Here is a 139,501-nt window from a genome sequence, read left to right as displayed (position 1 = left end):
TGAGATGGTCTCTGCCCTTGTTCCTTCTTTTTTTAATCTTTACACTTATTGATTTTCTTGTGTTATTGCATTGGATAGTTCTCCACTACAATGTCAATACTTGGTATCCTTGTCAGATTCCTGCTACTATTGTTTCAACATTAAGTATAACTGGTAGATGCTCTTTAACAAGTTAAAGAAATTCCCTCTTATCTATAGTTGCTAAGAAGTTGTGATTTTAAAAACTGACAAATCAGTGTTTAAATTTATCAGATGCTTTTTCTATATCATATTTTCTGGAATCTGTAATTCAAAAGGCATACTACACTGAGCTCTAGTAGAGGGGAGGCAGGGGATAAAGAAACATTCAAGTAGGTCCTTCAAGGATGTGAGCCTCAATGAGGGGAACGACACTGTGCACTGAGGGGACAATCTTGGCAAGGTTACGCAAGTGTGAACACACCTTCAGAGAATGGCTTCTAGGCTGAGTGGTTCTTTCAAATGAGAGTCTCTCCCTGGTTTGCAAATATCTGCCCACTGTGGGATCAGGACATGCCTCAGCCTCACAGTAACAGTAACTTGGGCATTCTACAGTGAAGTCTGCACATATGGCAAAAATCAAAAGAACGGTTGAGATTATCCAAGAAAATTACTTAAACTGCCCATAAAAAACATAGATGGGTTTTATGTCTAAAACTCTGTAAGAATTCTAGAGTGCTCCTGCTTGCCTGCCAGGCTCACTCCAACCTCCTTCTGGGAGTTGTATTAAGCTTTGCCCTTCAATGTTTATGTTCATTAATATATTTGGTTCTTTTTAAAATATTTATTTATTTGGCTGTGCTGAGTCTTAGTTGTGGCATTCAAGATCTTTGATCTTTGTTGCAACGTGAGGGATCCTTTAGCTGTGGCGTGCAAACTCTCAGCTGCAGCATGTGGGATTCCCTGCCCAGGGATCAAACCTAGTTCCCCCGCACTGGGAGCAAAGAGTCTTAGCCACTGGACCACTGGGGAAGCCCCGATATATTTGTTAGCTGCTAGGAGGGTACTTGAAATGCATCTCAGGTCAACCAGAAGCTAGGTGACACACGATGTCATCGCGCCGTACACAGAGCAGAGACTGGATACCTTCCCCCAGAATGACCAGCAAGGCCTCTGTGTCTCCTCTCAGTCAGGTTGAGGTCGGCCTGACACCCCTGAAAGTCTGCCCCTCCCTAATCTGTAGGCATATGACCAGAGAGTGACAGGGATCTTTGCAAGCCTGACTCTGGCCCAGCTGACCCAGGTCAGACCTTCCTCTCCGACTTTGCATGTGGCTAACACCACCTGGAACAGGGACCCATCCACCACGACCCCACAAGCCTGGCAACTGGACTTTTGGCCTTGACCATGATCATCCTTACCTTATTGCCACCAACTTCTCAGCTCATCTCCTCCTCACGGGCCATGCTCTAGCCACACTGGTCCCTTCTTCTTTCTCCAACACCCAAAGCTCCTGTCGGCCTCAGGACCTTTGCTCTGCACATTCCCTTTCCCAGAGTGCTCTTTCCTTGTCACCACTCAGGTTTCAACTCACATGTTACCTCCCCCAGTCTCTTCCTAAAGCAGCACTCCATTCAGGCATTCCGATCACGTAACCCCATTTATTTTCATCTGAGCATTTATCACCATTTATTACCATATTAAGTATGTATTTTCCTAGTTACTGTTCATCCCCCTGACCATAAAGAAGATCTTGACTATTTGGGTCACCTAGCAACTACCCAGTGCCTGGCACATGGTAACCACTTAATAAATACTTGTTGACTGACTGGGCAATGGAATCCGTGGCTGGCCGATTTGGCTTTGGGGTGTCTTGGTCCCTCCTCCACACAAGACTAATTGGGGACCTGCCTTACTTGGGCCCCAGCATTCATATCCTTCCTGGGATGCCATCCCAGAACTCCAGTCCTTCCTCGGAGACTGGCCTCTGCCCCCACACCAGCAGGCAGCTGAATTCCAGAGCCCCTCTGCTCACCACTGTGCTCCTCCGGACCCAGGGTCAGATTGAGGGCTGGATGGCAGCCCAGAGGAGTGGGCAGAGGCGGCTGCAGACTGCCCAGCTGACTCGAAGGCCTCCTCAGTGCATCTCCATCTCCTGCCCACCTCTCCGCCCTGCCAGGGCCTCCTGGTGAGCGTCCCTCAGAGGCACCTCCTGCGCCGTTCATCCCCATTAGCCGCTGTCCATACTGGGCTGGTGGGAGATCAATTACCAGTGCTGGCCACTGAACCGTGTTAATGAGGATGTACGCTCACTCGGCTGGTGGCGGGGATGGGTGGGAGGGGCAGAGAGCGGCAAGGGAGGCTACCTACTAAGGTCTTGGGCAGGGGTTCCCCTCTAAGGACCCTGGGAGATGCTTGGGCAGAGACCCTGGGAACCAAGGCTTAGCTCAAGCTGTGTGTGGGAGCAGAGGAAACAGCCTGGCTGGAGATTCGGGCCTCGGTGGGTAGAGGTGACACTGATGAGAAGAGAGGCTCCTCGGGCTTGGCTTCCCATTCTTTAGAGGGGGTCCTGTGCTCGGACCCTCCCCTCTACCAAGAATGCCCTCCCTGTGCCTGTCCCATGGCCCAGGGGCCGGCTCACACGACCCTGGCAATGCTTCTGGACCACCTCTACCCTCACCACTACTGGAAAACCACTCCAGCCTCGTGGCTCCCGGCCCCTCTGCACCTCGCTCTGTGTAATTCTGACTCTACCAGAATCTGGGCTCCCCGATGGCATCAGTGGTAAAGAACCCGCCAATGCAGGAGACATAGCAGACGCAGGTTTGACCCCTGGCCGGGGAAGATCCCCTGGAGAAGGGCATGGCAACGCCCCCTCCACTGTCCTTGCCTGGAGAATCCCACAGACAGAGGAGCCTGGAAGGCTGCAGCCCATGGGTCTCGAAGAGTCGGACACAACTGAAACTATTGTACACCAGATTGTACTGATTTGTGTGAAAAGACATTCAGCCTCTGTCATTAGAGTAACTCGAAGGAAAACCATGAGAGGAGATGGTTCTCCTCTATCAGATTGCGAAGGTAGAAAAGGCGGATAAAGGGGCGCAGGCTCTGACTACTGCAGCGGGAGGGGCAGGTCCCACCTTAGTAACCGGCGGAGTGTGACCTCTTCAGAGGGTAATTGGACAATAGCTATGTAAATTCCAAATGTACCTGCCCTTTGACCTAGCCTTTCACTTCCAAGCATTCATCCTCTGACATACAAGTGCCCAAAGATAAAAGTGCTCACTGCCCGGAAATGTCCTCCGTGTCCATCAGGAGGGGTCGTGAGAGTCACTCAGGCCATACCACGCAATAGGCATCCCTGGTCTCCTGCCTGCGGAGGGAGATAAGCAGAGCGTCCATCTCCAATATTCAGGGAGTCAATCAGTTAATACAAATAAAGTGCTTAGAGGAGCGTCCAGCGCAGAGTAAGTATAAGTTCTTGCTATTATTATGGGTTTGCTGTTGTGGAAAAGCATTGGGTGGATCTGTACACGCTGCTATGTAATTATCTCCCAGAAATGCTGGTCAGTGAAAAATGCAGACAGAGGCTGCTGGCGGTGCAGGACGCAGCTTAAGTTCTGCTTTGTTTCTAGAGGAGATCTGCTTTTGAATGCATAGACCATCTCCGGAGGAGTGGTCCAGGCTGACAGCGCTGCTCTCCGGGTAGGGGCAGGAGAGCAGGGGACAGGGACGAGAGGGAGATTTGCACAGAGCCTTCCAGGCAGTCTGCAGTTTCTAACCACATGCCTGCACCACCTATTCAAACAAATAAACCACCTGTAAAGACTGGTGATTCACCTGTCTGTGTCTCCCACCAGACCATGAGCCCCCTGAGGGCAGAAACTGTGTTGGAGCTGCTGCAGAATTCCTGGCCTGGCCAACACTGGCTGATGGGTGAGCCTGGCCAGTGTTGGCTGGTGGGTGAGCTGGCTGCAATTCCACATAGCCCATCTGCTGGGAACCACTGCCCCCCACTACCACAAGGCATGATTCCCAGGAGACACCAACAGATTGGGGATGGGGCATGCTGGAGCAGCCTGGGGAGGGCCTGGCCTCAGCAGGAGGCAGGGCTGAAGAGCTAATTCCCTGAAGATCATTTCTGGAAGCAGGATCCAAGTGGCCAGGTGCGTGGCCAGGCCTCCAGGAGCCTAAAGCAGCAGCCTTCCTCAAGGACTGGGCTCTCTCTTGGGCCACAGAGCAGGCCCCTTTGTTTGCAGGAGGCTGATATTCCCATCTGTCTGTGTGGCTGCACAGGGGATCAGGAAGGCATTACCGTGGCAACAGCCTTCACAGCACCAAGGGGCTAGCTGTGGGGCTTTCACACCTCTGATGGGCCGAGTTCCAGGCCCCAGATCTGTGGTAATGCAGCCTGCCCAGCCAGTGCCTGGGGCAAGGGGCAGAAATGAGGCCCCTGGGCACAAGAAGGGACCTGCTGGGGCCACCTCTGCAATCAGACCTGACTTAGGGCCACCCTCTGCTGCTGCCCTCATCCTCCTGTTTAGTGAATGGCGGCTGCTCCAGCTGGAAACTCAGGCGAGAGGGCCTAGCTGCCAGAGCCTCGAGGTGCAAAGCGCCCCAGAGCAGGAACAGCTTGACTGCCCACTATCCATGGACAGTCAAGGAAAGGGAGGGAGAGGCAAAACATGACTTATCCCTGCAGGGGGCGTGCCCGAAGGTGAGAAAGGCGGCAGCTTCACATGCACAAGATGTGACTCTATTCAAAACGCATCACGGTGGGGGTGGGGCTGGGGTGGGGGTAGCCCAGCAGGATGGGGACAGTATCCTGCCTCTTACACTCATAACCACGCCGAACATTTTCTACGAATACATGATATGAGGACAAAATTTTTAAAATGCAAGTGATCCAGAGAGATCTATAGCTCACAGCTTCAATGTCACTGGAAGAGGAGGGGGGAACAGGATGGGGCACTAAGAAGACCATCGTGTTATCCACATTTTAAGTAGTTGTTCAGTCGCTCAGTCGTGTCCGACTCTTTGCAACCGCACGGACTGCAGCACGCCAGGCTTCCCTGTGCATCACCATCTCCCGGAGCTTGCTCAAACTCATGTCCATTGAGTCAGTGATGTCATCCAACCATCTCATTCTCTGTTGTCCCCTTCTCCTCCTGCCTTCAATCTTTCCCAGCATCAGGGTCTTTTCTAATGAGTTTTAAGTAGAATGGGTTCCTAATTTACCTGTCCTATCAAAACGATTTAAAAGTAATATAAAAAGTCACTGCTCCAACTTCCTGTCTCATTGAGGCTCCCTCTGGCCATCCCATTTATTGCTGAGTCCTGACCCACCCCCACACTCTCAGGGCCCCTCATATTTCCAACAACACTCACATCCTCTCCTGGGTGAGGGACTCACCACCAGGCCAACGCTCCATGGTCTTCTCTCCTCCTGGGGGGGGTCTCCCTTCCTGGGCGGGATCTCCCTTGGGGCCGGGAGGGGGGACACACCAGCCTGTGCGTGCAGCCAATCCAGTCCACTGCCTGTTTTTACATAGCTCCAGAGCTATATATATAAAAGAATGGTTTTATGTTTTTTAATTGCTGAAAATCAAAAGAGGCATAGTATTTTGTGACACATTAAAATTATACGAAATTCAAATTTCAGTGTCCAGAAAATGTTATTTGAACATAGCCACGCTCATTTGTCTGTCTTGGCAAAAGCTGCTTTCTGCTATAAAGGCAGAGTTGAGTGATCGTATGACCTGGAAGCCTAAAATATTTACCATTTGGCCCTTTGCAGACAAACGCTGTTGATCCCAAGGTGCACCCACCACAGTGTCTGGCACATAGTAGGTGCTCAGTAAATCTGGCTGAATGAATAATGGAGGTGTATGTATTGGAGCATGTCAGTTCGACGTCCTGGAGAAAGTGACCCTCTTCCCAGCCCTGCCTAGCAGACATCACCGCCTGTGGAGACGGGAAGGTGGGCTAAGGTCTCCCTGAGTGACCACTGCACTGCGAGAGGTATCTGTGGAGAAGGAGGTGTCGCTGGCTTTAAGTCCTCGGAGAAGAAAGGATAGAGGGTGACAAGGTCCGGACTTGGCACCTACAGGGTGGGCTGCCGGGTGTCTGGAACGGGGCTTGGCTTTGCTTAGCCACACGGATCTCCCTCCAGGGACCCGCAGCAAACTCGGCTGCCTGCGTGGGCTGCACGTTGGCGCCCTCTGGTGGCTGCCTGGAGTGTATCCTCCCAAAGCAAGCGCCGGCCGCCCTCTGGAAGGGAAGGAACCCTGTTCACCGAGTCCCTAGCCCATCTGACCTCCTTGTCCAGATTCAAGGTCTCATTGGTCCAGGCTCAATCTGTCCCCCCAGTACTCCCCCTTCCTCCACAGACGAGGTAGGCTAATATCACAGGACGTCCTCCTGCTGAGTTGCTGGGTGAGCTGCTGGCAGCTTCTCCTCTGGTTAGACCAGGCAGGCCAAGGGCTCCTGAGGGACTCCCAGGTTGCCAGTCAACGCCCAACCGTCACCACGAGTGTCCCCGATAGACGGTGAGAGGGTGACCTTGGTCATGTCTCAGGGACCCACCTAGAGTGATGGGAACTGGGGTGCTTATAAAGCTTCCTTGTGTTTTCTACACACCAAGAGGTCCCATCTGGGTAAGGGCTCCTTAGAACAAGGAAATGAACTGTTCCAAGTTCTATTTTGGGGACAGGAAATTCATCTCTCGTGAGCCTGAAATGCCACGTGGAGTGATCCTCATGTGCTCATCACCACATACATGTTACATCACTAGCAACTGTTCCACCTGTCCCTGCCAAGAGACTGTGGGCTCCAGGAGGGCAAGGGCAAGATGCTCCAGTGACCCCGGCCTCCAGCCTGAGTGGATGGATGGATGTCCTGTAGCAGAACTGAGCTTTGGGGAACTCTGGGTCCCCAGCCAAGGTCACACCCACCCCTTCCAGTCATTCCTATGCATTTCATTGGTCCTATTTCCAAATACATCCTCGTCCCACCACTTCCCTCTATCTGTGCCCTCTGACCTTCACCCACACTTCCCTCTCCAGCACACCAAGCTCCCTTATGCCAAACCCACCAGCTTCAGGGTCCCTAGGGCAACTGTTCCCTTGGAGCTTCCCAGAGATGGGACCCCTGCCACCAAATCAGAAGGTCCCTTCTCCCAGGCCCTCTAGCTACTCCTGTCTGACCATCACTCTTATTTTCTTCATAGCTTGTATGAAGAAAATGCTTGTTTATTTGTGCCTCCCCCACAAGAATGGAGCCCAAGGGCTACGACTTCGCCCTTCTTTCTCCTCTGCATCCCCAGCACCTGCAAGAAAGCTTAACTCAAGCTTGGGGAATAATGCCTTGCTGCCCCTACTATGACTGCAGGTCACTCGTGTGCATCAGAAAAGCAGGACAGTCTGGTGCAGACCTCCCGTGAGAGGGCTCAGAGCTGGGTGCCTCCTCCAGCTGTGTGCTGCGTGACTCCCCCCACCCGCCCCGCCAGCCCTAGTTTCTTCATCAGGAAAAGAATCTCTACCTCACAGGGGGCGCTGTGGAGGTTTAAGGGGGAAATGAAAAGTGAAAGCTTTTGAAATTAAAAAAGCAAGACACGCACAATACTGTGAGTTGCATTTATTGTGGTACACTGGCATCTGCCAGGGACCCCGGACACTGTCCAGCTGGCGTCTGGGAGCCACAATGCTGGCTGCATACCCGATACCCTGCCCTCCCAGAGGCAGCTCTCAGCATCCCTGGATGGCAGAGCAGCCAGGACTCCAGCGGATGACTGTCCCAGAGGGATCTGCAGTGTCACAGGCGCCACAGCTGTACCTTTCGTTGGGCTTGCAGCATTTCAATTTTCTTCATTAGTTAACAACTTAAAAATAGGTCTATTTCACATAAAATCCTGAATTCCTGGCTTCTCTGGATTTCTGACATTAGACCTGCATTCCCACTTTATAACAATTAGCCACAACTAAATGACAGTCACCAAGCTCAGACGGGGATCTATGCTCTGTGAGTCCCCACCATACTCTGTTGTATCTCAAGGTACATCAACTCAGTGGCCCAAATATTTCTCTGGTCACAAAGCAACGTCTCTCTGTGTCGTCTTCAGGGACAGTAGGAAAGTCAGTTGCACTGCAAAGGCCTCACAAGTCAAAGGCCTACTTCATTCATTTATATGACCTACGTGACCTTAAGAGCATCTGAGTTTTAAATCTATGAACTACCCACAAATCCCTTTGATCCACGAAGAGCACCCCCTGGATGGATGGGTGCAGCATTTATATGCCACACACCCCTTCATGCAGCTAAGAGGCAGAGCTGAGAGCAACAGTCAGACTTCCCAAGTCTGAACTCTTTTCAAAGATCTCAAGTTACCTGAATTGGAAGCACTGGTAAGCAGGGTGGACACACCAGCCACTTGGCTGTACGAGAGGTTGCAGTGTTAAGTCGCCAGACCCAAACAAAGCTGTGCTGGAGTGCCCTCTGGTGGTCATGAGGCAGCTCTGCAGGCCACCATTTGATTCCAAGTGAGACCCAGCATCAACCACCATGGGCCCCAAAGCAGGCTCCCTGCCAACCCTATGGGCACCAAGTTTTTGACTTCCAATCATTTCCTTCCCCAAACCTTCCTGATCTCCATTCCACACCTCAGCCACTCTACTGGGCACTCATCTCAGTCTCCAGTGGGGTTGGACCCCACCCAAGTTGTGCGGCCTCTGCATTTTTCACATCCCTGCGTCTCACTCCAGGCTTGGCCCACGGCAGCCTCGAGGTGTTTCCAGGGGAAAACCCTACAGCAGAGGGGAGGTCAACCCCAGCCTACAGGGTGAGCAGCACCGGCCAGGCGGGTCTCTCAGAGAATAGGAAGCACGCAGGGGATGATGACGTCCCAAGAGCCGCTGGGGCCGGATGGCCAATCTTCACGAGAAGCTTGGGATCTGGACTTTTACATGAAATACACCATGTTTTAAAGGTTGGCTCAAATGTATATACTACCCAGACCAAGAAAATGCACTGGTGGAGTGGGTCTGGGCCAGGGCCCAAGGTGGAGAGCTCTGCCGAGGCCCTGCAGCTGACAGAACCTTCAGGATGCTGGGCTGAAGCCACTGGTTTTCAAGGATTTGTTTATTTGAGTAGTTTGTAGCCGTCATCATATTTGATCCTGAGAGGCAAGCAAGGGAGAGAAGATTCTTGGACCCATTTTAGAGTCTGAGACATTGAGGCTGAAGTGGGCTCCTGGAGGGGTCACTAGTGAAGAGAACTTTGAGATATGCGAGACTGAGTCCCAGGCAACAGCAGTCCCCAAGCCCACCCCACCTGGCCTGCCCCCTCCTAGCTGGGCCCTTCCTAGTCCCCTGGAGAGCCAACCACCCAACAGCAGCCCAGATGGCGGCTCCCTGTGACACCCACCCTCTGTACACACAGCTCCAGGACAGGCAGCCGGGTAGAGCCATGTGGCTCTCCACGGGCGCACAGTGTAGTGGCCCGCAAGCCCCATGTGGGGTTCAGGTCCAAGCAGAAACACCTCCTGCAGCCTTGCCCATTATGGGCAGAGTGGAGGGTCCCTGGGTTGGCCAGGCAAGTGGCCTTGGCCAGCGTGGCAGCCTCACCAGTTGGCCTTCACTGCCTTGATGTCGCTGACGAGGTTCTGGGCCAGGCAGATGCCAAAGATCTGGAAGACAGAGGGCAGGTGAGGGAGGGGCCACCGGGAGGGCAGACTGCCCGGGACAGAGTGAGGTTGTGCAGGGCCATAGTGGTACCTGGAGAAGGGCGACGCCCACAAAGACCCCTGCCACAACAATCAGGTTGTCCTGCAGCCACTTTTCAAACTGGCCCACGCAGCCTTTGGTGTGGATGAAGCCCTGCTGCTCCAGCTCCTGGGGACAAACGGGCACCAGGCTCGGCTCAGCCCACCCACAGCCACCAGGGGCCCCACCTCAGTCCGGCGTACCAAGCTCAGCCTGGCCCAGGGCCTTATACCTTAGTGCCTGCCACCTGGAGCCCCACCAAAGGGCCTTCTCCTCCCTGGGGTCTCAGCACAGATGGCTTCTCCTCTGAGGCCTTCCCTGACTGCCCTGCCCCAACCCCATTACCTCCCTGCTTTTAGCTTCTTCCTAGTACTTAGGTGAATCTGTCACACTGCTGTTCATTTTTCGCTATCCCTGTCTTTCTGTTTTCCTCCTCTACAGGAGTTCACTGCCTTGGGTTCGGCATTATCAAGACCTCTGTGCCTCCTGGGACTCAGCACTCCCTCCTCCCCAACCCCCGCTCCCGGAATCCTTGAGGCCTTTTGGCGTGTATGAGGGGCCCCCTTCTTATCCGAATCCCCCCAGTTGCCCCCAGCCCTGTCCCCACCCCTCTTACCAGTTTGAGCCGGACGTCGTAGCCACACTGAGTGTTGAGGACATCCTCCTGAGGAGAAACACACCAGGGAGCAACTCGGTAGGGGCACCCATGAGGGCTCAGGGGAAGCGGATGGAACCATGGATTCCGCCACGGCCGCCGCTCCTCAAGGGAAGCTGGCTAGGGCCCCAGCGCCTCTCCCTGTCGCCAAGGCACATGGCCACAACGCCAGCTTGAACTGCTTCCTTTTTAGGAGCCCTGCCTGCCCATGTGTTATAAGAATGGGAAGACACCTGGCCCTCAGTGTCCCTGTGCCCTGTGACTGAAGGGATGTCACTGCAAGAAACTTCTGCTCTTAAAGAAAACCATGAATGTTTCAGAACCCCTACCCCTGCCACCCCAGCATGGTGGGCCAAGAGAAGCAGTCCCCATCCAGCAGGCCTCAACGCCACCCACAAACACAAACTCCCCAGCCCAGCAGGGCTACTACTACACATAAGAGGGCTTCCCAGACATCGGTGGCCCCCAGAGCAGGGCTGAGGCGAGGTCAGGGGTGGGCTGGTTCCAGACTGTGCCTGCGCGCTGAGGCCCCGCCCCTCGCCAAGGCGCACTCACCGCTGGGTCCCTGACGCAGCAGGAGAAGGGCACCCCGCAGCGCTCCCGGCTGGGGTTCAAGTCAGTGCAGTTGAAGTAGATATTGAGGTTCCAGTCGTTGGGCCCTCGGGCTCCGCAGCAAGACCACTAGGGGGTGGGAGGAGAGCCCGGATGAGCCAGGCCCACCCCAGGAGCCCCATCCTGCTTGGGGACAGGCCCAGGCTGGCTGCCAGTGGCCTGGAGACAGCCAGTCAGGTGGGAACTTCCCCACAGACAGGTCGAGCCTGGGCCCGGGGCCATCAGAGCAGCTCGAGGCTCCTGACCAGGTTGACGGGGGCTGGGGGTAGTGGGAAGGGGCTCCTGAGCCTGTCCCCCAGCCCGAGAGAGGCCGAGCAAAGGGAGTGGGCGAGGACGGTGGCCCAAGGACTGTGGCTTCCTCTAGTCTACCTTGAGGGTTGGGAGTTTCAATAAACCCTGCAGAGAGGCTGAAGGCCCCTATCTGTGCCTGGTCTCCCCACACTTGTCCCACGATTTTTACGAAAGACCTTCTCTTTTCCTCTCTCCAGGGACAGGAGAGCAATCCTGCCACCCTCATGATCATGCCCTATCCCACTTCATGGGTGCTATCGTGGGCACCTATATCCCCATGACCCCTACCCAAGACAATGGACTGCTTCCTCAGGTGGGGCTGCAATGAAGCAAGCAGCTCACAATCTCGTGAGGAGACAGGCAGCCTTAACTCACTGACACAGCACAGGCTGGCAAATAGCTGGCCCTCAAGGGACCAGCTCGGTGGCAGACACAGGTAGGCCCTGTGGACTGAAGAGGGGGAGTGAGGCACAGCCATGCAGCTCTGCCTCCCTCCTCTCTGCTCAGCACCCCTGCTCCTGCTGGAGAACACTGGCTCCTCTCATCACATCCCTGCTCCTTCTCCTCCCCCAGGGCCAGCCCCTAGAGGCCTTCTCCTCCTCCGTGCTTCCCCATTTCAGCCTTTACCACAATTTATAATGCTACACACGCACACACGTTTGTTTCTTTTGCTTGTTTATCATCTGTCTGTTCCCCCAAATCACCATCTGCACAAAGACAGGTCCCTAGCTCTTTCTCCAGAGAAGGCAATGGCACCCCACTCCAGTACTCTTGCCTGGAAAACCCCATGGACGGAGGAGCCTGGTAGGCTGCAGTCCATGGGGTCGCGAAGAGTCAGACACAACTGAGTGACTTCACTTTCACTTTTCACTTTCATGCACTGGAGAAGGAAATGGCAACCCACTTCAGTGTTCTTGCCTGGAGAATCTCAGGGATGGCAGAGCCTGGTGGGCTGCCATCTATGGGGTCACACAGAGTTGGACACAACTGAAGCGACTTAGCACCAGCAGCAGCAGCAGCTCTTTTTCACCCCTGAATCCCCAGCACCTAGCTCAGGACCCAGCACATAGTTGGTCCATCACGATTCTGCGTTAAATGAAAAAATCAATCACATCCTAACCACCTGGCTCTTCCTTTACTTCTGCCCTGGGTTGAGAGCTCCTCAAAACAGGCACCAGCTCTGGTTCACCTCTGGATCCCAGAGTTCTTGGGGTGGATGGCATCAAAAGAGCATGACTGTTGAAGTGGGTGCGACTATGAGTGTGTGTGATGAAGTGTGTGAGTGGGTGAGAATGTGCAGGCAGAAAGTGTCTAGGATTTCTTGAACTGTTCACTGACTGCTTCTTCACGGGGGTTAGGTTTGCAAGCTTAAGGGCAGAGCTTCTGGGCAGTGGGGCGGGTCTCAAACCTGAATAAGTTCAGAGGCCAAACAAATAATATAAATGAGAGAGGAGGGCCAACAGGTATAATAAAAGAGAGTGACGGGGATGGTAGCAGAGAACCTCTTTACCGGCAAAGGGGCAATGGCAATGCAGCCCCGGCTGATACTGTGCGCCCAGCTTAGTAGAAGAAGAAATCTATATTTTCATGCCACATTTCTTCCTTTAAGTGTGTCCTAAGCCTGGCCTAGGAGCTACCAGTTTGAAGCCTCTGGCCTTTGCTCCCCAACCCTGTGTCCATGCAGGGTTAGGCACATGGAGATCACCAAGGGCTGGCTTCCTTTCAGAGAGGGGGACACCTGGCTCTCTTCCTTGGGTCTTGCCTGGCCTGGTAGGCAAGGGAATGGTCCCAGCACACAGGGAACTTGCTCCTCTGTTCATCTGCCTGGCAGGTGCCTCCTGTATGTAGCTGGAGCTGGATGCCGGACTTACGTATTCCTGAGCAAAGTCAATGAGGTTCTGGAGGTCAATGTCGTCCCGATAGGCCTTTACATTGTTGTTGATGAAGAGGTTGAGCTGGTCTCGAATCCAGTCCTTGAAGACGAAGGCCAGGATCCCTGTTGCCAGCTCCAGGAAGAAGATGAGGCCAAGAAACACGGAGAACTGGTGGCGGGCAGACAGACAGACCGTGGGGGTAAGAGATACAGGGACTGGGGTTGCCACTGAGTGCGGTTTCAACCTCCCTCATCCTGACTCAAGGCAGCCCAGAGTCTCCACCTTTTACCATATTAGTATTGATTTATGATGAAAAAAGATACCGCTGTTCTGACCTACTCTATTGTCTTTGAGAAGCCACCCTCCACACACAACTCCAGTTCCTTTGGTTCCGGAGGAGCCACTTCCATATAGAGGACTAGGCACGCATCAAGAGCCCACCAATCAGAGCACTAACTCCCCTGGGGCCACAGGGATTGGTCCAGAGGTGGCCAATCAGGATTAAGGAGATCCAATTAAAGAACTTTGGCAGAATGGCTGGGAAAGGAGAGACTCAGCCTCCAGCAGAGGCTTGAAGCCAGTACCCCCGCACCACTCCCCTCCCACCCGCCCGATTCCTGGACGTCTTTCCACCCCAAGGGGTCTGGAGCCAACCCAGAGGCACAGAGCTGGGACACAGAGAGGCTAGGCCAAGTGACACTGTGCTGGCCCCTGGATCCAAAGGCACTGGCAGCTAACACACCCCTGCGTTTTCCTAATGGCCATTTTCGCTTAGGGCCCAGGCCACTAGGTGTCGGTCACCTAAAACAGCTGCTGCTGCTGCTTAGTCACTTCAGTCGTGTTCGACTCTGTGACCCTCAGGGACTGCAGCCTTCCAGGCTCCTCTGTCCATGGGATTCTCCAGACAAGAATACTGGAGTGGGTCGCCATGCCCTCCTCCAGGGGATCTTCCCTAGCCAGGGATTGAACTCGCGGCTTCTTTACCGCTGAGCCACAGGGAAGCCCCACTTACAACAGAGGATCCTATAAATGTAGTAACAATGCAAATCTGGTGACCACTGTTAAAATTACACAATAATAAAACTACCATTATTAAGCATGAACTATATATAAGAAGTGGGTGGGAGGAGGTTGGGGTCCCCAGTGAATCTAGGTGGGAGGGCACTCACAAATTTGAGCAGGAAGGTGTTCTCCCGGAGGGCCCCAATGCAGCCGGCAAAGCCCAGCACAGACATGATGCCTCCAACCACCACAAACAGCCACACAGGGTCAAGGCCTCCCAGATCTGTCAGTGCCGAGATGTTGGAGAGAACGCCCTGTGCAGGGGGAACAGAGGCAGGTGGGGGGGACTGGCCCTCCCACCATCTCAGCCCATAGTAGCCCTGCACCACATCCCGCTGCCTTACCTTCTCACTCCAGGCCCAGAGACCGATGGCCAGGAACAGGGCCCCCAGCACCTGCAAGAACAGCAGCAAAGAGCTGAAGGCACCAGCATGCTTTCCCATCCCAGCAGAGGCCCCTCCCCGCTGGTGCTCATGCTCTTCAGGAAGCCACAGGGAGAGAGAGAAAGAGGGGAAAGCACTGTAAATGGGATCCAGGGTCTTTTCCATCTGTCGAAGACTGCATCTCAGTGTTTCTTCCCACAGGGCACAGCTCTTGGAACACTGAACCCTCCCCAGCCCTAAGAAGGGATCCCCTCTTGGAACTTCAGAATTGGAGCAGAGGAAGGCCAAAACAGTCCCACCAAGCAGCAGCGACTGGTTCCTGAGCCTCTTCCCTCACCTCAGGCCTATGGCAGGGTTCCAGTCTCCTGGCATCCTCTCCAGTATTCTCCCAAGTCTGGTCCTCCTGCTTCCCTGCAATTCTGTGACTGCCACTCTACTCCCATCCCACCTTTCCAGCCTCCATCTGCCAGAGTACATCTTGGCAGCTCACAGCCAAAGACCTCTGAATGACCAGGAATCCCAGCGAAGAGCTGGATCCGCAGGGGGGCCCTGGGCTAGACCTCCTAAACACCACCCACCACCCGACCTCATCTCCATGCTAGGACAAGCCCGGGATGTTCAGAGCAGCTGCCTGAACCCGAGCAGGACATCTAGTCTCAGAGGGAGAGTGCCCCTCCTGCCCAAGTGAGGCCACGACCCTACCTCTTCAGACCTCCGTCTCCCACTTGCTTTCTCTACAGGCTCCCTCCCTGCCTCAGCGCAGAGCCTCAGCCAAATCCACCCCTGGCCAGCCACCTTTTGCACCCACCCCTTTCTGACCCCAGGCTCCTCTCACTGCTGTACTCGTTTTCCAGAAATACTTTTCCTTCCCTCCCCCACACTGGATCTGGGATGTGAAACCAAACCTTACTTCTCCTGCCTCATCCCATCTGACCCGCCCACAGCCTTTAGACAGGTGAATGATTACTACTTTCTCTTTTTCGAACCTCCCCACGGCTAACGCAATGCCATTCCTCCTCCAGCCCTTTCTCAGCCTCCCTCCTACAAGGCTCTGCTTCAGTGGTGCCAGGCACAAAGCCAACCCCTCCTCCACCAGGTTCCAACCTCAACCTCCAACCTACCCTTCTTCTTCTCAAACTCATCTTTCACCTCATCATGACACTGGCAATCTCCCAATCTCCAAGCAAACCTCTCTCTGGCTCTAGAGCCCTTAGTCCACCTGCCTGCTGCAAAAGCCTCTGAGTGCCAGGCTCCATGTCATGCACCGACAATACATCAGTGAAAAGGGCACATGAGCTCTCAGCCTTCATGGAGTTTACACTCCAGTGGCGGAAACCCATAGTGAGCAAGCAAGGTAGTTTCAGATACCAACAGAGCCTTTAAAGAAAATCAAACAGGGTGATGTGATGGGAAGTGATAGGGTGGGGGGGGGGCAGCATGTTTCAGTTAGGGAGCATGGTGACATTTTAGCTGAGGCCTGAATGGTGAAACAGGGCACTGAAGAGAAAACAATTCCAGGCAGTACTGAATTCTAGGTAGAAGTACTAAATTTCAGGCAGAAGTACTGAATTTCGGTCAGAAGTACTGGCAAAGGCCCAAGGGTAAGATCATGGTTGGTGGTGCACGGGACAAACTGAAAACATCAAGCCAGACACCGCAGGGTGCTCTGGGCCAGTCCTGTCAACTCAGCCTGATAACCTCCCCTGAAACCTTCCTCACCTTGTCCACCCGCCATCACCCCTCCTTTGCCCTAGCCTGCCTCCCTGGTCTCCTTGCCCATGGCAGTCAGGCAGATCTGCCTCTAATACAGAAACTAAAACAAATCCATCCCCACTGCCCTCAACATGAAACTCAAACTCTGCCCCAGCCCTGGGGCCTTTCACACTTAAGAGTCCCATCCTGGGGAACCCTGGAACAAGCCTGGGTCTCTCATGCCTCGCTCCCCCGACCCCCACCGCCGCTGACATTTGGCAGCTCCCTCTGCTCAGTGCTCAGCCTCACCTCCACCTACTGCCCACCGAGCTGCCACCCTGGCTCTGCACTTCCTGGCTGTGTGACTCTGGGTTAAATGACTTAACCTCTCTGTGCCTGTTCCTTCACCTATAAAATGTAGATATAATTAAAGTGACTGGGAGAATACAGTAAGTTATAACTCATGTCATCTGCCTAACAGCCCTGAGGAGCAGGCTTCATCATCCCCGACTCCCTGTTAGGGAAGCTGAAGCCCAGAGAGAAGTGACTTGCCCACTGTCTCACAGCTAGGCCCAAGACAACTAGAGCCCCAGACTTTCCCACCAAACCAGCTCTCTGCACATGGCTCACACTCTTGAGGCTGTGGCACTGCAGGGGTCAAAGGACACCCACACTGCCGGAGCAGCTTGTGGGCAGAGGGCAGTGCCACTGATTCCTGCTAAACAAAACTGAGTGGGCCTGATATTCTGACCAAGGCGTCAGGAGTAGAGGCTGAAGAGTCAGCAAGTAGCCTTGGAGAGATGGGATGGGGGAGGGAGAAGGGAAAGATGACTTGGCAACCCCAGGGATATGGATTCCACCCTGGGAGGGGCACCAGCAGTTCCCTTCTCCAGACAGGGACAGCCTGGCCCTGACACCTCCATTTGCTCAGCTGTGGAATGCTGAATTCTGTTCCCCAAGGCCAGCTCTCCTGGCCTTTCATTAGGGAATATCCCCCTGTCCTCGGCTGAGAACTAGGGCGATTGCCCTCCTTGCCTGCAAGCCTCTTAGTTTGGGGGTGGGAGTTTGACCTATTCCCGCGCCCCTCGCCCCCCCACCTGTTTATAAGGGCTTAAGGCGAAGCGGTAGGCCCAGGTACTGGAGCGGTAAAAGGGCTGGAGAGGGAATCCAGCCCTTCGCGGAGGCTTTCCTCCCTATCGGCAAAACCAGAGGTGGGGCTCCGCGGACCCCTTACACCTCAGGGTAAGAGAGGGAGAGCGGGCGACCCGCACCAAGCAGGGCCGCGGGGTCTTCACCGAAACACCTCCCATTTCTCCGCTGAGCCCTGAAGAGACCCCGGAAGACTACCCCTCCCCATCCTACTACCGCAGTGGCTGGGACCCGCCCCCTGCAATCCGGGCCTCTCTAATTCCCTCAGGTGCTCCAGAGGGTGGGCGTGGAGGTGGGAAGGGGAGGAAGAAGTTAGGGGACGGTCCCAAGGCCTTGTGGCAAAGAGTGTCTCCCCCTAGTAGGGGACTGAGCCTCCTCCTTCCGCCACCCCCAGCACAGGGCCCAGAACCCGCCCCGCGCTCACCCAGAAGACGATGTTGAAGCCAAACAGGAAGTATTTCCCGCAGCAGCCGACCTCGGGTTCCTGGAAGTGCTGGTGCTTGCCGGGCATCGTGAGTGGCCGCACGCCGGCCCGGCAACCGGGCCCGGAGGCTGGGCCCAGCCCTCCGCGGGCCGCCCTGGGCTAGAGCCGCCCGGGGCCTAGCCCGGCGGCTGCGGCTTCATGGCCGCGGCCACACAGAGAGCCCGTCGGGCCCCGCCCGCCCCGCAGGGACCGCCCCCGGCGCTCGAACAATCCCCGCTCGGTCCACTCAGAGCCCCTCCTCTATGCCTGATTCCGCCCCGCCCTAGGCTCCGCCCCTAGCCCCACGCAGTCCCCTTTGGAGCCCCGCCTCTGGGTCTGTCTCCGCCCCTCCCGACTGTTCCCCTCCGGGCCCCGCCCCCATACAGGCACACCACCCCAAGTCCAGGCCCCTCCCCACTGCCCGACTCAGCCCCCTGGGAGCCCCGCCTCTAGGTCTGACTCTGCCCCTACGCTGGCTGCCGCTGCGTCCTTCGGACCCACCTCAGATGCTTGCGGAAAGCTCCGCAAGTCGCAGGCACTAAAGACCCCCGGTTTCCCCCACACCACAAGGATCAGTACCAGCTCCACCCCAACCCCCGGCCTTGCGCCCATCCCCGAAAAGGAGTAACGACCGCGTTGGTGAGCGAACAGAGAATAGTTATATGGGTGGTGTTTTTTAGCACACGTGCAGTCGAATCAGAAGTGCTTTTCACTCGGAAATTCAGTTCAGTCTCTACTGGTTCAAACTCAGACGGGATGACACCTGGGTCTTGTGAGAGCTGCGCCTGCTGCTCCCTGCCCCTTCAGTTTTGCTGGGGGGCATATACCGCAGCCCCCAGTTCAAACCCCTTTAGTGGTTGAAGCACCGCCCCGCACCGTCTAACCCCTCTTCCCCATACCAGCATCTCCCTTGATCAGGCTCCTTGTTACCGAAGGGGTCTCACATGACTCCTCTCAAGGCAAGACTGGAGCAGACCAAGGTTTAGGGGGGCGAATTTTAGAGTCCTCTTTAAAAATAATTCCAACTTTGGGCTTCCCTGCTGGCTCAGTGATAAAGAATCCTCCTGCCAATTCAGGAGACCCAGGTTCGATCCCTGATCTGGGAAGATCCTACATGCCACGGAGCAACTAAGTTCGTGTACCACAACTATCGAGCCTGTGCTCTAGAGCCCCAAAGCTGCAGCTACTGAGGCGGGCGCGCCCTGGGGCCCATACTCCACAAGGAAGCCACCGCAGTGAGAAGCCCCTGCCCTGCAACCAGAGAGTAGCCCCCGCTACCCTCAGAGGAAAACCCAAGCAGCAACAAAGATCCAGCACAGCCAAAATAAATAAGTCACTTTAAACAAAACCTGAATTTTTAAAAAATCTTGTTTAAAGTATTTATTTAGAACAGGAAGAGAAAGGGGCTTAAACTTCACCTTCTGGTTAATCCACCTCTGGCAGAGCCACCGTAAGGCCTGATCACCTCTCCTGGGCCAGGCCCTCATCAACCCCACCCCTCTACCCTAGGGACCCACACACAGCTGACTGAGTGAAGGTGTGGGATAAAGCATAGGCTCCACGGCTACAAATCCGATGAGAGGCAACTCATAAGTTTTTAAAGCAGAATGATCACTCAGAGCCCCCACTCTTGTCCCTGAGCTCCAGCTCTGTCAGTGGCCTTGAACCCCCACCCCCAAATGGAAGAGACTGGCCTTCAGAACACCTAACTTCTTTCCAAGGTGGGGGGCATGGAGTTAGTCCTGAATCCTAGGATTCTCTCCTGTTCTCTTTCCACTTGCCGTCCCACCTCCTCCACCAGTGACTCACCACACCACACTGTATCCAACCCAGCCCCCCAGGGTTAAAAAGCCCAGGGTTTTCTCCACCTTTCCACTGCCCTGGGCTCTCAAGTTGGTTACTCACCCCTAGGCCTGAGCCCCAGGATAGGGAAGAAACATGCCATCTTCCCTCAGCCCAGCCCAGCCCCCTTGAGAAATAAATACACACAGCAATGGGAGGCTCAGGGTCCTCTCACACCACAAATTTGTTCTTGGCTAAGGAGTTGCTCTTGGTGGCTGTGTCTGCGTGGGCCTGGTACCCAATGATGGTCTTTGTGGAGAGGCCCAGGCGCTCTTTGTAGACACGTCTGGGAGGTAAGTGGGAGAGGAAAGGAGACAGGCAGTCAGCAGCAGGTCCTGCAGTTAACCTGGGACCATGGGTCCTATGCCCAGAGCCCCTACCCTGGTTCCAGCCACAGTAACTCCTGTTGTGTGTGTCTTACCCGTGTGGAAACATGAAATGTGACTCATGCAAAAGAAAAGAGGTCTGCAAGAAATAGATGGAAATGTAGACTCCACACCCTTTGCACAAGTTGTGGAAGAAAGAAGGGAGAGACAGCATGGAGGATTCTAGAGGTCTCTCTTGCAGGCCAAGCCATTCCCCTTCCATCTTCTCCCCTAGAAGAGGCTCAGCCCCCACCCTATGCCAGAGATACCCCTCACCCAATGTGTAGCACGCCCTCCTGGTTCTCTGCCTCTCGTGTCCACACAGCAATCTTGTCCCCCTTGGCTCGGATGTTGATGACGGCCCCACACACTTCCTGGCTGTGCTCCCCAAAGCTCTCCCCGATGAGACACAGCAGCTGGACCCGAAAAGGAGGAGGATGAGGCCTTCTGGTGGGCACAGAGACTGCCCCCACCATCCTTGAGACCACTGCTACCACACCAGCCCAGCCCCTTCCCTTGGGAACCCTCCCCACCCAGCCTCCCGCCCAACCCCCCACTCACTGTCTCCAGCCACAGGTGGTCCAGCTCAATGTGGCGCTGCTGCTTCGTGAGGCTGACCAGCCAGCGGCCACCCCGCTTATTCCTGCTGTCTTCCCACATGGGCTTAATGCCATCCTGGGAGGCAGGTTGGTGAATCAACCACCTCCCTTTGTTCGAAGGGAAGTGAGTGCCTGGCCACCTCCCCAGGCCCTGCTCCAGCCCCTCCACAGACTAGGTCTTCTGTCTTCACCCTTCAGTACAAGCAGGGTCAGCCCTGCAGACCCTCCTGTGAGCTCCCGTGGGCCCCTAAGCCTCAATATAGGTCACCTCACGTAGCCTTGCATAGATGTGTTTTTGTCTGCTTTGCTGAACCAAGATCCTTGAGATGAGAGTTCAGATGTGGGTGATTAAAGGAAGTGTCTGGGGCAACCCCAGTGTGGCCAGGGACAGACATCCCAGGCTCGCTGGGCACGAGTCACCTAGGAAAATCTGCAAACGTGGACATCAGGGCGCCACTGCCCAGCCCCTCCAAGGACAGGCCTGGACATTGACGAGTGTCCTCAGGCAACCCTGATGCAGTCCCCAAGTTAAAGAGCCAGGCCAGATACCTAGACCCCCTTCGTTGCTCCCCCTTGTTCCCCCCCTCCCCTGTTCTTCAAGATGGGGCTCAGGTCTGACACTCTGCCCCAGCTTCTGGATAGCAGTCCTCCAACTGGAAGTTATGCTTGGCCCCAAGGAAGGCTGTCCTCAATACCGCACTGTCAAAGCCCCTGTGAGGGGGGAAGCTTGGAAGAAACCAGCCCCACTGTGTCCTGGGGAGTGGGGGAAGCCGAGCTTACCTTGAACAGGGCGTAGTCACAGCCGGAAGAGAGCTTACTGGCCAGCTGGATATTATTATATATCCTGGAGAGAGACCCCCACCCCAGGCTGAAAGGCTAAGCTTTTTAGGGCCTGGTTTCAACTTGCCTCAGATCCCTCAACTTCTTACCCCACTGCTTTCCACCCACCTTCCAGCTTCCAAGCCTTAGTTCATACTGGTGCCCCCTGCCAAAAACTTCCATCCCCATTTACCCAGACCCTCAAATCCCACCTTGTCACCCACCCCCAGGGTTTGTGAAGCACCTGGCAGACCCCCTCACTGGATCACCACAGATGAAACAGTCTGAAACTCATTCAGTAGCTGAGACAAGCTCAGAGAGGGGAAGGAACTCGCCTAGGGTCACAAGGCATAAAGCAGCAGAGTCATGGTCAACTCCTTGCTTCTCCCACTTCCCAGGCTTTCTCCCTGAGTCCCAGGAAGGCTTGGGGGCAGGGGCTGTGACCCAGCCCAAACTCCCCACCACTTCCCTGCAGAGCCCACCAAGCCCCAGCCCTCAGGAGATGCTGTAAGACCCCAGAAAGGGCTGGGAAAGCGGTGTAGGCAACAGCTCCCTGGAGGGGTCGGGTCTGGGAAGGATCCACAGCTAAGGCCCCCTGACCTCAGCCTCCTCCATGAGGGACAGACACTCACGCCCAGAAGTCCTCCACGGTGTTGAACTTGGTGACCCGATGCAGGTTGTTCTGCCAGGCTCGGCTGCGGTCATTTTTGAAGAACCACAGAGCCCACCTGGGGGGTGGGGGAGGGCGCAGGAGGAAGCAAGAGTGCATCCACCTGCCCGCCCCACCCCACGTCCACAGCAGTAGGTTGGCCCGGAAGTCCGGCTCCTTCCTGAGCCAACAGGGAGGTAGGGTTTGTAGCACCGGCCCCATAAGGTGATGGGGACAGTGATCCTGAGAGGCTGGGGGAGGCTTTAACTCGGAATCTCAGCTGGATTAAGGCTGAAAGGGCCAGCTGGGCCCAAGTCTTAGGGCAGCTCTGGCCTTTCCCAGATAAGGAAGTGAGGTCAAAGCTAAGGGTAGGGCCTGCCCTACCTGTTGAGCAGTGGGTGTAAGTCCAGCTTGCCCTCCTCCGGGGCCTTCCTCAGAGCCTCCTCTCCCATGCACGGCCCGGCGGCTGCCTCCTCCTCCTCCTTCTCCTCCTCTTTCTTCCACTTTTGGATCCCATCCTCAGCCTCTTCAGCCTGACCAAGGAGAGGAGTCAAGCTGGGCAGTGAGCCCAGGCCCTCGATGCCCAAGGGGGCAGATGGGTGGACTTACAGGGCGGGCGGCAGCCATGCTGTAGCGTGAGCTCCACAGGCACCAGCCATCCGAGGGGGCCTCCAGCAGCCGGCCTTAAACCCACCATCGCCCCGCCCAGCTCATCCCGGGCAGGCGACTGGGAGGAGCCAGCGTGGGGGTAGGGGGTGTGGTGTTCCGAGGAGGAAGGGCTTACACTATTAGTTCCATCAGCAAGCATTTAGTGAGCACCTTCTGCATGCAGGCTGGGGTCTGGGGACACAGCTTGTGACCAGGCAGACCTAGCCTCGGCCCACATGGCACTGGTCATTTGGGGGCTGAGACAGGATGGCAAGGGTCAGTATTAGGGGTCTGCCCTTAGTGAAACCACATCCTCTGAAATTAAAGTGGATTGACCCAGACATGGCAGAAGGTGGGGGGGAGCAGGGTGGGGCCAGGTCAGAGACAATACAGACATTGTGGTGTCTCCCTTTGGGCTCTGCTGTCATTCACCCCTCAATTTTTGCCACCAATGTCATTTGACACAGGCATGTATCTAGTCTCTGGAAACATCTGTGGGTTTTCTTTTTTATGTGATTATTTAGAAACAAGAAGCTTGTATATTAGAAATCCACATTTTGAAATTTTAGGTTTGGCAACACCGGGGCCTCCTTCTCCCAATCTGTTGCAGCCAACGCTGCCTTTTGGAAAAGCAAATGCGGATCCGCATGGCCCCTGTGTCCACTGCACTCATGTTCCTTCCCTCCCGTCCACCTGAGCATTCTCCACCTGGCCACGGTTGGCAAGGGCCAGTGCACCTGTCCACAGCCGGATCAAGTCCTCCTTGCCCCCACCTCAGCCAAGTACATGAACCTCATTGAGTCTCAGTCTTCCTGTCTGTAAAATTGGAACATTAATGAAACACAACTCAGAAGCTTACTGTATTAAGTGGTATAAAACCAGTCCACAGAACAAGGCCTGCTCAGTAGTCAATAGCAATCAGCTGAGGGCCTGCCCAGGGTGGAGGAGGGACTGGGCAAGAGAGGGAGGGAAAGCTGGATATCCTTTCCCCACCTTCTGAACAGCAGCCTTTTCTGCAGGGGCTGAAACCTCCCCAAGTTTCTTAAGGTTTCTCACACTCCCCTTGGCCCAGCTCTGTAAGAGACCAGTGTCTTCCCCTCTGCCACACACAGGAGAGCCATGGGTGACAGTTAATATCCGTTCTACCCGCATCTCTAAGCTCCAGGTGGTGCTGCCAGGCCTGTGGGGGGCTGGGTGCTGGGAGGCAATGAGGAGCAGATGAGTGCCCCTTGTGCTCTGGTCTGTCAGGGGAGCAGACATCAGATCATCTCACAAAGACCTGTGTCACAGCAAACGCAAGCCTCTGAGCGAAACGGATTCTCAGATGGGAGCAGACCAAGCCCATGACCTGAACTGGGGGCTCTAGAGCAGCACTTCTCAAGAGCATGGATCAGAATCACCTGAAGGGCTTGCTAAATACTGACCCCTGCACTCTGCCTCTGAGGTGGCGCCAGTGGTCAAGAACCCGCCTGCCAATGCAGGATATGTAAGAGATGTGAGTTCAATCCCTGGGTGAGGAAGATCTCCTGGAGGAGGGCATGGCAACTCACTCCAGCATTCTTGCGTGGAGAATCCCATGGACAGAAGAGCCTGATGGGCTACAGTCCATGGGGTCGCAAAGAGTCAGACAGGACTGAAGTGACTTAGCATAAACAAATGAACACCTGGCTTGGGCTTGAGAACTGGCATTTCTAACAAGTTCCTGGATGAGCTGGTCAGGAACCTCATTTTGAGAGCTACCAACTCAGAGGCAGTTCACAGAAGAGGTGATGTTTGAGCGAGAGTTAATGAGCCCAGTGGAGGGGGTATCTCTGGGAGAGGAAGCGGCATGGGCAGAGGTTCTGGGGCAAAGGGAACATTAGGTACTGGAGGAAGAGAATAAAGACCAGTGCAGCTGACGCCTAAAGGGGAAAGGATGGTGAGTCTTGATGTTAGGAGAGCGGAGAGCCACTGGGTGCTTCAAGGGCTGGGGAGGTAATCAGATGGGCTTTCTAGCAAGTTCCCTGGCTGCTGTGTAGGAAACAGACCCTGCTCAATTAAGAGTGAATGGAAGGAGAGCTATCTGGATGCAAACACGGTTGTCCAGGTGACGAATGGGGCAGCTGGAAAGATGAGAGCATGTGATTGATTTCAGAGGTATTTAAAAGGAAGACTCAGTGGTGTTTGGTTTAGGCTCTGGAGGGCCTTCCCTGGTGGCTCAGATGGTAAAGAATATGCCTGCAGGGCAGGAGATCCAGGTTTGATCCCTGGGTAGGGAAGATCCCCTGAAGGAGGGCAATGGCAACCCACTCCAGTTTTCTTGTCTGGAGAACTCCATGCATAGAGGAGCCTAGCAGGCTACAGTCCATGCGTCACAAAGAGTCAGACACAACTGAGCAACTAACACACACAAACACACAGGCTCTGGAGAGGTGGGCATGGAGTCCCCGCTTCCTGTTGCTGTATAATAAACCACCCGAAATCCAGTGACTTAAAACTACAATAATAACTTATTTTGCTCACAGACCTGCAGTTTGGGTAGCACTTGATAGGGATGGTCCCTCTCTACTCCAAAGCCCTGTCGATTGGAATGGCTCACAGGCCAGGACAGGGGCCGTCTGCGCACTCTAGCGGGGCAGTCTTCACTGGCTGTCAGATGGAACCTCAGCTGGGGTGTCAACTGGGATAGATCTTTGTGGCCTCTGCACATGACCACTTGGCTTCCCCATGGCACAATGGCTGGGTTCCCAGGATGAGTGTCCCAAGAGATGAGAGGCAGAGGCTGCCTGTTTCTTAAGGCACCAGCCTGAAAGCTGGCACAGCTTCACCACCACTGTATTCTATTAGAGTCCCAGGGTCCATGTCCAAGGCACTGTTTTAGGCACTGAGGAACACAGATGTGAACAAAATTTCTCTTTGCCTTGGAAGTTCCCAGGACTGAGCCCTTGGACCTCAGCTCTGCTCTGTCAGCACTTGCCATTTCATGATCCCATTCAGGCATGGGCATTGGATGTCACATGCACAGAACACCTGTGGCCTGGCATGAAATCCTGAAGAGCACATCCAACTGCCTGCTCACAGCTCCACCTGGGCATCTTACATGCACCTGTCTCACACCTATTGCATTCAAAGCTGAATTCCTGGCTTTCCCCTATCCCCCAACTTTCTCCTCCCATAATCTTCTCCATCCTTCCACCTACTCAGCCAAAAATCCTGGGCTGGTCCTGACTCATCTCTTTCTAATCCATCAGCACATTCCATATTCAGCTCTACCTACAAAATATCCAGGATCCAGCCGCTTTTCTCCATCTCCATCGCCGCACCCTAGCCCAAATGGACTGTCATCTTCCCTGTACTATGGCAATGGTATGCATACTGGCCCCAGCTTCCTCCGTGGCCCAAGAACAATCTACTGTCTACACAATTCACTGCAGTTCTGTTCAGTCACTCAGTTGTGTCTGACTCTGTAACACCATGGACTACAGCACGCCAGGCCTCCCTGTCCATCACCAAAGTTTACTCAAACTCATGTCCATTGAGTCAGTGATGCCATCCAACCATCTCATCCTCTGTCATCTCCTCCTCCTGCCTTCAATCTTTCTCAGCATCAGGTTCTTTTCCAATGAGTCAGTTCTTCGCATCAGGTGGCCAAAGGATTAGAGTTTCAGTTTCAGCATCAGTCCTTCCAATGAATATTCAGGACTGATTTCCTTTAGGATTGACTGGTTGGATCTCTTTGCTGTCCAAGGTTCTCTCAAGAGTCTTCTCCAACATCACAGTTCAAAAGCATCAATTCTTCGGTGCTCAGCTTTCTTTATAGTCCAACTCTCACATCCATACATGACTACCGGAAAAACCATAGCTTTGACTAGACAGACCTTTGTCGGCAATGTCTCTGCTTTTTAATATGCTGTCTAGGTTGGTCATAGCTTTTCTTCCAAGGAGCAAGCGTCTTTTAATTTCATGGCTGCAGTCACCATCTGCAGTGATTTTTGAGCCCAGAAAAATAAAGTCTCTCACTGTTTCATTGTTTCCCCGTCTATTTGCCATGAAGTGATGGGACCAGATGCCATGATCTTAGTTTTCTGAATGTTGAATTTTAAGCCAGCTTTTTCACTCTCCTCTTTTATTTTCATCAAGAGGCTTTTTAGTTCTTCTTCGCTTTCTGCCATAAGGGTGGTGTCATCTGCATATCTGGGGTTATTGATATTTCTCCCAGCTTCCCTGATAGTTCAGTTGGTAAAGAATCCACCTGTAATGCAGGAGACCCTGGTTCAAGTCCTGGGTTGGGAAGATCCGCTGGAGAAGGGATAGGCTACCCACTCCAGTATTCCTGGGCTTCCCTTGTGGTTCAGCTGGTAAAGAATCCACCTGCAATGCAGGAGACCTGAGTTCAATCCCTGGGTTGGGAAAATCCCCTGGAGAAGGAAAAGACTACCCACTCCAGTATTCTGGCCTGGAGATGTCCATGGGGTTGCAAAGAGTCGGACATGACTGAGCGACTGTCTACACAGCGAACCTTAAAAAGGAAAGTGAGATTACATCACTCCTGTGCTCACAGCCCAAGGGTCTGTAAGGCCCCACCAGCTCTCAGCAGCCCCTCTCCATGACTCTCCACCCCTACAGCCACACTGGCTGCCTTACAGGTCTTCAAACATGCCAGACCCGCACCTGCCCTAGGACTTTACACTGGCTGCTTCCTCAATTCCTACCTCAAGCCAGCCCTTCCCTGCCCACTGTATTTAACTGGTCAAGCGCTCAGCCCCTGCTGCAGCACTCCCATGCCCTTTCTCTTCTTTGCTTTCTCTCCAAGCACTTCCACCTCCTGACACACCCTGTATTTTACTTATTTATTTTACTCATCATCTGCCTTCTGGTGCTAGAACATAAGGTCCCCAGGGCCTCTTTTACTCACGACTCTGTTCTGCAGTTCCTAGGGCAGGGCCTCGCTCATGGCAAGTACTCAGAAGTCAGAGCCACAAGGGAGAACTGACATTAGACTTAGCGAGGTAAGTGTTACTGATTTTGACAAAAGTAACACAGTCTAAGGGATCTTCTTTGGTCACTGCTGCTGCTGCTGCCAAGTCGCTTCAGTCATGTCCGACTCTGTGCGACCCCAGAGACGGCAGTCCATCAGGCTCCCCCGTCCCTGGGATTCTCTAGGTAAGAACACTGGAGTGGGTTGCCATTTCCTTCTCCAATGCATGAAAGTGAAAAGTGAAAGTGAAGTCGCTCAGTCGTGTCCGACCCTCAGCGACCCCACGGACTGCAGCCCACCAGGCTCCTCCATCCATGGGAGTTTCCAGGCAAGAGTACTGGAGCGAGATGCCATTGCCTTCTCCCTAGTCATTTGTTAATTATCTGCCGCCTTCTTGAACAGTGAGCTCTAGAAGAGCAAGAACTTCATGCGTCTTTTCTGCTGAGTCTCCAGTGCCTAGAACAGTACCTCGCACACAGTAGACACTCAGGAAAGACTGACTGAAAAGACTAGATGCCAAGGACCAGTTACTTTCCCTCTCTGAGTATTGGTTCTTTCATCTGTAAAGTGGGAATGTAAATGCCTGCTTTAAAGGATTGACTTTAGGACTTAGTGATATAATGGATATAGTGCCTGGCAGACAGGTGTTCAATCAGTATTACCCCCCACCCCTGCCTGATCTTAGGCCGCCCATCCTGCCTGCCTTCCTCCCCATCCTGAGGCCTGGACAGCAGGAATGTTGGTAAATGTCCAGTCACATGGTTAGGCCCCACATGCAGAGTTATAAAGGCACAACTGTATTTTTATGGAAACCCAAGCAGAAACTAGGATCCTGGGACTCTCTTACGAGAACCCCTGCTGCTCCAGTTGAGATTTTTCTCCCATCCCCTTCCCCACGCTCTCCCAGGCTTCCCTCTCCAGAAGCTTCTTAGTACATTCTTAAGAAGGGGAGAGAAAAGAGGAATAGAGGGGCCTATTTTCCAGGTCAGAGAGAGAACAGAAACAAACAGAGGGCCCTGAGAACTCACAGGTTTAGGATCTGGCCAGAAAGAGACCCAGGGGTCCGGACTCTGCCATCCTATACCCTAAAAGAGGGCCAACCATGTGACACGGGGTAGAGTCCAGCATGCTGGGAAGTGGTGACCCAGTAACCATGCCACCTTCTTCTGGAGACAGCCCATATGCAGACAGAGAAGGAAAGATGTAGCAAATGTTAACATCTGGCAAACCTAGGTGAGGATATCTGGGTATTCATTGTGCTAATATTATGACTTTTCTAAAGGTTTTGTTCATTGTATTATGTTTGGGTTCCCTGTTGGCTCGGACAGTAAAGTGTCTGCCTGCAGTGCAGGAGACCTGGATTCGATCCCTGGTTTGGGAAGATCCCCCAGAGAAGCAAATGGCAACCCATTCCAGTGTTCTTGCCTGGGAAACCCCATGGACAGAGGAGCCTGGCAGGCTACAGTCCATGGGGTCACAAAGAGTTGGACACGACTGAGCAACTTCACATTATGTTTGGAACTTTTTTCGAGGCTTGAGGTTTTTAAAAATAAAAAAATTGGAGGCAAAAACCTTTCGCGGGGCAGAGGGGCTAGTGGCTCACTCAGTAACTATTCTTTCCTTTTCATACTTTGATTCGAGGAAGTCATAAGCCCAGAGAGATCACCAAACTTTTCTAATGTCCCTGCAGTTAGGTGTAGCCAATGACAGATAGGCAGGAATTGTTGGCTTCCAGGAAAATTCCTCAAGAAAAAGACAGAAAACTGGCAGGTCTTCTTTTTACCCTACTTCCCTTCCTCCTGCTTTCTGCATGGACATGATGGATGGATCCGCAGCAGCCATCCTAGGCCATGAAGTGGCCTTGAAGGTGGAATCGAGGTACTAAGAATAATTGAATAGGAAGATAGGATTCTGGGTCTCTGATGGTTGTGAAGTCATCACACCAACTATGGGCTGCCTGCTGCATGACCTCTTTAAGTGAAAGAATAAATACCTGCTTTGCTAAGCTTCTGATGAGCAGCCAAATGAACTTCCTACCTGATTCAGAATTTAATCCATTTTCTATTCCCTCTACACTCTGGATTTTTCCACCTGCTGGATCCCCTGCTGGGAAAGTTCACCACCACATTGTAAGGTCCTTCTCATTTTTCAAAACCCAGCTTGAATGTCCCTTTCTCCTGGAGGTTTTCCCTGGATGCTTCCTCTCTCCTGGACTCACAATGCCTCCTGCTGTTGTTCAGTCACTTAGTCGTGTCTGACTCTTTGTGACCCCATGGACTGCAGCATGTCCTTCACTATCTCCTGGAGTTTGCTCAAGCACATGTCCACTGAGTCGGTGATGCCATCCCACCATCTCATCCTCGGTCGTCCCCTTCTCCTGCCTTCAGTCTTTCCCAGCATCAGGGGCTTTTCCAAGGAGTCTTTTCCTGGTGCTGCTGTTAAACTCCTCCACAGCCCACTTGCTGCCCATCTGAGGATTATTTATTACTTGTTGTTTTGGCTTCTCTTTAACATTTGTTCACTTGTCCTCTAATCCCCTTGGTTTCCCGGCCACCTCACTCTCCAACTTCTCCTCCTCTCTGCGCTGCTTCTTCTCAGCCTTTCCCTGGGCTCCTCTGCCCCTGGCCACTCAGGAGGTTTGCACTGACTCTGCATTCTGTTCAGACCCTCCATTCTTTTCACTCTTCCTGTTCCTCTGGGCAGTTGCATCCTCCTCATGACTCCAGCCACCACCTCCATGCAAATAACTCCAAATCCAACAGTGTCCTGGGCTGGCTTGGATCAGCTTGTGAGAACGAAGTTTTAGGAATTTTGTAAGACAGACATTAAAGCCATTATTAAAAATTAAATAAACTTATGGTTATATAAATGTTTAAAACAAAGATAACAAGCACCTAAAACACAACTTCCTAATTATTTTACTATTATCTATGCTTTCCAGATTATTCTATATCTATTTTACCGGAATGGTGGAAATGCTGTATAAAGGAGTGCTACCACATGTCTCTTCCCAACTCTCTGCTCAGAGACATCACAGTGACAGCTTGAAACAAACCACAGGGGTAGAATTTACACCACAGATATGGGCAACCTCTACAAGGTGCTTCTCTGCTTGAAAAGCCATGTATTAAAGACTTCCCAGTATACCATGGCCCAAATAAATACCTGAAGCCAGCATGGAGTAGCTTCCTGAGTTCCAGGCTCAGATAACTCTTGGCAGTACACCTTGTCTATCAGGCAGTGATAGCCTGATAGTTAGTCTATCAGGCACGGCACATTCAGTGTGCCCTAAGCAAGCTCACCCTCCAAAGCTGCCCCACCCCCTCAATGCCTATTTCCGTTTTTTGCAGCAGCATCACTCACCCCATTGTCCAAGCCAGAAACCTGGGGATCTTCCTGGATTTATTCCGCTTTCTCTTCCCCAACATCCAATAAGTTACATCTGAAACGATGTTCAGGTCTCCCCTCCAGTCCTGTTCCAGTCTCACTGAGACTTCCCTGGTCCAGGCTTTATCATTCTTCCTGTGGATTCTGCCTCAGGTCCCTCATTGCTCTTGCTACGTCTAGCGGTACCTCCCTCCAACCCACCTCCATTTGGACCCCATAAAATGCAGATCTCATTTAGGTTTCTCTTGGGCTTAAAATCCTTCAGTGACTTCCCAATTCCTACAATAGGAAGATGACACCCTTTGTATGGTCTTCTTTCTCTCTTCTTCCTCTCTCCTTCCTACTGCCTGGTCCTTCCTCATTTGACATTCAGGGAATCTTAGTCAAGAGTCACAAACATCACTTCTTGGCTTATTAACCAGATACGGAGTTTACTAGCCAATAGTGGGCAGCTCAGAAACTTTCCTGGAAGGCCAGAGTCCCCTTGGAGACTAGGCAGCCTGGAATGATGCCTAAATCACATCATCAAGCAGTCCCAGGAAGACTCCCCAGATGCTACAGCCGAGCACAGACAGTACAGCTTGCCCTGTTGGTGCTAGGTGCTCCCAGAAGCAGTGTCACAGCTGCCCCCGATCCCTGGCAGGAACTGCCACCACCGCTTGCCTTTAACTAAATAGACTCTCCTCCTCTGCTGCTTCTTCCTGGCATTAGGTTCAGGTTCCTGGTCTGGGGCTGGGATGTTGGGGCTGAGGTCACATGTCCTGGAAGCAAGGAAAGCTGGGAAAGCATTGTCAGCTCCTAGAAGGGGAGGAGGGCGCTACCTCACAAGGTGGGGAATCCCCTAGACATAGGAGGGAGGCAGTTTCAATGATGAGAGGCCAGCAATGACAACAGCTGTCCCCCATGCTAGCTTTTAAAATTACACAAGTAAAACACTCTTCAAGGTAAAATAGTCAAACAGCGCAAGAATAAAGACGATGAAATGTACAAGCTTCTTTCCTTGAGTTCTCTCAGTCCCATTTGCCAGGGGCAACTACTGTTAACAGTGTTTTGGAAGTTCTTATAGGTATGTTCTTTGTATATCCAGATGTCTGTATTTATATTTAAGGTGTCTGTATATAACTGTGTGACTGCAAATGCTTTCTTTGGGTCAAAATTGACTAGCTCCATAAGAAAAGGGAACCCTCCTATACTGCTAATGAGACTGTAAATTGATTAAGCCAGTATAGAAAACAATATGGAAGATTCACAAAAAAAGTAAAAATAGAGTTGTGATATGATCCTATGAAGCCACTCCTAGGCATATATTGGGAGAAAACTATAATTCAAAATGATACATCCACCCTAATGTTCATAGCAGCATTATTTACAATAGCCAGGGCATAGAAACATCTAAATGTCCAGTGAAAGATGAATGGACAAAGAAGTTGTGGTACATGTATACAATGGAATATTACTCGGCCATAAAAAAATGATATAATGTTGTTTGCAGAGATATAGATGGACCAGGAGATTGTCATACTAAGTGAAGTCAGAAAGAGAAAGACAAATACTATATGATATCACTTAAAATATAACACACATGAACTTATCTCTGAAAGTCAAAGTCACTCAGTCATGTCCGACTCTGCGACCCCACGGACTTTACAGTCCATGGAATTCTCCAGGCCAGAATACTGGAGTGGGTAGCCTTTCCCTTCTCCAGGGATCAAACCCACATCTCTTACATCTCCTGCATTGGCAGGCAGATTCTTTACCACCTGAGCCACATGGGAAGCCCAGGAATACTGGAGTGGGTAGCCTATTCCTTCTCCAGTGGATCTTCCCAACCCAGGACTTGAACCAGGGTCTCCTGCATTGCAGGTGGATTCTTAACCAACTGAGCTATTAGAGAAGCCAATAAATAAAGTCACAGTCATAGAGAATAGACTTGTGGTTTCCAAGGGGGCAGGGAGTGAGGGGGGGATGGATTGGGAGTTTGGGATTAGCAGATGCAAGCTATTATATATATATATAATGGATAAACAATAATGTCCTACTGTATAGAACAGGGAACTATATTCAATGTCCTGTGATAAACCATAATGGAAAAGAATATGAAGAAGAATATATATATGTATAACTGATCACTTTGCTCTACAGTAGAAATTAACACACTGTAAATCAACTATATTTCAATAAAATAATTTTTAAAAAATCAGTTAGCTGCTCACATTACAGTTTGGTACCCTGGCTTCTCTCACCTCACACCATGTCTTATACTCCTATATCAGTGCACATGGGTCTAACCCATCCTTTCTAATGACAGCATTGCACTGAATGGATGAACCATAATTAACTAGCCAGTCCTCTACAGATAGACATTTAGATTATTTTCAGTTTTTTGTTACAATAAACTATGCTGCAGTGAACAGCCTTGTACACATGTCTTTGTGTGCTTGTGAGAGTAGAGATCCAAAGGATGAATTCCTGGAAGGGGAACTGACTGTTGGCTCTAAAGGAGCATGCATTTATGTCTTTGGTAAACATTGCCAAATTGTCTTCCAAAAAGCATGTGCCAGTATGCAGCTCTATCAGCAATCTGTGAACAATTTTTTCCAGGCCCTGCATAGTCTGGCTCCTGGCTGCCCTCTCACCTCATCATCTGACACTTACACACCCTACCTTTCCAACCACAGTGCCTTTGCGGATGCTGTGTCCACAACCCAAAATGTCCTTCCTCCCTTGTCTGCCAGATGAAATTCCACAAGGCCCAGCTCAGATGTCACCTCCTCTGTAGCTGTCAGAGACCCCTTCCTCAGGTATCCCACAGCTTCCTGGGCATAATTCTGACATACACCAACTAAGGACCTATGTGTGACTGGCACTCTAGGGTCATTTTGACAATCCAGACCGTAACCACAGGAAAAAAGATCATGTCCACCTCCTTCTCCTTCCTTGTTGTTTCTTCAGCTACATTGTGTTTTATCTGTTATCAAGCACAGTCCTGCCTCAGGGCCTTGGCACATACAGTTCCCTCTCTATGGATCTTGCCCTCAAGCATCCTGGTGTGGGTGCTTCTCTGGGATCTCTGCTCCCATTCACCTCCTCACAGAGGCCTTCCCTGACCACCAGATCTCAAGCGCCCCTGTTCTAGTAAGTCTCGTCCATCTCCATTTTATCATCTCTGTGACTCTTATCACAAGCTGAAATAACCTTTGGTTTAAGCATTGATGTTTATTTTCTCTCCTGTATCCCATCTCTGCACACACACAAATTCACCACTGCAAACTCCCCAAAAAGGAGGGGTCTAGTTTTCCTTTTGTGCTGTCTCCAGCCTCAAATCTGCCTGGTACCTAAGAGCTCAGTAAACGTTCGCTGAATGAACCATCCATATTTTACAGAAGAGGAAACTGACATTCAGAAAGGAGAGCTGAGTAGCCAAGGTCCCACAGTTAATAAAGACCTCCAAACCCATCTAAACACTAAAACCAACTGCTGTATTTCTCCCGTACTCAGCACGCCGCATTGTGTCTCCCACCAGACTAGGTTCCTGGGGGACAGGACTTGAGTCCGATGACGCTCCGGGGTCCCCAGCGGCGTGTCCCGGGCCCGCCCCATGAGGCTAGCGGGCTCCGCGGAGATGTCACCCTCCCCGCCTCCTGTCAGTCAGGCCGAGGGGGTGGCGCGGCTGCGGGGGGGGGGGGGGGGGGGGGCGGGGGGGGCGCTGAGCTCAGAGCTGCCGCAGCGCCCCAGCCGGAGCAGGAGCGCGCGAGACAGCAGGGCGCTAGGAACGAGCGGCGGCTGGCGAAGCACTCCAGGCCCGGACACTACTGCTCCTCGGCTCAGGGCTCGTGCCTCGTCTGCTGCAGACCAGCCTGAACGCCTGGCCACGGCCCGATTCCTCATCGGCCGGAGCCCACCTCGGCCCAGCCCAGCCGAACCAGTGCGTCCGCCTGCTGCAGCCTCTGCCGCAGCCGCCACTCCATCCCCAGCCCGGGCCCCGCATCTAGGTGAGGCGGCCGCGCTCCGGGCGCCCCAGGCTGAGGAGAAGGGTAAAGGTCTGGGAATGGAGTGGAGGGGGAACGGGATGGGATGGGGAAGGGGCCGGAGAACGTAAACAGGACGCGGTGGGGTGCGTGTCCGTATGCGCCCCGGGGTAGGTATCTCTCTTGCTTGGTGTCTGCAGCTGCCTGGATGGCCGTGTGGCCCTGCGCCCGCGCCCGTGTGCCCCGTGGTGTGTCCGCGTGTCCGTGCGCGTTCGAATGTCTGAGGGTCCTGTGTGTGCACGTGAGCGTGTCCAAGGAGTATGTTTGTTTGCGTGGCCGTGTGTCTGTCGCGTGTGCACAGGCAGGCCCCCGGGCTTCGCGCGGTGCCCAGCTCTGATTCCGCGGGGCGGCAGGTTGCAGGGCCCCGGATAACCGAGGCGGGGGGCCCCTCCTGCGTCCACGGGCTTCAAGGACGCTAGGACTCGCTGCGGCCCTGTGGCCTGGCACTGGGGAAGGGAGTAAGGTGGGAGGAGGTTCCGGGCCAGAAGGGCGCCTTCGGTCTCAGGGGGAGGGGATGGGACACCTGCCGTCTCTTCACAAGGGCTGGGGTGAGGATTCAGGCGAGCGCACCGGTGCCCGTGTGTTCGTCCTCCCCAGGCCGCCAGGATGGACGTGTTCATGAAGGGCCTTTCCATGGCCAAGGAAGGCGTCGTGGCTGCCGCGGAGAAAACCAAGCAGGGGGTCACCGAGGCCGCCGAGAAGACCAAGGAGGGTGTCCTCTACGTCGGTGGGCGAGGGGCGGGGCTTCCGGGGCTGCGAGGTTTGGGGGTCCTCAGAGGGGACAGAGCCGAGGTCCTTAGAGCGAGGAAGTGGGGGGTCTGGGCCGGAGAATATGAGTCAGCAGATGGGGCCGGGTTAGCAGGGGTCACTGAAGACATAGCCAGCCGATGGAAACCTGGGTCAGTGATGACACGAACTGTCGTGGGGAATGGAGGAAGGGCTGATGAGGGTGGAGCTCAGCTGAAAGTCCAGAGAAGCAAGGCAGGGATCAAAGGAGACAGTCTTCTTCTGCTTCTTCCCATTAATAGTTGCCTGGTGTTGAACTCTTATTGTCTGCCAAGAAAAGTGTGAAATACATCTGCAGTATCTATTACCTCATTCAATGCTCCCTGCCCATCCACAGACCAGGGAAACCCCTGCTTCCCAGAGCTTTAATTATCTTGCTCAAGGTCACAGCTGATAAGACCTGAAGCTGAAGTTTGAGCCAAGCTTTATGGATTCCAAAGTGCCCCCCTCCCCTTACCACTCTCCTTCCTGTATTGTTGGGGCTCCCTCCCAGCACGGCTCGCCACCTCTGAATCTCTCCTCCCAGTGGTTCCACCATTGGCATCTCTCCTAGGGGTCCACTGTTCTTGCAACTGCCAGCTGTCATCAGGAGAAAGGCCAAGTGGTTAAAATATCTCACCCTAAGTGGGGGGGTGTGGTGGGGGGAGAGGAAGCCTTCAGGGTCATTTGCATAAAGGGAGGCAAGAAACTCGGCATGCAGTCTGCTGATTCAGGGCTTACTTTTGTGTGATAGAATTTTCTATGTAGGCTGCAGAGGGTTGGTTAACCTGCCCAGGGCTGTGGCAGATTTGGAATGGTGGTAATTTGAAAAATACTTATTGATCACCTACTCTGTGCTGGTAGGTGCCGGCTCTGCTGATGGTGAGGTCAAGTATTCCAGTCTCGGGCATTGACACCCAGTGGCTGGGGTGGGGAGCCACTTTGGTAATCAAAGAGGGTAGCATTTGAGCTGAGCGGAGAAAATGAGGGTGGTTGGGGAGGGAGGTGCAGAAAAGGCAGGTGCCAAGGGCCCTGGGATGGGGCGAAAGATACTGGGTTTGAGAGCAGAGGGCAGAAAGCAAGGGTAAGAAATGAGATCAGCAACAGCCAGTTCATGAGGGGCCCTTGCAGGCAAAGCATTAGTCTGACTGCCATCGCAGACTGTGAGCCAGGGACCAACATGATCTGGCTTCAGTATAGAGAGTCCCCTAGGACTCTGGGGACAGAACAAATTACAGGGAGGCCCGCTGGGAGGTAACATAGCCACGAGATGAGGCTGGTTAGAGCTAGGGCAGAGGTGATGGAGACTGGGAGAAGGCTTCAGCCCACACCTTCTGGAGCCTCCCTCTTCCCTCAGCCCTTTCACTCCTGTGGACCCCTGACATCCCTGATGCTGTCTCCCTGCTAACAGACTCAACAACCACCTCCTTTTCCCCCAGGTTGTCACCTCCTGCTCCTCTCCCTGAGCAGGAACTCCTGATGGTCCCCTGCTCCTACTCATCAAAGACTCAGCTCCTTGTAGCCTAGCATTCAACCTGCCTCGTGGTCCCATCTCAGTCTCCATCACTCTGAGCACACAGACCACATCAACGTGCTCCATGCAGACCCTGAAATCACACCTCTCTAGGTTCCCTGTCCCTTCTCAGTCCCCTTTCTGTGTATCCACTGCTCCCCATTTGTCAAGACCCGGGAAACACCCCCCACATCCTGCACCCCCCAGAGGCCCAAACTTCCTCTCCCCACTACTTTGAGGTTGAAGGCACCAACTTTCCTCTTCTCTGTCCCTCATCTGACAGTGAGCCATCAGCCTGGGACTTGAATCAGAGACGGTGCCAACAAGTGTTCATGCGAGGAATAAATGGAAGTGCTTGCACAACTACCACCCCACCCTGCTCCGCCCCCAGCCACCGGTCTCTGGATGTGGCTGGCCTTAGCCCTGAGAAGCCTGTCTGCTTGCATCCTCCTCCTGCCAGCCTCAGCTGGCCCACACTCCCATTTCTGGCTCTATCAGCTGTTGTCTGGGTTGCCAGATCCTCAGGATTGGAGACATCCCACTCTCCCGAGGGTTCCCACCCCCACCTCAGGACAGGCTCTCTTGCCTTTCCCAGTTGCTACCCTCCTGGGAAGACCCAGCCAATGCCGTAGCTGTCAGTCACCATCTTCACATCACCCTTAGACCCATCCTTCATCTAAGACACCTGCTACTTTGGCCAGAAGGAGAGATTTGTACCCTATTTAAAAGAGAGTCTTAAGAAATGGAGCAGGGGGTGTGGGGATGTGAGTGTACCGGGGCAGGATGTGGGCAGTTGTGCACCAGGGGCACCTTTCCAAAGACAGAATCTTTTCGCCCCACCCCCAGGTCCATCCCCACCCCCACCTGCTCCCATCCAGGGCAGAGGATTAAATGAACCGGCAGGCAGAGTGCTTTCCCAGTGCTGGATCATGGGCAACATCCAGGGCAGGGTGGGTGGGTCAGGGTGCGGGAGGCCGGGGTGGGGGGCGGTGCGGCGGGGACAGACAATGGGGAGAACTGGACATCCAGATGACGCAGGCATGGAAGGGGGCACTTGTGGGATTTGGAGGCCCAAGAAGGCAGGGAAGGACCAGGATGCCCATGCTGCCTGGGTCCCTCTGCCCACTCTGTAACCACTGTGCTTGCTGGCATCTGTTCCCTTGGCCCTTAAATGTGCTCCATCTTGTCCCTACAGGAAGCAAAACCCGAGAAGGGGTGGTGCAAGGAGTGGCCTCAGGTACTAGCCCAGCCCTGCCCACTTTTTCCCTCACCCTGGCCCAGGGTCTGCTGACATCCAGAGAGTGGGGGCAGAGGGTGGCGGGAGAGGGCACCCCCAGAGCTTTCTGCAGGGTGTAGTGCTCTGTGGGAAGTCAGGCCCTGGGACACTACGGAGGAGGAGGGCATCTATGTCTGCTTGACCTTTGCCCCCAACCCTCTCTCTGACGCAGTGGCTGAGAAAACCAAGGAGCAGGCATCACACCTGGGAGGAGCCGTGTTCTCTGGGGCTGGGAACATTGCAGCAGCCACAGGTCTGGTGAAGAAGGAGGAGTTCCCCACTGATCTGAAGGTGAGCTATCCTTCCAACACACACACACACACACCAGGTACACCCACAAATCTGCCACCAGGCTCCCTGCTCCCCCAGCCGGCCTGGGGCACAAGCCACCTTGCCTAACATTCTGCAGGGCCCAGATAGACACAGCTCGGCAGGAGTCTGCATGTGGCTGTGTGCGGGCATGGCGCTCCCGGTGACTGTGACCCAGATCTGGATTGGATGCATGTATCCTGCTCGTGAGTGTGGTCTGGCCTGCTTTTGGCCTCATCTGCATAAGTCACTGATTGTTCCCTCATATCTTTTCAGTCAACAAGTATTCATGCCAGGGAGGGATTGTTCTAGGGGTTACCACGGTGAATGGGTTCCTACATTCACGGAGCTGACTCTGTAGTGGGAGAAGATACAGTAAACAGCTAACCTGTACACAAGATGATTTCAGACAGGGATATGTGCTATGAAGAAAACAAGAGCGATGGGATGGAGAGTCAAGGGGTGAGGGGCAACTTTAATTGGGAGGGCTTCTCTGAGAAGGTGACATTAGAACTGACACCCAAGTGATGAGGCACACCATGTGGGAAGTCTATTTCAGGCAGGAGGAACAGCACGTGCAAAGGCCCTGAGGCAGGCGTGAGCAGAAGTGGGCCATGGGGAGGGGTGAACTGTGTCTCACAGATTTGTGCAATGTTACCCCAGGCAAGTGGTGGCAGCAACCCATGTGTGCACAAAGTCAGGTACCTTCCTTAGGACATGCTGCAGGGTAAGGGCTGTGAGCTCTGGAGCCCCACAGAGCTGGATCTGAATCTCAGCTCCATTACTTCTTGACTGCCTGGCCCTGGGCACATCCCGTCATGTCTCTGAGCCTGATTCTTTGCCTCTAAGACAGGAGATGAATACAAGAGGACTTTTGTGTAGATTAGAGATAATGTAGCTTAGAGGTGTTCAAAAACCTAAGTGTGCATCAGATCACCAGGAGGCCAGGTTAACATACAGACTGTTGGTCCTATTCCTAGAATTTCTGATTCAGTAGGTCTGAGGTAGGGCTAGAATGTACACTTCTAAAAGGTATCTGGGTGATGTTGATGCTGCAGGTCCAGGGATCACATCTGGAGAACCACTGATGTAAAGAGCCTGGATGGCATACAGTGAATGCTCAGTAAGAGATGATGGCCCCACAATCACAGGATCAGCCTGTGCGTGCCCCTAGGGGCTTGTGTCACAGGTGTGCTAGGACGTTGAACTCTGCGAATCTATACACCATCTGCACAGACACCTCCTGTGCAGTGCTCCATGTTTTCCACGTACAAATGCCGAATCTGCCTCCATGGGGGTGGGGCCTCCTTCCGTGTGATCTCGGCATGAGCGGATCCATCCATTGGCTGGGGGAGGAGACCACACAGCACCCTCTGGCTCTAGACATTCTGCTCAGTTGGTTCCTTCTCTCCGCTCAGAAGTTCTGGTTCAAGTCCTGTCTCTGCATTTTACCAGCTGTGTGAATTCCCATTTCTTATCCTTGTTTCCAGTGATCACTCCCATTCATTGATCTCTTGTGTGGGCAGGTGCTGTTCTAAATATTGTACATGGAGTCATTCAATGAATCTTCACAATGTCCCTATAAAAAAGGCATCACAATTAGCACATCTTATAGGTAAAAGAACTGAGGCTCAGAGAGGTGAAGTGACTTACTCAAGATCCCAAATCCTGCCTGCCCCCCTGAGAAGGTAGTTGGGAGATGCTAAGCTCAGGTTCATGTCACTGTAGTCCCTTGATGCCAACATGGGACCAGGCCCAGTACTAGGGCGCAGAGAAAGCAGAGCCGTCAGCTTGAGGCTTGGTGAGGGGGCCTTTGCACACAACCATTTTTCTCAGGCTGCCTTCCTCTTACCTGCACTTGTTGACATTTCAAACCTCCTGTCTCAAAAGAACTCAAGATCATATACTTACAATCCAAAGCCAGGTGTTTGGGGCCACTGGCCCCATGGAGAACTCATGGAAGCTAAGAGTGTGAGTTTCTGTCTCTACCTCTCAGTCTGCCCACACATAGTATCGTGGAAGCCTCCCCACACGCATACAAAGCAAAGACACCATCCCACTTCCCATCCGAGGCAGCTGAGATTAGAGGTGAAGCAACTGACCTGATGCCAAAGAGGTAGTGAATAGCAAGGCTGGGGTGGTTTTTAAGTGAACTTCTTACTGAAGTATATTATGCAGAAAACACACAGATCCATGGAATTTTCACAAACTCAGCTCTCCCCAGGTAATCAAGCACCCAAATCAAGACATAAAACACAAGACATAGTTCGTTAGAAGCCCCCCTTACACTCCCTGCCACCCCTACTCCCAGGGCTAAGAATAGGGTGAGGGAAGTGAAGTGCCTGGGGCACAAAATTTAAGGGGGCACTTATTCCAGGGTCTCGTTTATCCCAGGCACCTGATTCTCCTCACCTTTATCCTGTCCCCCTCCACAGTTAATTGCTTCTATCACCACAGATTATCTGAGTGTCTGTCAATGTCACGTAAACGTTATCCTAAAGCACATGTTCTTTTGTACCCGGGTTCTTTCACTCATCACTAAGAAGGGGAGTCAACCACGCCTTGGTGTGCACTGGGTGTCCCCATCCTAGACGTGCAGTACCCGCTGTGTGATAGGACCATAATGCACATATCCATTCTCCTGCTGTTGGACATTTGTTTCCAAACAATGTGCAGAGCTGGGATTCTTCACATTCTCTTTCTTTCCTGGGTTCTGGTCATAGCTGGGTGACTTTGGGCAAACGAACATTTCCCCACCTCCTGGGCTGTGGTGGACTCCCTGTAACTAGGGGAAGTGAGCTACGCCAGGAGTGTAAACTCATGTTGTCACAGGGCCCACCTAGACAGGTAATGTGAAGGAGCTGAAGCTGCCTGGATGGAGCTGGAGCAACTAGAGTGCCGAGGTGCCAGCCCTCATGGGTCCCAAGATTCTGACCTCTGCCCAGTAGGGAGGGACAGTGGTTACATGTGCAACTGGGGGACGGGGTGGGGCCCCTTGCCTACAGAGCATGAACCTCAGTTACTGTGTGTGCCCACGTGTGTAATCAGCTCAGTCTCGTGTTTGTGCACATATATGTGCTCACTCACAGGGGACTGGCCATGTGTCTGGCAGCCCCCTATTTGCATATATGCTGGCCTGCACAGGTCTGGGCAGCAGATGCTATGGGGAGGGGAGAGTCTTAGCTCACACATCCAAGCAACACCATGAGCTGTTGCTTCCAGCTTATCTTAAAATAGCAACAGCTGAAGAAACCAGGCCACACAGGGCCCTGGGGGAGGGATGGGTGGAAAGTGGCAGGGGAATGGCTCAGAGCTCCTGCTCAGCTCTGTCCCTGAGCCTCCATCTCCCTCCAGCCCTGAGGAGCCTCCAGGGTTATCTTGGGGTCCTCATAAGCAGCCCCCATCTACAGAGCTGACAGCAAGAGGGACAAATGGATGATTATGTGTGCTATCTCCCCATCCCATCCAGTCCCATCAAGGGAAGCACAGGAGGCTGTCAGCTGCAGGGAGAGGGGTATGGGTACCCACAACCCCTGGACACCCCCAGCTTCAAGCCGTGATTGGAGGGATTTCACTGCTCCGTCCCATTTCCAAGGCATTCTAAATACACAATTAAAAATGCTGGTTGCACTGCCAACAAAGCCCAGCCTTCCCCCGATCAGTCAAAATCTTCCCAGGGTAGGAATCTGGGGGGCATGCCCAGCTGGCCTCAAAGGCCTTGTCTCTTCTCTTCCTGCAGCCAGAGGAAGTGGCCCAGGAAGCTGCTGAGGAGCCGCTGATTGAGCCACTGATGGAGCCTGAAGGAGAGAGTTATGAGGAACAGCCGCAGGTGAGGGGTGGGGCTTTGGGCATCCCCAGCTGGGGTGGGAGGTTCCTGGCAGGATAAGTTTGGGCCAGTGAGTTTTCAAGCTCCCAGACCCCAGACCCCAGAGATGGCAGCAGGGAGGGAGGACAGATGGAGCCTGTCTCTGGGTCTCAGGCACCCCTGCCCAGGAACATCCCAGCCGTCCCCAAATTCTAGGTCTCTCCCCTGCCTAGAGGGAGGGGCGTTCACTATTCCTCCTGGTGGGCGAAGGGACTCGGGGCGCGGCCGGGCCACTTGGTCTCCAACCCCTTCCTCTTTTGCTCTTCTCCACTCTACCCCCATCCCTCTAATGCAGGAGGAGTATCAGGAGTATGAGCCAGAGGCGTAAGGGCCCAGGACGGCCCCCCACCAGCAGCACAATCCCTTCCCGGCCCCCTGCCCCGCCCCCCAGAGCCAGGGCTGTCCTTCTACCCCTTCTCCTCAAACCACGAGATCTTCCTTCGCTCCGAGGTGCCCCCTCGGAGCCCGTGTTTGAGTCTGTCTGTCTGTCCTTCCCGCCCGCGTCCAACCCTGGGGCGTGGACAGGGCTGGGGCTGCGGCCAAGGCTGGGAGTTTCGCAGCACGTATGTTGCCCCTTCCGCGCCCCATCCCGTCTGGTGTCTGCGCGGTTGTAGCATGTTCTATGTGTTTTTAAACGAACAGGAAAGCGACGGCTCCCCTCCACCCCCCGATAGAGGCTCTTTGAAGGGCCTCCGGGCACCCCCGCCAAAGCCCTCCAGCGCACTCCCACATCGACCCCAAGAACCTTTTTTTTTCTTTTAAACCAAAACCAGGAGCCAGGCTGTGCCATGACCCCTCCCCCAGCCGACCCGGTCCGAACGCGGGCGTCATGTGTCGTGATTGTAGCATGGAGAGTCCCCCACCCTCGTGTGAGCGTGTTCCGGGAGGGCGGGTCCGGCCGCCCCCCTCCCCGCGTGTCCATGAATAAAGCCAATCTGTCTGTAGCAGGCGCCGCACGGGCAGGGCAGGGCAGGTCTGGGCTGGGCGCTGGATGGGGGCGGCCGACAGACTTCCAGGTTACAGCCTGCCTCACTCCACTCTTTGGGGCTCGGCACACCCAGCCCAGGTGTATGACTGACCACCTCGGGCCTCAGCTCCTACCCTCCCCCATGGACGATCTGGACGGACGCGGCACACCCCACGCCTCGCTCCCAGGCTGGGACATGCTGCTGGCAGGGAGGCGGCCTCGGGCGCCACCTACTGGACCATAAAACACCTACTGGGCGTGCTGGGCGGAAGGAAGCCCAGTGCAGCCGAGGTGCAGGGCCCACAGGCTCACACCTCAAGGCACAGGAGGTGCAGGAGCATCGACGGCTACGCGCGCGCGGACTTGTGTGCACTTATGCTGGTCCTTGCGCGCCAACCAGAGTGTACGCACGGGACAGGCGCGCACCTGCGCTCACGCGCGCAGCTCGCTGGCCGACAAGTGCAGAACCGGGCGCGCACTGAGTTGCACGCGCACCGCGAAGCTCTGGGAAAACAGCAGCGTGATCACTGGAAGAAGCTGCTGACCCTGAACTCCCCCCACCCCTCGCCAAGAACACTGACATGCACATACCCCTGCGCACACCGGCCCGCTGCAGAAAAACTCATCCCGGAGGAGAGGAAATGGACAGTTGTCCCCCCAAAAAAGGCAGAGTTCGGGCAACGAGTGCTCCACCCTTCCCAGAAAAGCCTCGGAATGTTTGCGACCTCGGCTGAGGTGAGCTAGGGTCTGCAGAAATTTGGGAAGCCGGCCCGGAACCTTGCGCAGAACGGTATCTGCACTGCTGCTGCTGCTGCTGCTAAGTTGCTTCAGTCGTGTCCGACTGTGCGACCCCATAGACGGCTACCCACCAGGCTCCTCTGTCCCTGGGATTCTCCAGGCAAGAATGCTGGAGTGGGTTGCCATTTCCTTCTCCGGGTATCTGCACTAGAGGGCCCCCAACACCGCCTCAGCACTGGGAAGTAGGGGGCGGAGAAGCCGCGGTGCTGCACAGAGGCCCCGCCCCAACCAGGGCGAAAGCACCGCTCTGATTGGCATAGAACACACCGCGCCCGCGTCGAGGCCCCGCCCCAGCCAGGGCTAGGCCCCGCCCCCGCCGATGCGGCGCTCTTGCTCTCTTTCGCCGCAGCAGTAGCTTAACCCGGCTCAGACCCAGGCCACAACCCCTGCCCATGCGGAAGCCCAGCACCTCCTTGCCACGGTAGCCCCTAAACCTCGCCTGATCAAGACGCCATCCTTTCTCTGCCAAGTCCGACCTCCTTTCCGACTCAAACCTTGCTTCGCCTTTGCAAACCTAAGGGCTAGAAAAAGCTTGCTCTATTTATTCAACCCCCAAGTGTTTAGCGCCCCCTCCTTCCCTGAGTTGTTGGGGGCGGTAGGGTGCAGAAGGCCCTGAACTCTGGGGGACACCAGGGTCACTTGAGTCACCTTGGCCTGCAGTGACGGAGCCTTTACTTCCGGAAGTAGGAGGCCGCTGGCAGACGTGTGTGTGTGTGTGTGTGTGTGTGTGGGTGGGTGGGTGGGTGTGTGTGTGTGTGTGTAGGGAGAACGAATGGGGGTGGGGTGGGGCCGTGGGGGGGTCTCTAATTCTCTGACTCAACATGGGAGTACTAGGATGTCCAGATCATCTTTGTCCGAATTAAGACATTATTTGCAACCCACAGTCCGCAGGGACTGCAGACTTGTGGTCCTCAGGTTGAATTTGGCCTGTAGAGATGTTTAATTTGCTAGCACAAGGTTTAAATATTTCTCATTTGATTCCAGTTGGTCACAGTCCCTTTCCCTCCCTGTTGTGTTCCTCCCATCCACTTCACTCATTTTCATGAACTGCTTCACCTCTGAGGAATTTGAGTTTGTCACCTCCTCGCCAGCTACCAGCACCTGATCCCCATTTTTAGATGCCAAAACCAGGTTCACCATCTGCTTGTGAAGGGCTTTATTCCTCCTTCCTGGGTGCCAAGCCACGCACCTGGTTTTCTGAGCTCGATTTTCTGCTCAGAGACCAATGTTCTCATCTGCAGGGGTCACTTTAAATGCATTCCAGGCACAAGCCCAGAAGCGTCAGCGGAAGATGCCAGCCCTGTGTCAGACCCAAGTCCTGACTGTGAGTGCTTGTGTGGGAACACACAGCTAGCTCCTTGGTGCCCCCCTCATGACAGGGACTGAGCCATTTCCCCAGTGCACAGCATTTCCCAGGCATCCAGCACTTGCCTCCATTCATTTCACTTGAAACCATCCTCAAAGATTCCTTGTTATTTGCCCTAATTTACAGTTGAGAAAATGGAGGCCAGAGAGGCAAACTTACCCGCCCTAGGTCACATCGCTGGGAAGTGGCAAAGGCCACATTCAGCCCCAAGCCTGACTCCGAAGCCCTGTTTCTTTGGAATTTTCCCAAAGGGACTTGCTCTGAGGCGAGACAAAACCCACCAACAACAGGAAAATGTGAAGCAGCAGAGTGGAGATAACAGATGCTCGTGCAGTTTCAGGGAGGCAAGTGAGTGTGTGTGTGGTGGGGTTGAGCTGTGCATCACACTTACATATAGATACAGGTATATTTCTGTTCACACGGGAAAAAGGAGGTTGTCCACGTGTTGGGTGCCTTTAGTCATTCAACAGTGTGTGATGCTCACCTGCTCTGGTCCTAGAAGTAAGGGGCTACAGGGAACAGCCCTGGGGTCACTGCCCCAGAAGAACTCATGTCCATGGATCAGTGAATACATGGATCAAGACAATTTGGGGTTTTATGGAGAACATAAAATAGAGCCATGTGATAGAATGTGACACAGTAAGGGTAGTGACCAACATTCAATTGGGTGGAGCAGCTCAGGTGTCTGAGAGGCTGAAACCTGAATAAAAAGGAGGTGCCCGGAAAACCTGGGGAGGGCGAGCATTGCAGCACAGGAAGAGCCCACCTGTGTTTGCATGGACATGGGGTGTGAGGTCGGCGAGACTGAGCTCAGCCAGGCCTTGGAGATCTGGGAGTCTGGCCCACCCTGGCTGATCTACACCTTCCAGTCCTTTGCCGGCTTCTTTCCTTCACCTGGACATCTGCCTGCCACTCTGCCTGTTGAAATCTTTCCTGCCGCTGAGCTTCCCCTATTTCTCCAGCCATAATAGACTTCTCCTTGTCACCCCCATCTGGCTCAGCTATGCACACGAAGACCCCCCTCCTCACCTGTGTCAGCACTCTGCGGACCACTGCCAGCTGGCTAACCTGAGACTACCGTCTTCTCTGATGAAGGCTCAGTGGCTGTTTCCCCGTGCCCCACCCTTCACTCATTTCCCTCCCCATCTCCCCGCCCCCACCTCTAGTAATACAGCTCCACTGCTTTCTCTGGAACTTTATTTTTGTTTTCTCCCTTCCCTATTTATAGCTCTCTCCCCTCCGAACCATCCCTGCATCCATCCTGTTGCCTAGAAACCGGCTCTGGGCTGAGGGTGGGGGAAGGCCAGGCTGAGACCAGGCTGGGGGAAGGAAGAGCTGTCACCCACTCCCCCTCTCAGCACCGCCCACAGGTTCCCAGAAGCCCACCCACCCCTCTGCCCAGCACTCACAGACGTTTTTAAAAAGATAAAACAAAATGTGAAAAACATCAGCCTTTGTGAAGTCCTTCGTGGCTTCTAAAGGGCATGATGCATACAACTGCACGCATGCCTCTCAACACCCTACCACACCGGAGGCCCGGACCCATCATTTCAGATGAGCAAACCAAGGCTTTGGAAAGCAAAGGTCCTATAGGTCAAGTCTTCTCAGTAGAAACTCTATGGCTCTGCGCTTGTCATTGCTCAGTTGCTCAGTCGTGTCTGACTCTTTGCGACCCCATGAACTACAGCACGCCAGGCTTCCCTGTCCTTCACTATCTTTCGGAGTTTGCTCAAACTCGTGTCCATTGAGTTGGTAATGGACCTGTTTAGCTTAGGATATTGGCCTGAAACATGGAAAAGAAGATTTTAAAGCATAAATGATTCCATAATCTATTAACTGCAGAAGGGTAAAGAGAATAATTTTGTCATGATCCTCACACACCAAGCCATCAGGCATGCCTCCTCCATACACTCTGCATACCCCCTATTTTGCCATGCCCCTGTGCTACTTCTGATGCCCCAGCCATGGCCCCACCATGGCCCTGCCATGCCCCATATACTCATGCCCTCCCCACGCCCAACTGCAGCTCAACTCCAGCCTTAATGCTTACCTTTCACAGGTTGGACCAAGAAGCCTAAAGTTTGGTTCCTAGCTCTGTCGTTTTACCCACTGTGTGACCTTAGAGAGTTCACATAAGCTCAAACCTAAGGATACTAATTTCCACTCCTAAGGATGCTATTAGTCCACTCTAGAACTAATAAGAGAATTAAATGCAATACTGATGAGAAAGTGCTTTGAAAACTGTAGAATATTGTAACATGTGAGTAATCCATTAGAATAGTAAATATTGTTATCATAGTTATTAAAGCCAAAAAGTGGGACAAGGGAGCCAATGTGGGTCCTGGAATCAGAGAGGGAGACCCATGCTCATGTCCAGGCAAAAGGGTCCTCTTTCCGGGAGAACAAGGGGCATGGGCAGGGGCTGCCTGAGCGCCTACAGACCGCTGAGGAGTAGAAGTGGGCACAGAGGCCTTCTTGTGCCTGATTCCTCCTTCTCAAGTGCCCATGCTTCCTGTCCTCCACCCAAGGCCCATCTCTGCCTTCAAAATAGGCTCTCTGGGCAGAGTAGGGGAGAGGGCTGCCAAGGAGCAGCTGGGCCATGATTCAGCCTGAGTCACCCAGCCAAATCCCAGGGCCGCCCCCAGCTGGGCCGGGGCCTACAGCTGCTGGGGGGAGGAGACCTTTGTGGGCAGCAAGCTGTGCTCATAGGTGTCTGAGCCAGGGGTGCTCCTGAAAATCAGGGCAGTGCTGTGAGGGGTTGGGAGTGATGCACATGAGGAGGTCAGAGAGAGGAGGAGGAAGATGACCTCATGGGCATCAATTCCCTGCACTAACTAAGGAGGCAGGGTTTGCTTATGTATGTCTGTGTGTGTGTGTGTGCACACACACACACCTGTGCACACATGCATGTTGCATGTCTATCTGACTAAATGAAGAAAGTCTCATAGTGTGGGCAGGATTCTTCTCCTGACTTTGTCACTTTCTAACTTTGTGACCCTGGCAAGTTACCTAACCTCTCTGAACTTCTGTTCCCTCAGCTATGAGATGGGAATAGCAATAATATCAATTTCAGATGATTTTTCTTAAGGCTTAAATATAATGAGATGATGACTGTAAAACACTTAGGCAGTCAGTAAATTGTACACCACCACCATCATCACCTGTAGGATTCCGGGTTAACCCCCCTGCATGTATGAGGACTGATACATATGTGAACATTTGTACCCAGTGTCGTGTGCATACAAGCCTGGAGGAGGGTGGCTAGGTGAGTGTTTCTTGAAGGAGCAGGTGCCTGTCTGTTGAGTGTGCATCTCTGAAGCAAAGAGAAGAACTTTCTAGGAAGTTGGGTTTATATAGTATTGCCTGCCATGTGATCCTGTCCCCCTCCCCCACCTCTCTCCTCTTCCATCTCTCTCTCTGTTTCCATCTCCCCTCCACCCCCACCACACACACACTTCCCTAGAGGCTATGATTTGCTAAAATTTGGCCTACATCAGGACCAGTGTCCAGAAAGGGATAAGGAGCCATGGATGCTATTATATTAGAAATCTCAGACCTTCTCAAAAGCCTTTAGCCTCTTGCAGAACTGAAATGGGGGCAGATCCCAAGGGTGGTGTGCCTGGGTGTGGAAGCAGGACTGTGCGTGATGGAGTGGATACAAATATGATCTGAACATGAGAAGTGCTGTGTATGTGTGTGTGTTTGTGCACAGGAGAGGTATCAGGGGGGTGGCTGCTGCCCGTGCTCTGGTACAGTCTGCTTGTCTCCATGGCGCCTGTTGCCACACACGCTTGCTTTTCAGAAAGTCACTGGGATTGTTTATTCCACCCCCGGCCTGGGCGCCAGCCAAAGAACTGAAGGCACTTGTTTATCTTCTGGTGTGCACGAGTGTGTGTGGCTTCCCAGAGGCAGACCAACCCAAGATTCACATACACACACACTCACATGGGTGTGGGTGACCATGTTGGTTGTCATAGGATGAACCTGAACCCCAAGACAAGCCACAGTCCGGGCCCAGGCAGACTCTCCACATGGGGACAAAGACGACCCTCAGTAGCTCCAGGCAGACACATCATCAATTTAGCAACCCCTAAAGCTCCAGGGAAGTGGGAGACTGGTTGCCCTGGCTATGATCCTGTGCTCTGCCTCCATCCATGAAACTAATCACCACAAACTGATTGGCCAGGACAGGGTCACTGCCCACCCCTAAAGATGGAAGTGGGGCCCATCCCACTCCACCACATGGACTGGAGTGAGGAGGTGGATCCCCAAGGAAAACAGAGGTGCTGTGGCCAGATAAGGGTACAGAGTGCTGGGCTTGCCATACCCTGGCAGCCACCAGGAGTGTTACACTATGCTTGGTGCTTGAGGACTTTTTCCTCCCTTCATCCTCCTCAGAGCTCTGAGAAGTAAGAATTACAAATGATGAAGCTGAGGCCTAGAGAGATCTCAGTCAAGGCCACACACACTAGTAACTGGCAAAGTCGGGATCTGAATCTACACTGCTTACATCCAAGTCCTTTTTGACCTTGCACTCTACCTTAGCAAGTGTTTTATTCTGTTGTCTGGAAATTTTCATTTTTAAACATGTATTTATCAGCAAGTCCTCATGGAACAAGAGTTGTTGAAGAGTGGCAAAGGGCACAGATGGAAAGAGGCCCTGACTGTGCTCATGTAGCAGACAAGGCCGGAGTTCTGTCCACATCTCCTCTGGTGATTTTACTATCTCTGTGCCCGCCAGTCAGACTCCCAACACCAAGGTTATTGTTCAGTCACTAAATTGTGTCTGACTCTTTGCAACCCCATGGACTTCAGCTTGCTAGGCTTCCCTGACCCTCAGTCTCCCAGAGTTTGCTCACATTTATGTGCACTGAATTGCTGATGCTATCTAACCATCTCATCCTCTGCTGCCCCCTTCTTTTGCCTTCTGATGCTTTCCCAGCATCAGAATCTTTTCCAGTGAGTTGGTTCTTTGCATCAGGTGGCCAAAGTATTGGAGCTTCAGCTTCTGTATCAGTCCTTCCAATGAATATTCAGGGTTGATTTCCCTTGGGATTGACTAGTTTGATCTCCTTGCAGTGCAAGGGACTCTCAAGAGTCTTCCCCAGCACCACAATTCAAAAGCATCAATTCTTTGGCACTCAGCCTTCTTTATGGTCCAACTCTCACATCCATACATGACTACTGGAAAAATCATAGCTTTGACTATATGGACCTTTGTCAGCAAATTATGTCTCTGTTTTTTAAAACACTATCTAGGTTTGTCATGGCTTTCCTTCCAAGAAGCAAGCGTCTTTTAATTTTGTGGCTGCAGTCACTTTCCGCAGTGATTTTGGAACCCAAGAAAATAAAGTCTGCCACTGTTTCCATTGTTTCCCCATCTATTTGCCATGAAGTGATGGGACCAGATACCATGATCGTAGTTTTCTGAATGTTAAGTTTTAAACCAGCTTTTTCACTCTCCTCTTTCACCCTCCACAAGAGGCTCTTTAGTTCCTTTTCACTTTCTGCCATTAGAATGGCATCTGAGATTATTGATATGTCTCCTGGCAATCTTGATTCCAGTGATTCATCCAGCCCAGCAGTTCACGTGATTTACTCTGCATATAAGTTAAATAAGCAGGGTGACAATATACAGCCTTGATGTACTCCTTTCCCAATTTGGAACCAGTCCACTGTTCCATGTCTGGTTCTAACAGTTGCTTCTTGACCTGCATACAGGTTTCTCAGGAGGCAGGTAAGGTGGTCTGGTATTCCCATCTCTTTAAGAATCTTCCACAGTTTATTGTGATCCACATAGTCAAAGGCTCTAGCATAATCAACAAAGCAGAAGTAGATGTTTTTCTGCATCTTTGTCAAAGAACTGTATCAGGCTGTGGAAACCACTTTGTCTACCTGCACTGTGGGCTAGAAGTGCCTGGGAATTAACACACAGCCCATGGGCTGGCTCTTCCCCTCGGTCTGCCAGATACTGGGATCTAAATACACAAGCTCCCTTGCTCTTGACCAGGGGAATTCTAGATGTGCATTTACCCCATTTCTCAAGACTTCCTGCAGGATTAAGCCTCAGTCATCCACCATGGTAGCTGGCTTGATAACCATCTCTCATTGGATGCCTTCTCTGCCTGGGTCACCTTCCCACTTGCCTGCTGGTGTCCCTGCACTTCCCAAATAAACCACATTTCCTCAAGCTTCATTTCAGGGTCTGTGAGCTGCCCCAGGGTGCTGGATCCCATCCTATCCTTCCACACTGAGCATCTGGACCCAGCCATTATGATCTCCTTTCTTGGCATCTCCCTTTCCCTCTTTACTGCCCTCCCCCCCCCCCCCCATCGAATCAGGACTTAAATACCTCCAATGCCCTGGAGAGACTATCAAATCTCCTTTCTTGCTCTAAACCCAAACTTTAGAGAGTCATCTACTTGTCTTCTCCACTTCCTTGGTTCCATTAATTCATCAGTTCCTGCCCTGCCTCCCCAGTCTGGCTTCCACCCCCACCACTCCACTGACTGTGCTTTCATCAAATTTCCATTGTCTTTTTTTCAAGTCCAGAGGATATCTCTCAGGCTGTATTTTGTCTTCCTGATGCAGTTGACCCTGACCTCCTTCTAGAATGTTCTCTCTCCTTGGCTTCTGAGACATCACACTCTCCTGGGTTTCTTCTGGGTTTTCTCATACTACTCTCTCATTCTTTGCAGCCTCCTTTCCCCTTAATGTTGGTGTTCCTCGGGGTGGGCCTAGGGTACCTTGTCTCACCCTATTTGGTCTATACTCTCCCCTTGTGTCCCAGCACACCTCTCATGACTTCGATCACCAGCTCCCTGCCCTGTCTCCAGCCTTGGCTACTTCAGAGCTCAGTTTTGGACTCAGATGTCTCAGTGTAGCTGTTTCACAAGTCCCTTCTTTCCTCAGGGTAAATCAGATTCTGCATCCATTTGGCTCCCCAAGGCAAGCCCTCAGAGAGGCAGTAGAATCCTCTCACACTCACATTCACTACATGACCAAGACCTGTTGACTTTACCCCTAAATAGTTATCAAATCTGGCCCCTAGTCTCCATTCCAATGGTTCAGGCATCATTACCTTTCATCTGCTACGGCCTCCTCACTCATGCCCTGATCCTGCTCTCATCCACACTCGCCCTGCCCCCTCCCCCCGGGGGGTGGGAGTGCTTTTTAGATTATAGCCACGTTCCTGCTACTGCTTGTGTCTTGTGAACCTACCCAAAGCTTGATGTCTTCATGTGTATCATGGGGCCAACAATGTATACCTTGAAGGGCTGCAGGGAAGAAAAAATGAAACGTTGAGTGTAGAATAGAGTTTGTAAACTGTGAAGCGAAATGCTTTTGTGGTAAATGAGCAATTTTCAGGGCTAAAGACGCCGGTTCCTTGGTGCTGTCCGTGGTGCTGAAAGTTGGTTGGTCACTCCCCATTTTCTGCTTCCCTGGGATGCTAACTGAAGACGTCAGTCCGATAGGTTTTTGGGGGTTTTTTTGTATGTGTGCCATCTAGATTTATTTTTAAATTTTTTTTCTTTTAACGATCACAGTGACTTGTGGCTCACCAGGTAAGTCAGAGGAATAGAAAGTAAAGGTGAAGCCTGAAGTTTCAGGAGTTAGCTTCATTACTAACAAACAAGTGACCTATCACCAGTATCTGTTTTCTTATCTGATAAACGGGATATAATACATTCACATGAACTTGCTTATAAGTGATTGGAAATGGAAATTCGATGAAACCTGAAAACAAGGTAACGTTACTGGTTACTTTAACTTGCGGGCTTTACCATAAAAACATTGCCCCTAAATAAGCATATTAACGTTAGTTGCTACCACTCTTAGTAGGTGATTTTACAGTACACGTGAGAGGGTTTTATCACCTTTTGGCAGTTACAGACTTATTTTTCCCCTTCTGGGAAATCAAAGGGGAGGGGGCTATTTCTCGGCTGAGAAACATCAAGGTGGGGTGGGCAACAAGTCCTCCTGTCCTTGGCAATTCAAATTCAGCTAAAAGCCTCTGAACACCTACTTCAGGCTCCTTCATCCTTCCAAGACTACTCACTGTAAGGTGATTCATGTTAGTCCCATCTTACAGATGGAGAAATTGAGACTCTGAAAGGTGAAATGATTTGCTGGAGGGTGGAGGAGAACCCGGCTTGCACAGACTAGGTGAGCGGGCACCCTGGCTAGGGAGGACGATAGCGGGGAAATCAAAGGCTCTCTCCCTCCTCCCACAACCACGCAGGTCCCTCCACTCCCGAGAGCGTGGGTGGCGGCGAGACAAAGGGGACGGGGGCGGGGCGAAGTGGGGGTGTGGGAGAAGGCCGGAAGTGCGGCCGAGGAGGAGGCGGGAAATTCCGTGCAGGGGGAGCTCGGACATGGCGCAGACCTGGGTCTCTATTCAGAGGCCGAGTATCCTTGGACAAGTGGCCTCCCCTCTCTGGGCCCCAGTTTTCTCCTCGGTGAAACAAGCAGAGGGCGTTCGCGGGGCTGGATTGAGTGAGATCTGAGTGACAGCGTGCCCCGCCCTCAACAGGCGCACAGCAAATAGGCAGCCTTCTCCTCCCCTCGGTATCCAGTCTGTGAAACGCTAACCGGGTCGAGGAGGGCGGGGAACCCAGGAGCCTAGCGGTCGCAGTGAGGGGCTGCGGGCGAGGGGCGCCTCTCCCTCCTTTGGGCCCCTGCTTCCCTGCCGGCACCGCCCCCTCCCGGGTTCTGAGGCCGCCAGTCAGCTAGCGCGCATGCCCGGGGCGGGGCGCGGGGTGGGAGCGCGGAGCTGGCGCGGGGGACGGCTGCGCCGAGTCCGCGGGTCCGCCCGCCAGCCCGGCCGGAGGCAGCCGAGGCAGCTCGGGCAGCGGCGGTGGCGGTGGCGGGAGCCAGAGCGCAGCGCGCCGAGGAGACGGAACGGCGACAGAGCCCGGTAAGCGCTGCTCCTGCATCTGCTGCTCGCTACAAACGGGCGGTGTCGACCCCCTTCTGCCGCTCGCAGCAGCCCCAGAGCCGCTGTCCAGGGTCCTCGAACCGCCTGGGTGGCGGGGTTTGGGCACAGCGCGCGGCTTGTGTCTGGCGTGCGCCTGGGTGAAGGTACGCGCGCTACTGGGGCGGCGGGTATCCATTTCTAGGTTCCTCTCTGGGGCGGGGCGGGGGCGGGTCCGCAGTCCTGGCCGAGCACCCGAGGGGCCCTGCGGGCCATCCCGCCCTGTGTGTAAGACCCCGGCCCAGCGCCTGGCCTCGCCTCTGACTGCCGCTTTGTTTGGCACCGTGGTGCGGGAGGGGGCGCTTCCCGCCACCGCGGGGAAAGGGTCCGCCCGCGTTGATTCATTTTCCCCATGGAGCGAGCTCGGCGATCGAGTGGCTCTATTGGCACCATCAAGCACACTCGCTGTCGCACGCTCGGTGTGGCACACACTCTGGGGGTCCACCACAAATACTGTCACACGCTCACCACTCGAGGCCACAGGTTTACACACACTATGGTCCTTGATCATTCCATCAGACTCATACACATGGCCACCTGTGCACCCACCCAGTACATCTTTGCGTACACACCCAGGCATTGCTACGCACTCACATCAGCCATCGCCTATCATAGCACACACTCAACTCAGCAATAGTCCCCATCACAACGCACTCGCAGCCACCCTGCTCTGGCCTGCTTGCGCCTGTTCACACCTGCACATCATGGTGTCCCTCATGTACCCCCAGACCCTGGAGTAGGTGTGTCATACACTCCATCACACACTTTTAGCTTGCTCTCCACCCCTCAACTCCTGCATGTCCACTCTTGCCCTCCTGTGAGTGTATGGACAGCTGCCCTGAAGGCTATTTCTGGAAGGAAGACTGGATATCACCCTTTGCTAGACTCCTTCTCCCATCCAGCCCCAGGCAGGACGCTTTACTGCTCTGACAGTAGAAGACAAGGGGATGAGAGGGTGAGGTACAGCACACCTAGACTGTCACACACACACACCTGCTGAAGTACCACAAGCCTTTGTCAATCTTATCACCATGGGGAGAGGTGCTTGCAGGTGCCTGGCAGTCCTGGCTCCAATTCGGGAAGAAATCCTAAAGGGGAAATAACAGGCTGGCCAGGTCTCTGGGCTTGAGTGAGCATTCACAGGGACTTCTCTGCCTGGGAGCAGGGCATAACAACGCTTGTGCACATACCGGCCAGCTCTCCCATGAATGAGGCTCTGAGGCCAGGTGGCCATGAATGTGCATACCCACAGGGTCCAAATGGCCACCAGGAGACACAGACACATAGGGCATTCTGCACATACAGACTGCACATGTGCACACCAAGTTCTTGAGCAAAACGCAGGAGCCAGACTCTGGCTCCCCAGGCTGGCCTAAGCTGGCGCAGATGTCGACAAGCCATCTACGTGCTCCGCTGCACACCGGGTGAGCCAGCCCACACAATTGGGGGTCATTTCAACCTTTTACCTCCATCAGGAGGCAGAAGTGTGCAGGATCATCTGCCCAAAGGGTGTGCCCACAAGTGGGTTCTCACACAGAAGACACTCTTGCTTCCTCTTCTAGACACCTCCTTGTGCTGTTGCCTGTTAGATCCAGGGGACTGGGAGGACCCTTGGCGTGACCCTGAAGAGCATAAAGGGGTTTTAAGAGCCATGCATCAATGTCCAAGATCTTGGCTGATGTGAGTAGGAAGAATCAGGGTTTGGATTCAGACAAAACAGGCTTTGAATCACAGCCCCATCCTCTCCCAGCTGTGTGCCCTTGGTCAAGTCTTTTCTGCCTCTAACTTCAGCATCCTCATCTGTGAAATGGGATGATAATGCCCCCCTCCTGAGACTGTTGTGGAGTCCAGATGCAAAAACAAGCCCGAGAATGCTGGGCCCAGGGCTGAGCACACAGTGGGAGAGTGATGGAGCTGAGTCCAGTGGGAGATGGGAGGCGAGAATATGAGACCCCAGGCGTGGGTTGCCTTTTGGAGAAATGACTTGAGAATACCAAGGCTTTCTTGAGAGCTGGGTAAAGCCTAGCAGAACTGCAAGTGGTAGAGCCTCTAGGAATAGTATCCTGGCAGATCGTAAACCCAGGCCTCAGCCAGTTCTACTAGTATAACTACATCCTCTCCCCTTTGTGGCTTCCCAGGTGATGCTAGCGGTAAAGAACCCACTTGCTAATGCAGGAGATGTAAGAGACGTGGATTCAATTACTGGGTCAGGAAGATCCTCTGGAAAAGGGCATGGCAACCCACTCCAGCATTCTTGCCTGGAGAATTCCTCTGATAGAGGAGCCTGGCAGTCTACAGTCCATAGGATTGCAAAGAGTCAAACACGACTGAAGCGACTTAGCATGCATGCATCTCCCCCATTTGAAAGACTGGGAAACTGAGGTTCAGTGTGGAAAAACTCACCCAAAGTCATGTAACAAGTCAATGACTAGGCTGGGGCTTGACCCCCACATCTTTCTAACTATGTGGCCAGGCTCTTTGTCCCAACTTGGACCTTATTCCATATCAGAGAATTGTGGACTGACAACTAAGAAGGTAGCCTCTTATGGAACTTTCAGAAGGGGCATGTTGCCAGCTTGGCCATGCCTGCCTCTTCGAACCTCAGTGTCCTTCTCTGGAAAATAAGACCAGAGCATCTGCCCAGAAAGTGTACAGGATTTGCACATAATAAGCCTTGTAAGAACTTCATGTGTGCAGGGCCACCTCCCACCTTCTTGGCATCTAGGTCAAGAGCCAGAACTCAGGTGGCTACAGACCAGGTAAATAACACCCACGAGGGGCTGCTATAAGAAAAATGATGGTGCAAATCAGTGATCAATGGCAGCAGGCAGTCAACCTCAGTGCCCAGGACACCACTGGGAGGGGTAGAGATGGTGGCTGATTGGATCCATCTAAGGAGGCAGCCACTGCTCACTGCTGCTATGAAGGAAGCACACGCAGACTGCCAAATCTTAGTTTTCCAAGAGGAGCTAGAAATCTGACTTTCACATGAACTCTTCTAATTTTTAAATGTTGATCAGTAACTTAAAAAAAATTTTTTTTCAGCACTCCAAGTTGATCAGGCATGTTCAAGGGCGAGATTTTGCCAGTTTGTACCTGTGTTGCTGGCCCTCCCTCCCCTGCCCCCTCCTGGGAGCACAGCTGGGCTCTGACAGAATGAGTAGATAAAAACAGGCCTTGCATGTACACAGCCCAGCCCTGAAGTAGCAGGAACGTGCACACCCTTCATCTTTTTTAATTCTCCCTGCAGCCCTGGGGGAGCAGGGGGTAGGTTTGTTAGGGTCCCCAGTGGGGAGAAGGCACTTGCCTAAGGTCATAGAGCTGGTATAAAATCAGGAAGCTGGTAAGTTGGGGAGCTGTCCTGACTTCTGGCCCATGCCTCACCTGGGGGAGGGAGCCTGTTGGAGGGGCCGGTGTGAGAGGACCCCGGGGCTGGGCTACCAGGGGTGAAAGGAAGGTTGGTGAGGACTCAGAGCATACCTCCTATAGCCCTTGGCAACTCCTTCCAGTTCCAGCCCAAGCTCCCTATTTTGTTGTTGTTGTTTAGTCTCTAAGTCATTTTTGACTCTTTTGGAACCCCATAGACTATAGCCCACAAGCTTCTCTGACAATGGGATTTCCCAGGTAAGAATTCTGGAGTGGGTTGCCATTTCCTTCTCCAGGGGATCTTCCCTGGGATCCAACCCAGGGATCGAACCACTTCTCCTGCACCGGCAGGCGGATTCTTTACCACTGAGCCACCTGGGAAGCCCCAAGCTCCCCGTATACCTGCTGTTTTTATGCTGATGAAAACCAGATCCAAAGAATTCCAGCAGACCTCTCCTGTGTTTCAAACCTGTCTCCCAGAAGCCTCCTGGATATCTCCCCTATAAGACCCACAGACACCCCACTTAAACTTCCCAAAATCCAGTCCCCCACCATCCTCTGCAAGACTGCTTCTCCTCCCATCCCCCTATTTTGGTGAAATCCTCACCCCCCAAGTCCCATAAGCCCAAAGCTTGGGGGACCCAGTGGTGAACAATAGCAACTGAATCCCCATCCAGGCATCTGAGGGCCAGGTGGGGATCCAGAGGTGTAAAGGGCTATAGGCAGAATGACAAGAGTCTGGTTAGGAGTAGAACAAGAGGCCACAGGAACCCCAAGGAAGGTGGTATGCAAAGAAGGTCATTGGAGGAGGTGGCATTTAAACTGAGAACTGAAGGTTTAATAAAACCCAAGCAGGAAAGTTGTAGAGGCCAAGATGGGAGAGAATTTGAACCCCTGGTTGAACCCAAAGCATTTTTGAGTGTGTGTGTGTGTGTACACATGCTGTGGGGGATGGAGTGCATAATGAAAGATAAAGCCCACCAAGTGAGTAAATACACAGGGGCTTAGAAGCACATTAAAGAGTTGGACTTGACCCTAAAGATAACAAGAAGTCATTAAATTTCTTTTTCCCTGTTTTCTTTAAAAATGATACGTGCACACATAATCAAAATTCAAGCATTGCAAAGCAGCATTAATAAAACGGTTTCTTCTACCTCCAGATTCTCTGGTCTCACTTCCCAAAGGCAATCACTGCTAACAGTTTCATGGGTTTCCTTCCAGAAATTTTCTCTTTATAAATACACCTACAGATGTGTATCTATCCTTTTCCTTGCCTACACTCACAGAAACCCACTAGCCATGCTGTCCCCTGGTTTTTTTCCTTGACTTACCTTGAGCATCTTTCCTCATCACTCCACCCATTCTTACAGCTGTGGGGGGTGGAGGGTTTCCCATATGTCTGTCCCACATTTTACAAACACACTTCCTGGTTTTCTTCTCATTACCAGCCATGTTCTCATGCACCATTAGTCTGATATTGATAAATGTCCTTCCAAAAAGATTGCAACCAATTTATTTCCCCTAAAAGAGCAAAGAGGGCTTTGAGCCAAGAGTGGCATGGTGGGACCAACGTCACAGAAAGGGCATTCAGTCATTTATTTAACAAACATGTATTGGAAAGCACTTGCTTACTATGTGCCAGTCATTGTTCTCAACCCTGAGACTACATCAGTTAACATGGCAAAGTCCCCACACTCCTGGAGCGGACATTCTCATGGTAGAGACACATCATGAGCAATAAACAAGCATATGCAATTTGAGGATGAAGACAGGTACCAGAAAGAAAAATGGAGCAAGGCAAGGGGGGAGGAGAGCACCAGCCCATGTTGGGAAGGAGGCTACTTTATACTGGATATGTCAGGGAAAGCTTCAGGGAGATGCAGATGTTGGGAGCGAAAGCATTTCAGGCAGAGAGGAGACAGCCAGTGCAAAGGCCCCAAGGTATTGGGTTCAGGGGCCAACAGGGCAGACGGGTCGCTGAAGCAGGGTAATCAGGGGAGAGCAGTAGGAGACAAGACCAAGAGCTGTGACAGGGCCAGAAAATGCAGGAACTTGTGGGCTATGGTGAGGAGTTTCCCTGGTGGCACAGATGGTAAAGAATCTGCCTGTAATTCGGGAGATCCACATTCACATTCAATCCCTGGGTTGGGAAGATCCCCTGGAGAAGAGAATGGCTACCCACTCCAGTATTCTTGCATGGAGAATTCCATGGACAGAAGAGCCTGGCAGGCTACAGTCCGTGGGGTTGCAAAGAGCTGGACACAGCTGAGTGACTAACATTTTTACATTGCATGAAATGGGGACACTACATGGTTCCGGGCAAAGGAGGTCTGCCTTGAATTTTACTAAGATCCCTCTGGCTGCTGTGTTGAGAATAAACAAATAGAGTGAAGAATAAAGCAGGAATAATTCCAGTCAGAGATGGTGTGGGTTTGGCTCAGGATAGTTGCCAAATTCTGGATTTCTTTTGAAGGTAGATCCATTATGTTTTGCTCGAATGTTGGGCTGGAGGGTTTGAGAAGTCAAGGGATCTTGGCCTGAGCACTGCAATGTGGCTTTGGAGATGTCGGGAGGAAGAGATCTGGGGGAATCAGAGCTCTGCTTGCATTGGCTGCTGAGTGTATGAAAAAACTGAATTGCATGCTGATCCAGCGGCCTGCGAGATCCTCTCCCTGGGTGTATCCCAGGTACCACACACTCAGTTTGTCCAAAATGCAACTCTCCCTTTCCCCAGATGTCTTGCCCAGCAGCCCTCCAACCTAGCCAGAATCCTGCAGACCACCCCCACGATCACCTCTTACATCCAGTTGGTTCCTGTCAGTTTCCCTCGGACCTCTCAAAACTGCCAACTCTTCGCCACCACCTTTGCCATACCGTCTCTCATCTAGACCATCACAGGGAAAGGGCTGGGTAAATGAATGAAGAGCAGGATGCATGAGAGGTTGAATAAATGATTGGCCAACCCCTCCTCTCCAGCCTCCACACCACCCCTAAGCAATCTTTGAAAACACACATTTCAGACTGTGCCCTTTCCTCAACCGTAAACCATTCCCATCTCCCCAGGGCCTACACAGACATAAACTAGTGATCCACAGACATACTTTGGCCCACATACCAGAGTTTTTAAATCTTGAATTAATTGGGATATTTTACATTAAACTTCTGTATTTCCCACTTCTGACTGATACTACCAGGATGCATTTCTCCAGGACAGTACTTGGCTAATGGAATATGGTCCCCCCTTTAGACAAGGCACATGCTCTCCAGTTTGCCTTAGTCCCAACCACTCCCTACTGTTTAGGACCCAGTCTGCTTCCCTCAATTAGATTACCTACCTGGCTCCTATAGCATCAGAATTTGTGACCCATGGCCTAAAGGAGAACAGCATAACTTCTAGGTAGCATGTTGCATGGGGTGGGCTGAAAAGGGAGGGTGAAAAGTTAGATTGTGGCCAAGTTGTAAACGGCCTTGATTGCCCTTTTAAGAAGCCTGGCCTTTATCCAGAGGGCCAGTGGGAGCAGTGAAGCAGGGAAATGGTATGGTTGGGTTCATTTATTAGCCCAGACCCTATGGACAGGAGGGGATCAGACAAAGGTAGAGAATGTGGTAAGAAGGCCTGGTGGCCTTCTTAGAAATAGTGAGAAATAGTGTTAGAAATAGTGAGAGGGAAGAGGCCTGGATAGAGGCTCCTCCCACTGGATCTCCTCTAAGTCTGAGTCTGCTCTTTCTATGTTTCAGAACCAGACAGAAGCCTGGGGCACAAGCATGGTCATGAGGGCAACTGGGCAGTGCTGAAGACCCAGCCTGGCTCCAGCTGCTTCGAAAGGACTCCAGACCCCCAGGACCCCAGCCCACAGCCTTCTGCTGCCCACAGGATGGGAGCCTGGGGGCTGGGAGCCAGGCCATGAGGGACTGCTGCCCCTCCCAGCAAAAGGCCATCCCTACACACCCAAGGCACACCCCCGCCCAAAGCCCAAGCATGGACTCTAGACACAGCAGCCCCAGTGGGGCTGGGGAAGGGGCGTCCTGCTCTGAGGACCTTGGCAGGAGTGTGGCCTACCCTTCCATGACCCACATCCCTTCCCAAGAGGCAGCCACCAAGGAGACATTAGGGACACAAGGAGCCTTGATCTCAGGAACACCAGAAACCACCTTCTCTGGGAGGCCAGAGCCTGTGTCCTCAGTGAAAACTGATCCTTCACCCTCAGAGAACAGAAATCTGATGTTCTTAGAGAATATGGATTCCAAGTCTTCAAAACAGGTAGATTCCGTTTCCATAGGAAAGGAAGATGCTGAGTCCTTGAGGAAGACAGATCCTATGTTGACAGGAAAGACAGAGCCTGCAGTCGTAGGGAAAGGGGATTCTGTGGCTTCCGGAAGGAAGGATCCTGTGACCCCAGGAAAAGAGGAGCCTGGATCCTTGGGAAAGGTGGATCCTCAGTGCTCCAGAAAGATGGATACAGTGTCCCTAAGGAAGGAGGAGCCTGGATCCTTGGGCAAAGTGGATCCTGTATTCCCAAGAAAGGAGGAGCCCAGGTATTCAGGAAAAGAACTTCGAGTGTCCTCAGAAGAGGTGGGGCCTGCATTTGCAGAAAAGACAGATCTTGTAGCCTTGGGAAAGAGAGATCCCGAGCTCTCAGCAAACGTGGATCCTGTGTCCTTGGAAATGCTGATTCCAGGGTCACCAGGCAAAATCATGCCTGGAACAGTGGCTCTGGGGCCATCAGGAAGGGTAGATCCTACTCACTTGGGGATGACAGATCCTGCATCTATGGTAAATGCAGAAATTATGTCCTCCACAAAAGAGGACCCTCAGTTCCTAGGGAAGATGGACCCTGCCTCCTCAGGAAAGCAAGGCTCCACGTCTGTGCGAATGACAAAAACCATGTCTACTGGACAGGTGGAGCCCATGTCTTTGAAAAATATGGACCCCGTGACTTCAGGCGAAGTGAGTTCAGTTTCTTTGGCAAAAGTGGATCCTGTGTCCTCAGGAAAGCCAGAGCCCTTGTCTCCCGTGCAGGCAGAACTGATGTCAGTGGGAAAGACAGAAACCGCATCCTCAAGAAAGGAGAACCTAGTGTCCTCCAGAAAGGGGGATCCCATTTCTGTGGGAAATACAAAAACATCACCTCCTGGAAAAGTAAATCCTGAATCATCAGGAAAGACAGACTCTGCGTCCTCTGGTCCCATGGGTCCTCCTTCCTCTGAAAGGGCTGAGGCGGTGACTAGGGGGAAAGCAGACACATTGTCCTCAGAAAAGACAGGTCCCCTGGCCCCTGAAAAGGTGGGTCCCCCAGCCTTGGGGAAGGCTGATCCCCCCACCTCAGGGAAAGTGGACCCTGTGATCAAGGGAAAGCCAGAAGCTGTTCTCCCCGGAGACGCAGACTCCGAGTCCGCAGGAAAGGTGACCCCCGCGAGCCTAGGAAAAACAGTCCCAGCATCCTCGGGAAAGGCAGAAGCTGTCCCAGAGGGAAGGGTGGATGCTCTGCCCCTCGAGAAGGGCAATCCTATGAACTCCACGAAGGTGGATCCCAGGGCCTCCGGAAAAGCAGAATCCAAGTCCGAGGGCAAAGCGGAAACCACACCCTCTGGGCAGGAGGGCACCGTCTCAGCCGGGAAAGTAGAGGCTACATCTTCGCTGAACGAGAAGCCACTGGCCCCAGAGAAGCCGGATCCTGGATCCTCAGAATCAGCAGGCTCTATTGCCTCTGGAAAGGTGGCGCCTGTAGCCCTGGACAAGACTGACTCTGTGCCTCCAAGAAAGGGGGAGCCCCCATCCTCGGGGAAGGGGGACAGCCTGACTCTGGAGAAGGCCTCCTCCAGGCAGGCAGATGACAAACCCTGTGACTCCGCTCCTTCTCCCGCAGACGGCGGGGGTCGCGTGGAGCCAGCGTCACTGCCCAGCTCCGAGGCCTCCAGCCTCGTCCGGAAGGACCCGGCGGCTGCCAGGGCCGAGAGAAGCCCCGGCCTGGAGGCGGTCGCGCCGCCGCCGCCCGGGCCGCGGACTCGCGACAACTTCACCAAGGTGCCGTCGTGGGAGGCGAGCGCCCCGCCGCCACGCGAGGACGCGGGCACGCAGGCGGGCTCGCAGGCCTGCGTATCGGTGGCCGTGAGCCCCATGTCTCCGCAGGACGGCGCGGGCGGCCCGGCCTTCAGCTTCCACGGGGCGCCGCGCGCGCCCAGCCCCGCGCCCGGGCCGCCCTCTCGCCGGGACGCGGGCCTGCAAGTGTCCCTGGGCGCCGCCGAGACGCGCTCCGTGGCCACTGGGCCCATGACGCCGCAGGCCGCCGCGCCGCCCGCCTTCCCCGAAGTGCGGGTGCGGCCGGGCTCCGCGCTGGCGGCCGCCGCGGCGCCCCCCGAGGCGGTCGAGCCGGTGCGCGACGTAAGCTGGGACGAAAAGGGCATGACGTGGGAGGTGTACGGCGCCGCCATGGAGGTGGAGGTGCTGGGCATGGCCATCCAGAAGCATCTGGAGCGACAGATCGAGGAGCACGGTCGCCAGGGGGCGCCCGCGCCGCCACCTCCCGCTGCGCGCCCGGGTCCCGGCCGCGCGGGCTCTGTCCGCACCGCGCCCCCTGAGGGAGCCGCCAAGCGCCCGCCGGGCCTCTTCCGCGCGCTGCTGCAGAGTGTGCGGCGCCCGCGATGCTGCTCGCGGGCCGGGCCCACGGCCGAGTGATCGGCTCCGCTTTTGTACGCCCGGGTTTCCAACCTTCTCAGGCTCCCTTCTCGATCCCAGGCCCCTAGAAGGGATCCCCTAAAAGCGCGACAGGCCTCCAAGGGGCGGGCAGCATCTAGGGCCTTCTCATCCTTTCAAGCCCCCCTTTCCCTTCCTTAAACACACCAATGAATGCCCTCTACCCAGCTCCCTCGTGGTCAGGAGCCCACGAACCCAGCCCCGACACCCCCGTCCCCTCATAGCCCTCAGCGCCACCCCCTCCCTGCCACACTAGGCGACCTCTGGGAACCTAGCCTTGAGAGCTAGGGCAGGCTCCTGAGATGTCCAGACAGGTGCGCTGTGGTCTCCAGAGGCAGCCAGGTCCCCAGAACGGGAAGAAACTGTGTACAAAAGCCCCAAGTATGTGAGGATTGGCATGTGAGACCCCCGATGTGCAAGCCCGGGGTGTATGCGAGTGCGTGTCCACGCGGCGGGCTGGCCCCATGGCCTGGGCATCTCTTGCATGCTGGTAGTTGTCCCCTGTTCCTGTCTCCCCCTCACCTGGCCCTATCCCCACCCTCACTGGACACCACCCCACAATTCCCAGACAGGCCAAAGGCAGCTGCAGGAGTGCCCTGTGGGCGCAGCTGCAAGAGTCACAGAAACGCCGGAGGGTCATGGTCAGAGGCCCACAGCCTGGTGACAGCTGGCCTTGGGTGCTGGGGACACGACGGAAAGCTCACTCGACAACCACCGTAGTCCCTAAAAGACCACCCTCTCTGGTCCCTCATCCCCCAGTGCCGTGAGCCCAAGTCCCTTGTGACCACTCAGTACCCCTGTCCCCCAACCCTCCAGCCACGGTTTTTGGCTACAAACTGTCACAATACATTGGTAATAAAATACTCCCCCAACCCTTGTCAGTTGTGATTGGCTACAAGCAGATGGGGGTGGAGCAGCTTATCTTATTATGATCAGGGAAGGGTAGGTGTAATTTGGGGGTAATAAGGCCTCTTTGGAGGTGGATCAGCAGAGTGGGGGCCCATGTGGAGCTCTGTGGCCAGGGTCTGGTGGCTGCGCCCCCATCACAGATCTGTGGTGTCCAGGCCAAGGTTGGTGAAGGCCAGCTCCTCCTTCTGCTCTGAGCCCGCCTTCCTCCCGGACAGCTCACTGTTCCAGGGCTCTGGATCTGGCCCCATGGGACCATTCAGGGGCTCCTTCTGTGGAAAGAGGGAGGGGAGGGGTCAGACCAGGGCAAAGATGGAGTGATCTCTCCAGTCCTTAGGAGAATGAATGGGCCTTCAAGCTCACGACCAGATGGCTCCTTGGCTGGGGTCTCAGTTTCCTGACTCTGTCCCAGAGGCGGCCATGACTACTGGTGGTGCAGATGGGTTCAGGTGATGGGGTGGGCCTCAGGGGTCTACTCCAGCCTTTGTCTTGCCCATGAACATGGCGGCATTTTGGTCTTCTGCCAGGTCCTGAATAAGTCAGGCCCTGTGTCCTGTGCCAGAGCCAGTCCAGCCACAGTCCTTGCCACCTGTACCTCATGGCTTGCACGGTGGGTGCTGGGCACAGCCATCCATGACCTGAGGTACTCATAGGACCCCCTGAGGGAGGGATAATGTCCCCCAGTTTACAGATGAGGAAACCGAGGCTTGGAAGGCTCTCTGGCCCAGAAGGGGCACAGCAAGGTTTGGACCGCTTGTCTTGCTGACTCTAAAGCCTGTCCACAACTCCACGCTGCCCCTGGTTGAATTTGGCAGGTCCTTCTGCCATCCCAGAGGGATACATCACACCCAGGTCCTGCCTGCTGGCCATCACGGCATACACTAACTCATCTCCTGCCCTCCCTCTTCCCTCTCACCGTGTGACATGTCACACTCACACCTTCACAAGACTCCCTCCTGTGGACCAGCCAGGCCCCCAGGCTCAGTTACTCCACCATGAGAACACCCATGGGAGCAAAGCCCCAACCACCACCACCACCTCCACCCTCCCTAGGGCTCACTAAGGGCTTTTTCCAGACTGGGGTTGTTCTGGTCCCTGGTAAACAGTGGAACATCTGAGGGGGTCCCAGGAGGAGCTAAACAGTCTGCCATGCTTCCCAGAGCCCTCCACACAGACCCCCATTGGGAACAGTTGGCACATTGCAGCCCAGGAAACATGGCCTGGCCTGGGAGATAGGAGACCTGGGTTCTGGGCTGCCCTGACCTTGCGAACTTTCTGATCTTGGGCAGTTCAACACCCCTCCCTGGCCTCGGTTGCTTGAAAAACTCAGACTGGATGAGCCCTCAGGTCTTTCAGACCTTCCACAGAAACATTTATGGAAGGCTTAGGTGAGTTGGCACCAAGGGGTCTGTGGAAAAAGGCCCCACCTGCTTTCCGCACTTGGAGGCCTCAAGGCCCGCTTTCCGCTGCAGGATTCTCGGAGACTGAACCCCACTCCCTGCCTTCACAGGATTGGCTTTTTCCCGGCCTGAAGACAGAAGACGCTCAGTCCTCTGATCCTCCTCCCTCTCCAGACTCCCTGGGAGTTCCCTGGCCCTCCCCAACCCCCAGGTCCAGCCCCACTGCTGGGGTCTCTGACTCCACTCCCCTCCCCACTCCACTCTCCTCCACTAGGGTCAACCTTAGCCTCCATTAGGGGCCACCTGCCCAGTCACCGGCTCCAGCCCGCAAGACTGTTTCCCTCCACCTAAGCAGGAGCTTTTGCTCCAAACCATCTTGAACCCAGAGATGAGCCATCCAACCAGAGGCCTCCAGCATTGCCTGGCGGCCTGAACCCCCATCCATCACCTTCATCCTTGGGGGCCCATTTGGAGGCCTTCAAGTGACAGCCAGGTCCTTGGGCAGCATTTTGATATTTTAACACCTGTGAGAGGCTTTGGTTGACCAAATCTTTTCAAGTAAGGGATCCTCAAGGGAAAATAAGTCGTGAAGTATGAGGCTTCCCTGATGGTCCAGTGATTAAGAATCTGCCTGCCAACGCAGGGAAATTAGGTTTGATCTCTGCTCCAGGAAAATCCCATATGTCTCGAGGCAGCTAAGGCCCTGTGCCACAACTACTGAGCTGGCGCTCTGGAACCTGCAAACTTCAACTATGGCGTCTGTGTGCTGCAACTGCTGAAGGCCGCTTGCCCTAGAGCCTGTGCTGTGCAACAAGAGAAGCTACAACAATGAGATGCCCATGCACCACAACTAGAGAAAGCCCTTACACAGCAATAAAGACCCAGCACAGCCCAGATTCCTTACCAACTGAGCTATCAGGGAAGCCGCAGCACAGCCAATAACAAATAAATAAATTTTTTTTTAAGTAAAAGTCTTGAAGCATGAAGGGTGGCTATGGATCTCCAAGAGAGCAGGGCTAGTCTGAGGGTAGGACCCAAAGTAGAGTGGATAAGGTGAATGGCGGGAGGATACCCATCCCTACACACACACACGCACAAAACCAGAGACTATCAAATGTCAGTGGGCCTTGGAGCTTCTACTCCAGTGGTGGCTTTCAAAGTGGGAAGGAGAGGATAGTTGCTCCTGGTTCCGGCACCCCATTCCCCACCCAGCCCTCTGATCTACTTTCCCAGTTGCGAGGTTCTCACTCACCTGCACATTAGAATCCTAGGAGCTTTAGCAGCACCTTCCTTCCCAGGCCCACCCCAGCTGATCAGAATCTCTGGGCTGTGACCTGATACACTCACATCTAAAGAGCTCCCCATGTCAGCAGCCCAGGCTATGCAAATGCTTGATCTAACCGAACCAACTAGCGTACTGAACAAACAACAGCACTGTTGTTCACTCAAGCCTACCTTTGCTCTTCAGTTGGATTATGTTCATCTCCGGATCTCCTCTTCCCACCCCACCAGCTTTTATATAAAGGATATAAAGGGAAGGAACCAGATTTCTGAGCACTTGCTTTGTGCCAGATGGTTTTTATACCCACTCTTATTTCATCCTCACAACAGTTTTGAATAGTTGGTGTTCTGATCCCCATTTATAGATTAGAAAACTGAGAACCAGAGGGAAGAAGTCACCCACCCAGGGTCACAGTGAATGAGTAGAGGAATAAGGATTGGGTCCCATTCCAAAGCTGTGGGATTTCCCAGGGCTGAGTGCAGAGACACACCCATGTCAGCAGCAGGTCCCTCGAGCTCTGTCCTGAACCCCACCTCTTAAGAGAAGCACCCTAAGTCAGAAACCCCTGGTACCAACTCATCCCCCATCTTGCCTTGATTTCCTGCGTGCGGTTTTCCAGATCAACAGAATTGTCATCCAGGGAGTTGATGCTGTAGGGGAGACAATGGAGCTCAGATGGTTGGCAGGCCCAGTCCAACCTGTCTGTGGCCAACAACTTCCACTACCACCATCACCATCACCACCACCATCACCATCGTTATCATCACCCTTCCCCACACCATGACTATTACCACCAACCAGCCTGGCTGCCAGGGGCACTGCTCACCTGATGTGGTCCAAGTCACTGGAGGAAGATTGGGACTCAAAGCCCAGGTCCTTGGTGGGGAGGTTCAGCATGGGATTGGCCCTGGAGAGAAGGCCCAGTCCAGTAACCATGGGCTTAACCACCCCATGGGGTCTCTTACCCACCCTTTGATCCCCACTTACCTCTCAGTGTTGTACACATTAGTCCCAGGGATGGCAGAGCCTGGGGGCATCACCCCCACTGCTGTCTTCCGGGCCTCCTTGGCAGCTTTCACAGCCCGAAGCTTCCGCTGGTAGCTATGGGGAACCCAGAATGGAAGGTCACTACTTTCCCTATTCACCTACTGTGTGCCCAGTACAGGCCCTGAGAGTGTGATTTCACAACCACCTTGCTGGTGAAGTGTTAGATCCATCTTACAGAGGGTAAGAATCTCGGAAGCGAAATCATTGCTGAAGACCACACAGCTGATCAGTGGAAAAGCCTAGCATCACACTCAGATATGTCTACTGCCTCCATATGCATTAGAAAGGGGGAAAAAGGCAGCATTTATTAAAGGCATAGCATGTGCCAGTGCCCCTGTCCCCGAGTCAGGCCACTGCCAACTCACTGTCACCCTCAGGCACTGGCGGCAACAATCCTAGGAGAGGTATGTTGGCATAAGTCCTTTTGCAGCTTGCTGCCTTAGAGCCCGCCTTAGAGCCTGTAGACTCCAGGACTGGGCTGCCTCAGGCCAAACAACTGACAGGAAGGGAGCACCCCACTCATCAGCAGAAAATTGGATTAAGGATTTACTGAGCATGGCCCTGCCCAACAGAGGATGGTTGGTGCCCAAATTTTCCCACAGCCAGTCCCTCCCATCAGGAAGTTTGCACAAGCCTCTTACCTTCTTCCATCAGAGTACAGACAGAAGAAGCAAGAACTACAGTCCCACAGCCTCCAGAATGAAAACTATAATCACAGAAAGCTAACCAAAGTGATCACACGGATCACAGCCTTGTGTAACTCAGTGAAACTATGAGCCATGCTGTGCAGAGCCACCCTAGACGGACGGGTCACGGTGGAAAGTTCTGACAAAACATGGCTTACTGGAGAAGGGAATGGCAAACCACTCTAGTATGCTTGCCTTGAGAACTCCATGAACGTTTGAAAAGACAAAAAGATGTGAATAACACTGGAAGATGAGCCCCACCAGATTGGTAGGTGTCCAGAAAGCTACCGGGGAAGAGTGGAGAAATAGCTCCAGAAAGAATGAAGAGGCTGGGCCAAAGCACAACTGGCACTCAGCTGTGGATGTGTCTGGTGGTGAAAGTAAACTCCGATGCTGTAAAGAACAATATTGCATTGGACCCTGGAATGTTAGGTCCATGACCATGGGTGTGGTCAAGCAGGAGATGGCAAGAGTGAACATCGACATTTTAGGAATCAGTCAACTAAAATGGATAGGAACGGGCATATTTAAGGGCAAGAATCCCTTAGAAGAAATGTAATAGCCCTCATAGTCAACAAAAGAGTTCAAAATGCAGTACTTGCATGAAATCTAAAAAAACAAAACAAAACAAAACAAAACAGAATGATCTCAGTTTGCTTCCAAAGCAAACTATTCAACATCACAGTAATCCAAGTCTATACCACAACCACTAATGCCACAGAAGCTGAAGTTGATCAGTTCTATAAAGACCTACAAGACCTTCTAGAACTAACAAAAAAGTGTGTCCCTTTCATCATAGGGGACTGGAATGCAAAGGTATGAAGTCAAGAGATACCTGGAGAAACAAGCAAGTTCGCCCTAGGAATACAAAATGAAGTAGGGCAAAGGCTAACAGAGTTTTGCCAAGAGAACATGCTGGTCATAGCAAACACCCTTTTCCAAAAACCCAAGAGTCATCCAAGAGATGACTCTACACGTGGACATCACCAGATGGTTAACACCAAAATCAGATTGATTATGTTCTTTGCAGCCAAAGATGGAGACGCTCTCTACAGTCAGCAAAAACAAGACCTGGAGCTGTGGCTCAGACCATAGGCTCCTTATTGCAAAATTCAGACTTTAATTGAAGAAAGCAGGGAAAACCATTAGACCATTCAGGTATGACCTAAGTCAAACCACTTACGATGATACAGTGGAGGTGATGAGTAGATTCAAGTGATTAGATCTGGTAGACAGAGTGCCTGAAGAACTATGGATGGAGGTTTGTAACACCGTACAGGAAGCAGTGACCAAAACCGTCCCCAAGGAAAAGAAATGCAAGAAGGCAAAGTTGTTGACTGAGGAGGCCTAACAAATAGCTGAGAAAAGAAGAGAAACTAAAGGCAAAGGAGAAAAGGAAGGATATACCCATCTGAATGCAGAGTTCCAGAGAATAGCAAGGAGAGATGAGAAAGTCTTCCTAAGTGAACAACACAAAGAAATAGAGGAAAACAGTAGAATGGGAAAGATTAGAGATCTCTTTAAGAAAATTAGAGATACCAAGGGAACATTTCATGCAAAGATGGGCAAAATAAAGGACAGAAATATCAAGGGCCTAAAAGAAACAGAAGAGTTTAAGAAGAGGTGGCAAGAATACACAGAACTCTACAAAATGGTCTCAGTGGCCTGGATAAGCTTGATGATGAGATCACTCATCTAGAGCCAGACATCCTGGAGTGTGATGCCAAGTGGGCCTTAGGAAGCATTACTATGAACAAAGCTAGTGGAGGTGATGGAATTCCAGCTGAGGTACTTCAAATCCTAAAAGATGATGCTGTTCAAGTACCACACTCAATATGTTAGCAAATTTGGAAAACTCAGCCACAAGCGGCCACAATACTGGAAAAGGCCAGTTTTCATTCCAATCCCAAAGCAAGGCAATGGCAAAGAATGTTCAAACTACCATACAGTTGTGCTCATTTCATGTGCTAGCAAGGTAATGCTCAAAATCCTTCAAACTATGCTTCAAAAGCATATAAACCAAGAACTTCCAAAGGTACAAGCTGGTATTAGAAAAGGCAGAGGAACCAGATACCAAATTGCCAACATCCACTGGATCATAGAGAAAGCAAGGAAATTCCAGAAAAACATCTGCTTCTGCCCCATTAACTAGGCTAAAGCCTTTGACTATGGATCACAACAAACTGTAGAAAATTCTTAGAGATGGGAATACCAGACCACCTTACCTGCCTCCTGAGAAACCTATATGCAGGTCAAGAAACAACAGTTAGAACAACGGACTGGTTCAAAATTGGGAAAAGAGTACATAAAGGCTGTATATTGTCACCCTGCTTATTTAGCTTATATGCAGAGTACATCACATGAAATGCCAGGCTGGATGACTCACAAGCTGGAATCAAGATTGCTGGGAGAAATATAAACAACTTCAGATATGCAGATGATACCACTATAATGGCAGAAAGCAAAGAGGAATTAAAGAGCCTCTTGATGAAGGTAAAAAGAGGAGAGTGAAAGAAAGCTGGCTTAAAACTCAATGTTCAAAGAATGAAGATCATGGCATCCAGTCCCATCACTTCATGGCAAATAGATGGGGAAAAAGTGGAAACAGTGACAGACTATTTTCTTGGGTTCCCAAATCACTGTGGACAGTGACTGCAGCCATGAAATTAAAAGACACTTGCTCCTTGGAAGAAAAGCTATCACCAATCTAGACAGCATATTAAAAAGCAAAGACATCACTTTACCGACAAAAGTCTGTGTAGTCAAAGCTATGGTTTTTCCTGTAGTCATGTATGGATGTGAGAGTTGGACCATAAAGAAGGCTGAGCACTGAAGAATTGATGCTTTTGAACTGTGATTCTGGGGAAGACTCTTGAGAGTCTTAGAATGCAAGAAGATCAAATCAGTCAATGCTAAAGAAAATCAACCCTGAATACTCATTGGAAGGACTGATGTTGGAGCTCCAATACCTTGGCCACCTGATGCAAAGAGCTGACTCATTGGAAAAGACCCTGATGCTGGGAAAAATTGAAGGCAGGAGGAGGAGGCAACAGAGGATGAGATGGTTGGATGGCATCACTGACTCAATGGACATGAGTTTGAACAAACTCTGGGAGATAGTGAAGGAGAAGGAAGCCTGGGGTGCCACAGTCCATGGGGTTGCAGACAGTCAGACAAGACTGAGTGACAACAACAGCAACATATGCCAGATGTCTGCTGGTATGAGATGCACATGGATCCCTGAAATGATTTGGGGAATGTAGCATCAAGCCTATTCTGCAAATGAGGAAACTGAGGCTTGGCAAGGGGAGATGACCTACCCAAGGGGTCATAAGGAGTCACTGGGGATTGAATACAGATGTACCTGACACCTAAGCCCCAGGTCTCTCTACCCCTAGATATCTTGGGTGGTGAGAGAGGGGAGGCTGGAGACACAGAGGGTGATGGGAGCAGCACCTCTTCTGGGTACACATGATGATCGTGCTAAAGATCACAATGACCAGCAGCAAAGCCACTCCCAGTCCTATGGTGACGTTGCGGAGTGTGTCCGGTGACTCCGACTCTTGGGTCTCCTGGGAGCCCTGGAGAAGAAGGAGTGTGATGGGAGGAGGCTGTGGGGTCAGTCTCCCACCTTCCTGCTCCCCCATTACCTCTGTCCCGCCAACACTCACCAGTACCACCAGCCCCAGCTGCAGCAGCTGCGTCAGGGAGTCCTGGTCATTCCGGATCATCCTGGCCACAAAGCCCCACTCAGGCCCGAGGGACATTGGCATCCCCCAGGCTTCTTGCTTACCCTCCTGCCCACCCCAAGGGCAGCCCCACTCACATATTCAGCTGGTCAAGGGTCAAGGCCGACCCATTTGAGAAGACAAAATAGGCATCAAGGTAAGAACGTCCTCGGGCCCTGGAATGGGGCAGAGGTGAAGCCCACAGCCCAGGACCACCCAGCCACAGCCCTGCTGCTGATCCTCTCTTCCTTGCCCCATCCACCGAGTGGGCACTCACCGAACTGGGGAGGCTATGTCCTGAATGTCCACAATGTAGACAGTAGTCCTGGTTGCCTGAGCAAGAGCCCTGCAGAGGGGGCAGATGTCACGGAGGGCTGGGGTAGGGGCCTTAGCCCAGGTCTGTGGCCAGGGCTCTGGCAGTGAAATTAGGGATTGTGTGAGGGTCACCTCCTCTGGACAGCTCCACTGGCTAAGCAAGTAGCACTCTTGCACAAATTCGACAAGGAAGCCCCTTCCTTTGGGACTGGGTTTATAGTTTAGCAAGCAGAGTGCCCTTGTGCAGTGTACTGTCTTTGCAACTGTATGTGGCAGCCCTATTTAGCCCTGTCTCTGCCCAGCCAACCACAGGCTTCTAGGGCCATGCAGAATGGAAGTTCAGGTACAGGTATAGGGTCAAAGACAAGGACCAGATCAAACGTGGGTCACAGACAGGGTTGAAAGATATTCCATTCAGATTTCTGTCAGGGACTAGGCTCCCAAGCCCTGTTCTTCCCCACAGGCTACCCACCCCCCTGGCTCCCGAGACCTACGCCTTAATCTTGTCCGAGTTGGTGCCCACCGCCTCCTTGCTCAGTGAGAACTGCAGCCTCACACGGTAACTCTGGTCCACGGTGAAGAGCTATGGGAGGGGGACGTGGGGAAGATCAGACGCAAGGGACCCTGGGGCTGGCAGAGGGCGCTGGGAACTGAGCCAGAACCTAACACTCACGTTTAGGGTGATGCTGGCTTCCTGGGCAAGACCCTCAGAAGGATTGTCTTGGGCCTTGACCGTCACTTGGTAGGTGCCTTGGAGAGTGGAATCAAGGCTGGTCAACAGGCTACGGAAGGTAGGAGGGCACCACTCAGTTCTGAAACCCAAGCTGGAGTCCTCTCAGAACCTCCCTGGACCCCTCCTAGGATGGGGAACTCACTGCCCTGAGGCCCCGCTTGGCTCCCCCACCCCTGTCCAGGGGCTGCCCGCAGTTACTCAATGTTGCCAGTGAACACACTGGCCTCCAAGGAAGTGGAGACCCGGAAGAAGCCCTGGAAAGCGATCACGGCCCCGTCCTTAGCGATGAAATCCACTTGAAGGATGGAGAACAGGATGGCCGCGTTGTTCCCTGAGTCGTCATCTCTGGCCTGGGAGCAAGACGGAGTGAACAAACTCTGGCAGCTGGGCCAGGCCAGGCACCCCTCCATCCCCAGCAGGAATCTGAAGCTGGGGTAGCCTGGGAGCCTGGCCCCGCCATGACCTCTATTGGCCTTCCCCAGGCCACTGACCAAATGCTTTAAACAAACAGTGTTTGAACATGTCCCTGCTTCAACTCAACAGGTCACTGCCCAAGTCTCTCCCGGGTAGAAGGTCACCCTGGGAACGTCCCTCCTCTCACTTCCATACACGCACAAGCCTAGGGACACTCACTTGTCCTGAGCACCTACTGTGTACCAAGCACCTTCCCCCAGACCCCTCCTTTCAGTGCTTGCTAACAGGAGTATGAATTCCCCCAGCGGACCATGAAATGAGGCATTTTTATTCACTCTAGTGCCTTTTGGAGAAGAATACAACCAACACATAGAGCTGTGAGGCCACTGATGTCACTGTTCAGGATGAGGCTAAAGCTGGTGTTGATGTTTCAAAAGGGAGTTGATTTAAAGAAAATTGCTCAAAGCCAGGGCCACACTCCTGACGTTGGAATGAACGTCTTTAGCCAGTGCTGAAGATTGGAAAACTGATCGTTTGAGCCTAGAAAGAACCTAGAGAGGAAGAATTGCATGCGTGCTAAGTGGCTTCAGTCGTGTCCAACTCTCTGCGACCCCATGGTAGCCTGCCAGGCTCCTCTGTCCATGGGATTCTCCAGGCAAGAATACTGGAATGGGTTGCCATGCCCTCCTCCAGGGGATCTTCCCAACCCAGGGATCAAACCCACATCTTTATGTCTCCTGCATTGGCAGGCTGGTTCTTTACCACTAGCGCCACCCGGGAAGCCCCAGAAAGGGAGAATTACTATTCCCCTTTTATGGGAGGACACTGGGGTTCTGGCAGAGACCTATCCTCCCCAGGGCACATTTGGCTGTAAGTGGGGAGGGCCAGACCCATCCATCTCCACACCCATGCCCTTTCCATAACTCAAGGAGGGCCACCCACATATAAAACGCCTGAACCCTAAGGAGTTACTGCCAAGGGCTGACAGCTTCTTGTCTGGAAGGGAAAGTGAGTTCCAAAAAGGCACAGCAGCTCCCCAGCTCAGTTAAAAGGCCTGGCCAGGCCCAGGCCCCAGGGCTGTGGGGGAGACCTCAGCCCCTACCCACTGCGGGCACAGCCACCACCCTCTAATATAAACATATCCACTGCCATAAAAATTGAAAGCATTTTTGCAGCTTGCTCTGGAAATTATTTAATATGAGGAACTTGTTTAATTTTCAGTTATTGTGATTTCTCTATAACAGTCCAGAATTCTGAAGAAAAACACTGCAAGTGGTTTTTAAGGTCATGAATTTTTTATAAATACCACATTTAACAATTAATGGAGTTTAATGATATCAATTAAGCAGGTGCTTCATTTCCATTCCAGAGAGTTAATACATTTTCTTTCTAGTGTTAAAACATTTGGAGGATGGCTGAAAGACCTAAAGGCCTGGGCCCTGTGTCTCCTTGGGGCTAATGTGACTGACAAAGGCTGAAGCCAAGGACTTACCCGGACAGACGCCACCTGCTGGTTGGGCAATACGAGTTCTGGGATAATCACTGCAAGTGTAGACGGGAATAGGTCAGTGGCATCAGGGCCAGTGCCCCCTTGGCCAACTGCTGACCATAATAAGCCCAGCTCGGGGCTCATCCCTCCAAACCTGCCCTTAAGCTCTCTACTGCCAGACCCCCACTACAGCTACCCCTGAGCCGCTAGTTAGCAGGTCCTCCACCTCCCATTGGAGAAGGAAATGGCAACCCACTCCAGTGTTCTTGCCTGGTGAAGAACAGGGATGGGGGAGCCTGGTGGGCTGCCGTCTATGGGGTCGCACAGAGTCGGACACGACTGAAGCGACTTAGCAGCAGCAGCAGCCGCCACCTCCCATTGTGCAGATGGGGAAACTGAGGCCCAGAGAAAGAGGGCCAGGCCCAGGGTCAGATGTGAGTTGGGACAGAGATAGAGTGAAAACTCAGGTCTCTCCTCCTGTTGAATCCCTGAGAGAGAGGCAGGGCTGGAGGCCTTCCTCCCTTTTCAGGGGCACACCTAGGGGTCTGAGCAGCATCTGTGGGAGTTGCCCAAAGGTAGTTCTGGCAGAGTACAGGGGAGGAAGGGGCTTGCAGCTTACCAAAAGTCTTATCCTCAGGCAGAAAGTAAGGCGCGTTGTCATTCACATCCTCGATGGTGATGGGGAGGCTTCCTAGAGGGAAAAGATTGGCTGGCTTTGGTCTCTAAGTAAGGCTTGACCCACAAAGCCTCGTCTTCAGGCTTGTTCCCAGCAGCCTCCCTCCCATGCATCACCCATGCTCAGGCCACTCCCCTACTAACTCAGCCTCCTCTGGCCTGTGTAAGAGGGAGCATCCTCCCCAGACCTCAGAGAGGATAAGCAACTTATCCAAAGTCACGTAGTGAGGCCACTGGGCCAGGACTGAGCCCAGCCCAGGTATGTGCCACCTGGCCGCAACATTATTCTGACCCTGCTTAGCTGTGTAAGCTAGATTATTGAACTGCACACTCTGTACCTCAGTTTCCTCATCTATAAAATTGTCTAGGGCTCAATTACCACATGGATTGTGTGGCAGTAAAATGGTGAAATGTTTGCAAGGTGCCTAGCATAGGCTGGGCTGTAGTAAGGATTCAATATATGCTGGCTGTTGATGTGACTGTTATTGCTGCTGCTGCTGCTGCTGCTGCTGCTGCTAAGTCGCTTCAGTCGTGTCCGACTCTGTGCGACCCCATAGACGGCAGCCCACCAGGCTCCCCCGTCCCTGGGATTCTCCAGGCAAGAACACTGGAGTGGGTTGCCATTTCCTTCTCCAATGCATAAAAGTGAAAGTGAAGTCGCTCAGTTGCGTCCGACACTCCGCAACCCCATGGACTGCAGCCCTCCAGGCTCCTCCATCCATGGGATTCTCCAGGCAAGAGTACTGGAGTGGGTCGCCATCGCCTTCTGTGTCAGAGGTGGGATCTGAGCACACACCTGGCTCTGAAGCGTCTCTTTACACTGCCTCTCAGCATCACAGCATTAAGTGCTAAAGTCCCTTGGACAACAAGGAGATCAAACCAATTGATCTTAAAGGAAATCAACCCTGAATACTCTTTGGAAGGACTAATGCTGAAGCTGAAGCTCCAGTATTTTGTTCATCTGATGCGAACAGCCAACTCATTAGAAAAGACCCTGATGCTGGGAAAGATTGAAGGCAGGAGGAGAAGAGGGAGTCGGAGGATGAGATGGCTGGATGGCATCACCAACGCAATGGACATGAACTTGGGCAAATTTGGGGAGATGGTTAGAGAGAGGGAGGCCTGGCATGCTGCAGTCCATGGGGTCGCAAAGAGTCAGACACGACTGGGCAACTGAACAACAGCATGCCGAGCACTGCACTCAATGCCTTCCATACATATTCTCAGGTGCTCTTCACAGGCAACCTACTACCCGGCTCCACTTGACCGATGGGGCAACTCAAGCTCAGGGCAGTGTCGTGACTTTCCCAGGGGCACAGCTCATCGGGGCTGGAGCCAGGATGGAACCCAGACCTTACAAATTCCAGTTCTTCCCCACAGCCCCTGTGTTGCAGCCTGCTGAGCCCTGCAGGCCAGGCTGCCTCACCATTGTCACTGTAGGCCTGGAAGCGGGGGTCTGTTGTGAGGTCATAGGCCCGCACGACCAGCGTGACCAAGTCACAGGCCTCATAGTCGATGGCCTCGCTCTGGTTGATGAACACCGAGCCGTTGGCCAGCACAGAGAACCAGCCGTGGCACAAGCTGCCCACGTCAACTCCAGCCTTGGTGCAGATGACATTCACAAGCTGTACCTCCACCTGGGACATGGTATCCCTGTCCTGGGCCACCACGTTGCCCAGCATGCCGTGCTGTGAGCCATTCTCGGCCACCCGGATGCCCTGGAGCGAGGCTGAGTCCAGGGTGGGGGGCACGTCATTCACGTCCTCCACAGCCACAAGCACTTCTGCTGTAGTCTCATGCCCCTGGGCGTCCGCGTTCTCCGCTCTCACGATCAGACTGAAGGAGGCCTGTGTCTCGTAGTCCAGGCTCACATCCGAGGGCAACGAGAGGCGGCCTGCTGCCTGCCCAGACCCCAGCACCGAGCCTCGGACCATGAAGTTGTTGGCGCCGCTCCCTGACAGGCTGAAGCTGATGCGGTTGTTGGCTTCCGTCTGGTCTGCATCCCAGGCCTCCACCACGCCCACCTGCACTTCTGTGGATGAGGGGCAGAGTGCAGAGGGACGCCTGGCCCGGCAGCCACCGGGGGCATCCTCCGTCCTCACCCACCTTGGGGGCCTCAGGCCTGCCCTTGACTTACCCACGGAGCCCCAGGGAGGACTTACCTGGGTCTCTCTCCCTCACCCAGAAGGAATATCTGGACTGGTTGAAGATGGGCAGATTATCATTGATGTCCTGCAGACAGAGGCAGTTCTGAGCCCAGGAAACTGAGGCCCCCAGGTTGGGCCTCCCCAGACACAGCCTGAGAAGCCAATATTTCCGCTGACCTGCGGCCCATTCTCTCTGTCCATCTCCTCAGACAGCGCTGCCCACTTCAGAGATGATGAAACAGACTTCAGGAGAACAGAGCTAGCCCTGCCCCTGCCCCCGCGGGGCTCCGAGGTCCGTGGCGGGCCCTCTGAAGTTGGTGCACACTTTGTTTCCCTGTCCACCACTCACAGCTGTCTCAGACCCTGCTCTCCAGAAGGATGGTTCTGCATCCCCACCTGTGTCCCCGCCTGGCCCAGCTTCACTCCCCATCTCTCGGATTTACTGTGTTGGTGCCAATACCACCATGATCCCACAAATGCCCAAGTTTTTCCTGGTCCCCTCCTTTCTCCTGTCCCTCCTACCCTTGGTTGGCCCCACCACACTTGCTCTGAGCTCAGGTGGGGAGGCGCTGGGGGCATATGCCAGGGCTGGACCTGGTCCTGCCCTCGGATGCCCACTGCCTTCTGTTCTCGCCTTCCCTTCCCAGTGGCCCGTCCCATGCAGAGTGCTGCCTCCGTGTGACAGAGTCAGGCCAACTCCGCCTGCACCTCCTCCCCTGACGCTGGTATGCTGAGTGCTCTTGGCTCTCCGGGTCCTTCCCCAGGGCAGCCCATGGACTTCTGCTTTCAGCTTTTTCTAAACGGTAGGAACATCTTTGAAAACCAGAGCCCTCTCCTTCTTAACCAGATGGAATTTCTGATGGAGATTTCCCAGAGATGGCATCACTGCCCCATGTCCATGGCCAGCTGCCTTCTCAAGGTCGTCCTCACAGGAGGAGCTACGAGCACAGCTCCAAGCTCAACCCGGCTCCACCTCTTCCTCGTGGTGTGACTCTGACCTCTCTGGGCCTCAGTGTCTTCATCTGCAGATTGGGGTCGTCATCCCTACTCACAGGGCTCATGGGTGTGACAGAAGCTTGATGGCTCAAGAAAGGCAGTTTTGCTTTTTTTCCTTCTTTGTGGCCTATTCTCCCCCACCCCCAAAGACAGCTGGTGAGTCCTCACCTGGCTTCCGTTCCTCTGTTTTCCCTGATGTCTCATTCTGATCCTTGTAGGAAAGTGTTACATCCCAACCCAGTGGGAGACAGGGCTGCTGTGTGCAGGGCCACAGGCTGTGCACTGCAAAACCCATGGGGGCGCCAACTACGTCATGGACATGAGGTGCTTGTGAGGGAAGAGCAGCCTTAGAACCAGACAGACTGGATTCAAAGCCCCATTCTGTGACCCAGGCAAGCTACTGAACCTCTGTGCGCCTTAGTTTTTTGATCAACATGACGGAGCTAACCCCCTCTGCCTCGCAAGGCCAGGTGTGCACTGAGTGTTTTCTCCAGGCCGGGCATTCTTTGCAACACTTTCCATTTATTAACTCATATTATTTTCATCCCCATTTTACAGATGAGGAACTTGAGGACACAGGGAGGCTCACTGATTGCCTAAGGTTACACAACCAATGAGCCAGGACTCTAACCCATCAGCTCGGCTCCAGAACTCTTTTACCCACCATATTCAGTTCAGTTCAGTTCAGTTCAGTTGCTCAGTTGTGTCCGACTCTTTGCAACCCCATGAATCACAGCACGCCATATTGCAAGGGCAGAAATGTGATTTGAGTGGGCAGGAGGGAGAACAGGCCACCTTCTCGGTAGCGTCCCAATACGGGGTTCATCCCAAACCCCGTCCCTGGCTGAGCCGGGCCTTACCTCCACGGTGATGGTGACGCTGACAGTGGTCCAGAGGGCAGGTTCGCCAGAGTCAGACACGTTCACGCTCAGCACGATGCGGCCCCCCAGAGCGGGGTTGATGGCCTCTCGGTCCAAGGGCCCCAGGTTTCTGAGGATGCCTTTGTCGGGGTCCACTGAGAAGTTGTGGCTGTAGGGGCTGGGCAGGAGGCTGAAGTGCAGCAGGCTGTTGTTGGTGTCTGGCTGGTCATTGTCGTGAGCCTGGGCAGGTAGGCAGGGTTGGGATGCCCGCCATGAGGTGCTTGCCCACCCATGGGCCTCCACCTCTTAAAATCAGAGGGATGCTCCCCAATTCCCAGCCCCTGTCTCCCAGCTAAGAGGACAGGACCAACAAGAGCTTGCAAGAGCTTCTGAGGTCTTAAACACTGAGGTCATTCCTTCATCCCACACATGTTTACCTACCACATGCCCAGCCCTGTTCTAGGAACTGGGACTAGAGCTGTGATCAAGACAGTTCCCGTGTGGAGCTGATATTCTAGTGAGGTGAGAGGTATGGGGCAATATACTACAGACAGTCAAAAGTAAAAATAAACCAACAGAAACAAGTGTAAGGGAATTCTGTGGTGGCCTGGTGGTTACGATTCTGGACTTTGCCTCCTGGAGCCCAGATTCAGTCCCTGGCCGGGGGGGTGGGGAGGAGGGGAGGGACTGAGATCCCACAGGCCATGTGGTGCAGCCAAAAAAAGTAAGTGTGAAGTCCAACAAGATTCTGATTCATCATGACTACTTCGGTGCTTTATTTTTTTTTTTAAGTAGCTGAAATTCTTCACCCAATCTGTGTGTGTGTGTATTCCTGTCCTGCCAGGCTCCTGAGCACACGCTTGGTGTGCCTTTAGGGTGACTGGGCACAGAGAGCCCAAGAGGCTCTCCCCTGCCATCAGGGCTTTGCGCACACACACGGATGCCTTCTACACCGTGTCTGCTTGACTCCAGGTCAGGTTGGTCCCTCCGCTGGGCTTCCCCCAGCCCTGTGCCACCTTGCATACAGCACAAGTGACACCCTTGCAGAATGGGCTGCCACCCTCCCTGGAAGCAGGAATTATGGTGAATTCATCTCAGAGGACCCAGGGCTCAGCAAAGGGCCTGTTGCATGTAGGTGCTGAGCAAATGTGGCTTTGAATCCAGAGCTGGGCTAGTCTGACTCGGACCCAATTCTTTCATCTCCTCCCTGCACACCGCCACCTTCAGCTCTTTTTGTTTCAGATCTGTCGGGATCTCGTTTATGAAATGAAAAACTCTGGTTGTTCATCCCTCAGCACTCTGAACTCAAGCCAGCTGATTCACCAAGCACTTCTCAGGGCTGAAACCAGGCACTGTGGTTCCAGCAGCATACCTGAGATGCTCTGGCCCCAAAGAGTTCTCAGACCAGCGTGAGAAGCATTGAGGTGCATGGAGAAAGACCCAGGTTTCAGCACTGCCACTGGCTGGCTGTACAACCACAGAAAAGTCACTTAACCTCTTTAAGCCTGTTTTCTCCTTCTGTGAAATGGGGACCATTAGAACAGCTACTTCACAAGGTTGTCAAGAGATCAGGAAACCACAAGCCCCAGAAAGACGGGAGGGCCCCGTGGCCAAGTGACTGTCATTCTGAAGATTTTGTTTCCTGCTTCTCACAAGACCTCCTTATAGATGATTCAGTGCAGGAGCTTCTCCCCAGCCTTCCTCTGCAGCCAACAGTTGGTTCTTATCTCCTCGTCTCTGAGAATCTGGCCACTGGTCTCATTTCCATTTTTGCTCTGGCCATTATGAAGCTGAGAACTGAGTTTTCAGCCCTCTCCTAGCAATTGTATGGCTTCGGGTTTAACCCTACCTTTGTGCTTACACCGCCTGGTAGCTCAGATGGTAAAGAATCTCCCTGTGATGCAGGAGACCTGGGTTCAATCCCTGGGTCAGGGAGATCCCATGGAGAAGGGAATGGCAACCCGTTCCAGTATTCTTTCCTGGAGAATTCCAGGGATAGAGGAGCCTGACAGGCTACAGTCTATGAGGTCACATAGAGTTGGACAGGATTTGTGTTTATTTTCTCTTTTTCTTCATTTCTTTTATGATACTTTTAAATCTAAGCCTCCCAAATCCTTTTTGGAGTGAGGCCGAGACCTGCATTTTAAAGAGCAGTGTGGTTTTTGAGGGCCCGCTGTGTGCTAGCCGGCACTTTATATCCTTTATGACCCTGGGAATAAGTTCTATGATTGACCTTATTTTCCAAAGAAGAAATGGAGGCCCAGAGAGACTGGAGTGACTTCTCAGGGCCACACAGCAGAGCCCAGATTCCAGCACAGGGCCAGCATGGCAACAGAGCCAGGCTTGGTGCCCTGGGCCTTTTCCCTCCACCCCCCACTAGTTTCAGGCCAGCTCGCACCTGGATGGCCACGGAGACATTTCCCTCCTCCTCCTGGACAAAGATGTTGTAGGAGCCGCTGACCACAGGACTGTTATCATTGACGTCTAGCACGTGGATCTGTAGCGTGGTCGAGGACGACAGGTTCCCGCCGTCCGTGGCCTGCAGTGTGAGGTAGTACACGGCCTGCTTCTCCCGGTCCAGCAGCTCGCGGTTTCTCACCGTCACCTTCCCCGAGTCTGGATCCACTGCAAAGATGTCCGCCCTGCGGCCAGATGGAGCGAAAAAAGATACAGGATGTCCACTTCAATTTGAATTTCAGATAAACAATGAAAAGTATTTTAGGACGTCCCGTGGAATATTTGCAACCTACTTATACAACCAAAAAAAATGAATAATTTATTTATCTGAAATTGAAATGTAACTGGGTACCCTATGTTTTATCTGGCTCCTCTAGCCCCACTGTGAGGCAGAGAGGCGAACCTGGGTCCCCCTTACCACCCGCCCCGCTCCCATCAGAGACATTACCCATTCCCTGGAAGCAGGCTGTAGGTGACGTGGCCCCCCTCTCCTGTGTCGGGATCGGAGGCCTGTGAGGCAGAGAGACAGGTAATGGGACACTGAGTGGAAGCCATGCCCTCGCTGCCGACCATGCAGTTGATGAGGACAGGGCAGGCTTGCTTCCTGAGCCGAAGGGAGAAGCCCCTGACGCACTCAGACTGACACGCTCACCCTTGCACACTCACATGTACATGCACACTTGCTGGAATCCGATGACCCCAGATGACGCAGAGACTCTGGCAGGAACAGCCCCAGGCCTGCCCATCTCCACGTCTCTCCCAGCCCAGTCCAGCCCTGTCCCCTGTCACTCACGTGGATGCTGTCGGTGACCACATAGCCAACAGCACTGTGCTCGAAGACACTGAGGTTGTACATGCTGAGGGGGAACGTGGGCCTGTGGTCATTGGTGTCTCGAAGGTGGATGGTCACGGAGGCGACAGAGGCGTTCCCGCTGACAGAGTCAGTGGCTGTGACCTAAGCACAGAGGCAGAGGCAGCGGCATGGGGATGGGCGCACCCCATGGCTGGCCCCCCCTGGGCCACCAAGCACCGCTCACCTGCACCAGCATCACTGACTGCCTCTCGTAGTCCACCAGCGACGGTTCCCTCACCAGCACCTGCACATCCACTGAGCCCACTGCCCGCTGCGGGGAGACGCTGAACGCTTCAGCATCTGGGCCCCCCAAGGTCAGCAGGAAGGTGCCGTTGTTGCCCTGTAGAGGTGGGCTGTAAGTAGGGACCCCAGTCCTGCAGTGTACCCACCTGCGTCTTTCTCCCAGTCCCTGGCCACAGGCCCCGGGAGGGTGGACTGGTCATTCCTGTAGACGTGGGCTCATCAGAAGACTTCCCTGAGGCACTGTGGGCCCCAGCCTGGGCTGCAGAGCCTGGACACACACCGCTCACTCCCTTTGAGTCTTCCATACCAGCCACCCTCCACCATGCACTCCAACCCCAAACACCATCGGTGCCCAACATTGGCCCATTACACACATGCCCCTTCTACTCTATAGCCTCTCCACTTAATGCCAACCATAAACTCCACACACCACCCAACCACCACCACCACCCCAAATCATCCTCCACTCAACATTTTGTATCAACTCATTGTCACTACCACTGTTGTTATTCAGCGTTCAGTACTACCCAAATCATCCACCACTTAGTACCAACCTCTCTCAAGAATACCTTCCAATTTGACACCCATTTAGAAGCGTCTGTGCTCAACACCTCCCACATCCCCCAATATCCAATACCAGCTCCCCTCAACTTCACCATCTACCCATCACTACCCTCTACACAACACCTCTACAAAGTGACATTCCACCCAACCTTACCCAGCGTCCTGCCTTTCTACTCCCCACCACTGAGCTCCGCCCTGAACACAAGACCTCCCACCAGCTCAGCATCACTCAGCAGTTCCAGTGTCACTCAGACTCTGATCATCACCACCACCCGTGGCTGGCACCGCTGTCACTCACTGCAACACTGTGTACCACGGTCGGTGCTCTGCTGGCCACTCTCCACCTCCCCTCCCCAGTGACCCCCCATCATCACTTCCGCCCACCCTGCCTATGATCTGGGTGTGCCTGCCTTGTCTGGGTCGTAGACCACCATGGCGAGGTCCTCAATGGGGATGCGCGTGGAGGCGTGCTCATCCACGTAGCCAGTGAAGTTGGCTTGAGTCTCGTCGGGAGTGAAGGCGCAGTCTTGGAGGCTGCAGTTGTAAAACTCAGGTACGTGGTCATTGACGTCTGTCACTCTCAGCGTGACCCATATGCTCGCCTTGGCCTCCTGCCCGTGGATGTTGGGGTGCATCTCGGTGGCCTGAGAGCAGAGTTGAAGCCGGAAGGCAGAGGTCAGAGAACCAGCATCCCGAAAGAGCTGAGATCAAAGATCAAAGTGGGGGTGCAGAGAGTGGGGTGCAGAGAGTGGGGGTGCAAAGGGGGCAGTGGCCCCCTCACTCACCGTGACCTGCACTTGCACTTCCTCATCCTCCTCCAGCAGTTGCTCTCTGTCGAGGGGACTGTTGACTGTGATCACCCCATCTTGCTTGCCAATATCAAACCAGCCAGGCCTTGTGGAATCTGGGAAGAGGCAGCAGGAACAGCTCCTTCCAGTGGCTCTGAAGGAGCCCCCACCCCTCCGCTTGCCCAGCGCCAGCCTGGGGACACCCCGTTCTCACTGGAGATGCTGTAGATCACAGGGTCATTGATGCCTCTGTCACCATCCATGGCTTCCACCTTCAGCACCGAGGTTCCCTGCAGGGAGGCACAGTCGGGAGCCAGGCCCGTCCCTACCTCTCAGCTCCCCCCAGGCCCTCCCCCAGGTGCCCAGCATACCTGGGGTGCATCCTCAGCCACGGAGGCTGAGTAAAACTCCCGAACAAACTGGGGGTCCAGGTCTGGCTTGTCGATTACAGAGATGGACACGAAGACAGATGAGGAGCACTGGAAGACGGTGCGATTGTTGTACAGGCCGCCCGAGTCCTGCGGGGAGACAGGTCTCCATGAATCTGGGCCTCGGGTCCCCATGCCCCCAGCCCCCTCCAGCGCCCCCACTCACACAGGCCTTCAGCTCCAGCTGGTAGAAGGAACTCTTGCTGTTGTAGTTGAGGCTGCCATTGAGGATGATGGAACCATTGGGTAGGATCCTGAAGAGGTACTCACTGCCCTCCGTGGCAGGAATGACCTGAGGCACAGCACAGTCAGGCCAGGCTGCCCCAGGATGGCTCTGCCCCCAGGACCTGCTCTCAGAGGTCTGGGGTCAAATCCTGGCTCTGCTCTTGACCTCACCATGTCACGTAACCTCTCCGATACTCAGTTTCTGCCTCTGAGAAGTGGGCGAGATACTGCCTCAGCACTCTGGGTGAGAGGGTGGGGAGAAGGGTTCGGTCTTCAGCAGGTACCCTTCTTAGGCGACTGACCAAATGGGGCCAGAGGGGGCCAGAGAACTGTGTGGGGACCAGGGCTGGGCCATGGCAGAGCTCCTGGTCTGCAAGGTGCCTGCAGGTTGTGTGGGAGATGCTGCCCCCTGGTGGCCATGAGGAGCGGCAGCGCCCACACTTCCACGTGGACCATACACACTCACATTTTCTATGGAGTATACCACCGCGCCGGACGAGCCTGTGTCTTTGTCTGTGGCCAGCACAGATAACACCACGGAGCCCACCGGCAGGGTCTGTAACAAAAGAAAGTGAAAGTGAAGTCTCTCAGTCGTGTCCGACTCTTTGCGACCCTGTGGACTGAGGCTACCAGGCTCCTCTGTCCATGGGATTCTCCAGGCAAGAATACTGGAGTGGGTTGACATTTCCTTCTCCAGGGGATCTTCCGGACGCAGGGATTGAACTCAGGTCTCCCACATTGTAGGCAGATGCTTTAACCTCTGAGCCACCAGGGAAGCCCCTCTATAACAAAAGGTTTCATCAACTCTGAGTTCCAATCCATTTTCTTTCTTTTTTTTTTCCAATCCATTTTCTTCATGCCCAAGCACATGCTCCAACCTGGAGTTCCAGGGCCCACAGCCCTACCACGGGGAGCGTGACAGACCTTCCAGAACCTGAAGCCCAGTGTTTGTTCCACAGGTGCCCCCTTTTTTTCCCCTGGGCTGGGCCTCTGGGGGCATCTGGACATCGGCAGGAAGCAGAGTTCCCCCGTCTCCTCTCTCCAATGCAGCCCCCTCACCACATGAACTAGCTTCTGATTTGCTGAGCCCCTCAGGGCCAGTATAAATGATCATTCCAGAACTCAGGTTTTGCCACTCCCCTGCTTAAACTTCCCTGTGGGTTCTCTGTAGCCTCCAGCCCAGGTTGCAGACAGTACTCTTCAGAGCTGAAAGTTTCTTTTGGATGCCTTTGCCCCAGGACCTGTCCACACTCACTAATTCCACAAGGGGGCCAGAGAGATCTCTGAAAATCCTGAACCAGACCACATCACTCTCATGCTCAAAATCCACCAGTGGTTTCCCCATTCCACTCAGAATATAGTCCAGACTGCCTCCATGGACCTCTGGGGTCAGGCCCACCTCTCTGACCTCACCTGTTCCTCACACTCCACCCTCCTTCCACAGCTGCTTTCTTGCTATGCCTACAACTCTCCAGGCTGATTCACACCTCAGAGCAGTTGCTATTCCCTGCCTGGAAAATCCTTTTCCTGAAGCAGCCCAGGCAGGCTCCTTGACATTTAGTTCTGCTCAGATGTCACCCACCCAGAGAAGACTTTCCTGACTGGCTCAACCTGGAAGCAGCCCATTGTGCTCTTCACTGAGCACAATACCCTCTGAAATAATCCTATCTGTTTAATGTTTTGTTCATTAGTATCTGTGATCTTCACTACAATGTGAGCTACTGAGGGTGGCAACCAAGTCTATCATCTCCAGATATCTTCAGCACCAAGGACAGTGCCAGACACATAGTAGGCATTCGATCAGAGCGTGTTGAAGGTCTGTCTGGGCCTCACCAGCCTCTTGTCTGGCCTGGGGGGTAGGGCACACCCCTCAGGTCTTTGAATCCGTGTAGTAATGAAGACTCAGGAGTGGTGTGTTTCCTGCTTGTGGACCACTGGAGAACCTCCTCCCTGCCCAAGCAGTTCAAGTCAAGCTGTCACCCTTGCTGAAGGGGAAGGCCCATGATGCCAACTTTGACAACTGGAGCATGCCGCACCCCTCAGCTGATGGACATGCATGCATGCTAGGTCGCTTCAGTCATGTCCGACTCTGTGACCCCATGGACTGTAGCCCAACAGGCTCCTCTGTCCACAGGATTTTCCAAGCCAGAATACTAGAGTGGGTTACCATTTCCTTCTCCAGGGGATCTTCCCGACCCAGGGATCAACCCTGGGTCTCATATCTCCTGCATTGCAGGTGGATTCTTTACCACTAGAGCCACCTGGGAAGCCCAGCAAACAATGCTGGCATGTGCACGTGACCCAAAATGGGTCAGTGAGAGTCAGCCCTGGGGTGTGGGTTGGGACCACTGAGAAAGAGACAGTCTGTGTTGCAATTCAAAGCCAGTGGGATGTGAGCCTGGAGCTGCTGGGGGCACTTTCATCATCACGAGAGAGAACTTCTCCCCCAGGCCCAGGATGAAGGCAGCAAGACTCACAGAGGTGCAAGGTGGAAAGAAGTCTCTTCTTGATGACTGGCTCGAGTGCCTAGATCCAGCCATGTTTGAAGCCAGATAGACCATTCACATGTCCAGACACATGAGAAAATCAATTTCTTCCTCTCCACCTGGGATGATCATAACTTAAAGAACTCCAATCCAGTGTGATGGATTGAAAAATGTTGCTTGTAACTATTGTACATGGGGTCACATGCAACCCCCTGAATTTGGTTCCTGCGGCTGCCCTTTCTAGGAGGCACTCTTCCCAATCCTGGATGACCTGCTGACTGTCTCCAGTCCTTTCCACTCTGAGCAGATTTGTGGGATGTCTGCATTCTATACACCCACCCTGGTAAGGCAGATGTTACCTCGCTGACGTTGGTGGAGAAGCTTATGCTCTGGAAAACAGGCGCATTGTCGTTTCTGTCCTCTACGATCACCTGCATTTCCCTCTGCACCTGCAAGTGAGAAGCAAGCCCAGGTGAGCCAGAAAACGTGGGAGTTTGAGAAAACAAATTCAGGAGTGCCTGGACAGGAATGCAAGTTGGCATAGCGTCTCAGGAGAACAATCAGGCAGTGTCTGGGTTGACTCTTTATTTGATACCATTTCAAATGCCAGAAAAGTTGCAAGTACAGAACAAAGAACTCCTGATACTCTTCATGCAGATTTACCCCTTATTTAGTTTCTCTCTCTCTCTTCCCACATGTTTGCTGAACCACTGGAGAGTTCATTAGGTCATTTAAGAAATCTAAGACATAGCAGTCTTATTACTAGAATCTTCCTTTTAGCTTTGTTAGCCACAAAGTAAAGCTGTGAACAACATAAGTGTTGAGGAGACCAACTAAGCACCATGGTAGGTCCCCACACTGGGCCATAGACATACAGGAAATGGGAGACTTGTGTGCAGATTCAGAAAGGCTCCAAAGCTGACTGTTGAGTGGACAAGTCAGTGCAAGACCATAAAGGCAGCAGGATTCCATTCGGGTTTAAGAAAATACACTGAAAACTACAATCTTTCTGCTATGGATGCATATATGTATGCCAGTGCTTAGCAAGGGATGAAAAACACAGTGATGGTGGATACTTTAGATGGGAGTGGGTTGGGAAGTATTACAGAGAGAAAGTATCTCTCTTACAGAGAGAAAGTAATTATGAATATCCAAGTCATCTTTTAATGTATAGGTTTTAAGGAATAGGTCATAAAGAGAAAACCCCCAACTTTCACAGACACAGACATAGCTCTATAAGTGTGTTATTGAGAAACATGAACACTGAGACCAGCCCATTAGTCAAAGGAGTTGAAGATGATGATCTCAGTGGAGAGAAGGTAGGGAGTTATTTGGTGTCTGTTTTCTTACTAATACATGCATTAATATGAATTAATAATGTAATTCATGATAACAGCAGATATGCAAATATACAAACAGTATATCTATAAGCAGTAGATATGCAAAATAGATACACCATAAATATATATACACATATGCATATAATTAAAACAAATTAGTAGTAAATACTAAAATCTTGGTAATACTGTATGATGAAAAAGGGACAAGTATAATTTTGATAAAAATAAACATTCAGTTTGTTCTTTGTTAGCCGAGGCTCGCTCTGCTTGTCTGAGGTCGGGACACCACTAGCCGCGGACCCTCAGGCCCCTGCCCTCTGATCCTGGGACCATCACCCTTCCCTCCCCCGCTGACTCACTCGGTTGTTGTAGCTGTCGCTCACGGAGATGGTGATGGCAAACCAGTAGCGTGTCTGCAGTGGGCAGAGAGACAGGCACCAAGGTGAGCCCTGTTTGGGCATCCACCAGGGCCCTGCCCACCACCCTGCCCCTCAGAAGGCCTTCCCAAGCTGTTTTCCTTTACCTCATAGTCCAGAAGGCTGGCCAGCTTCACTTCCCCAGTATTTGAAGTGACACTGAAGAAGTAGGCATTGGAGCCACTAATCCCATATTCCAGCTCGTCATTTTCTTGGTCCCGAGCTACCAACCAGAAGGCCTCGGCACCTGCAGATGGGACAGGGAATGCCCAGGGTCCACGGCCACCTAGCTTGATGCTGGCCTGTCCAAGCTGCCCACGAGGCCCGCAGGTACATTTAACTTCTTTTAAAATTAGGAGGGCCAAGACATCAGTGGATGTCTATCAATGGATGAGTGGATAAAGAAGATGTGGTATACATGTGTGTGTGTGAATATTTTGTACATTTTGTACAAAATGGAATATTTTCAGCCATAAAAAAAAAGAATGAAGTCTTGCCATTCGCAACATGGATGGACCTGAAGAGGGCATTCAGCTAAGGGGAAAAAGTCAGAGAAAGACAGATATTGCATGATGATCTCACGCACACGTGGGATCTGAAACCAGAAATCCAAGTTCATTGATTCAGAGAGCAGACTGGTGGTTCCCAGACATGGGGTGAGGAGACTGAACAATGGGTGAAGAGGGTCAAAAGGTACAAATTTTCAGTTATAAAATAAATAAATCCTGGGGATACGATGTACAGCATGGTGACTATAATTAATAATACTGTATTTGGTATTCGAAAGTTGCCGAGAGAGTAGGTCTTATAAGTTCTCACAGCAAGGGAAAAATATTCTGTAACTATGTGTGGTAACAGATATTAGCTAGACTTATTGGGGTAATTATTTTGAAATATATACAAATATATCACTATGTTGTACACCTGAAGCTAATATCACGTTGTATGTCAATTATATCTTGTTCTTTTTAATTACAGAAGAGGCCCACAAAGGCAAAAATGCTAGAATGGTGACGTGATGGTGGGGTCAGCCTGAAGCCTGAGTGTCTCAGAGAACCAGCTTGCTCCTTCTTGCCCACGATGGCCCTTCAGGGACACTCTGGGCAACACACCTGGAGCCTGCCCTTTGATCAGTCTTGCCTCTTCCAGAAACTCCTTGGAAACCTCGGTCTCTCCCCACCCAGCCCCCCTCCTCCAGGAAGACCATCGGGCTAGGAAAATGTTGGTGTCTACGTTGCGTTTCCTCTGCTGTGAGACACCCTGTCAAGTTAAAGCATGCTGGGATGAGGGTGGGGAGTCATTCTGTGTTAAGTGACTATCTCAAATATAAGATACATCCTGACTCAGAAATGCCAAGGTGTAAACTGATATGGCTCTTATACTCAAGGAAATATGGGAGGTGAGTGGGTATGTATAAATTTTTCTCTGTACACGTGTCCCTGGTCACAGAAAGATGGATCAGGGAGAAAATGCTTTTCTAAAAGTCTGCCTGAAAAAAGTCAAATGTAACAAATAATAAGAGCTATGAAATAAAAGACATATATTAGGTCTCTGTTACTAAACTCGAATTTGATATTTAAAATACAATGTATTTTTTGAAGTCTGGAGAAAAAAGAGTCTGCTTGACAGAACTAAACTAGTAAACAGTGTTAGTGTTAGTGTCAGGAAAACAGGTCTTATGCAGGATGGAAAGTGACGAGAAGGGGAGAGAGGGGGTTGAGGTGTAGGTGTTCCTGGCGGTTGAAGTGAAAGTGGCTCAGTCGTGTCCAGCTCTTTGAAACCCCATGGACAGTAGCCCGTCAGGCTCCTCTGTCCATGGGGATTCTCCAGGCAAGAATACTGGGTTGGGTTGCCATGGCTTCCTCCAGGGGATCTTCCCAACACAGGGGTCGAACCTGGGTCTCCCGCATTGCAGGCAGATTCTTTACCATCTGAGCCACCAGGGAGTGTACTTCCCTGTACATTTACATATACTATACTTCAAAATAAAAGGTCTAAATAACATTTTTTAAAAACCTGACTGAAAATGCTTTCTCATCCCTAGAGAGCCATGGAATTCATCTCAGAAAGGAAAAAATTGCCCTTTGGTTTAAGAAAGCCCAGAGAGGGGGCCCCGGGGTTACAGAAGAAAAGACCCTTGGGACTTCCCTGGTGGTACAGTGGATAAGAATCTGCCTGCCAACAGGGGACACGGATGTGATCCTTGGTCCGGGAAGAGTCCACACTCCACGGAGCAACTAAGCTTGTAAGCCACAACTATTGAGCCAGCCTGCTGTAACTACTGCAGCCTGTGTGCCTGGAGCCTGCGCTCCGCAACAAGAGAAGCTCCACAGGGGGAAGCCCGAGCACCACAACGAGGAGTAGCCTCCTCTCGCCACAACTAGAGAAAGCCTGCATGCAGCTACAAAGGCCCAGCACAACCAAGACACATAGATGAGTAAATTTTATATTTTAAAAAGACCCTCATTTGGTCTGGCTGAGATCCTACTTGATTTTAAAGGGTTACCCAAGAGAATGGAGATCATGAGGGCATTTGGATTACATGTATTTGTGACATTTGTTTGGAAGGGGGTGTGTGTGTGTGTGTGTGTGTGTGTGTGTGTTTATCCATGCAAGGAGATCCAACCAGTCCATTCTGAAGGAGATCAACCCTGGGATTTCTTTGGAAGGAATGATGCTAAAGCTTCAGTACTTTGGCCACCTCATGCGAAGAGTTGACTCATTGGAAAAGACTCTGATGCTGGGAGGGATTGGGGGCAGGAGGAGAAGGGGACGACAGAGGATGAGATGGCTGGATGGCATCACTGACTCGATGGACATGAATCTGAGTGAACTCTGGGAGTTGGTGATGAACAGGGAGGCCTGGCGTGCTGTGATTGATGAGGTCGCAAAGAGTCAGACACGACTGAGCGACTGAACTGAACTGAAACAGCTATGAAAACGTGTGTAAAATACCATTAACACATATATACTACTTCTCTGTTGCATTCATAGATATCGAATAGTTTAACCTCAGCCCAGTCCTCCAGGGAGGATTGTGCCATCTCAGGATTTAATGAGACTATCACCTCCCTCATCTTGGCCTCTAAATCTTTATTAATATAACCCTTATGCTGTCCTGACAGCCACATGCAAATGGATGCAGCCCTTGTGGCTGCAAAGCCCATCGCCCACCCTCTCTTCGTGTACCCAGACCTGGGCTTCTGGACCCCAAGGCAGACTCTGGATTTCAGCTTTCTTGACGCCGTCTCTTGCATCATCTGGTAGCTTTGGATATCTGACACTGCAACAAGGACTAAATTGTTCCCCAGTATTCACACCCCCTTTTTCTCTTAGACAAATAGAACCCCAGAGTTTGAGCTGGGCACATGGGTAACTGAAATAACAAAAGCCCTCATTTCTCCAGTCGCCTTTCAGCTAGGGCATGAAGCTAAGTTCTGGCCAATGAGATGTGGGCAGATACAACGTGTGTGAAATCTGGAGGCCTGTCCTTGGGAGAAAGAAGTGAGCCTTCCTGGCCCTTTCCTCCCCCAACTTCTCACAGGAATAGGGTGTGGCCCTAGCCATCTGGGACCCTGTGGATGAAGTCCACGCCACAGGGGAGGCAGAACCTAGAAATGGAAGGAGGGTCCCTGACACCCAAAGCAGAGAGCAAGAACCAGCTTGACTGAACAGACCCTCCAGCAGCCCTGAGCTCACTGCTCTGGGAGACTATGTAAGAGAACAGTAAACCTTGGCCTTGTTTACACTTCTATTATTTGGGGTCTGTTATGAGCAGCTAGGGCTTCCCTGGTGGCTCAGACAGTAAAGAATCTGCCTGCAGTGCAGGAGACCTGGGTCCCATCCCTGTATTGGGAGGGTCCCCTGGAGAAGGGAATGGCTACCCACTCCAGTATTCTCGCCCGGTGAATTCCATGGACAGAGGAGCCTGGGGGTCTGCAGTCCGTGGATCACAAAGAGTCATACACAACTGAGCGACTAACACTTTCTGCGCAGCTGACCCTATATCCCAGTGAATGCAGCCATCTATCCTCTCAGCTTCTTCAACCCCCATCCTGCCTGCTGGGAATTTGGCATCCAGTCCCTGTGGCTTCATCCAAAACACTGCTTTGTGAACGTCATTCACTCCTCTGCACTGCCAAGATCTTTGCTACCAACCGTGTCTCATTATTTATGACCCTGCTTTTAACTGACTTACTGTTTTATGCAAATACATTTATTTTAGAAGCGAACTTTAGATTGTTAGTGTACATGGAAAACCTGTCTCACTCGCCACAGATGGAAGATAACTACAAAGACAACAAAAACAAAGCAAAAGTGTCGACTTCTGATGAAATGTGTCCGTGAAAGGCGCTGAGCCTCAAGTCTGCTCTCTGTCTGTTTAAGAAAAAAAAAAATAGCAAGGGATGGAGGAAGATGAGCAAGTGAGAGAGATAGAAGAAGAATGGTACCAAATGGGTACTTTCTCCCTAGGGAAATCAGAAAGCCTGAAAGAGATGGGAAGCAGGAGGGGTGTTCTCTTGGGGTGGGTCTTAATTATTTGATGCTGTGTGAGGGTCTTTGACCAAAAAGCTGAAAAGAAGAAACTTCTGGAACAAACTCCCTTCGGGCCATCTTTGCCGCATGAGCTGCTGTGGAGCTGCAGGGATGGGGAGCAAGCCCACAGGGGACCCCGGGCCCTCTTATGGGTAAGGGTTTGGCACGATCTGGGCACAGGAACTCGTACTCACCGACTGGCAGGTCTTCGGGCAGGCTCACTGTCGACATGTTGGCCGCAAACATTGGGGCTGTATTGGCCGCCACTGCAGGGACAAGGGGTGCGGGGACATTGGGACACCTCTGGAAAGACTGAACCCCATCTACCCCCAAGGGAGCCTGTCCCAGTCCCAGCAGCCGGCCTTCAGCCCAGCTCACCAGTCTGGGGCTGGATTCCTCCCCAGGCCTCCCCACGGCAGCCAAGCATAGAGCTGGGCTGTAGGAACTAGGTTTTTGCTGATGGAGCAGCCTGCCCTTCTAGAGGGTTCTGCTGAGGGCCCCTGGTTAGTGCTGATGAGAGAGGGGAGGTACCTACCAGACACCACAAGGACAGGAAGCAAGAGGCAGGACAGCCACGGCCACCCCATCATATCTGGAGGGACCTGCAGGAAGAGACGCCAGGAAAGGGGCTCCGGAACCCAGGCCTCCCTCGTCTGGTGGAGCCTTGTCTGTGGGTCCAGCCCTGGCCCACTCACCACCATCACTTAAGGTTCTCCCCCAGGCCCCTATCAAACTCTGCCCATTTGCCAGATGTGCCCCGGGAGGGGAAGAGGTGTTGGCATGAGAGGGAGGGCAGGGTAGCTGGGCCTGGTCTAGAGCTTCAGCCTGAGACTGAGCCTGAACTTGACCCCAGAGTTCAGGGTCCACTGTGTAGCAGGCCTGGCCCCAGGCAGACTGGATGCGCAATCTTATTCCTGCAACGACAAAGTGACTGCTAAAGAACCAAGTCTGAGAGAGGAGGGGGCTTGCCTGAGGCCACACAGAGTCGGCGTCAAGACCCTGCTCTGAACACAGGTGGACTCCAGAATCCATTCCCTCAACCACTATGCTGCCCTGCCTATTTGAAGTGTCCAAGCTAAAATCAGGGGCCTAGAGAGGGACTGCGACTTGTCCAGGACCATCCAGAGACTCTACGGGTGGGCGGGGGCCTTTGTCCTACATGCTGACACAACAAATGGCTGCCTTGGCATCCTTTCTCAAAGTGTGCTCCACGGAACCCCAGCCCTGGAAGATGTCCGTAGCAGAGAGGTCCCTGGTCAAGTCAGTATGGGAAGGACTCTGTGCTCCTCTTGCTGAGAGCTGGGCAGGGACCTTTGGAAGACCCTGCCTGGCCCAGTCTTCTTGGTCGTCTTACATTGCAAGCTGTCCTTCATCCAGGAAGAGGGGGACTTGGATTCACTATCATCAAGAGATGCCTGAAGTGCCAAGGGTCTTTCATCCCAAAAGATGATGGGCACCAAAGCCAAGGGAGAGCAAGATAGTTCCACAGACATTCCTTGCTCTCTGTCAAGAAAGTGTGCGCATGCCTGCATCTGTGTAATTATTCCATAAAACAGGACGTTGTTCTGTATAGCCTTTTGTGCCTTTTGAATTGTGTGCTAAGTGAATACGTGAACTTTTCCAAAGACAAATTGAAGCTGTAAAGTGCGCAAAACTATGGCTGATTCATGCTGATGTTTGGTAGAAATCAATGCAATACTGTAAAGCAATTATCCTTCAGTTAAGAATAAATGCGTGCATGTGTGCTAAGTCACTTCAGTCCTGTCTGACTCTTTGTGACCCCGTGGACTGTGGCCTGCCAGTCTTCTCTGTCTGTGGGGATTCTCCAGGCAAGAATACTGGAGTGGGTTGTCGTGCCCTCCTCCAGGGGATCTTCCCAACCCAGGGGTCAAACCCACATCTCTTGCATCTCCTGCATTGTCAGGAGGGTTCTTTACCATTAGGGCCACCTGGGAAGCCCTAAAAATCAATAAATAAAGAAAAATAAAAGTACCCCAAAGAACACGGTCATTGTCAGGCACCCTAACTGGGTCCCAGGCAGCTCCCTGTCCTGCCCCAGTGCGGCTGAGGCCAGTGGCCTGCCATTTTCCAGAGGAGCCTGGCTCCAAAGCTCTGAGAGAACCAAGAGGGAGGGACCCCAACCCACAGTGGGCTCCTTATGACGGGCCCTCCATGGAGAGCAGAAGGGCTTCCAGAGCTGAACCTTGACCAGAAACCAGAAGGCCTCTCCCTCCCATCGCCCACCCCTCCTCTGAGTTCCCACCTCAGGGACACCCACTTCCCCATCACCCTTGATGTCCCCTCTCCTGAATGCCCTGCTTTCAATCCAATTCCTGCAAATCTTACATTTATTCTCCATCCTACAGCAGGCTTCTTCTCTCCCCGGCTCAGCCCTCCTCAAGGGCTCCTTCCCTTCCTTCTCTTTAATCCAGTCCTCTCAACCAAAATTACCCTCCTCACTTCCTCTAATCACCTCTCTCACATGCTCCAAACCTTACAATGGCTCCTTTTGCCAAACTGCACAAAAAGGCTTCACAGGGACCATCCACACCCTGAGAGCTGCTGCCACTGCCCTCCCCGCCGCTCCCCCCCACCCTCGCCCAGCTTCCTCTCTAACCATGCCCTACCTCCCTCCCTCACACCTCTCCCTACGGAGACCACCCCGCTTTCCCTTACTCTGCATATGAAGTGTCCTCTTTCTGGAATGCCCTCCCTCTCCTTGCTGCCTGGTCCTCCCTGGTGAGCAGTTGCAGGGTTATGTTCCGTTCAATGTTCCAGGGAGGAGCTGAATTCCTGTGCCAGCCCAGAGACCTCACGAGGTGCTGCTCAGATCCCAGCCTGAACTCTGTGGCTCTCAGGGCCCATTATCTTTTTGCAGATCAGCCTCTCCCTTTCAGACCAGGAGAGATGTGAAGGTAAGGTCCAGGTCTGATTCATCTCTCTGATCCCAGGACCAAGCCCAGGGATGAGCCCATAGCAAGCTCAGGGGGCATTTCTGAATTGAATGAATGAGTGTGCCTATGAATCACTGTAACCCCAGTGGCCTGACGTGGAACACACCTGAGAGAGGGGGCCAGGTGGGAGAGGTAAGCATATAGGCTAGAGAGCTTGGGTGCAAATTCAGTGTAATCTTGGGCAAGTAACTTAACCTTTCTGGGCCTCAGCTCCCCCATCTGTAAACTGGAAATAATAATAGCACCTACAGTACAAGGTCTGTGGGAGGCTTCCACTGTGCCTGGCTCAAAGTAAGTGAGCCAAAAACGTCAGCAATTTTTTTTTCTTATTATCATGGCAGAATAAAGGTACACCTCATATTCTGCCCTGGCCAGCCTTGGTCACTTCATAAGCCCCTCTCAGTCAGTCGCCCTGAGATGGCCAGAGGGACCCTGGCTCCAATCTGGCTACTCTCTTCTGGGCTTGACTTGCCGCAACCTGCCATCAAGTTCCAGCCTGAGCCTTCCCTCTTTAACTCAGAGTTATCTTTGCCCCCACTTTGCCCAGACCTGCTGAGGCATTGACAGGGTTGGTAACTTTAAATATCTGCTAACAGGACTTCCTGAGTGGTCCAGTGGTAAAGAATCCACCTGCCAATGCAGGGGACACTGGTTCAATCCCTGGTCTTGGAGGGTCCACATGTTGCAGAGCAACTAAGTCCATGTGTCAGAACGAGAGCCTGTGCTTCAGAGCCCAAGTTCCGCAACAAGAGACGCTATCACGATGAGAAGCCAGTGCACCGCAACAAAGCTTAGCCCCTGCTCGCCACAGCTAGAGAAAGCCCACACAGCAACGAAGACCCAATGCAGCCAAAAATTAATTAATTAGTTAATAAAAGAAACAGAGAGAGAATCTACCTTCCGAAGCAGGGCACATGGGTTCAATCTCTGATTGGGGAACTAAGACCACATGCATGGAGCAACTGAGCCCATGCAGTCTGGAGCCCACATGCAGCAATAGAGAGCCCATTCACCACAAGGAAAGACCTTACAGACCTCAGCGAAGACCCCATTGCCACAACTGAGACCTGACACAGCCACGTGGAAAAAAATACGCTGACATTCCGGTGCACCTACTATGTGCTGAATACCCTGACCGATCCATTCATTCCCCTAACAAATACTTATTGGCTGTCCCAGATCCACAATGTGCCAGACCTTGTTCTCAGCACTGGGTATACAATGGTGAGTGTAACAGTCAAGGCTTCCCTCGTGGCTCAGATGGTAAGGAATTTGCCTGCAATGCAGGAGACCTGGGTTCAGTCCCTGGGTTGGGAAGAGCCCCTGGAGAAGGGAATGGCAACCCACTCTGGTATTCTTGCCTGGAGAATTCCATGGACAGACGAGACTGGCGGGCGACAGTCTATTGGGTTACTAAGAGTCAGACGACTAATACTTTCAGTTCCAAACAAGCAAGGAAAAAGTTGTCTAATTGTTTACTGCACTAAGTGCTATGAAGGAAGAGAATCTGGGCATTGTGAGGGTGCAGTAAAGGGACACGACCTTAGGCGGTCTGGCAGATAAAGTGGGCTGTAGCCTTTCTAACATTCCTCCTAGCAGTAGATGAGAACAGCTCCACTTGAATCTGGTGCATTCATCGTGTTTTTCTTTTCTGTATTTTATGATTTAACATCTCAGAGGCCTTGCTGATCTGGGAGAGGCTGCTTGCCTCTCAGGGCTAGCTAACTCCTAGAGATAACAAATGATTTGCCTGCTTATAAACCAACCAGTTCAAAGCCTGTACTCCCAACTGCCACCTTTATCAACCCTTACACACCAAGTCAATATTCCTGGTGCTTTAAATCTCCCCAGCGCCAGGTACTAGATGACTAAGGGGAACTCCTATGAGCTGCCAAAATTAGGCAAACTGTCCAATCTTGAGCCTATTCAGCTGCTTAACCTACAGCTTCCTTCCCACCTTCCTTCCCATGGAAAACGCAGTGAGTGCTCTGAGCCCTGCTCTCCCCTGGCCCCTCCTGCCTCCTGGCTAACCCTGGGGCTTCCCCATGTGGCCCAGCATCGTGTGGCAGCCCCTTTCCTCTAGGGAACAGTGAGTAATAAAATCTTCCTTCAATGGGTTTAGCTTCTCCAGGTCATCACTCCATCATCTGCATAAATTAAAAATCTCAGGAAATTACCTGGCAGTTCAATGGTTAGGACGCCAAGCTTTCACTGCCAAAGCCCTGGGTTCAATTCCTGTCCAGCGAACTAAATTGCCACAAGCCATGCAGCACAGTCAAGAAAAAGAGTCCCACAAGAATATACAATGGAAAAAAGACAGTCTGTTCAATAACCAGCACTGGGAAAACTGGATAGGTACATGTGAAAGAATGAAATTAGAAAATTCTCACACCATATATATAAAATAAACTCAAAATGGATTAAAGACCTAAATGCAAGACTGGAAATCATAAATCTCCTTGTAAAAAAACATAGGCAGAACACTCTTTGACATAAATTGTAGCAATATTTTTTGGATCTGTCTCCTAAAGTAAAGGAAACAGAAGTAAAAATAAACAAACAGGACCTAATTAAACTTAAAAGCTTTTGTACAGAAAAGGAAACCATTGACAAAAAGAAAAGACAACATATGGAATAGAAGAAAATGTTTGTAAATGATGTGACTGATGATGGCTTAGTATCCAAAATACATAAACAGTTCACACAACTTAATATAAAAAAAAATTAAAGAATGGGCAGAAGATGAGAATAGATATTTTTCCAAAGAAGACATACAGATGGCCAACAGGCACACAGAAAGATGTTCAGTACTGAGCATCTTCAGATTAATGCAAATTAAAGCCACAGTGAGATATCACTTCACAACTGTCAGAACAGCTATCATCAAAAAGAACACAAACAACAAATGTTGATGAGAATGTGGAGAAGAGGGAACCCTTGTACACTGTTGGTGGGAATGTGAATTGGTGCAGCCATTATGGAGTACAGCATGGAGGTTTCTCAAAAAATTAAAAATAGTACCATTAAAGTACCATTAAATAGTACCAAAAAACTAAAAAATACTACCATATGATCCAGAAATTCTACTCCTGAGGATATATCTGAAAAAATGAACACTAATTCAAAAAGATAAATGCAACCCAGTGTTCACAGCAGTATCACATACAATTGCCAAAATATGGAAGCAACCTGTCTATCAACAAACAACAGATGAATGAATAAAGAAGATGTGGCATGTATATGGAATATTATTCATCCATAAAAAAGAATGAAAATTTGCCATTTACAATAACATGGGTGGACTTGGAGGGTATTGTACTAAATGAAATGTCAGGCAGAGAAAGACAAACACTATACAATATAGAATTTATATAGAATTTAAAAAATAAAACAAACTAGTGAACATAACAAAAAAGAAACAGGTACAGGACCAGGAAACTAGTGTTTCCCAGTGGAGACAGGTAAGGGGAGGGGCAAGAAAAGGGTAGGGGACTAAGTACAAACTACTAGGTAGAAAACAAATAAGCTAAAAGGATATATTGTACAACACAGGGAATATAGCCAATATTTTGTAATAGCTAGAAATGGAATATAACCTTTAAAGGTTATGAATCACTATGTTTTATACCTGAAACATACAATATTGTACATCAACTATATCTCAATTAAAAAAATAAAAATCTACATGTTTTATGCTTAAGACATCTGGGCAGGTTCACTGACTGATCAATAAAATATTTATTCTATTGTGCCAGTTTCCAGACCCAGGTCTCATGATACTGGGAGTTTCCCCTTCCTGCCTCTTGGGACTCAGCAGTCATGCTGTACGGGATCCCAGGCAGCTCCGTGGAAAGGTTCATGTGGAGAGGAACCAAAGCACCTGGCCCACAGGCCCTTCAAGCTCCAGCTGACAGGCAAAGCCCACCTACGTAAGCAAGCCATGCAAGTGAACCACCCTGAAATGGTCCTTCCTCCTCCATGAGCCATCCCTGCTGAGCCCTGTCCAAGCGGCAGATTCCTCAGCATAATAAAGGACTGTTATTGCTGTTTGCCAGTGAGCCTTGGTGTGGCTTGTTTTGCAGGAGTGGATAATGGGAACACATTGGGTGGAGTCTCTGAGGAGGTGAAGAGTCAGCAGAGATCTGAGGGGTGAGAAGAAATGTTGTGTGAGGCGTGGTGGAGGGAGGTTCCTGTTAAACATGGACAGTTCAACACCGTCCTTCCTCTTGAAACCCCACTAAAATGATGGTAAAGAGTTTAGAATTGGAATGAACTGACGAGAGATGATCACCTTATCAAGCTAATGATGGTTCACACCAGAGTAAGGATGGGGGTAAGAAGCACGCACAGGCAGTGAAGTGAAAATCGCTCAGTCATGTCTGATACTTTTCAACACTATGGCCTGGAGCCCGCCAGGCTCCTCTGTCCATGGAATTCTCCAGGCAAGAATACTGCCATTTCCTTCTCCATGGGATCTTCCCAGCCCAGGGACTGAACCTAGCTCTCCTGCATTGCAGGTGGAGTCTTTACTGTCTGCACCACCAGGGAAGCCCAGGAAACAAGCCCCAAACCACAGCAAGCCTGCAGGATGGAAGCTTAGGACCCTCAGAAGCAGAGGTGTGGAGTGGCCTGGAGGCAGGAGACTGGCTGCACAAGAAGCAATTAGATTCCAAACATTACTTCCTCATCCCCACCCTAGAGCACAAGGAGGCTGCTTCCTGGGGAGTTTGAATCAGACAGATCTAGATTCAGGGACCCTCGGCCTGGTGGAGATGGGGGCACCATAGCAAGACAGGGCATTAAGTGAAAGAGCACACTCTAAATGGTGACTCCCTCAGCTCTTTTCCCCCAATCAGTCCCAAGAGCACTGACCAATATGACCTTTCCCCCAACAACCAGAAATAAAAAAGTAGAGACAGCTGACCCACCTAAGAGAAAACCCCCACAGATTCTGAAATGTGGGGCCTCTGTTGGATCCTTCCACATCCAGGAAGCAAGTCCCACAGGTCCCCAGTCAACTTTTTGGAGTCTCCTTCTTAGTTAGAGCCAGGGTGTTGTACTGAAAACTGCCATCTTTTCAGGAATTTTGCAAACTGATTGGAATTATGTCACAGCTTGAAATCAGCAGGGATGGAAGTATTTACACAATGGAAACAAGCAAGTACATCAAATCATGGAAACCTGCTGAAAAATCCAGACACTGAAAAACCCAAACCAAGTCAAACAAAAGTATGGAAATAAACATCCTGAAATGTGAAGTCAAGTGGGCCTTAGGAAGCATCACTACCAACAAAGTTAGTGGAGGTGATGGAATTCCAGTTGAGCTATTTCAAATTCTAAAAGATGATGCTGTTAAAGTGTTGCACTGAATACGCCAGCAATTCTGGAAAACTCAGCAGTGGTCACAGGCCTGGAAGAGGTCAGTTTTCATTCCAATCCCAAAGAAAGACAATGCCAAAGAATGTTCAAACTACTGCACAGTTGCACTCATCTCACATGCTATCAAAGTAATGCTCAAAATTCTCCAAGCCAGGCTTCAACAGTACATGAACTAAGAACTTTCAGAGGTACAAGTTGGATTTAGAAAAGGCAGAGGAACCAGAGATCAAATTGCCAATATCCGTTGGATCATCGAAAAAGCAAGAGAGTTCCAGAAAAACATCTACTTAATTGACTACGCCAAAGCTTTTGACTGTGGGCATCACAACAAACTGTGGAAAATTCTTAAAGAGATGGGAATACCAGACCACCTTATCTGCCTCCTGAGAAATTTGTATGCAGGTCAATAAGCAACAGTTAGAACCTGACATGGAACAACGAACTGGTTCCAAATTGGGAAAGGAGTATGTCAAGGCTGTATATTGTCACCCTGCTTATTTAACTTCTATGCAGAGTACATCATGCGAAATGCTGGGCTGGATGAAGGACAAGCTGGAATCAAGATTGCCAGGAGAAATATTAATGATCTCAGATATGCAGATGACACCACTCTTATGGCAGAAAGTGAAGAAGAACTAAAGAGCCTCTTGATGAAAGTGAAAAAGGAGAGTGAAAAAGTTGTCTTAAAACTCAACATTCAAACAAGATCATGACATCCAGTCCCATTGCTACTGCTGCTAAGTTGCTTCAGTCATGTCCGACTCTGTGCGACCCCATAGACGGCAGCCCACCAGGCTCCCCCATCCCTGGGATTCTCTAGGCAAGAATACTGGAGTGGGTTGCCATTTCCTTCTCCAATGCATGAAAGTGAAAAGTCAAAGTGAAGTCTCTCAGTCATGTCCAACCCTTAGTGATCCCATGGACTGCAGCCTACCAGACTTCCCCGTCCTTGGGATTTTCCAGGCAAGAGTAGTGGAGTGGGGTGCCATTGCCTTCTCCATTACTTCATGGCAAATAGATGAGGAAACAATGGAAACAGTGACAGTACTTTATTTTCTCGGGGTCCTAAATCACTGCAGATGGTGACTGCAGCCATGAAATTAAAAGACACTTGCTCCTTGTAAGAAAATCCATGACCAAACTAGACAGCATATCAAAAAGCAGAGACATTACTTTCCCAACAAAAGTCCATCTAGTCAAAGTTATGGGTTTTCCAGTAGTCATGTATGGATGTGAAAGTTGGATTATAAAGAAAACTGAGCACCAAAGAATTGATGCTTTTGAACTGTGGTGTTGGAGAAGACTCTTGAGAATCCCTTGGACTGCAAGGAAATCAAACCAGTCAGTCCTAAAGGACATCAGTCCTGACTATTCATTGGCATGAAGGACTGATGCTGAAGTTGAAGCTCTAATAATTTGACCACCTGATGTGAAGAATTGACTCATTAGAAAAGACCCTGATGCTGGGAAAGATTGAAGGCAGGAGGAAAAGGGGACGACAGAGGATGAGACGGTTAGATGGCATCACCGACTCGACAGACATGAGTTTGAGTAAGCTCTGGGAGTTGGTGATGGACAGGGAAGCCTGGCATGCTGCAGTCCATGGGATGGCAAAGAGTCGGACATGACTGAACGACTGAACTGAAAGCAACTCAGAGACTGGTTTTTGTTCTAAACCTTGTAGTATTATTTGGAATGTTTACAATAAATATTCATGTTACTTTGATAGGGAGATCACTGTTACAGGGTTCTTCCAGGTTGTATGAATAATACAAGAGATGGCCCCGGATCAGGTGAGAATGAGGTATGTCCCAGGAATTGAAAGAGGGACTGTGAGGGTGGAGCACAGGGACAGAATGGAGGGGGTGGGAGATGGGGTTGGAGAGGGTGGGAGATGGGGTTGGAGAAGGAGACAGGGGCCAGATCATGCTGGGCCCTTTAAGACATGTTTTGTTTTATTCTAAGATAAACAGAAGCTTGTTTCAGGGAAGCAGGAGAGTGACAGGACTCATTTACTTCTCTTAAAGATCTTTCAGCTTCTGTGTGCCAGTGGACTGAAATGGTATCCCAAGGCTGGAGAGGAAAGGTGAGAGTAGAGATATGTTTTGGAGACTGGATGTTAGGAAGTCACATAATTTAATCTACTTTGGCAGACAGAGAAACTGGGGCTCAGATTGATCCGCTGAAGATCTCACAGCTAAAAGTGAGTGGGATTCAAACAGAGCTCTCCAAGCTCAAGGCTCCCGTCTCTTCTGTGCACAGAGGGGAGGGTGCAGCCCTCCCCTTCCCCTCAGATCCCAGCACGAGAGGAAAACCCCTGTTCAGCTATGGACTCAAAATCTTTAAAACATTTGCCCTCTTACACCCAGTAATCTAACTAACCTAAAATAAAGAAACTTTTTGCAGAAAAGTTGTTCCTCACAAGCGATGATTTCTAACCTTGGAAAATGGAAGTAACCTAAATATGAAACACAAGCAAATGCTAAGAAAAATGTAGCCAAGCGCTTGGCAGAATGTTTGGCAGCCTTTAGACAGCACGGCGATGAACAGCAAACGTTGCCACGAAAGGAACACCCACGATGTGCCAGACCCTGGGCTGGGTGCTATTTAATTCTCACAAGAACATTTCAGGGTAGAAACCATTATACCCACTTTACAGATGGGGAAAGTAAAGCTCAGAGGAGTGAAGAGCCTTGGTTGTGCTTACAGAACTGAGAAGCTACACAGCTGTGCTGAGCAGTTCACTGAGCTTCCCCGAGCTCGCTTCTTCATCTGTAGAATGGGAATGATACCTCCAATAAGTGGTAATTTGGGTGGGGGCAGGTAAATGGTAGTAGAACATGCCAGCTCAGTGCCTGGCATACAGTAGGTGTTTGGCAAATGCAAATCCTTTCTTTTGCATCTTGTGGGGCCATCTTCACCGTCTGACTGCTACTCCCCATGCCGTCACCACAGAAACTGCTCCCGTCTCTCCCTGTTCCCCCCTACCCTGCCCATGCCCTGAGATTGAGTGCAGACGTCAAGAACAGGGCAGGGCTGTTCTTGTGGACGAGGCCAAGGACTATATTTCTGGGTCACTATCTGCAATGGAACTCTAGCCAGTGCCCCTGAGGAAGCGGCTGTGAAAACCCCTGGCTTGCCAAGGTCCCTAAATACGATAGCGGGGACAACCCACGTGCAGGACAGCAGGGTTACGCTCAGCCAGGGTGGGAAATGCAGATGGACCTGGTTTCTTGGGAGGAGTTGATAAGCCCTCAGTCCTCAGAATCTTGTGTGCTGAGCCACAGTTAGTGAGACAAAGAGTATTCCATGTGAGGTGCTGGCACGATGGAGTTGGGACTGAGGTCCAGGTGGTGCTAGTGGTAAAGAAGCTGCCTGCCAGTGAGGGTGGACGTAACAGATGTCCCATCCCTGGGTCAGGAAGACCCCCTGGAGGAGGGCATGGCAACCCACCCCAGTATTCTTGCCTGGAGAATCCCATGGACAGAGGAGCCTCGCGGGCTACAGTCCATGGGGTCACACAGAGTCGGACACACAGAGTCGGACACCATGCGTGCACATGGTGAGGAACTGGTGGCTTGGGGGCCGGTTGGGGACAGGGATGGCAGAGGGGACAGAGTGGTGATGGTGGCAGGGATGAGGTGCGGATGGATTCAGCAGTGACCCTTGTGGTGATGCGGGGGTGGGGGGGGATGCAGTTGGAGCTGGAGGCGGTGATGGTGGTGGGCTGACAGAGGAGATGAAGACAGATTAGGGTTTTGGTGATGCTGACAGGTTCCCGGCATCCATTGCATGAGCAAAATTCAGGGCACTTAACTCTGCCTGGACGAAGCTAGCCCCGGCACCCCCTTGGATGTGTGATCTTGGACTTAACCCCTTCACCTCTTTTTCTCTCTCCATTGCCCTCCTTTAGAGGTGAGCCCAGAGCCACAAGACCGTTTGCCAGTAAGTGTGCACCTCACCCAAGTTGAAGTGTAATTAGAAGATAAGAGACTCCTGCCCTGGGCTCCGGTCCCAAGGGGAAGCGAGCTGGCAGGGATGGCCAATGTGGCTAGAACTTTGCACCCATTACCACTGAGTTCTTAGCACACCGCAGTCCTAGACAGGAAGGGACATGACTCAGTAACAGGATCAGAACCCAGAACAGGACCCGCGTGCTGTCCTCTGCTAGGCTTCTGGTTTTCTCTTTTCCTTCGGCCATGCCCTCCCCACAGGCCTGTGCAAAGCCCCGGGGTCCAGGCAGAGGCAGAACAGCCTTAAGCAGGGGCTTCATTCTGCAGGGTCCCTGGGACCTCCACCCCCACATCCCCTTCCCACACCCAGCTCTACTCACCTTTCATCAGAGTTTCTTCTGACACCCCCTCCCATTCTCACGGGCCCTCAAGAAGCCTGTGACCCATCCTCAGAGTAATGCTATCTGTTACGTTTTGGGTAAGGCACAGTCTTTGCCCTGAGTTGAGCCTGCCTCATTCCCGGGGAGGGAAGAGAGGGCTGTCAAGCCCTTTAGGCCGGAGTCCCAGGGATGCTCCGGCTCCTGCTCAACACGCCACTCCAGCCCTCTGCCTCCCCGGTCCAGTGCTCCTTCTCCCCGCCTTGCTGGGGCCCTGGGTTTCACGCAGGCTTGCCTCCTCCTCGTCATGGGAGACACACGCTCATTATAGACACACGCTCATCTGATCATCATGAGGCCGAAGTTCTAACAATCTGGATTTGGTCACCTGAGAAAAATGCACAGAGCCCGTGAGAGCTGGGAAGGCACAGGCTGAACCTGCCCCGACAGGGAGCCTTCCCGCCTCACTGGCACGGCCACTCCCACGCTCAAGCCTCCGCCATGGCTCCCGCTGGCTGCGGAGCCCACTTCCTGTCTCTCCCCCAGGCGCCAGGCGAGCAAGCAGGGCCTCACAGCAGCTGGCTCCGTTCACCCTTGCTCTCCGGCATCCAATCCTCAGGCCACACCTGTTTTCCTGCCTCCAGATAGTTGCATATACCCTCCCCTCCACCCAGAACACCTTCCCCAGTCTTCTGCATATGTGCAAACTCTGTCTATCCTCCAAGGCCAAGTTAGGTGTGGTGCCCAGAACAGGCGTTGTCGGTCCCTGCACTGGCCCCTAAGCTTCTGGTATGTCAGCAGGAGTAAGAGAGCAGGCACAGATGAACAAGTGAGTGGAGCAAACCAGATAACCAACGAGGACCTGCTGTACAGCCCAGGGAAGTGTACTGTATATTCTGTAAAAGCTCTAAGGGAAAAGAATACGAGAAAGATTATATATGTGTGTATGTATGCGTGCTCAGTCATGTCTGACTCTGCAACCCCATGGACTATAGCCTGCCAGGCTCCTCTGTTCAGGGGCTTCTTCAGGCAAGAATACTGGAATGGGTTGCCATTTCCTTCTCCAGGGGGTCTTCCAGACCCAGGGATCGAACCCGCGTCTCCTGCAGCTCCTGTATTGGCAGGCGGGTTCTTTACCACTCAGCCACCAGGGAAGCCCCATATTAAGATATATATGTATATATAACTGAATCACTTTGCTGTATACCTGAAACTAATACAACATTGCAAATACTATACTTCAATTAAAAAAAAGAAGAAGTGAATGGAGTCACCCAAGGGCCTGACTGGGACGGGGACCCAACAGAATCTAGGCCAGTCCCTTCCCCAGGCCTCAGCTGTGCTTGGCAGCCCCAGGCAGAGGCCTGAGAGTGAAAGAGGCTCAGCCTTCTTCAGGGCCCAGTCCCTGTACGGCTGAGCCCAGGGCTCTGCTTCGCTCCTCTCTGCCTCTCAGTTTGCCTTCTGAAAAATGGGACTAGGTACATTCTAGAAATTACAGCTTCTCTTCCCCCAACCCCTCTCCCCGACATCCCTCTACTCCCCCCCTTTCCCTACCCTCAAAAGGTGCTTGAGATGGGTTCACAGAGGACGTGGAATTAGAGTGACTCTGGCCTCCACCCTCTGAGACGTGCAGGCCCTTGGGGAATCCTGTCCGGTTGGGAGAGGCGTACCCACCCCGGTGGCAAACAGCTCTCAACAGCCCACGGCTCCAAGACATTTTAGAATTTGGAAGCACTGGGAATGGGGCCCCCAGGACTGCCTGGGGCCTCCAGGAGGGCCAGAGAGGGAGGTGGCCCTCCTCACCCATAGGCCCGTCCCTGTGGGCTGGCTCCACCACCAGCCATACCACCACCTCCAACTGACCGCAGAATCCCACTTTCTCTTTCTCGCCTTCTTATTTACTACTCATAGGTATGTCCCATCTGTAAGCAATCAACTTTCCAGGGTCCAGGTGAGGAAACCATGGCCCAGAGAAGCTCAGAGAGGGATGCCCCAGAGGTTAGGCCCAGACTGGTTCCCAAACCAGGATTTCCTGGCAAGCCTTGGTCTGGGGTTCCCTTGATGCCACCAGGGCCCTCCTGCCCCAGCTCCAGGCTGCTTCCCTGGCAAATACACATGGAATCAGATGGCCCTGAGTTTTGATCGCCGCAGTTCATGGTTCCCAGACCTGCTCTCATCCTCCTGCCTCAGTCTCCTTCCTGAGAAACAGGGTTTGGATAAGAACCAGAGTACACACAGGAGTCACGGCCTGTCTCTATCATTTGGATTTCAGTGTTTTCCAGGCCCCTGCTTTGTGTCTGGTGTCCCAGCCCAGCAGTTCCTGAAGAGGCACAGGCCCAGCCCAGCTCTCAGCTGAGTCTCTACCTGGTTCCCCAGGACAAAGAGATGTGTCAGGGCCTCGGGATGTGCCAGAGCTTGGGAGGAGGGTGCCTGTAGTGAGTAACAGCTGAACATTTCCTAGTCTGGCTGAGGAGGCACCGAGCTTTGTTACTGATCACAGGCCAAACTCCCTGGGGCTCTCCAGGTTCTTTCCTGCTCTATAACCATCCCCATTCTACAGATGAGGAAACTGAGGCCCAGAAGAGTCACGGAGCCCACTCAAAGTCAGGAGGGAACTGGAATCTGAACCCAAGCTGTTGGAGTTGGAGCCCAGTCCTTCTTCCTTGAGTGCTGGTGCTGCCTGGCTCAGCCACCCTGTCTTCAACCCCTCAAGCTTCCCATGAAAGGGGCTGAGGCACGTGAAGTCACTTCTCTAGGGGACCTGCCTCCCTTCTGTACTGAGAAGAAACCTATTGGATCCAAATCACCTAAGGCCTTGGAAGGAAAGGGGGGCATCAGGGCCTTGGGAATAGGTGTTAAATGGCAACCCACTCCAGTGTTCTTGCCTGGAGATGGGGGACGGGGGAGCCTGGTGGGCTTCCATCTGTGGGGCTGCACAGAGTCGGATACGACTGGAGCGACTTAGCAGCAGCAGCTCTACACTGCAGAAGACACCGAGGCCCTGTGGCCAGGCTGGGATTCACTCCAGGTCCACCTACCTGGGCCCCAGAGCTCACTTCCTCCACCCAGTGCCCCCACGCAGCTGAGGGGGAGACCCCCCCCCCCAAAGCTCACTGTGGCCCCAGCAACCCCACTCGGTCCATACCCCTGGCCAGGAGACCCCACACCCCTGCTGCAGAGAAGCTGTGCCATCCCTACCTGCGCCCCCAGGAGGGGCCCTGGAGACAGAAGCTGTGCGCTGGGGCCAGGTGGGCACCGTCTGGGGCCTGCAGTGGCACAGTCAGCAGACTTTGGCACCATCTCCGCCTCCCTTGAGAAATCATTAACCCTGAGAGACACCACACCTCCGGGGATGGGAAGGACTACTCAGGAGGCTCGGACCACAGCTGAAGAGGGGGTACGAGGGCAGGACTGAGGCGGGGACCCCCTGCTCCCAGGCCCAGAGGCCTAAGCCACAGGAGCCAGAGCCCAGCAGAGCCGAGCCCACAAGAGGTAGGAACCCAGCCCCAGCCCTGAGACACGTGTGTGAGGAGGCAGGTGACATCTGGGCCCTCCATCTCCTCCCTGCCATAAGATCCCTCAGTGGCAGAGGACCTGTGAGGGAGGTGAGAAAGGCAATAGGTTCTGGGAGGGAAGTAGTAAAACAGTGTGATAATCCAACATGAAGTCTTCAGAGAGCAGTGAAGGCAACCATGATGGGTGCCCTCCTTTGAGGCCCCTACCCTCTCCCAGGGTTCATCCATCCCCACCCCACCCCCACCCCACCAGAGCTGATTTTAAATCACTTCCCCTCCCTGAGCCACACAGCCACACTCCCTGTGTCTGGACCAGGGGGTGCTGGGTCCTCCTACCCTAGGGGCAGGTGAGGGCAGCCAGGGAGACACTCGGGCCAGGAGGGGCATTCAGTGAGGCCTGGAACAACCAAAAGAGACCATGAGATGCAAATATGCTCTCAGTTCCAGGAAAGTCCTCGGGGGAGGAGGTCGTGCCTCCTGAGAGGAGCTAGAATCAAATTCATTGAGCACCCACAGTATGCTTTATCTCCACCTCAGTGGACATGAATTTGAGCAAACTCTGAGAGATGGGGATGGGGAGCCTGGAGTGCTGCAGAAAAGGATCATGGGGCTCAGAAAGGGGAAGTGACCAGAAGCCAGGAACTGGCTCTGACGACAGCACCAAGGCCTTCGATGAGGGAAGAGTTCTCCCGGCCTGCCTCACCCCTCCCCATGTCTCCTCGCCCAGCAGGGCATCCTCCACACTTCCTATCCAACCCCTGTTCCGGCTGCCCAGCAGTTCTCCTGGCTTCCCTGGTGACAAGACCCAGTTTTCCTCTGTGGAACCTCCTCACCTAACCCCTCCTTACCCCGATGGAGGGCGTATGATGAGGCCAGGCACAGCACCACCCTGGCCAGAGCTTCTGGTTTGGGTTTGGGCATGTGACCAAAATTGGGTCAGATAGAACTGATGAGACTCAAATAAAAGACTTTTGTTGGAACTGTTACGAATAAGAACTTCATTCCTCCCCACTGGGATGTCCAAGTCTGAGAAAGTGACTTTCAACAGCTGTCTGTCTTACTACCATGAGGAGAAAGGCTACTGAGAAATAACCCAAGGCTGAGTTAAAGCCGAACTAAAAAATGCAGGCACATGAATTCCTCATGACTTATGCGAGCCCCTGGATATAGCCACACCTGAAGCCATCACCGCAAGACTCTTCAGTTACTGAATCAATACACTCCTTTTCCTGCTATGTCTGGTTGAATTAATCTGTCCTCATTATAGTGCTCTTGAGGCAGGAAGTTCCTCATCCCTACACCACCCTACCCAGATGCTAAGGAAGGAGCACAGACAGAGTTAAGGTAAGCGAGAGAAGAGTTTGAACTTGGTTTGGCCAACTCCCTGTTAAGCCTCCTGGAGTTCCCACTTCTCCTCATAGCATGATATTGGACATCTGCATTCATAATTTGGGGAGCATAGTATTATTTTCTTCATAGGATTCTTGTGAGGACAAAACCAGATCACTGGAATACTGTTCCTGGCTTGGGGCCTGGAACACAGCATGGACCCCGCCCACCAGTCATCTGAACTCCCAGGGCACTGAATCCGTAGTTTGCTCAGCACACACGCCACTGTCCCGTCATCATCCTGGGTGGCCTTTTCCTCATGGGCAGGAATCACACTTGACTTAGACTCAGTAGATAGATGTATCAGGCAGTTATGATATGACAGACACTTTAACAGAATGTTTGTTCCCCAAACCCCCAATTTTAAAACAAATTATCAAAATACATATGCTGTGTGCACACCCATGTTCAAAGCAGCACCATTCACGATAACTAAAACATGGAAGCAATCCAAGTGTCCATTGACAGACGGGTTTGTTGTTGTTGTTCAATTGCTCAGTCACGTCCGATTCTTTGTGACCCCATGGACTGCAGCACTCCAGGCTTCCTTGTCCTTTACCATCTCCTGGAGCTTGCTCAAACTCATGTCCATCGAGTCGGTGATGCCATCCAACCATCTCATCCTCTGTTGTCCCCTTCTCCTCCTGCCTTCAATCTTTCCCAGCATCAGGGTCTCTTCCAATAAGTCATCTCTTTGCATCAGGTGGCCAAAGTATAGGATGCATAAGCAAAATGTGGTCTATACATACAATGGACTATTAGCCTTAAAAAGGGAAGGAATTTCAACACATTATGATATAAATGGACCTTGTTATGCTAAGTGAAACGAGCCAGTCACCTAAAGACACAAACTGATTCTACTTATTGGAGCTATTTAGAATAGTCAAAATCACAGACAGAAAGGAGAATGGTACTTACCAGGGGCCAGAGCGGGAGGAATGGGAAGTAATTGTTTAGTGGGTATAGAGTTTCAGTTTTGTAAGGTGGAATGAGTTCTGGAGATGAAGAGCAGTGACACACAACAATATGAGTGTCCTTAATACAAATGTATATTTGAAAATGGTTAAGATAGTAAATTTAATATTATTTATTTTACCATAATTTTTTAAAATTGAAAAACTATGTGCTACAACAAGCTTAAAAAGTGATGAAATCTGGATGAAGGAAAAACCAATGAAAAAAATGAGGAGAAGTTAGCCCCTATAGAGTCCATAAAACATTTAAATATTTGCCTTGACGTTCCAGATAATTGTCAGAGGTGGGCCATGAATTGGGTTCTGAACCTCCAAGCAGGCAAGGCAAAGAGGGAAACATAATCTGAGATCCATTAAGCCCAACATCCATCCAACGCACATACATACAAACAGAGAGAGAGAGAAACCTCACGAGAATTTGGGAATTGTGGTGTAATTCCTAACCGAATAGGTTTTACCTCTTGTGTGTCTCCAAGAAAAGGATGCTACAGGATGTTGGATGGCACTTGACATGACTATTAAAATGTAGTTGCTAAGAAACCAGGTTCAGGATCAGGGGCTGAGTTCAATTGTAATGAGGCAAATTACAGAACCTCCTGAATCCTCAGTTTCCTCATCTGTAAATTATGGGTAATATATGAAATCTACCTCAGAAGGTGGTGGTAAGGATGAAAATGAAGTCATGCACTTAGAGTCACAACGACCAACACAGAGAGAAGGCTCACAGAATGTTAGTTTCGTAATGGTGTGGTGAGATCACTAGGGGCCTAGCTGGTAGGAGGAGAGATGGGCACCTCTGCCCAAGGCTCCAGGCCCACCCCAGGCCAAGGGAGCTAGCCTGGTCTCTCTGCCTAGGACCACGTAGGACAAATCCCAGCCCCAGCCCCTGCCCTCGCTCCCGCTCTGACCCCTGGGGCCAACAGCTCTGATTCACTGCTCTGGCCCTTACAGGGTGTGTCCTGGCCTTCCCAGACCTTTGGCCAGTGTGTGGATGAGCCAGGTGTGGCCAGATGGTGCTTTTTCCATCTCAAGGGCACCTGTCTGCCTGCCATCAGGTGATCTGAGCAGCTTACTGGGCTCTGGGCTGTAATTGATCCAGGTATGTGTCAGTTTCAGAGTGGCAAGTGGCCAGCCACAAAATAGGCCTAAGAGGTCAGAATATGAACTCAGATGACTTAGGTCCTAATCATCTCTCCACAGCTTACCAGCTGGGGGCCTTGGCAAGAGAGTTCATCTCCCAAACTTCAATGTCCTCATCTGTAAAATGGGCACAATTGCAGAAGCCAACCCTTACATTTGTTATAAAAAATAAGCAGGAAATGCGCTAAAGCCCTGGGGCTTCCAGGGTGGTGCTAGTGGTAAAGAAACTGCCTAAGCTGTGCAGGAGACACAAGAGACATGGGTTTGATCCCTGGGTTGGGAAGATCCCCTGGAGGAGGGCCTGGCAACCCACTCCAGTATTCTTGCCTGGAGAATCCCATGGACTGAGGATCCTGGCGGACTACAGTCCACGGGGTCACAAAGAGTCAGACACGACTGAAGCAACTTAGCACACACACGTGCACTAAAGCACTAGCACAGGACAAGTGATAGAGAGGCGGTAGCAATTTGGACCCACACCAGGGTTTCTTCGCAGCCACTGTCTCAGGTGCATGGTTTTTAAAAGCTTTTTTAAAAAAATTATTATTTATTTTTGGCTGCCCTGGGTCTTGGCTGTGGCACACAGGCTCTCTTCTGTTTGGGCCAGCAGAGGCTACTGTTTGCTGTGGTGCACAGGCTCTAGGACACAGAGGCTCAGTAGTTGTGGTGCACGGGCTTAGTTGCTCTACAGCATGCGGAATCTTCCCAGACCAGGGACCAAACCCGTGTCCCCCGCATTGCCCGGTGGATTCTTAACCACTGGACCACCAGGGAAGTCTCTTTAAAAGTTTTGATCTGAGAAATGTCTCGTTGCTTGTCTTTTCTGGTGATCTACTCTGTGCACTCACTCTGTGCTCAGGAATTAATCAAGTTGAAATCAAGCCCTGACTTGTCCTGTGGTGTCTGGCAAGTCATTCCTCCCTGAGCTACAACTTCATCTGAAACATTGAGTGTCCCCCTCACACCTCAACAGTGTATGGCTTCAGAGGTGACCTGGAGAGCCTGGGCTGAGTGTGTCTCTTTGCTGTGCATGTGTCCAACCCTTCCTCAACCTCCCAGCTTCACATACTTTTGCAGAATACAAGTTTCCTTCATCACTCTGTCTTACAGCTGAGGAACCAGCCTAAGGTATTAATATATAAACAGCCCCTTGGTGTCAGACTCACGACCTCCCATCCTAGAAAGAACTTGAGGACCCATGAGACCAACTCCTTACCCCCCCCCCTCAGGCCTCTGAGCCCCTTCCCAGGGTACACATTCTCTCTAAAGGACCCCTTCCACAGGGCTGCTCTGCCACAGTTTGCACAGCTCCAGTGATGGGGAGCTCACCCCTTCCCCCGACCTTCACTCTGTGGCCCCAACTGTATTTGTTTTTATGGAGCTGAGAGTTGCCTGAACACTTCCACTGGGCTTGACTTCAGGGAGTAAAAGGCCCCACTTCCCCTCTCTGCTTTGCCACAACTTCCCCAGAGCCTTCCCTCAGGTTCTTCTCAGCACTCCTCACCACCACCATCCCGGGAAGGTGTCACAGCCAGGAAGACCTGTGTTCCCATTCCAGCTCTTCTCACCCTCAGTTTCCACATCAGGAAAATAGGGGGAAGTAAAATAACACATGGCTGTCTCTGAGATGGAACAGGCCTCTGAGCCCCCCAGGAATGCGACCTGGTGTCACATGCCCCTCCTGGGGTCCCCTGCCTCTTCTGTGTCCCTTCAATGGACAGGAACTGATTGCTCACCTTGTCCAGGCACTGTGCTTGGCAGAGGACACTGGCCGGGTGGGGACAAGCATCCCTGCCCCCACAGAGGGAAGCTCTGTGTGACAGCAGAGTAGGTCAGGCCACAAGAAAGGAAAGCGAAGCCCAGGTAGAGGGAATAGTGTGTTCAAAGCCCCACTAAGGAAAGAACCTGGCTCCTGGGAGAACTGAAAGATCAAGGTGGCTGGAACTCAGGGATCATTTCTTCAAAGGATTGGGTGTCAAAAACCATTGCACATTCATTCAATAAGTTGCTAGCCATCAAGTTAGAAAAGAAAGTAAAACAAAATAAATGAACAACAAAAACCTGCCTGTGTTCATTGCAGTATTATTCACAATAGCCAATACTTGAAAACAACCTAGGTGTCCAAGATAGATGAATGAATAAGCTGTGGTATATACATATATACCTAGACACACGATGGAACATTCCTCAGCCTTAAAAAATAAAGAAATCTTGCCATCTGCAACTACATGGACAGACCTGAGGGGCACCATGCTAAGTGACACATGCTAAACAGGGACACATGCTAAGTGAAATAAGTCAGTTAGAGAAAGGCAAGTACTGCATGATCTCATTGATACGTAGAACTTTTTTTGAAAGTCAAATACATAGAAACAGATTGTAGAATGGTGGTTGCCAGGAGCTGGGGGTGGGGGAAACCAGGAAGTGTTGGTCAAAAGATACAAATTTTCAGTTACATAAGATGAGTAAATTCTGGGGATCTAATGTATAGCAAGGTGACTATAGTCAATAATACTGTATCTGCCTTATACTTGAAAGGTACTGTTGAGAGTAGCACAAAACAACCACAAAACATCAAAATGGTAACTATGTAGGTGAAGAATGTGTTCACTAACATTATTTAGGGAAAGATTCTGCAGTATATACATGTACTGAATAATACTGTACACCTTAAACTTACAAAACGTTCTATGTCAACATCAATTAGATCTCAATAAAGCTGGGGGCAAGAAAGAACAGACTACTGACATCTACCACAGGTTGGATCTCAAAAAACATGATGCAGGATGAAAGAAGACAGCATTTACACAGAGAGTTATTCCACTGATATGAAGTTCTAGACACAAAAGCAAATCTACAGTGTCAGGGAGCAGGTCCATAGTTGTGATTTCAGGAAACTGACTTGGAGGGGGTAAGAGGGAACTTTCCAGAGTGATGAAAATGTTCTAGATCTTGATTAGAATTTAGTTATACAGAGGTATACATTTATGAAGAATGTACACATAAGCTTTATTTTACTGTATAGCTACAAAGCATATCCTAAATTAGGCTTTAATGTAGTTCGGATTTTAAAAGAAGAAAACAAAACCTGTGTTTGCTAAAGGATGAACCAGAGTGAGGTAGAAAGCAGGTTCTGGATGCCAGGCCTGGACAGAAATCCTGAGCCCTGTCACTTCCTAGCAAAAATCCCTCAGCTCACTATACTTCAGCTTTCGAATCTATAAAACAGGGACAATAATAATATTCCCACACTGGGTAGAACTCAACAAATGTAAGCTTTAAAAAATAAGGCGGCCTCGAGGCAGCGGGCCCTCCCTTGGCAGAGGGTGCCAAATCCTGGGCTGAGGAAAGAGGGCAGCCTGTGAGAGTAAGGTCTGCAGGGACTACAGCTCCCAGCACGACCCTGATGGAGCGGGGCGCGATGGGAGTTGTAGTCCTAGCCGGCTAATTACACCCTAGGATGCAGTCGGCGGGGTTGCCCTCCGCATCCCAGGCCTGAACAGGTATTCACACTTTGTTCCAGGTTGGCTCTAGCAATGGACAGAAGCATTCTCTTGTCGGTAGTCTCCCTACATCCCGAAGAAGGTTATCATCATTCCCATTTCACAGAACAGGAAACTGAAGCTCAGAGAATGACCCACAGAGAGGAACCAAGATCTGCTGACCTTAGAGTCTTTGCTCTTTGTATGTAGATCCCTGACACCTCTCTCTCTCTTTCTCTCTCACTCTCTTGCACACACACACACACACACACACACACACACACACACACACACAAATTCCAAAGCTGAGGGAGGGGAACAAACTCTCCGCGAAGCAAAGGGTCTTTGAACGGTCACAGGCTCGTATTATCTTTCCTATTTAGTCACTCATCCAAGGTCACACAGGTACCAAAGGGGTCGCCTAAGGGCGACCCTGTAAGCCTCGCCCTTGCGCGCCCTTTGCGGCCGGACACTGAGTGGGCGTGGCCGAGACACGCTCCGCCTCCTTCCACCCTCCGCTCCCTCGCTCTTGGTGCAGTCCAGGTACTTCCATACGTGCGCGGGAGCGAGGGTGAAGTAACGTTGCTGCTGTAGACCCCGCGCGCGCGCGCGCGCGCCCGGGTGAAGAGGTCCGTGGACCGTTCCACTGCGTGGAGCCAAAGGGGGGACCGCGGGCAGGCGGCGCTCGGGCCGCAGCAGGACCAGGACCCCGGGCTGCAGCGGGAGCAACGCGCCGGCCGCCCGGTGGGGTTAGAGCCCCGCCGCGGCCCCAGGTAACGCACGGCCTGGACCCTGGGCCGTGCGCCCCAGGCGCAGGGCCAGCGAGGATGGAGCGATAGGGGGCGGCAGTGGGCTGGCAGTGTAGCGCAGGGACCTCCAGCGAGGCCAGAGTCCGCCGGGCTGCGTCCGCTGGGCGGGAGCTTGCAGTCCTGGGACTCTGGGTCACCGCCGCTCCGCCCGCTGTCTAGTGTTCCCGTACGGGGAGCCCCTGGGAACTACAACTCCCAGAGTGCCCTGCGCTCCACGCATGCTCCGATCGCAACCCCTGGCGAGTCCCGGCTAGAGCTGGAGCCCCCGAGTCCCGGACAGAGCTGCAGTGCTTTGGCCTCCTTAGGGCTGCCCCAAACACTTTACCAGCGCTCCTTGTCCCAGCTGCTGGGGATCCAGCGCGACTCGAACCTTGCCCTGGGGCTGCCTCGGGTCGGAAGAACAGACCACTGCACGCCAGCGGCGTGGGTACTGCTTTGAGGGTAAAGGAAGGCGCGGGGGCTCCAGAGGGTCTGTGTCTTGCCCAAGGTCACACACTCCGTTGCCTGAGGGCTATGAAGCCCGAGTCGAGATGGGGCCGGGGTAAGAAAGACGATGTGGGTGTAGGAAGCTGGCCTTGTTGGAGGGAAAATGGGGAATTCAGCTGGACTCATCTCCCGGGAGCTGCCAGGCGTCCACATTCTTGGAGCCCCCGATTTTCATCTCTGGATGCTGTGGTGACCCATACCCGCTCCTTCCTTTGCGGACCCTATGGGTTCCACGGGTGACAGCTATAGCAGGGAGGGAGTCAGAAAGGGGATCCCCTCCCGTTGCCCTACCCACAAAGCTCACACCCTTCAAGCGCACGGTGTCTTCCAGTACCGTGGAAAATGAGCACACAGTGGAAGCCACTGTTGACTCACAGTCACCCCTATTTTCACTGGACAAACTGTGAGCCTCACAGAGGTGGCAGCTTTCTCATAGTCTAGGTGGCTGGCTTCTGAGGCACTGCACTTAACCATCCGTATCTGCTGCCCTCTCAGTAGCCTGTAGGAGATGAACAGCAGTGCTGCACACACTAAGTGCTCAGGAAATGTCATCTGTCACTACTGTTGTCATCATCCTGGTTTTACAGAAGTGAGACTGAGGAAGAGAGAGGCCACATCACTGACCAAGACTCAGAGCTGGGGCCAGAGTGCTGCAGCCTTGAACCGGGACCTAGGAACACCTTTATAGACAGGCCACCCTCCGCCATATGCATAAACAGCCTCTGCTTTTTAGGGCAACCGAAGTTTGGGGCTCAGGTATGTTCAAGCCTGCCCTAAGCAGCAAGGACTTGGCAGAGTGGGGCCCATCAACCCCTACCCTAGTGTGTGAGGCTCACGTCTGATGCTCTGGGGTAGCTGGGAGGTCTGTGTCCTGAGCTGGCTTTACCAGGCTGTGCTGTGTGTTCCTGGACCATCCCTCAATCTCTGTGTTCTGCCAGCTTCACTTGGGAAGGCTGCTGGGCCCTGCATCTGGAGGAGGGCTTGAGGGGTCTTAGAAGAAAGGAGTGGAGTACTTTCTGACACCTGATGGAGGGAAGGAGGCAGCCAGCTATCCAGGGTTTTAGGTAGGCAGGTGGAATAGGGGAGGCCTCAGCAGGATCCATCTCTTGCAGAGTCCTGGGGTGGAAGCTGGAATGTAGGTAGAATCCAGTACTTTGCCTTCAAGGGACCAGGGTTCAAATCCTTCTCTGCCATTCTTCCAGTCTGTGATCTGGAGAGGCTTTTTCCCCAAGGACATCTGTGCTTTTGATTATTGGACACCTGGAGACCCTGTGTTGGCATTTGCATTGCATGAACCAAACTTAATGTTAGCTTAAAATGTGACCCATGTTTGCTCCTTCATGGCTATGTAATGGTGGGTAAGTCATGTCCTCTTTTGCCCAAGCTTCCTCATCTGTAAAGTGGAGCACACACTGATACCTAGCTTTAGGTCACTGGGAGGACCAATGAGATGATCAGGGTAGGATTTACTCAGATCATGCAGGAGACTCCAGAACTCTGATTTCTCCACAGAACTTCATGGGAGGTACTTGGCCAAGAGTGAGCCACCCCCATTGGTCATTTCTGGAGCTCCCTGGGCCACACTTCTGGGAACTGGGTCAAGGGGAATCATTTCCTGAGCCATTTTCTTCATCTGTAAGATGAAAGTAACAGAACCTGCCTTCAGAAGGGTAGGGGCAGGGTGGGGTGATGAGGGTGAGGCACACAGTAGGTATATAGGCCACGGGCCCACACTGGGGTTCCAAAGCAGAAGATTCATCGATGAGAGGAAAGTCCAGATTCCTGACTTCCCTGGGAAATTGGGTAAAATTAAGCCTCCTTCCCGCTTGCTCCAGAGTGATTTTGCATGTGCCCAGGAAAGTTTTTCAGGTTAGGGTTAGAGTGGACATGTTATTGGCCAGAACTCCTGATTTCTCCACAGAACTGCATGGGAGGTGCTTACCCGAGAGTGAGCCACCCTTATCGGTCATTTCTGGAGCTCCTTGGGCCACACTTCTGGGAACTGGGTCAAGGGGAGTGGGAGACGTGTTATTGGCCTCTAGTCCTGTGGTGGAAAACTTGAGGGCTGTGGGGATTTGCTGAGGGTGTCTCAGGGACATAAACCAGAGGGTCACGTGTGAGATAAGGCAGGATGAAGATTTCCTGGCCCTGAAGCATTAGGGGCAAGGAAGAGCAACCCAGAGCTCCTTCCTTGGACATCCACCGTCCAGTGTGAGCCAGGCCCTGCTGGGGGTAGAAGGAGCAGCCCCATGAGATGCCTTCTGCTGTCCTGATGCGGTGTGATAATAGGCGTGCTATGTATTGTAGAAACCAGGAGACAGGTCGGGAGAGGCTCCAAGTAGGCAGCATTTGAGCTGAACCCCTAAGGTTGAGCCGAGTTTGGCCACAGGTGAGGAGGGGATGTTGAGGACACTTTAGGCAGAGAGAATGGGACAATCAGAGCGCTCGTTTCTTCAAAGGAGTAAGCAGATTATGGAGTAGTAACTGGAGTCACTTCCTGTGTGGTCTGGTGTCTGACTCTTGCGACCCCATGGACTGGAGCCTGCCAGGCTCCTCTGTCCATGGGATTCTCCAGGCAAGAATACTGCAGTGGGTTGCCATGTCCTTCTCCAGGGCATCTTCCCGACCCAGGGATTGAACCCAGGTCTCCTGCATTGCAGGCAGATTCTTTACCAACTGAACTATGAGGGAATCCCAGAGTGTTAGTCACTCAGTTGTGTCCAACTCTTTTCGACCCCATGGACTGTAGTCTGCCTCTGTCCATGGAATTCTGCAGACGAGAGTAGTGGAGTGGGTACATTTCCCTTCTCCAGGGGATCTTCCTAACCCAGGGATTGAACCTGGTTCTCTCTCCATGGCAACCCATTCCAGTCTTCTTGCCTGGAAAATCCCATGGACGGAAGAACCTGGTTAGGCTACAGTCCATGGGGTCGCAAAGAGTAGGACATGACTGAGTGACTTCACTCACTCACTCCTGCATTGCAGGCAGATTCTTACCATCTGAGCCTAGTAAGGATTCCCACACTGTGGCCTCAGGCAAGTCGCTTCCCTTCCTTGAGCCTCAGATCCTCACCTGTAAAATGAGATTACCCCTGTGGTGTCTCAGTGAAGGCTGAATGTCAGTGCACTTAAAAATGCTGAATCCTCTCAGGCAAGGAGGAGATTACTGAGTGAGACATGAAGTGATCATGACAGGACTGCGTGCAAATCAAGTGGCATGAAGTGAAGGTCAGGGTGCATCTAGGCCTGAATTCAAAGATAGGGAAGTTCAGCACAAGCTAGAGACTTCACAGCTTCCTGTAAGAGGTGAGATGGGAGCCAAGCTTCAAGGGGCAGAGCAGAGGAATAGATTGGTAGAAGGGAAGAGAGAGGCAGGGAAGGCCAGAGGGAGCACAGCCATGTAGCTGTGGGAGAGAGGCTGGGGAGAAGTGAGCCTGAAAAGTTTGGTGGGGGAAGCTTGTCTTGTTAAGCACAGCCCTGAAAGCTAGGCATTAGGGAGCCATTGCAGGTTCTACCCCTATCCAGGCAAGCAGGGGTTGGTCTGTGTAGGCACTTTGAGTGTAGGACAGATTTTCTGATTGCTTTTATGGAGTGATGAAAAAGGTTGGAAGGGATTTAGGGGGAGGGAGAGTTGCTGTTAAGGGGATGGTTAGAGAAAGGCAGCCCCATTTATCCTCATGCACCCATAGTTTAATTGTGATGGAGAGAGTTTGGGATTCCAGGTAATATCTGTAGCATGCCTCCTGAATTTGATCTCTCGTCCCTGCAGGTCTGCAAATAGCACCTGGGTACCATTTTCAGTTTTTGTGTTGCTGGCTGCACATCCACAGTATGGTGTCAGATTGTTGCTGCTCTAAACATTACATGGATAGGCATGTCTGTTCCCCAGACTTCCTTCAGAGTTGTTTCTATTGGATGCCTCTAAAGGAACAGAAGTTTTAATGACTGGAAATCCTTAAGACATACTGTTTTGCAGTAATTTTCTCTAGAATTTTCAGTAGGTTATACAGAATATATATATATTTTTTAACAGCAAATATACAAAAGCATATCGAATTAAAAATTTTCCCTCCTGGCCCAGTGCTCTCCTTCAGTTCTCCATGAGGGCAGTTATTCAGTCTCCTGTATACCCTTCCAAAAATATTCTATTCTGATACCGAATATATCCTATTTTAAAAAACATTGATACTGCTACCCTCAGTTCAGTATCTTTCAGTTTTGAAATCTGGGGTTATGAAATATACCAAAGCAGCAGAGAAAATCACACACAGGCACACGCCCAGCAGCCCCACTACACAGGCTTAGCAGATGTTTTAACATTCGTGCTGGTATCTCGTGTAGGGCTGATTCGGAGGTAGCCCTGTGTCAGTGCAGCTCCATCTAGAAGAGTCTAGTTATGGATTATGTGTGTAGTTTATATTAGGCCTGTTCCCAGCTCTTGAATATTTTAAATATTATTGATTTCTCTTTCCCCCCCCCCCCATCGATATGGAGGTAATACCCCATTTTGTATAATGTCCCCAGGCAGACATGGAGGCAAAGGGGAACGAAGCTAGGCTTTGTCTTGGATTCAAGCTTCCCCTCAGCAGTGTGACCTTGGGTTAATGACGCCCCTCTTGATGTTCTTTACCTTTGTAAAATGGGCAGGTTGTAATAATCCGTCTCATAGGAATATTGTAGAAAACTAAAGACTTCATTGGTTTTAGTTACACTATCCACCTAGGCAAGGAGCTCTCCTACGCCTCGCCTAGAGCAATTAGAGCGCAGGTGGCCTGGAGAATTCCATGGACCGAGGAGACTAATGGGCTACAGTCTAGCGGCTTGCAAAGAATCGGACAGGACTGATGGATTAACACTTCCTTTTCACGCCTCCTACTCTAGCTTCAAACTGTTCCCCGCCCCTTTCCCTGGCCACGCTAGGGGCGGGCCGGTTAAATGTGTTTGTGACGTCAGCGCGCGCCGGGCCAATCTCCCTTCCCTGTAAGCGTTATTAGCTTATTTGCATGCATTGCCCTTTATTGGTTCGTTGAGCAAGCCAGGCCCGCCCAACTATTTAAAGTCACCGCGCAGTATAAACAAGAAGATGCGGAGCGGCCAGGCCATGATGTCATCGCGGCGCAGTAGCTCTCAGAGCTGACGTCATCTCCGGGGAGGTTGCCGGGCCAGGGCTGTTAGAGCCTTCCTAACCACTCAGGCTGGCTTAAGGGACGCTCTTGCCCCGTCGAAGGTCTGGTTCATTGCACTTCAGTGTCCCAGGCGCCGCCCGCGGCTGAGGAGGGAACCATGACACAGTAAGTCCGGGCTGCGGCTCTCCCGGCGGGACCCGTTTCTCGGGCAGGGAGACAGAACCTCAGAAGCATGAGTGATTCGCGAGTTTGCATAGCAAGTTAGAGTTGCAGCCAATTTGTCTTACCCCCGTAGAGGGTCTTCCATCTTTAGGTCAGGCCGTGTGGCCCCGCCCCTTGCTTGTGATGGCTGCGGTCACTTTAAGTGAGGAGGTGGGGCCGAGAAGGAGGTTTTTAAAAAAAAAAAAATTGCCCTCAAGATGGCGACCCACTAATCACGTGCCGAGTCCCGGCGGGTGATTGGCTCTTGGCACCCCCGGGGGGAGGAGCTCTTGACAAGGGGCGGGGCCCTTGCGGGCAGCTGCCGGCTACTGTTTGCCGGAACCTCCCGGCGCGGCCCCGCGAGTCCCCCTCCCGCCCGGCGCGCGACCCCGCCGCTTCGAATGTTGTGAATCAAATGTGGGGTTTGTTACATTCCGCTGGCGCCGCGGACAGTTCTTAAAGGGCCAGCCGCAGGCAGCTGCGCAAACCCGGCCGCGTCCTGCACTGCCTCCTGCTTCCCAAGGGCCTGAGGTGGCCACGCGTGGGCCTCGCGAGGCAGACGGTCGGCGGACGGACAACAAAGAGGGCCCCGGAAGGATCCGGACAGCCCCCGGACTAGGGGGTGGGGAAAGGAGCACATTGTTCCGCAGGGCGGGGGCTCTTAAAGGGTCCAGGCAGCATACTCCCACCCCCACCTCCGCCCCCTGCCCAGCTTGGCCGTTCTAGATCGGGAACAAAGGAGTCACGGTGTGGCCGAAGGTGAGTCGGGGACTGAGCCCCCAACTCCCGATTTCTGTATCCCTAGAACTCCTGCCCTCCTTCCCCTGGGACTGGGTATTGTGATCTAGCTGGCTCTGCAGGAGTTAATCACGGGCAGTCCGGAGTGGGGACTGCGAGGCCTCTAGAATCCGGGACCCCTCCCCACCCCCAGCGCCCCCCAAGGCCAGGCCGAGTCTCCTTCTCCAGAGGCTGAGCGCTGCGGTTGGAGAGGAAGGAGCCGCCCCCTCCCCCTGCAGCCGCCACTTCCTTTGTTGTTGCTTTTGTCTCACGCCGAGCACATGGTCCGGGATCCTCGGCTCTTAAAGTCACAGCGCTCTGGCCCCGACGCCGCAGTCTGGCCTCTCGTCCCAGATGTTCCTCTGAGCACAGCACAAAGGAGTGAGAAGGGGGTGCGGGAGGCCCCGCTCCGGGCGAGTATCCGTACCACGGCCCCTCCCCCACGCCTGTCCCCTTTCCCAGGGAGGGTTGGTTGAGGAAGCTCCTCGAACCCCTCTACCTGCGCCTGGCCCACATTGAGGAGGGGCTTGCCCTTTAGGGACACTGGTTTCCTTCCCCTGTAATGTGACCACCTGGTTTCTTGCGTCTTGCTTATTGTGGCTTTATTTGGGAGCTCTTGGAAGGAGAGATTTCCACCCCCATTTTACAGTTGTGGCAACTGAGTCTCAGAAGGGAAGATTTCCTTGACCAAGGTCACCTAGGGAGTCTGGGCTGGCGCACGACTCTTACTTAACTCAGAGCTTGGTGGTCCTGCCCTCAGCTGCCACCAGACACCACAGTTGGGTAGCTTTGCTTGTCTTCCAGGCAGTGTTGGGCCCAGCATGCCTCTTTTGGGGGGCTGGTGGGAGGGAGTAGGGAGGGGTGCTTTTCAGCCTACCTCAGTCTGCTCCTGTCCTCAGGGCCTCACTTGGCTTATCATCTGCAAAACAGCCCCTATTCCTGCAAACAGCCGCCAGGCCCAAATTATATGTTAGGGTCTCCCTCTACCAGGATGAGGATAGCTGCTTGGGGCACTGAAAGTGCCTGGGGGAGGAGATGGATGCAAGATGCAGTCCCTGTTTCTGGGCAAGATTGGATTTAGGGATGGGACCTTTAGGGCTCTTTTTCAGAGACCTTATTAAAAACCCAGCCCAAAGGACAAGTGGTAGAAGGCAGAGCAGTTAGGTGGTAGCTTTGCTGTTTGACCTTGAGCAAGTTGCTGGCTCCAACTTTGGGCCTCACTTACTTCTCTCCACAATAGGGCTCGTCAGGATGCCTGAAAGAGAAAGCTCTCCTGATCTCCTTTAGGGCCCGCAGTAGAGATTTGGCATTAAGTAATTCTTGAGGGTACTGATGGTAATGGAAGCCAGAGTTGAAGAAGCCTGGGCCTGGGTGACCAGCCAGGACTAAATCTGACCCGCTTTGGCTTTATAGTCTGGAGTAAGTTACTTCCTTTCTTTGGGTCCCAGTTTGCTCAACTGTAAAGTGGGTAAGTTCCCCCTGGGCCATCTCTGTTCCCAGTCAAGAACCAGGGCCCCCTCCTTGCTAGCTGGGGTATTCCCTGAGGGAGCCTGTCTGACTTTCTGATAGTGTAAAGCTCAGCTGATACCTGAGCTTTACAAATCACTGCAGTGGCCTTTGGGGAGTCCTTACCAGTCCCCTGGGAGCTGATTATTGGCCTGTTCCCATTTTACAGATGAATAAGCTGTGGCTCAGAGAGGGGAAGCAAAGTGCCCAGTCCTCAACCAATACTGGCCAGAGATCAGGGCATCATGTGTTAATAAAATGCAAGGGTTGACACTATTACCTTTGGCACCATTGGCCACAGCTAGAGGGCTTCTGTCTAGTGGTTGGATTTCCCAGCTCCTTGCCACTTCCCTTTCCTGCTCTGTGGGCGTTTTTGAAGAGGCTGGCCAAAGCAGAATCCCATGGGCCTGGGCCTCTGTGGTTCTTCACCCCTGAGCCTTGACATTGCCCAGCCTTCAACAAGACAGCATGGCATAAGAGGAGCAGTTGAGGCCACTGCTATGTCCCTGGGCACTCAACTCTAGCTGACTGGCCTTGGATCTCACTTCTCTCAGTGAGATCTCATCCTCAGTGTCTCTACTTCTGAGGGTTGCTATGAGGACTTAACTGGGATGGCACATGGAAAGTATTGTAGTTCTTGTTAATAACTCCCCATCAGCAGGACTGAGGTCTCTCAGGATCCCTGAGGTCAGTTAGAACAGAGGTTCTTAAGCACTGCCTGTGTTATAGAAACTGCTGGGGAATTTGGTGGAATTCTAGGCACTCTTGTTCCCCAACCTTCTTAAGATTCTAACCAAAAATGTCTAGGGTGGGTCAGGAGTTTGTTGTTTCAGTTATTTGGGGGTTTCCTCTGAATCTCTCTTAGGCTATGTTTGCTCGGCTGGATCATCAGCAGGAATCGAGGCTGTGTGCATGTGTGTACACGTGTGTTAGGATGTGCACTTGGGCCACACCAGGGGTTACAGCCCCAGTCACCTGTGGTGGGCAGGCGGGGAATGGGTCTGGGGTGGCCTGGAGAGAAAGCTCATGCTCAGAGTGAGGGAGTCAAGCAGGAATGAGGGACCAGATTTTCTGCTTCACCACACACACGCACACACACACACACACACACACACACACACCACTCTCTCTGAAAGGCCAAATTTTTATGTAATCTCCCAATTTTTAATCATTGGCACTAACTTCACTGCTGCCAGACTGATTACATAGACCTTAGACCTATCAGCTCTCCTGGGTGCATTTACCACATCAGGCCTGCCCTGTGCTGGGTGCAATCTACTGGGCCTTGTCCACCCCTCTGCCAGGTGCTGGCTGGGAGGAGCGTGAATTCCAGCTCTTCCGTGGCCTTGGGCCCTGTGCTGTCTTAGCAGGTAGAGAAGAGTCCCCCCCTTTCAGGCTCATTGTGAAAGTTAGGGCCCATGCACATAAAGCCCAGCGCAGAGGAGAGGAACAAGGAGTTGAGGGGACAGTACACACACTCCTGTGTGAACAGAGAGGCAGCACTTGAGGCTGTGTGTGGAGGAAGCATAGGAGTTGTGTTCTATGGAGGCGGGGTCCCTGCGGTAGGAACAGCCAAGGGCTGGTCCTGCTAGATGTGCCCTTTAGCTTTGCAGGGCCTGACAGATTCCAGAACTTTCCCTGCGAGGGCCTCATTCCAACCTCTGGAGTTAATGCCGCGCCCCCCGCCCCCCCTTACTCCGCAACTTGCCCCACCTGGACCCCAGCTCCTGCCCCGCCTCGTTCCCACTCAGCTTCCTCCCTTAGATTTAGGTTCTTGCTTCCTCTTTTTTCTCAGCAAGCCCTACCTCCCACTTGTGGGCTGTGTTGGGTCAGGTTTGTACAACCCCCTCCAACCCCTTCCTCCTGCCTCAGAGGGCCTGGCTGCATGCCAGACCCACCAGTCCATCAGAGGTTGACTTCCTTTATCGCTTCATTGCGTCTTGCCAAAATTCTTGGCCTGGACCCTTTCCTGTTGGCAGCAGGGTACAGCAAGAGGCTGTAGTCAGCCCACCTCCCCGCTTTGACACTTCCTCTGGCACCTTGAGCAAGTCCTTTCCTGTCTCTGAGCCTCAGTTTTCTCTTCTGCAAAATGGAGCTGACAGTTCCTTCTTTTAAGAGTAGGTGAAGTCTCACTTGGGTGGGCACTGTGGTAACAGATTATGGAAAGAAAGTACACAGTCGACCCTCTTTATCCATGCGTTCACATCCATAGATATAACCAACTGTAGATTGAAAATATTGGGGGGGAAATCCATTAAGTTGCAAAAAGCAAAACTTGAATTTGCCCTTTAGGTAGCATTTACATCATATTTACCTAGCATTTCCATTGTATTAGGTATCATAAGTAATCTAGAAATGATAGTCCGGGGAGGATGTATATAGGTTATATGCAAATATTACACCATTTCACATAAGGGATTATTTAAGCATTCTCAGATTTTGGTATCATGGGAGTCCTAGAACCAGTGCCCCATGGATACTGAGGGATGACTCCTGGCTTGTCTTGGACTGAGAACCCTCAAGGGCAGGAACCAAGTCAGAACCTCTCACATATTAGTAGTGGAAGGAGTATAGTCCTTCTTGAGCCAAGCAGGTGGAAGGGAGGAAGCTGGAGTCCCCTCAGGAACCCCACTACCTGTAGGTCATATTTGTAGACCCTTGCACCATGACAGGGTTCCTTGGAGACCCACCCGGAGGGAGCCTTACACCAGAGCCACCTGGCCTGGAAGCATGTTAGCCAGCCCTCTGGACTCCCTGCAGGCCAAGGCTCTCTCTGGTCTGTCCGTCCTGAACCTCAGCGCCAGGGCACAGTGCTGCCAGGGGAGCGCAGGGGCATGGCGGGCGGCATCAGTGGGCTTCTGGAACCGGGGTGCAGAGGTTTGATCCTCCCTCCCTGACCGCTCATGGAGCAAGGGACTGAACTTTCTGTGCCTTAGTCCCTTTGTTGGTTTGCCTCCTAGGGTCGTGTGCCCTGGCCCAGCCCCTCCAGCCCTCTGCCACCCCTGATGCAACCATGGGCTCTGGCAGTGACTAGGTGGGCACCCTCTGCCCCTGGGGGTCAGCGGCGATTCCCTGCAGGACCCAGCAGCAGCCCGGGCCAGCTCTGGGGAAGGTAGGAGGGAACCTCCCAGTCCTATGGATCCTGGAGCCACTGCCGTGGGGGCTGTCAGCCTAGGCTGGCACAGGGGCCGGGGGCGGTGGGCCCAGGGCCCTGAGCTGTCTTCCTTCCCCAGTGGGTAGTGGACCTTTGGCTTCTTCCGTGCTCTGTGAATGAGCAGCCCCCGTCAGTGCTACTGGGGCCTCCTCTCTGGTGCAGCCCCAGCCGCGAGGGCCCCCTGGCCAGCCCGCCTGCCCAGGATGAGCGCTTCCCCTCCCAGCAGCTGCCACCCCGACCAGCACACCTCCCCGTAGAGGAGCGCCGAGCCTCGGCTCCTGCCGGCGGGAGCCCCCGAATGCTGCACCCAGCCTCCCAGCAGAGCCCGTTCATGGTTGATCTCCACGAGCAGGTAGGCAGAACCCCCAACCCTGCACTCCGCCTTGCCACCCTGGCCTCTGGCAAGTCGGGCCAAGGAGCAGAGGAGCAATACCCTGACTTCACCTTGCTGAACTCATTGCTCCGTTTGGGGAGGCATCTTTAGCCCTGGTGTACAGGTTGGTACATTGAAGCCCAGAGAAGGGAAGGACCTTCCCTGGGGCCACACGGTGGATGAGTGATAGAGCTAGAAAGCCCCTCCTGGGTTCCCAGACGACTCTCTGGGGCTTGGGGCAGGAGGTGGCAGCCGGGTCTACGGTGGGTAGGCCCCAGCTAGAGAAGGGGAGAGAGCTGGCCCGGCGGGACTGTCTCAGCTCGGGGCCAGCCGAGTGGCCTCCCCACAGTTCTGGGTCTCTCTTCTGCAGGTGCACCAGGGACCTGTCCCTCTGTCCTACACAGTCACCACGGTGACCACCCAAGGCTTCCCCTTGCCTGCAGGCCAGCACATCCCTGGCTGCAGCACTCAGCAGCTCCCAGCATGCTCCGTGATGTTCAGTGGGCAGCACTACCCGCTCTGCTGCCTCCCGCCCCCGGTGAGTGAGCACCCGCCCAAGCCTCCTGGTCCGCCTCTAGCTAAAGGCCTCGGGCTTGGGCCTGTAGCAAAACTGAGCTGCACTTAACGGCCCTTAGCCAGGCTGTCTGAATATCCTGGGTTCCAGGCCACAGCCTTGTCCAGAAAAGTGTATGTGTACTCATGTCCAGTGGAAGGGCATTGCAGAGCTCAGGGCTGGCCCTGCATCCCAGGGCCTGCTGTATGGTCTGGAGGAGTCACTGTGGGCCTTCAGAGAAAGATGTCCTGCCTGGGAGGCCTAGGCCAGGGCCAGATGGTCCAGAGGACTTCTTGCTGGGTGGAATTGGCCCTGGCCCTGGTCCCACAAACCTAAGACCCAACCCAGAGCCCAGAAGAATGTTCTCCAGCCTCTGCCCCCTTTCTCTGCAGCTGATCCAGGCATGTACCATGCAGCAGCTCCCTGTGCCGTATCAGGCCTACCCCCACCTCATCTCCAGTGACCACTACATCCTGCACCCCCCGCCGCCAGCCCCACACCCCCAGCCCGCTCACATGGCGCCTCTTGGGCAGTTTGTGTCCCTGCAGACACAGCACCCACGCATGGTGAGTCCCGGCAACGGGTCTGATGCTACAGGGAACGGTGGGTGGGGCGGGGCCCAGGGGACTCCCCTCGTCACTGACTCTGCCAAACCCCACCTCCCCCCCGCCCGCAGCCCCTGCAGCGCCTCGACAATGACGTGGATCTCCGGGGGGATCAGCACCCCCTGGGGAGCTTCACCTACTCCACCTCGGCCCCAGGCCCGACCCTGTCGGCGTCCGTGCCCATGCACTACCTGCCGCACGACACCCTGCACCAGGAGCTGTCCTTCGGTGTGGTGAGTGCCACCCCTGCTCTGGCTTGAGGGTGACCAGGGAGACAGGCCCGTGGCTGACCTGCCCCTGGCCCCCCTCTTGCAGCCATATTCCCACGTGATGCCTCGGAGACTGAGCACCCAGAGATTCCGCCTGCAGCAGCCGCTCCCCCCACCGCCCCCGCCGCCGCCCCCACCACCGTATTACCCCAGCTTCCTGCCCTACTTCCTGTAAGTACCTGCACAGCTGCTCCAGAGCTGGGGGGTGTGTTCTCCTGGGGCCGTTAGTGGTTAGACCCAAACAGGGTCCCACAGAGGTCCCGGGGCTGCTCGAGCCCCCCTACTCCCACCCCCCAGCATCCCCAGTAGACCAGGCCTGCACACTCACACTCCCCAGTAGGGTCTCTGGTGTGAACAGTTCAGAGTTCTGGGCTTGGTTTCATGGTGGGAATCAGGGGAGCCCCCCAACGCCCTCTATGCCTACTTTGGCCCTTGACCCTGGGCCCACATGCTTGTCTCCCACTAGCTCGATGCTGCCGATGTCACCAACAGCAATGGGGCCCACCATCAGCCTGGATCTTGATGTGGATGACGTGGAGATGGAGAACTATGAGGTCCCGTGGAGCCTGGTCCTGGGAAGTGGGGGCCCGGGGGACTTCCAGCCCTGGCCGCCGCTGACTCTCCCCTCCTGCCCGCGTCCAGGCTCTCCTGAATCTGGCCGAGCGGCTGGGAGACGCCAAACCCCGTGGCCTCACCAAAGCGGACATCGAGCAGCTTCCATCGTACCGCTTTCACCCGGACAGTCACCAGTCAGAGCAGACACTGTGAGTGCCCTGGTCTCCTCTTCCAGCCCCCTCCCCGAGCCTCTCTGAGCACAGATAGGTTTCTAATCTCCCGGATGGGGCTTCGTGCCCCGCCGTGAGTCTGCCCTGCCCTCAGTGTGGGGGTGACGCTCTGTGCCTCCTCCCAGGTGTGTTGTCTGCTTCAGTGATTTCGAGGCGCGGCAGCTGCTCCGGGTCCTCCCCTGCAACCACGAGTTCCACACCAAGTGTGTCGACAAGTGGTTGAAGGTAAGGTTCCCATGCTGCTCCCAGGTGTGGGGAGGGAGGAGGGGGACTGGAGCGCTTCCCTCTGCATCCCTTCGGCATCCAGGAGTTCTGGCTCCACTCAGGGAGCCAGGTCCCTACCAGGGAGCAGAAGAGCCTCCGATGGGATGGGGGTTGGGCGAGAGTGGAGTCTTGACATGCGGCTGCTTCTCCCAGGCCAACCGGACGTGTCCCATTTGCCGGGCCGACGCTTCCGAGGTGCCCAGGGAGGCTGAGTGAGGCCCCACAGCCACCCCGGAGAACCCTGCCCAAAGTTCTGGAAACTTGGGGGCCCCAGGGAGGGCGTGGTCCCGGCCTGCCCTGCCGTTCCTGCCTGCCTCTCCAGAGCTGGTGTCAGGGTCAGCCCGAGAGAAGCCCCTGCAATAAGCCCCTGCATTTGCCAAGCTCCAAAGACTCCTTCCCCGTCTGCCCACCCGTCTACCCACCCGGGAGCAGCCTGAGCGCCCGCGACTCAGTCTCTCTCCTGTTTGCCCTCGGGTCTGTCTCCTTTTCCTGCCAGCACTGGGAGCCAGGGTCCATTCCCCTAGTGTGGCCGGTGGAGATCGTTGGCCCCAAGATGGGCAAAGGGGGAGCTGTCCGGGGTCGCCTGGTCTCTTGCACTGAAGTGGCATGCCCTCTGTGCAGGTGGCACTGACAGGCGTGGACAGATGGTGGCAGGAAGCCCAAGTGGGTCCTTCCGCCTTGACCCCAGGCAGACTCAGGCAGCCAGGCCGCTGTGAGGGTTGGGCTGGCTCCCTAGAGGGCCCTCAGCCCAGGCACAACATTCCGGCCGCAAGCCCAGGCTGGGGAGCATCAGAGCCAGTCTCCCAAGCAGGTGGGAGGCAGGCTCTGAGCTGAGGCAGACGGGCCCTCTTGAGAGGGGAGAGTGACCTCCTGTGTTGCTGGTGGCTGCCCTCCCTGGCAGTGACGGTGCCCAGACCCGTGCCCGATCTCCCCTTTCTGTCGTTTTGCATGAACGTGAGGAGCAGCAGTTTTTGTTGATCATTTGGCCCCAAATTGCGTGTAGGATCTGAGGGTGTGGATTTTTAAACAGTCTCTTTTTTTTGGTTTAACGGGGGTATAGGGACCAACCAGGACCAAGTGCCCCGGGGGCAGGGAATGGTCCGTGCTATGCCGCCTGGCCTGCATGCATGTGCACGGCCGGGGCTGGGCCGGGTGGCTGGCGGTCGTGGGTGGGGTTGGGGGGTCTGTGCTCAGCTGATAACTGCCATGCACTGTACTGCACACGTCCCCAGAGCCTCCCGGGACCGGACGCTTTTCAGGGCTTTTCTCCCTCTAGCCAGGACCTGTCTCCCACCTGCCTGGGCGTGTCTCCTCCAAGGAAGTCCCGGGAGGACTGGGTCCGGGGAGGGTGTGGACCCACCTCCAGGGGCCCCCTCCCAGCTTGAGCCCTGCCCTCCAAGGTCTGGAGGAGCCCCCATAGGGTCTGGCTGAGTTCCCCACCCTCGCCCTCGTGGTCCCATTCCTTCTCTTCCTCACCCCCAGCTGGGGTTGCTGCCCTGAACGAACCGCGTGTGGGGCCGGCACATCCTAGCAGGCAGCCCCTGGCGCCTGCTGCCTCAGGGATGCTCCAACCACCCTCGTTCAGCAGCGGCCCTGGCTTCCCGCCACCCCCCAGCCTGCCATGGGGCCCCATCAGCCTGGCCCCACCCCGTGGAGAACCCAAAGTCTTACTGTATATAACTCCAGGTGACATTTCTATATTTATAGCAGTGTTGAAAACCCCACGTTTTACACAGAGAACCACCCTCTCCAACCCCCCTCCCTTCCCCACCCCCAAAAAAGGTTTTCAGAACCCTTTCCAGTTCCTGGGGCAGGCGGAAACAGGCTCACGGATTGTGTGTCGGCTGCAGCAGTGATTCCAGCGAGCAGCTATTGGGGGGGAAACAACATTAAAAAAAAAATCACTTAAAAAAAAAGATTTATAAGACAATTATTTAGGATGTTTGTGATTTGCCGACCTTGCTATAGATGCCATGTTACCAATGATTTCCTGTGGTGGGGGCTTGTCATTGTTTACTGTTTTATTTACCAACTTCTGGCCTAGGCATGACAGTGGGCTTCATCCCCCAGCCCTGGCTGGGCCCAGCACCTGTGTCCTGTGTTAGAAAGGTCTTTTATATATATATATATAGTTACATATATATATATAAACATGTAATTTGGGGGGGCCCTGTTCCTTGCACATTTTACAGTTACCTCATTTTTCCCATGTATGTATTTGAGAAAATGCTAATATATAGAGAAAAAAATGGTTCTTAAAGCTTAAATGTGTGGTTTTTTCCATTCCATTGGATTCACATTGGTTTGTAGCATTTAACATAACTAGTATGTTGTATTATATGTGTATACCGATTGAAATTTTTAACAGATTTGTACTTTTTTTAAAATGAAAGTTGCTAGTTCTGCTTGACCAAGTAGTGCAATCATTATTTTTTTTAATATTGTTGCTGATTTCAGAGGGATATTCACTAATAAATGTATGATGTATATCAAGTATTGCCCAAGCTGCTCTTGGCTGCCTGTGTCCTTACTGTTTTAATGGGAAATAGGGCAGGGGGCATCAGTCTGAGAGTGGGTAGGGGCCCAGGATGAGACAGGCAGAAAAGATTGTTCTTTGCTTTGGAACCTTAGGGAAAATGATCTCTTGATGGAGAGGGGTCTGGAAATAGGGCAGGGGGCATCAGTCTGAGAGTGGGTAGGGGCCCAGGATGAGACAGGCAGAAAAGATTGTTCTTCGCTTTGGAACCTTAGGGAAAATGATCTCTTGATGGAGAGGGGTCTGTGGAGCCAGTTCAGTGATAACTTTGAGCCAATCTGCTTCACAGGCAAACTAGGTAGGATTCTGTTGGCAACTGACAAGATTCCATCTCACCGGTTTGAGGAAGAGAGCACTTCCTAGTCTTGTCATTTACATTCTGGAGGTAGGTTTTGCTTCATCCTGACTAGATCCAACTCGGTCTTGTTGTAAGGAACCAAGGTCTCACTTCACGTTACAACTTTGTTCTGCACAGTGCTTCCTGGTAGCTCTAGCTTAGCTTAGTTCAGTTGCTCAGTCGCGTCCAACTCTTTGCGACCCCACGGACTGCAGCATGTTACACTTCCCTGTCCATCACCAGCTCCCGGGGCTTGCTCAAATTCATGTCCATCGAGTCGGTGATGCCGTCCAACCATCTCATCCTCTGTCGTCCCCTTCTCCTGCCTTCAATCTTTCCCAGCATCAGTCTTTTCCAAGGAGTCAGTTCTTCACATCAGGTGGCCAAAGTATTGGAGTTTCAGCTTCAGCATCAATCCTTCCAATAAATTTGAGGACTGGTTTGATCTTGCAGTCCAGTTCAGTTCAGTTCAGTCACTCAGTCGTGTCCGACTCTTTGCAACCCCATGAATCGCAGCACGCCAGGCCTCCCTGTCCATCACCAACTTCCAGAGTTCACTCAGACTCGGATCCATCGAGTCGGTGATGCCGTCCAGCCATCTCATCCTCTGTCGTCCCCTTGTCCCCCTGCCCTCAATCCCTCCCAGCGTCAGTCTTTTCCAATGAGTCAACTCTTCGCATGAGGTGGCCAAAGTACTGGAATTTCAGCTTCAGCATCATTCCTTCCAAAGAAATCCCAGGGCTGATCTCCTTCAGAATGGATTGGATCTCCTTGCAGTCCAAGGGACTCTCAAGAGTCTTCTCCAACACCACAGTTCAAACGCATCAATTCTTCGGCACTCAGCCTTCTTCACAGTCCAACTCACATCCATACATGACCACAGGAAAAGCCATAGCCTTGACTAGATGGACCTTAGTCAGCAAAGTAATATCTCTGCTTTTGAATATGCTATCTAGATTGGTCATAACTTCTTTCAAGGAGTAAGCGTCTTTTAATTTCATGGCTGCAATCACGATCTGCAGTGATTTTGGAGCCCAGAAAAATAAAGTCTGACACTGTTTCCACTGTTTCCCCATCTATTTCCCATGAAGCCGTGGGACCAGATGCCATGATCTTCGTTTTCTGAATGTTGAGCTTTAAGCCAACTTTCAGTCCAAGGGACTCTGAAAAGTTTTCTCCAGACTCTCAAGAGTTTGCTGTAGTTCAGTGTCTCCTAATTTAGCATCATCTCCATGCAAAAACTTTTTTCTAATTCTAAGTAGAATTATTAGTAATTCTAATAATTTCTGATCTGGAGTCTTGTTAAACCAGCAGGTTATACCCCCATTCCTGAACGCTGTGCTACCATTAGGGAGTTAGAACAGCATGACTGGCCCAGCTGCATTGCATACATCCCCACTCATGGGTCCCACTGAACCTACAAAAATTAAGCTGCTCATCCTCGAGCTCAGTTGGGGACAGAGGGCCTGAGAGCCACCAAAGGGACCAGACTGGTGAGGTGGAACGTTCCTCTTCTCCATGATGGCGTGTGGTATTGCGGGGCTGCCTACTGATTTGTTAGTATGTCAGAGCAGCATGGTTGGGAGCAGGAGCGGCCAGCTGGGGACAGGAGACCTGCTGTGTCTGTGATGTCACCATCTGTGACCTTGGTCAGGGCACTTGTCTTTCAGCCTTTGGATAGTTTGCAAATTAGGGGACAGACTCAGTTGAGTGGTTCCCTAAGTGTTTCAGAGAAAGTCATATGAAACATTAATAGGGTTTGTGTAAAAAACTGCCGTGTGATTAAGTTTGGGAAACTCCGTGTTGAGAGTCAGCTTTCATCACAGGGCTTCTCTGAGCCTTGGCTGTGCTGCTGTGAATCTATAGCAGTGCATATACACTCTGGGCAGCATTTCCTGTGTTGGGCTTCTTTAGCCACATGCAGGTCCAGGTTGCATTCTTGAGCACACTGGGGCATGGTGAACTAGACCAGTGGTAGAAGCTGAGTTCCCAGACTGAGCAAATTGTCAGATGGGGAAGTCTCTAAGCTCCTTTTCAGTATTTCAAAAAGCCTGTAGGAAAGAAAAAAGCACGGATAATAACAACTGATGCAAAAAAAATTTTTTTTGGACAAAATTCAACATTTGTTCTAAATAATAAAACTTTACAAGGTCATCTATACAAAACCTAGAGCTAACATCACCCTTTATGATGTGAAAGACTAGTTGCTTACCAATCCTGAGATCAGGACAGGCAAGGATATCTGCTTTCATCACTTCTATTCAACATACTGGAAGTCTGAGCCAGCACAACAAGGCAAGAAAAAGGAAATGAAATTAGGAATGCAGAAATGGAAGAAATAAAACTAACACTATTTGTAGATGATATGATGAAGACCTATGTAGAAAATTCCAAAGAATCTACAAATACCTAGAACTAAATGAGTTTTTCAGGTTTGTCAGGCTATAACATAAGTAAAC

The 139,501-nt window shown here is 52.5% G+C and overlaps 6 protein-coding genes across 10 annotated transcripts; 3 read left to right on the top strand and 3 right to left on the bottom strand.

The window, feature by feature from the left end:
- Positions 1-9,075: 9,075 nt before the first annotated feature.
- TSPAN17 (tetraspanin 17) lies at positions 9,076-18,077 on the bottom strand. Of its 2 annotated transcripts, none has more exons than XM_052642992.1 (9): positions 17,859-18,077; positions 14,555-14,605; positions 14,318-14,464; positions 13,146-13,316; positions 10,927-11,052; positions 10,333-10,380; positions 9,729-9,845; positions 9,579-9,640; positions 9,076-9,229 (listed from the first exon to the last, which is right to left on the bottom strand). In XM_052642992.1, the coding sequence occupies exons 1-9, from the start codon at positions 17,943-17,945 to the stop codon at positions 9,217-9,219; spliced, it is 822 nt and encodes a 273-aa protein (XP_052498952.1). In that variant the 5' UTR covers positions 17,946-18,077; the 3' UTR covers positions 9,076-9,216. The 2 variants fall into 2 exon arrangements, with proteins under 2 accessions (XP_052498952.1, XP_052498951.1); XM_052642991.1 differs by having other exon boundaries at positions 9,076-9,130.
- A 1,833-nt stretch (positions 18,078-19,910) lies between these two features.
- On the bottom strand, positions 19,911-22,798 carry EIF4E1B (eukaryotic translation initiation factor 4E family member 1B). The gene is made up of 7 exons (XM_052643486.1): positions 22,781-22,798; positions 22,556-22,704; positions 22,155-22,250; positions 21,484-21,547; positions 20,666-20,779; positions 20,381-20,520; positions 19,911-20,025 (listed from the first exon to the last, which is right to left on the bottom strand). The coding sequence occupies exons 1-7, from the start codon at positions 22,796-22,798 to the stop codon at positions 19,911-19,913; spliced, it is 696 nt and encodes a 231-aa protein (XP_052499446.1).
- Positions 22,799-35,797: 12,999 nt separating this feature from the next.
- On the top strand, positions 35,798-43,247 carry SNCB (synuclein beta). Its single transcript, XM_052644104.1, has 5 exons — positions 35,798-35,918; positions 38,665-38,706; positions 38,918-39,036; positions 42,794-42,883; positions 43,215-43,247. The coding sequence occupies exons 1-5, from the start codon at positions 35,798-35,800 to the stop codon at positions 43,245-43,247; spliced, it is 405 nt and encodes a 134-aa protein (XP_052500064.1).
- Positions 43,248-62,177: 18,930 nt separating this feature from the next.
- Positions 62,178-65,066, top strand: GPRIN1 (G protein regulated inducer of neurite outgrowth 1). The gene has a single exon (XM_052644377.1). The coding sequence runs from the start codon at positions 62,295-62,297 to the stop codon at positions 65,064-65,066; it is 2,772 nt and encodes a 923-aa protein (XP_052500337.1). The 5' UTR covers positions 62,178-62,294.
- Positions 65,067-66,127: 1,061 nt separating this feature from the next.
- CDHR2 (cadherin related family member 2) lies at positions 66,128-112,061 on the bottom strand. The gene is made up of 32 exons (XM_052643780.1): positions 111,960-112,061; positions 96,634-96,700; positions 96,293-96,364; positions 91,670-91,809; positions 91,506-91,559; positions 90,166-90,255; positions 87,787-87,876; positions 87,262-87,387; positions 87,039-87,185; positions 86,882-86,957; positions 86,665-86,783; positions 86,290-86,523; positions 85,257-85,412; positions 85,013-85,174; positions 84,668-84,729; positions 84,161-84,404; positions 81,763-82,002; positions 79,922-79,991; positions 79,186-79,791; positions 77,704-77,775; positions 77,088-77,137; positions 75,380-75,531; positions 75,122-75,230; positions 74,943-75,031; positions 74,411-74,479; positions 74,232-74,309; positions 74,077-74,137; positions 73,862-73,986; positions 69,660-69,773; positions 69,499-69,579; positions 69,265-69,322; positions 66,128-66,262 (listed from the first exon to the last, which is right to left on the bottom strand). Exons 1-32 carry the CDS (start codon positions 112,059-112,061, stop codon positions 66,128-66,130), a joined length of 4,050 nt encoding a protein of 1,349 aa, XP_052499740.1.
- Positions 112,062-119,927: 7,866 nt separating this feature from the next.
- Positions 119,928-136,664, top strand: RNF44 (ring finger protein 44). 4 transcript variants are annotated; one of them, XM_052643001.1, is made up of 11 exons: positions 119,928-120,034; positions 131,127-131,278; positions 131,483-131,672; positions 132,064-132,231; positions 132,639-132,812; positions 132,923-133,084; positions 133,167-133,291; positions 133,587-133,674; positions 133,763-133,884; positions 134,031-134,130; positions 134,323-136,664. In XM_052643001.1, the coding sequence occupies exons 2-11, from the start codon at positions 131,172-131,174 to the stop codon at positions 134,383-134,385; spliced, it is 1,299 nt and encodes a 432-aa protein (XP_052498961.1). In that variant the 5' UTR covers positions 119,928-120,034; positions 131,127-131,171; the 3' UTR covers positions 134,386-136,664. The 4 variants fall into 4 exon arrangements, with proteins under 4 accessions (XP_052498961.1, XP_052498962.1, XP_052498960.1 ...); XM_052643002.1 differs by lacking the exon at positions 119,928-120,034 and adding an exon at positions 125,819-125,847; XM_052643000.1 differs by lacking the exon at positions 119,928-120,034 and adding an exon at positions 126,356-126,642.
- Positions 136,665-139,501: the final 2,837 nt, after the last annotated feature.

Source organism: Budorcas taxicolor, chromosome 7 (assembly GCF_023091745.1).
Source record: "Budorcas taxicolor isolate Tak-1 chromosome 7, Takin1.1, whole genome shotgun sequence".
Lineage (NCBI taxonomy): Eukaryota > Metazoa > Chordata > Mammalia > Artiodactyla > Bovidae > Budorcas > Budorcas taxicolor.
This window is presented reverse-complemented; position numbering and strand designations above follow the sequence as displayed.

What these genes read in the sequence shown, in the direction of transcription:
- TSPAN17 (XM_052642991.1), bottom strand. Translation starts at nt 17,945, where the DNA reads ATGCCCGGCAAGCACCAGCACTTCCAGGAACCCGAGGTCGGCTGCTGC. An exon ending in ACACCTTCCTGCTCAAATTT is followed by an intron (nt 13,317 to 14,317) that starts GTGAGTGCCCTC and finishes GCCCGCCACCAG; the next exon opens with TTCTCCGTGTTTCTTGGCCT. An exon ending in ACGACGTCCGGCTCAAACTG is followed by an intron (nt 9,846 to 10,332) that starts GTAAGAGGGGTG and finishes GTTTGTCCCCAG; the next exon opens with GAGCTGGAGCAGCAGGGCTT.
- EIF4E1B (XM_052643486.1), bottom strand. An exon ending in GTGACTACGCCCTGTTCAAG is followed by an intron (nt 20,780 to 21,483) that starts GTAAGCTCGGCT and finishes CCTGCCTCCCAG; the next exon opens with GATGGCATTAAGCCCATGTG. An exon ending in ACCACCTGTGGCTGGAGACA is followed by an intron (nt 20,521 to 20,665) that starts GTGAGTGGGGGG and finishes TTTCGGGTCCAG; the next exon opens with CTGCTGTGTCTCATCGGGGA.
- SNCB (XM_052644104.1), top strand. Translation starts at nt 35,798, where the DNA reads ATGGACGTGTTCATGAAGGGCCTTTCCATGGCCAAGGAAGGCGTCGTG. An exon ending in GGTGCAAGGAGTGGCCTCAG is followed by an intron (nt 38,707 to 38,917) that starts GTACTAGCCCAG and finishes TCTCTGACGCAG; the next exon opens with TGGCTGAGAAAACCAAGGAG. An exon ending in GTTATGAGGAACAGCCGCAG is followed by an intron (nt 42,884 to 43,214) that starts GTGAGGGGTGGG and finishes CCTCTAATGCAG; the next exon opens with GAGGAGTATCAGGAGTATGA.
- GPRIN1 (XM_052644377.1), top strand. Translation starts at nt 62,295, where the DNA reads ATGAGGGACTGCTGCCCCTCCCAGCAAAAGGCCATCCCTACACACCCA.
- CDHR2 (XM_052643780.1), bottom strand. Translation starts at nt 112,061, where the DNA reads ATGGTGCCAAAGTCTGCTGACTGTGCCACTGCAGGCCCCAGACGGTGC. An exon ending in TGGTCACCGACAGCATCCAC is followed by an intron (nt 84,730 to 85,012) that starts GTGAGTGACAGG and finishes TCTGCCTCACAG; the next exon opens with GCCTCCGATCCCGACACAGG. An exon ending in ATCATGTGTACCCAGAAGAG is followed by an intron (nt 69,774 to 73,861) that starts GTGCTGCTCCCA and finishes GGTTCCCCATAG; the next exon opens with CTACCAGCGGAAGCTTCGGG.
- RNF44 (XM_052643001.1), top strand. Translation starts at nt 131,172, where the DNA reads ATGCAACCATGGGCTCTGGCAGTGACTAGGTGGGCACCCTCTGCCCCT. An exon ending in CACCAGTCAGAGCAGACACT is followed by an intron (nt 133,885 to 134,030) that starts GTGAGTGCCCTG and finishes GCCTCCTCCCAG; the next exon opens with GTGTGTTGTCTGCTTCAGTG. An exon ending in GTGTCGACAAGTGGTTGAAG is followed by an intron (nt 134,131 to 134,322) that starts GTAAGGTTCCCA and finishes TGCTTCTCCCAG; the next exon opens with GCCAACCGGACGTGTCCCAT.